Source organism: Mchenga conophoros, linkage group LG22, assembly GCF_057382185.1.
Source record: "Mchenga conophoros isolate Kocher_MC1m ecotype Shallow Benthic linkage group LG22, M_conophoros_male_GT1.1, whole genome shotgun sequence".
NCBI classification, from domain to species: domain Eukaryota; kingdom Metazoa; phylum Chordata; class Actinopteri; order Cichliformes; family Cichlidae; genus Mchenga; species Mchenga conophoros.
Window position 1 is genome coordinate 9,428,508 of NC_140546.1, and position 134,553 is coordinate 9,563,060.

The 134,553-nt window shown below is 39.9% G+C and overlaps 8 protein-coding genes across 9 annotated transcripts; 1 reads left to right on the forward strand and 7 right to left on the reverse strand.

The window, feature by feature from the left end:
• The first annotated feature begins 4,247 nt into the window (after positions 1-4,247).
• On the forward strand, positions 4,248-7,540 carry LOC146548781 (C-type lectin domain family 4 member E-like). The gene is made up of 8 exons (XM_085261509.1): positions 4,248-4,278; positions 4,478-4,588; positions 5,220-5,297; positions 5,574-5,639; positions 5,818-5,877; positions 6,549-6,700; positions 6,787-6,911; positions 7,262-7,540. Exons 1-8 carry the CDS (start codon positions 4,248-4,250, stop codon positions 7,422-7,424), a joined length of 786 nt encoding a protein of 261 aa, XP_085117635.1. The 3' UTR covers positions 7,425-7,540.
• On the reverse strand, positions 6,293-36,677 carry LOC146548782 (uncharacterized). Its single transcript, XM_085261507.1, has 48 exons — positions 36,630-36,677; positions 35,484-35,607; positions 34,883-35,042; positions 34,603-34,795; positions 34,023-34,094; positions 31,819-33,697; positions 31,633-31,710; positions 30,668-30,781; positions 30,220-30,376; positions 29,724-29,916; positions 27,980-28,045; positions 25,545-27,399; positions 25,296-25,361; positions 24,508-25,044; positions 24,335-24,414; positions 24,066-24,215; positions 23,110-23,270; positions 22,586-22,739; positions 22,150-22,344; positions 21,886-22,042; positions 20,008-20,048; positions 19,696-19,898; positions 19,340-19,520; positions 18,891-19,094; positions 18,009-18,159; positions 17,800-17,870; positions 17,468-17,560; positions 17,030-17,262; positions 15,828-16,008; positions 15,485-15,679; positions 14,978-15,128; positions 14,637-14,752; positions 14,328-14,453; positions 13,951-14,101; positions 13,690-13,862; positions 13,417-13,552; positions 13,135-13,257; positions 12,931-12,968; positions 12,631-12,748; positions 12,415-12,530; positions 11,904-12,105; positions 11,046-11,320; positions 10,798-10,969; positions 9,951-10,102; positions 9,190-9,295; positions 8,872-9,108; positions 8,628-8,757; positions 6,293-8,374 (listed from the first exon to the last, which is right to left on the reverse strand). Exons 2-48 carry the CDS (start codon positions 35,590-35,592, stop codon positions 8,185-8,187), a joined length of 10,641 nt encoding a protein of 3,546 aa, XP_085117633.1. The 5' UTR covers positions 35,593-35,607; positions 36,630-36,677; the 3' UTR covers positions 6,293-8,184.
• Positions 36,678-37,523: 846 nt separating this feature from the next.
• LOC146548783 (zinc finger MYM-type protein 4-like) lies at positions 37,524-54,989 on the reverse strand. The gene is made up of 27 exons (XM_085261508.1): positions 54,760-54,989; positions 52,327-53,053; positions 51,822-51,935; positions 50,823-50,899; positions 50,521-50,673; positions 48,892-49,118; positions 48,542-48,737; positions 48,164-48,367; positions 47,617-47,776; positions 47,414-47,529; positions 47,135-47,314; positions 46,741-46,891; positions 46,478-46,650; positions 46,226-46,370; positions 44,687-44,785; positions 44,545-44,582; positions 44,156-44,300; positions 43,595-43,707; positions 42,881-43,109; positions 42,265-42,492; positions 41,999-42,108; positions 41,338-41,515; positions 41,052-41,203; positions 40,795-40,909; positions 40,454-40,702; positions 40,159-40,288; positions 37,524-38,846 (listed from the first exon to the last, which is right to left on the reverse strand). Exons 1-27 carry the CDS (start codon positions 54,820-54,822, stop codon positions 38,624-38,626), a joined length of 4,695 nt encoding a protein of 1,564 aa, XP_085117634.1. The 5' UTR covers positions 54,823-54,989; the 3' UTR covers positions 37,524-38,623.
• A 1,046-nt stretch (positions 54,990-56,035) lies between these two features.
• On the reverse strand, positions 56,036-60,113 carry LOC146548784 (uncharacterized). Its single transcript, XM_085263405.1, has 2 exons — positions 59,872-60,113; positions 56,036-56,579 (listed from the first exon to the last, which is right to left on the reverse strand). Exons 1-2 carry the CDS (start codon positions 60,111-60,113, stop codon positions 56,036-56,038), a joined length of 786 nt encoding a protein of 261 aa, XP_085119531.1.
• A 2,336-nt stretch (positions 60,114-62,449) lies between these two features.
• On the reverse strand, positions 62,450-81,068 carry sfpq (splicing factor proline/glutamine-rich). 2 transcript variants are annotated; one of them, XM_085263500.1, is made up of 12 exons: positions 80,159-81,068; positions 79,379-79,570; positions 78,988-79,289; positions 78,761-78,856; positions 78,031-78,227; positions 77,836-77,920; positions 77,620-77,731; positions 77,485-77,533; positions 76,386-76,489; positions 62,979-63,027; positions 62,649-62,768; positions 62,450-62,547 (listed from the first exon to the last, which is right to left on the reverse strand). In XM_085263500.1, exons 1-10 carry the CDS (start codon positions 80,930-80,932, stop codon positions 63,001-63,003), a joined length of 1,938 nt encoding a protein of 645 aa, XP_085119626.1. In that variant the 5' UTR covers positions 80,933-81,068; the 3' UTR covers positions 62,450-62,547; positions 62,649-62,768; positions 62,979-63,000. The 2 variants fall into 2 exon arrangements, with proteins under 2 accessions (XP_085119626.1, XP_085119625.1); XM_085263499.1 differs by having other exon boundaries at positions 62,979-73,268.
• A 2,194-nt stretch (positions 81,069-83,262) lies between these two features.
• lypla2 (lysophospholipase 2) lies at positions 83,263-103,780 on the reverse strand. The gene is made up of 10 exons (XM_085261948.1): positions 103,709-103,780; positions 94,758-94,850; positions 93,150-93,181; positions 88,992-89,057; positions 88,684-88,731; positions 88,463-88,533; positions 87,036-87,109; positions 86,811-86,912; positions 86,473-86,643; positions 83,263-85,447 (listed from the first exon to the last, which is right to left on the reverse strand). Exons 2-10 carry the CDS (start codon positions 94,833-94,835, stop codon positions 85,397-85,399), a joined length of 693 nt encoding a protein of 230 aa, XP_085118074.1. The 5' UTR covers positions 94,836-94,850; positions 103,709-103,780; the 3' UTR covers positions 83,263-85,396.
• Positions 103,781-105,298: 1,518 nt separating this feature from the next.
• pithd1 (PITH (C-terminal proteasome-interacting domain of thioredoxin-like) domain containing 1) lies at positions 105,299-114,758 on the reverse strand. The gene is made up of 6 exons (XM_085262595.1): positions 113,626-114,758; positions 111,812-111,855; positions 109,619-109,696; positions 109,292-109,396; positions 107,368-107,476; positions 105,299-105,761 (listed from the first exon to the last, which is right to left on the reverse strand). Exons 1-6 carry the CDS (start codon positions 113,815-113,817, stop codon positions 105,660-105,662), a joined length of 630 nt encoding a protein of 209 aa, XP_085118721.1. The 5' UTR covers positions 113,818-114,758; the 3' UTR covers positions 105,299-105,659.
• Positions 114,759-116,931: 2,173 nt separating this feature from the next.
• On the reverse strand, positions 116,932-133,867 carry eloa (elongin A). The gene is made up of 12 exons (XM_085262584.1): positions 133,680-133,867; positions 127,971-128,027; positions 127,676-127,788; positions 126,943-127,478; positions 124,573-124,901; positions 122,298-122,409; positions 121,639-121,791; positions 120,775-120,872; positions 119,833-120,013; positions 119,541-119,670; positions 119,212-119,354; positions 116,932-119,114 (listed from the first exon to the last, which is right to left on the reverse strand). Exons 1-12 carry the CDS (start codon positions 133,749-133,751, stop codon positions 119,053-119,055), a joined length of 1,986 nt encoding a protein of 661 aa, XP_085118710.1. The 5' UTR covers positions 133,752-133,867; the 3' UTR covers positions 116,932-119,052.
• Between the last annotated feature and the right edge of the window lie 686 nt (positions 133,868-134,553).

The following is a 134,553-nucleotide window of genomic DNA, read 5'->3' on the forward strand; positions in this document are numbered from 1 at the left end:
TTGATGCATATGCTGTTTTTTTGCAAATTTGCATTATAATATTTATTTTCGTTTTTCCTGCAGTATATAAAAATTGGCGTATTTCAAAAATAAAACTATGAAGACACTTATAATAAATTTCTTGTGGTAGGAAACTATTTTGTGTAACTTTTTTGTATTCACAGTTTTGAGGGATAAGCCTCTTAAATTTCTCTAACTAGAAATATATGTTAAAAAAACAAAAACGATTTTAATTTTTTTTGTAGTTTATTGCACTTTTTTGCAATGTATGGAATTACTATGCACTTAATGCAGACATATTATTAAAATTTGGGCTATAATGGTTGTATTGATGTGTAGCAACTTGAAATGCTCCCAAAAATGGCACTGCAGCATGTAAAAATATAATATAAGCTCTGGCGGACTTGGTTAACCCCCAGTCTGTCACTGCAAACTGCATCTGGATCTAATTGTCCTGCATTTTTTGACGAATTAAATTTTACGTTTAATTTTTTGTATCTTCAGATGATTACAAAAAGGAACAGACTTAAAGATACATAAATTAATCTTAATGTAAAGACAGGACTGACAAAAAGTTTGATATGCTCCAGCCACAATGTGTTAGTTCGATAGATCCTGCAAGTAGCTCCTAAAATTATTTGTGAGAAACCAGCAGTGATTGGACATCATCTGTATATGAAAGTCAGTTCAAACTATAAAATATGCTGAGCTTATTTGCTGAGCTTAATAAGCAGCTCTCATTTTTTTCTGAAAATAATTAAGAGAAGAGCAAGATTTTATAGTGAGTGTTCAGACTCGAGGCGGTACCTGCAGGTGGCACAAAGAGATGTTTTTCTACTGCGTGTCGAAGCATTAAATGTAAATAAATAATAAAGAACTTTTTTTTCTGTTGCAGAAACAGAAGGACTAACTGAAGTCAGATCGTTGATGCTTGGGTGTGACAAGCTGTTCACAGAGGTAAAAGGTAAGAACATTCATGTGGTGATAAAGAGCCATTTCTGAAAAACAAAACTGATATTTATAGGTTAAAAAAGTATGCAAGGATAAAACAATATTATCTGCACATAAATTAAGACCAAACTATCGTACACATTCAGTCCTTTAACATATCAGGGTATTTGGTTATATTTGGTTCAACAAACAAGAAACAAACAAGAAAAGGAGGCGCTAACACTTCAACGTGTGGTTTCTCTTGTGAACTTTGTTGTTGTTTCCTGTTTGCTTAATTTAGCTATGGTTTCCGCAGCTATCTGATTTTCCATAAAGGAGGAACAGTGCATTGTAGTTTGCTGTGTACGGGGCTGCATTGCAACAACTAGTCAGTGTCCCTAAGCGGACCCCTCCTATTGCCAAAAGCACAAACAAATGGTTTGTGCATTAGAAGTATTAGAAGAAGGTGGTCTGTCATTTGCTGTTAAATGGATGGCCAGGTGCATGTGCGTCAGGTACCTGTGCAACACCATATTCTCTGATAGCTGTGGCCTCCTTCTGCAAGATAATGGGCCCTGCCACAAAGCAAAAATACTTCAGTAATGGCTTGAGGAGCACAATAACGACTTTGAGGTGTTGACTTGGCCTCCAAATTCCCCAAATCTGATCTCAGTCGCTCTGTCTCATAAAAAACTGTAAAATAATCTGAGCAGAGAACACAGGGAGGATACTTTTACAAAGCTAGTGGCTCAAAGATGCAAAGCTTCCATTCAAAAAGTTTTTAGTAAAAATATAAAATAAAAACTATCCATCCATCCATCCATCCATCTTCATCCGCTTTGTCCGGGGCCGGGTCGCGGGGGCAGCAGCCTAAGCAAAGAGGCCCAGACCTCCCTCTCCCCAGCCACCTCCTCCAGCTTATCCGGGGGAATACCAAGGCGTTCCCAGGCCAGCCGAGAGATATAATCTCTCCAGCGTGTCCTGGGTCTTCCCCGGGGCCTCCACCCGGTGGGACATGCCTGGAACACCTCACCCAGGAGGCGCCCAGGGGGCATCCTTGTCAGATGCCCGAACCACCTCAGCTGGCTCCTTTCGATGTGGAGCAGCAGCTGCTCTACTCTGAGCCCCTCCCGGATGGAAGGGGCTCAGAGTGGAAGGGGGAATACATACTTAAAATGTATTAAAAATAATTGTAACCAATAAAACAATTGTGAACAATAAAAAACAACTGCCAAAAAAGTCATGGCGATTACTCTGAACTGTAAGTGTGCAGTTTGAGAAATTATAGTGAACAATGTACTTTTTACCAGCCTTGAGTCTATTGAAGTTAAGCTTTAGTGTATTTAAAATAATATAAAAATATCCATCAATAAAATGTTTTAAGAGATAAATGCACATTATTAAAATCCCTAGAAATAGATAAACAGATGGCACACATGAGCAAGTTATTTAAGCAAATCAAGATCTGAAATGTTGACTCCATTCAATCACACTAGCAAAAAAAAATGCACGTATATATCAATATATCATAATATTTGAAACACCATAGAGCAAAACTTAAGTGACCTCGATGATACCAAAAATATAAAGTTTCATAGTTTTAAATTAAAGAAAAATAAAACTGTTATTGAAGCACGGGGTGCAGATAACATCTAATCCTCACCTTATAAAACTTAATGGGAAATTGTTTCACTAGAAAACAGTGAAAAAAATAATTCACAAATGTTTTTCTGAAAATCCTAAAGAGACATTTAAAGTGAGTCTCGATGTTCATCTGTCTTTCACAAAGATAAGATAAGATAAGGAAAATTTGCTTGGTCACGGCAGAAAGTGGACAGTACAAAGTCAAGTGCAGCAAACATTAAGAAAAAAAAACAATCAAAAAGAGCAAACAAATAGAATAAAAATATGGTATCACAGACAGTGTAAAAATAAAATGTTCAAATGTACACTCTAAAGAACGTACAGTACAAAATCTAGGAATATAAATATGGACATCTGTATTGTAAAAATATACACAGAGTAAAAATATACACAGATCAATTGCACACAGTAATACTGCACATAAGAGAGAGTAAGCGAGGCTGTATTGGATGTGTGTGTGTGTGTGTGTGTGTGTGTGTGTGTGTGTGTGTGTGTGTGTGTGTGTGTGTGTGTGTGTGCCACATTTTATGAAGTTTTATGAAAGAGCTATAAATACCACAAAAAGATGATGAACCATCCACAGAGCTACATATAAGGTCTGATATATCAGTGTGGTGCTAAATCAACTCAGGAATAAAACACAAAACTTGAGACACATCAGTATGTATGATAACACTTAAAACAAGAAAGAAAAAAGTTGGAAGAAAAGAAGGAACCAACTGTCATCACTATTAGGTGATATTTTAATGTGTGGTCACTTATTGCAAAATGTCTTGTTTCCTGTGGCTCTGCTTCTCGCATTCGGCGTTGTGAGACACTGCTGTGAGAAAACAGTGAGAGAAACTGTAATTGACAAAAACATTTGACATTCTTGTAGCTGCACAAAGCTGCACTGTGTTAGAAATAAATTAAATGTTTAGCAAGCAAGACAGAAACATGTTTTCAAAAACAGCCATAAAATGTACTCTTATTGTTAAACATACAGTAACTACTCTCCTGTTCCACTTTATATATTTTCAAGTGAAATTAAATGAAACCATCAGGGGTTAATGATGAGATCACAGGTAACAAAGTTGATGAGAACCAACAGTGATTTTACAGAGTTAGTCAAGACTGACCAACAGCTTTGCTTTGTTTTTTTTCTGTCTTTATAGAAACATTTCCCATAAAGATGCACGAATAACACTGATACAATGTAACTAGATTGATCAGATGAAACACTTTATTACATTTTAATGTTTAAGGTAAATAATCACAACTATTGATGTGTTAATGATCATATTTGTCATGTTTGAAATGAGTTTTCGTACAGCTCATTACTGTTGAGCAGGTTTTTTTAACTGCTGTTTGAGAAGCTTCTCTGGCACTAATATTTTTTTCTGCTCTAGTATCTCTTTGGATCTAATAATAGATGAGCTGCGCTGTAGATAGGCTCTCCTCCCCATCCTTTCATCAGGAAGTTGTTGCTTTTTTAACAGAGAGCTGTGAAAGGTGTTGCGTTTCACTTCTCTTTGAAAAGCCTGAGGTGAGGGTCGCAGAGGTGAAGCTTGATGCTTAATTTTCAGTAAATATTGAAGGAATTGGTTAAAATAATTAGCACCAGTTTGCTGTTTTGTTATTGTGATTCAGACACAGGTGGACTAACTCTGAAGTCGGGAGCTTGAAGCCTCAGCATGATGAGCTGTCCACAGAAATACATAGAAGGTAAGAACATTAATGTGGTGGAAAATCAACAGGGAAGAGAAAATCTACTCTTTTTATGAACAATGCTGTTCTCATAGAATGTAAAGATATGTCATAGCAGTGACATATCTTTACATCTTCGCTCAGATGCATTAGAGTTAGAACTATTTATTAAATGTTTATGTACTTGTGTGTTCACTTTCTGTCTCCTCTAAATCAGGTGAAGCTCTTCACTCCCAACATGCAAAATCAAACAATGCGTTAAAGCTCAGAGTGGCCGTGCTGGTTGTCTGTGTTCTCCTGGTATCGGCTCTCGTGGTAACTTATCTCTGTGAGTTTGTAGTTTTATTTGTGTAGGTTTACATAAATAACTTTCTGATTTATCGTAAAATAAATGACAATCAGAATGTTTACTATAAAATTATGCATAAAAAAATGTAACGTATGACTTTTTAATTCATCTGCATCAAATGAAATACTTTTATTTAAAACTTCTAATAGCTTTCAAGACAAATTTGTCCAACATTTTCATTAATAAATTTAAGATTTAAGAAAATACATTTTATTTTAGGATATACTGTATTTTTTATTTTACTGTATTATCACCTCTTTGCTATGGCAATGAGCATCAAGTCCTTGCTTCTAGCGCTGTCTTATGCAACACATAGTCAGTTTATTACAGTCTGTTATTGATTTATCAAGGTTAATAAAACTGTCATAAACTTACAGCATGATAACTTGAGTTATGACATGTTTCATTAATTGGATGCTGGACACAACCATAAACATAAATGTGTTTTACTCTTTGGTGAACAGATGTTTCTTAACACATTGTTTTTGGCATAATTTATATGTTTAAGGTCTTTATACTTTACAAAGAGTAACATATCTGAAAAATGTTTTAAAAAATATTACTGTATGATTTTTATTTTTTTCTTATCTTATTTTTATTTTTTCATAAGTGTTTGAGCTTTTGAAAACCAGGGAAATGCTCAGAAACCTTGAGCTAAAGCAGGTAACTGTAAAAACTGTTGTCGCAGGTAAGAATATGAGACTCCTGCTTATTGTACTAAACCTTTGTTTCTTTGTGACCTCTGGAATTTAATCACAGAACACACAGATATTATTATTATTGTTGTTGTTGTTATTATTATTAAACTTTGCTTATTGAGTTTTTTTCCCCAGCATTTTAAGACTTTAAATAGTTCCATACTTATGATTGATCCTGATGAATAACTGTTAATTTATTTTTAATTTTATTGTTTTTAATTTGTTTGGTTTTCAACTTGTTTTGTTTTGTGGGGTTTGTGTTTTAGAGACACCTGAAATCAACCCATGTAGTACAGTGCAGCCCACGTGTCCGGAGCCTGAAGTAAAAATTAGTAAGTTATGAATTTTAAACTTGACACATTAATTTATGCTTTATGTATCTGCAGAAATATCTGCAAATAAACAAATATGTAGCTGCAGCACCCAGGGAGCATCATGCGTCCCTCAAATCAAAAAGAAGATGAAAAAGTTATGAACGTCAATTTTTCTTTAATCTCTTTTTCATACCAGTAACAGAACCGTGCAACACATTACCAACTACAACCCTACAACCTACTGAAATAAACATGCGTAAGTTTTAAGTGGTCTTTTATCTGTTTTTATTCTCCAATCCTGTTGCCGCCAAATCACACCAAAAAAAAGTGCGCACGGACACACACACACACATATGTGTGTGTGTGTGTGTGTGTGTGTGTCTGCGCAAGACACACACACACACACACACACATCTATATATAACCAAATTTTAAAAAAAATTGTGTTTCTGCTGAAATTTTCTGAGAATCTGTTTATGTTTTTCATAACAGTAACACAGTCGTACAGCAGGATACCGCCTACAACCCCACAACCTCCTGGTATAACTACGGGTAAGTTTTATATTTTGTCTTTATATATATATATATATATATATATATATACACATACATACATCTATATATAGCCAAATTTAAAAAACAAATTGAGTTTCTACTGAAATTTTATGAAAATCTGTTTATTTTTTTCATAACAGTAACACAATCGTACAGCACAATACCACCTACAACCCCACAACCTGCTGATACAACTACGAGTAAGTTTTATATTTTGTCTTCGATGTGCTTTTTCAATCCTCTGATTGAAGAGAAGGATGGACTGACAGAATCAGTATGTTAGATTGTAACTGCAGGACAGACTCCAAATCACACAAACATCAACATGATTTCTTCCACTTCACTGAAGTCTTTGATGCAATCTCTTCAAAGATGATCCATGTTATAAATGTGAAGATGGCTGGAAGCAACATGGAGAAAAGTGCTATTTTTTCTCCACAAGCAAATCATCCTGGAATGTGAGCAGCACTGGATGTAGCACTAAAGGAGGAGACCTGGTTAAGATAGACAGCAAAGAGGAGCAGGTACAAACCCCTCCTGCAGGTTCATGTTCTCACCCTCATGTTTCATCATCATTCACAAAGTAACTTAATCATTTTTTTCTGTTTAGAGTTTCTTGAGGATAGCTATTCAACAAAAAATCGAGAGCTATGACGACCTTTTCTGGATCGGACTGACAGACTCAGCAGTAGAGGGCAGATGGTTGTGGGTGGACGGCTCACCGCTGAATGAAAGGTTTGATTCAGCCCAATTACATTATATTACACTTCATACATATGAAATGTACTACATGGTTTGCCTATTCACAATAACAGTCACCTTAGACGGTGGATTATAGTGTAAGGAAAAGACAGAAAGAAGAGAGACCAGCGGTACTCAGTGACAGTGAGGTGGTGAGCAGAAAGAGAAGGGCTTAGAACGACCGCGACAAAACACAAACAGTGAGAAAGAGGAACCAGATTTTATGACATGCAGTACTGGCATATAAAAAGAACACTGAACAAATTATCAAAATGTTTTTGTTCATTTTCAGAATCAAAGTTTAGCTTTTACACTTAATGCCCGTTCTGTTCTTCATCCCTTAGTTTGACATTTTGGTTTTTTCATGATGAGCCAAATGATTTGACTGAAGAAGATCCTGATGGACAGGACTGTGCGAAGATGGGGCCGATGTATTGGTTTGCTATTTCCTGCAAAGTAACTCATAGAAGTATTTGTGAGAAACCAGCTGTGGCTCTGTGCGTCTAAATTTAATTCAGGAAGTAGAGGTGAGAGTACAGGACACAATGAAAGCTAATGTTGCAAACTTTTAAAGCTTCCTTTCAGAGATGTTTAATGAAAAGATATATACAGCATTTAAAATGAGATAAATGTTAATGATTAGTTTGTTCCTGATTTTTTTTAATGTATGTATTATGTGCTAAAACTGCAATGTCACCTGTGAAACACCTTTTTTTGTTGTAACTTTTAAGAATTTACATCAGTGTTTGACCTCACAGAGGAGTTATAGAGGGTTCAGATCAGCCTTTTAACCAGCTCTCGCAATCAGCAGCACGAAGAGAAAACAAAACATCGCTGCCAACTTGATGTGGAACGAGCTATGACAGGAACACTTGCACAGATGTGAGGCGGGTTTCTGTTCAGATTTTATATTGCTGGGAGGTTTCTTCTTTCACACGCCTGCTGACTGACTGATCAGCCAAAATTCAAGGCAAACTGGTGATATAGTATTGACATATGGAGCTGGCATGATGAAACTCTTATTCACAGTTTAAGAAAAACAGTTTTAAATTCAGCTGTAATCTCTAAAGTCTCTTTTAGCTCTATTTTTAGCTTCCACCAGCTGCTGATGGAAACATCTGGTGTCTTTAAACAGCCATCTTTCATTGAATCATGCTGATGTTTTTACTATGTATATATTCTTAAATCAATCTTGATGCACCTAATAAAAAAGTCCTTCAAACAATGAGTCCTCCTGATCAGGTGTAAATGATGGGTCATCCAGTGGTTACGGGGCCATACATGTACCCTCTCTCTCCCCCCCCTGCAGCCCTCGGACAGCAAGGATTCGGATGATCGTGGCTTCCACGCTGCTGTCATTGAGCGGGGCGGGCGAGAACCACAGAGGGCTGCTGGGAAGGCAGCTCCGATCTGGCTGGAGGTAGAAAAGATCGCTGCGCTGCCTCAGCGATGCGGGACTACATGAAACAGAAGAAAATGTGTTTTTAAAAAAAGATAATAATAATAATGTGAGGTCATTAAAGTTAGACATCTCTAAATGTAAATACATTTTAAACATTTTATACCTTATTTTAGCGTTGATACAGAACTGTTTCAGTTTCTTATGCATTAAACGGGTTCGCAAATTTCAAACTAGGAGTAGTAATACAGCTGATAGATGGAGATAAAGGGTGATAAGGCATAAATCCCTGAGGAGTTAGAGACACCGACCACTTGGAGAGGTAGAACTCATAGAGTCTGACTGGACAACGAAGGGGGTTCTCCTGGTTCTCCATCATCTCCAGCAAATCCTCCTCAGACTCGTTTTTCTTAACCTTCTTAGCTGGGACGTCATATGTGTCTGAAGAACACACAAAAACCACAACAACATGACTTAAGTAAGTAAAAATGTAAACTTCCATGTCATACAATTTACTATACATGAATTTCATTTGGGCCCTCAGCGGTTTGGTACCTGACTCTTCCTGGTTTGTCGAAGTAGGTGGGTGGAAGCGTAGGAAGGTGGTCTTGCTGGTTTTGGTGCAGAGTGTGATGTTTGCAAAGGACAGCCGGCGGTGCTGCTCGACTGTGGTGAAGCCAAAGTACTTGCAGAAGAAGAAGAGCAGCGTGTTGAGCAGGACAGTGGGGGAGTACGCCCCCAGCTGTTTACAGTCCCACAGAAACTGCTCCTCCACACAGGACAGGACACAACCTGCCAAAAACAGCAGGCAGCTGATGATCGTGATCAAAATATCAAAGACAGGAAAAAACTAAGGTGCTGAAGATAATTTACCTCCACCTGTGACTGAAGGTTTAAGGATCTTGGTCAACTCAGTGGAAAACCTGTCGTAGATGAGATCACTGAATATGTTCTCCAGCCGACCGTTCTGAACCAAAAACTACAGAGAAAGACAAAAACCAATATGGCTCATTAAACACTAAACACAGGATATGGTTATGACAAACAGGTGGGTGAGAAATTAACAGAAAAAGTAAACAATCGCTGAGTGTTGGATCACTGTGCCCACGGAGCAGCATGAAAGCTCCATGACACTCACCCAACCTCTAAATCTTATCATCAATGTGGAAGCTTGTGCTGTAAAAACAAGTCCACCTCCATCGACTCCGCCCAAATCACCAGAACACAAACGTCATGAAGCCCAGAATCCCCAGCCGAGAACACCAGCGTGCTGTGTGAAAAACATGCACACTAGTGTCTAAAGCCAGCATGAAGATATAGTTTAAGCCAGCCAGCAGACGTAGTAAGCGAGAGAAGGGCTCTGAACGCCACAGAAGCCGAGGGACAGCAAACAGACCCAAAAGTCCAAGAAGGGCGCTGGCCAGCACAACCCAGGCACCATGGCCAAAAGCACAAGACCACCAGCAGCCCCAAAAGGAACCCACCCAAGCCCCACACTCCTGGACCCCCATCAATCTCGGAAGCAAGAGCCACCCAGAGAAGGAGCCAGAGAGCCAAGTTAGAAAGAACCAGCAGGATCAGGCAGCCCATTTGTTAATAATTATAAATGTATATATTGTCATTTCTAGTCTTACCAGCTGAATGCTGAGGCAGAGGTAGAACAGCCTGCCGGGGGAGTACGGCTCTCCATCGGACTGTTTCACCTCCCTGATGAAGCAAAGCAGGCAGTCGCTCAGTTCAGCCACAGAGCAACGAAGGAGGTCCGCCTTCAGCGTCAGTGCATGAGCTAACAGATGAAAGAGTCACGAAAAGGTTTTAGTGGATTAGCTTTGACATCATTGCCTTCATGAGACAAAATACAAAAAAAATAAAGTTACACTCAAATTGTATTCATCTGCTCTTTTTTTATGAATTGTCTCAGAATGGAAAAACAAAGGTTTCTCACAGGACTATGGATTTTATGGTCTCTATACGAAGGTCAAACTTGACCTTGTTTTCCAGCTACAGGACCTGGGCATCGTGCAGTCACTGAGTCGACCATGGACTCCTCTGTGTACCAAAGTATTTGGCTTTGAGTCAAACGTGAGGCCCAAACTGAATCATGGAACAGGACAATGATCCCAAGCACAGCAGGATGGCTCAGAATGAATAAAGTCACAAAGTCCAGACCTCAACTGAACTGAAATGCTGTGACAGGACCTTAAGAGAAATTTATTCCTGCTAGATTCTACAATGTAGAGGGTGTAGTTACTTCTTCACAGGAAAAATGGGGAAATTTTCAAACAGCAGCATGAAGTTCTTAAAAGTTAGAAAAAGCTCCATCCTCTACCTGCACATATGCACGAACAAAGCAGAAAACAGCATGTTTATGACTATAGTAGTGTTTGCTGGGATTTTTCCACCTGAATTTTTTTAAACTCACTTCAAAGAGGGAAAAAATCTAAAGCTTACAGACAAGTAAAAAAATGTTACAAAACATACAAGAAACGGGCTCCGGGTTGGTTTGCGACTCTCTCCACTTGATCCATCTCTTCCAGGCATCAACTCCACATTGACTCTTGAGTGTGTTTTGCTTTGAACACACTGGTTGAGTAAAGTCTGTTTTAGGAGCGTCTTGCTCATCTTTCTTTGAAAGCTGCTCCAGGTTACAATCCTGAGACACACAGAAGAGTCAAAACCACAGAAAGGAAACATCACGCAGCTTCTAACCAGCTCAGCTGGTTTCTTACCTTGTTCTTGTCTTTGTCCAAAGTTTGTGGTACTAAAATTGGAGCAGGAGGAGCGACGGGTGATCTCTGAGGAGTTTCCAGAGCTGAAGGAGGAGAAAGAGGTGGGGGGTCAGGAAGAGGACTGCTGGGCATGTCCTCATCTGAAACTGGAGGGGAGGTTTTGTGGCCTCGCGGCTGAGTGACCGGCCCGGCGCTGGTATCAAAGAAATCCTCCTGGTTGTCAAAAGTGGGCTTAAAATCTGTACGCAAGTCACTGCTGCAGCTCCTGGTGTGGTCTGAAAATAATGAAAAAAACAAGAGAGAGAAACAGTTCTTTTATCCTTGATATTTTTTATTATTAGAGAAAAAAAATATGTGCACTTATTACAGGAACACAGCACCTATAATCCATGTCACAAGATCTTTTACAAAGCACATTCTGACAGCTCAAAGCAGTAAAACCAGCAAGTTCAACAACTGCAGCTAAATGGAGTAGAGCCAGCTGTTATTATTACTAACCCGAAAAACACACTGTATGTAAGTGTTGTTGAAGCTAATAGTAACCTGTGTATTAACATTATTAACAGGTAATACTAAGGTGTGTTTGTTTACAGGAAACATCACTAATCAGCCCTCTATGGTGACACAGGATCTTTGACACCGCTGTGACTGTCACGTCCATCCCGAGTAAACCGAAACATTAAGTCATAAATGACTGATGAGATCATAACAATGACACAAACAGTTGTTTGGCTCAGTTTGGTTCATGTGTCCATAAATGATGGAAACTAACTTTTCTTACCCGAGTACTACAGGTCGTCCTGTCCCTGTAAAAATATAACTCTGTAATTATTTCATGTAATTAAAAACAATTCTTACCCTCCAGGGATGAAGGCTTGGGTCTTTCTTCCTCTTTTATCATTTTTCCATGCTTCTGCCCTTCCTCGCTCTGCTCTATCTCCGTCTCAGGCCTGATATTGAGCTCGCCCTGTAAGTTTTCAGGATGCAAACTCTCCTTTGTGGATTTCACCGTTGCCTCAGAGCCATCTGTGTTCACAGGGAGGACCAGGGGCACAGGCAGCTGTGGGAAACACAGACTTAAGACTCGGGTTTCTACTGAGTTTAAAAGGTTGAAATGCGGCAAATGACAAATGTACTTAAAGTTAAAAGCAGCAGGACAAACAGCTTTCAATAAATTATCATCGTTTTTTAAATGAACCACAACTCAGAAATGTTTTTTTCCTCAAACAGAAAAAAACTTCAAGGATTTTTAAAAAATATGTAACCTAGAAATGACAAAGCAACATTTAAGTACTTTTAAAGAATGAGAGCATTTATCTTACAGTAATGGTCTCATATTTGTTTAAGATCAAAGATGTGTTTTACTTACCAGTAAGGGCAGGCCCACCGGCTGTGGGGTGTACTGGCTGTACATGTTCATAGGCACAGGAACGTAAACCGGCACTGGGACAGGCAGGACTACGACTTTAGGATCACAACGGTCTTCTAACAACAGAAAAGAAAAAATTGAGTAAACACCAAAACTGTTAATTCTGAAAAGATGGTACCTGTTCATGTTTCACAACAGACATTTTATGTGCTTCACCTTTTTGTGTCTCTATGTTAAGAGCCTCTTCTGTACAGGAGACCCCTTTGTTATGAACCAGCGGAGTACAGATGATCGACTTGTTCTTGAGCTCCTTTGGGACAGTCTGAACGCTGGCCTGAAGAACAGACAGGTCACAAAAACACCTTCAACTACGATCAAATCAAAATGACGACAAAGACAACTTCATTTGTAACACAGATCATATTATTAGGTCATTCTGAAATTTAGCCACTTCTAATGTATCAAAACAGAAGTTTATATAGAGGCACATTGATTAAAACATCTTTGCAGACTTACATGTCCAATGACCTTTGTTTGAATGTCAGTGATGGAGCCTGTGGAGAAATGATAACCAGAAAAAACATGGCAACAACTCTAGTCAGAGCAGCTAAAACAAAACACACACAGCATCACAATTTCCCACAATTACTACTCAGTTTATTTCCTGGGTGAAATATCACCATGTGTTAATAAATAATGTGTCTGTGTGTGTGCGTGTACCAAGCTGTGGAGAGGCTGCTGGGCCGCTGTGCTGCCTGGTCAGAGCATTAGCCAAAGATAAAACATTCCCAATGACAGGAGAGGACTCTGCTGGTGCTGCAGACACTGGAGATGAAGAGATTTCTGGAAAGAGAGGAGAGCCAGTCAGTGGTGCCAGTAACTGATTAAACTGCAGCACAGATTTATAAAGCCTGTAACTGACCCAGGACTCGAGAACAAATTATAGCCTTCACTTAACCAGGAAGCTCCATCAGGAGCAAATGAAACAGCAAATGTGCATACCTCCGTCGAGCACCTGAACCTTGTTACTGCAGAAGTGCAGGAGACACTTCATGCCACAGAAGTATTTGACCTCTCCCAGCAGTGGCAGACTCTGCTTTAGTTTCCCTTTGTTACTGCAGGTGTCACATTTTGCCACCTGAGAAAAAAATCAGTTAGGAGAAGAATTGGTGATTAAATTGTCTTTTTACAAATTATATTCAAGGGTAAAAGGAAAAAGAACCTTCATCTGCAGCAGACAGACTGTGCAGAGTGTGAGCATCACCCTTCACTTACATGGATGAGGAGCATTTTGTATTTTGAGCAGCAGGCTTCAGAGCAGAACTCGATGTCCGTGTCTTCACCCGGTGTCGTCACCAGACTCTTGGATATCGACTGGCAGTAACTGCACGAGCGACAGTGTTTACCCCACTTCCCTTTTAGCTCTTGACAAAAAAGTGTCTTGCAGGCTGCGAGAAGAGAAAGATGAGGCTCCAGTAAACTTCCCAATCATGTGAAATGGACCATAAACAAACTACACTGACATGTTCTCCCTACCATCGCTGCAGAAGCAGCAGTCTTTGCCGCCGACTCTCTTGACGTCTTTGATGATTCTTTCATTCTTACAGTATTCACAGGTAGCCGTGATGCTGTTGACCCTCTTAAATTCTTGAAAACAGGCCACACTACATGCAAAGTATATTTTTTCCTGCACACAAACATGGTTATATTTTGATAAAAATCAGTCCACATAAACATGAATGTTTCTAACAGCTTACAGGTGACAGAGAGACAGTTTAACAGCTGGTGTAAAACAGTGTTGAACTAACAATGCATACAATCAAGAGAGGAAAAAAAACAACAAAATTTTCAACCCACACAGCCCTCACTGTTTGTGGTTCTCCACATTTAAAGAAAGGACGGGAGAATGGTACCTTTCTCTGGATGACTTTGGGTGTAGTTAATACGATGCTTTGACACTGGGCGCATAGCAGCTTCGGTGGTGGATGGAGGAAATCCCTTTGACTTTGATCGGGGACTCCTGCTGGATTCTGGCTCTCCTGTAAATCAGACAAAAGAAAGAAATGGGCGAGCCATTGTTCAAAACTTCTGATAGAAATGTGACAAACAAAATCTTAAAGTCAAGCTTGCTGTAAAGAAAGTATTTCACCTTTGGGTGCTTTTAAATGTTTTTGGGTGGGAATCGAGGGCTTTGTTTTATTAGCATATATTAAATACATTACCCTGAAATCCATGCCACACTTAAGAGTGCAGAAGTTTCTGATGGAGGCATCTGACATGGCAAGGTGACAGGTTGGCACTGCAGTCTTACCACAGTGGTCACAATTCAATGAGGCAGCTGAGGAGAAGGGGAGGTTTAATCGAGGAAAGCATGAAACTGAGCAGATTTATGTTTGCACCTTTGAATTTGAAGTCTTTTCATACAGTTTAAAAAATGCTTTATCTCCAGGTTTTACTTTTATAAATAAAAAATAGTTAACACACAATGAAAGTTTGAAGCTTCTGAGTTACAAACAGAACTAAATAAGACAAACAGAAGCTGAACAAAGCATCCGTCCCGTACCTGATGAATTGACAGCCTGGATCTTGAATGCAGACACGCAGCTTTTGGTGCAGAAGAGCTCCACAACATTTTCACTGCTTTTGTTTTCAACCATGTCTGATATCGGAGAAGTGTTACGGCACATTGTGCACGGCTGCGGGGTTTGGATTTTCTGTGCAACAACAAAAAGCAAAGACTCAAATTCAGCTCGTGTCATTTTTTGAAGATTAGGAAAAAGTAACATTTTGCTTTTAGAAATTGCCTAAAATCTTAAATGAAAAATGAACCTCCTTTGATCCAGTTTTGTTGCAACCTGCTTACACTTGCAAACCTGCAGCCAAAGCTGCCTCAGATGAGTGTAGCAATGCCCTCTTTTCTTAATGTCATACAGACCCAGCTGTCTAACACTAAGTGACAAAAGCAATCTGAATCCTGGGTTTTTGGCTCATTATTTAACATATCCGATGTGTTTAATATTTGCCACAATACATTCACAACAGTAGGAAAAGCAAACTTTATCCTTCAGACCTGCTTGAATTGGGTCAGGCACTCTTCACTGCAAAGTTTGTTGCCGCCCTCCTCCATCTTGAGCGTGAGCGGTGTTTTACGTTGTGCGCGGCAGTTCGCACAGACTGTGATGTTGTTCATGCCGCAGAACCGCAGAAAACACGGCTCACTGCAGATCTTGTGGATGGCGTCCTCTTTCGTGATCTCGTGTTTGCTCTACAAGAAGATAAACAGAGGTCAGGCTCATTTAGAACACACGAATCCAGCTAACAAATAAACTGCAACTTAATCATCGACTGATGAAACTATTATAGCAGGCAGTGTCGTGTAATTAGATTAGAGAAACTGTTCCCTGGTCTCTTACAATGCAATATCTGCTGCACATGCTGCATTGTGAGTGTGATGAGACAGGAGCCACGGGTATTTTGGTGGACACTTGTTTCTTGTAGTTGAAGGAGGACAGGCAAGTCTGGCTGCAGAAATCCTTCTTTGTCCCCTCGTTATCCAGCGGGGCCTCGAGGATGTCCTGAGGCTCTCTTATCACTCTGAGAAAACGAGGAACGGTAAGATTAAAAAAATTCAATAGAGTGAAGTTTAGATGAAGTTGAAATAAGTTAAAGGACATCAGTTATTCTGTGAATGAGCCTAAAAAGAAGAATAATTAGAGCTGTTGGGTTTATCTAAGCACAAACCCTGCTGGAACAATAAGACAACCAAAGCAGCACCAAAACAAGACACAAGACGGAGCTCTTCGTCTGATCACTCGCGAGGGAAGCCGACTACGGTCAAGCGCTGTTCCTTCCACTTGAACCCTGTCAACCTCGGCCGGACTTCCCGTAGCGCCCCTTTTATTGTGTGTGTGTGTGTGTGTGTGTGTGTGTGTGTGTGTGTGTGTGTGTGTGTGTGTGTGTGTGTGTGTGAAAATATGGCCCTGTGAAACCTGCTCAGCCAGGCCTAGCAATGTTTTACTATGTTATCTGCAAAGGAATGCAACTCCCAAGATGACTGGCACGAGGCGCCTCCAACCAGCCCAACTAAGACAAACAACTGTTGTAACTGAACAGATATAGAGTGCGTGTGTTCCACCATACCATATATCACAAAACAAGATGCGACCTTCCCATGAACTTGGTAAAATGGCCTGCATTTGTATAGCGCTTTACTTAGTCCCTAAGGACCCCAAAGCGCTTTACACTACATTCAGTCATTCACACACAGCGCCAGCAGGCACCACCACCAGGAGGCAAACATGGAGTTAGTATCTTGCCCAAGGATATTTGGCACGCAGGAGGCAGCCTGGGATCGAACCACCGACCTTCTGATTAGTGGCTGACCTGCTCTGCCACCTGAGCTACAGCCACCCCTAACTTAACATGTGTATAAGGTACACCTAACAGCAGAAGGGAGTGAACAGAGAATGCACCCAGAACCTTAGCAGACCTAAATAAGGATGAGACATTTAACAACATACAAACAATTATATGTTTCTAAGTACAAATGACAATCTTAAGTTATCACTCTCACAAGAGCAGTCCAGCAACCAAAGACTGGGACTGTTAGACTCACTGAAGACAGAAGTGGCACGTCCTCCAAACTGGTATCTTTTGGTAACATTTCAGGAGGCAGGAAGTGGAGCAGAATGTGCCAGTGTGGTTTTTCCTCTGGTAAACTGTCTCTCCATCCATGAGGACCTGTTTGCAGGCGGAGCACGATGCAGGGACATCCGTGTTGGTGAGCGAGGGCTCTGCAGGTTTGGATTCATCGGTCAAGGAGAAAACCGACCCAATCTTTAAGTCCTCCTGTAAAAACCAGAACAGGAGACGATGCGCGGGTGGAGTGCTGTTTAAATGATCCCCTGGATATTTAGATGATTTAATGTGCTGTCTATGTTTTTCTAGTTACAATAAATGACATCATTGTGTCCAGTAATATCTAACTGAAATAATAAAGAAGTTACTGTATAATGTAAAGGGGAAAATGATTGATAATGATTGAGTATCTTACCTTTACTACATTTGGCTCCTTCTTGATGTCCTGATGAGAAACTGAGGCTGTGAGACTCTGGCTGTACCCCTCATCGATGGGCTCTGTTTTGATCTTGATGAAGAGGCAAGAGAGATTTGGATTAACTGTGTAAGGTTAATAGCAAAGGCCTACATGTGAAGCACTGTGAGGACTCTAACGTAAGTGGTAATGTACTGGAAAGAGATTTAATAAACAGAATTTATTGTAATCATGAATTGCTGTTATCATTCAGTTGTTAATAACATTTATTCTGTCACTGAATCCAAACTGGGTGTGGCTACTAAAGAAGACATTTTTTACATAAAACTTACGCAGTTGAGATGTATTACAGATGGCTTCGCGTCTTTAACCTCACAAACTTCAGATGAAGAGCTTTTCTTGTCTATAAGGACAAAAGCATGAACAATATTTCTGCTTTTGACACCTAAAAGCTTAAAAACTGCTGTCCAACTGCAAAGTTCAGCGAGCACAGCACAATAGAGCACACTTTCTCTGCAGTTTGAAATATGACTGGAGATACCCGTCACAGTGAAGGTCTGGGCCTCGTACACCATCATACACCTGTTGCTGCAGAAGAACTCCAGCCTGCCTTCATCATTTTTATTTTCAATCATGTCTGACAGCTGATGGGACGTCTGGCACATGGGGCAGAGCTGACGAGTGCCAACTTTCTGCAAAGATAACGAATGAAAAATGTGAGATGAAGAACACCATTACCTTAGACATATGTTGTAAAGTATTATGCCTACTCCACATTTATGAAGGTGAGACTCATAATGATTTTTAAAACTGTGAACTGAGTGTCTTTAACAGAAGTTATAACATTTTGCTGTTTGCATTTAAGCTGCACATGTTTTGCTTAACACGTGAAACACAAAGCCTGGTGATGACCTGTTATTAGTTCGTTTAAATTATCGGATGCTCTATGGGTTAAATGTGCCCTGATTTCTTTTTATTTCTCAAGTCCTTAGTTTTCAAACATCCAGTCCTGAAATAACATTTAATGAACATTTAATAATTTCTGTGCGTTTTCCTCATACTGACACAGTAACAGGATGTCTGGATTATATGATGGAGTTACATTAAGCACAAATACATTAAGGGAATATATAAAAGATGGCCTCATGTTACCTGCACATAGCTACTTTACCACAGACATAGTTGCTTGATTATGATTAGTAATTAACAGTTCTAATAACTAAGAATAATAAAACATGCTCCTCGTTCTCTTTCCTCTCAACTAGCCACCTTCCAGCAATCTCTTCCTGTTAAAATGGAGTCCTTCCTTTGCACTTTGCACATTCCTGCTATGAATTTGTTGTTTTAGGCACATTCAAGTCTTTTTGTCAAATATGGAGATAATGTGTTTGGGGTTTTTTTTGTTTTGTTTTTATTTCTGCACCTCTTTAAACTTGACCAGACATTCATCACTGCAGAGGGCTTTACTGCCGTCCTCCAGCTTGACCACGAGACATTTGTTGTAGCAGACGGCGTCACACATGTCGCAGAGAGACAAGCGCAGGTTGTTGACTTTGCGGTAGCTCATGAAGCAGGAGTCACTGCAAAGTCTGTGGACCACACCGTTCAGGGTCACCGTGAGTTTGCACTAAGGTTGGAAACGGAATGTGTTAAGAGTAGTTATTACAAAAATATATTATGAACGTGATAATAATAACAACAAGTTTTAAAGTAAAAGGATGGAGATATTCTGCAGCTTTTTTTTTTAATTGTCACAAACACTCGCCTCCAGCGTTGTCTAAGAATCCTTAAACAGTTCATGACAAATGCGCTACAATCCCTAATGCATATAAAACAGAGTTCAGAGTAATTTACTTTATTTCTTTTCCTTACATAACAACATCTGGCACACATCCTGCACTGTGAACTAGGTCCCTCTTTTGGTGGAGGCTTAGTAGCAGCCTTTTTCATTTTGGATGTGACGGAGGAGAGACATGTATCGCTGCACAACTCCTTCATAGTTCCCGAATCATCCACCGGAGCCAGGATGATGTTTTGAGGTCGCGCAATCACCCTGAAGAAATAAGATGAAAGAGATCAAAGAGATTTCTGAGTCACTGAGATTAAATTTTTTGTAGATCAGCATGTCAAGTTAGCACATTCACAAACCTGTTGAATCTGTAGAATGTTTGTTTTTGTGCATTTAACCCCGCTGCTCATTTAAATGGAGAATTAAAATACAGACTTACTGAAAGCAGTTGTGGCACTTTTTGATGGGTATTTTGATCTCGCAACGCTTTTCATGTAAGCAGGCCATGGAGCAAAAAAACTCCTCTGTGTCTTTCGGCTTGTAAAGTGTCTCTCCTTCCAACAAATTCTTTTTGCAGTGGAAACAGAGCGTGCACTCGTCGGCGATGAGCAACACTGTGTCGTTTGGTTCGACAGCATCCTCCTGTGGGAAGAGCCTCTGTTAGTATATAGGGATTAGAAATCTTCCCCAGACTTGAATGTAAGCTCTGTTTTCTGTGACTGAAGCGGAAAAAGAAACAAAGCATACTCACAGTGTTTGTCTCTTTTGATTGGTTATCGTTTTTTCTCTTCACTGAAGGGAGAAATCAGACATGTGATTACTGAAAATACAGCTGCTGTTCATGACTTGATCAATAACCTTTAGGAGTCACACAGATGAAATTATTAAATATGATCCAAACTTTCCTCCTCCACACAAAGTCAACGTAAGGCTTGTTGGGACACACTTAAGAAACACTTACTGGATTTATCTCACATGTTGGAGGCATATGGACACTTTTTAAATAGAAGATGTCAAGACGAATGAAGAGAATTATAATAAAGGGAAAAGAAATCGATACTTCTGTTAAGAACTTTCAGAATAAAAGCAAAGACAGGATGCAGAGATTTGTAAGATGAGCCTTTTACCTACAGTTAAGGTGATTGCTTGGATTTAGCAAGTAAAAGTACAACAAGTCACAACATCACAGACTTCTACCAACAGTATTTGAATTCTATGTTTTTCTGTTACTAGATTTCTCTTTATAGAGACATGTTTGTTAACAAACACATCAATAGTCTTATTACTATCTTCATATAACAACATCATGGTTATTACAAAATAAGAGTTTTTGATTATTTGTAAATCCTGTGAAAAAGTTATCATTCAGTCACTTTTGGTTTTGAAATAGTGACAGTGAAAATTTGACCACAACACTATCACTTCTGAATATGAGGAAACCTCAAAAGAGTGAAAAGGAAGAAAAAGAGATAGGAGTGCCACTTGAAAGGCTGATTCAGTCTGAACTGTTTTTGCAGTAGTTACACTGCCTCGCTGCTGGATTCTGTGGCTTCTCATGGCTCAGTATGATTTTATTTTACCTTTTAGACGTGGCATCAGAGCACTGTGGTCCTATTTTTTATGAAATCTATGACAACCCAAGATTTTCCTCACACCCTATTCCTCCACAAGTATGCAGATAAATGCTACACAAACATAATTCATTAATTTCAATTATATTATCATTTCACACTAAACCATCTCTGGGGTTTTGAGGGGGAAACTCTAAGCCTTTCTCTGGCTGTTCCAACCACACCTTTCAGCTAAGAAAACTGAGCTCATTAAAATTAGACAGTAGAAGATTGGAAGAATGTGGCCTTGTCTGATTACTGCTGATACTGGGATGGTATGGACAGAATCTGGCAAGAACAATATGAAAGCATTGATCGATTCTGCCTTGTATCAACAGTTCAGATTGGTGGGGGTCTAACAGTGTGCAAGATCATTTCTTGGCACAGTTGAGCACCGGTTAAATGCCAAAGCCTACCCGAGTACTGTTGCTGACCAATTCCATCCCTTTGTGACCCGATTTCAGCCAAGCTTTGGCTGTCAGAGAGATGGCCTCAGATTTGACTCTAGAATACTTTGGTTTTGGTAAATTCAGTGGTTACAATGTGCCCAAAACCTCTGCCACAGGGCCTGGAAGCAGCCATCCTCTGATGTCAGAATTTTCAGATCATGTCAAACTGGTTCTTGAACATGACGATGAGTTCACTGCACTCAAATAGAACTCACCAGAACCCAATCGAGCACCTTTGGGAGGTGGTGGAACAGGATATTTGCTGACATGCAGCTGACAAATCTGCAGCAACTGTGTGATGCTATCATGCCGACATGAACCAAAATTGATGAAACTATACCATGAAGGATTATGGCTGTTTTGAAAGCTAAAGGGGTCAACACAGTGCTAGCAAGATGTACCTGATTAAATGTCTGGTGAGAGAATAACTTGTATGTGATAAAAACAGTTTAAATTGTTTCGTTTTAAGAAGTGAGTGCTATACGTCTTTTATAACGTCTCTGATTTTGACCTGAAGATCCAGTAAAAAGATGTGAAAAATGGACGTTTGACAGATTCACTGTGGATTACCTTGATCCATCTCATCTGTCAGTCGCAGCTTGTAAGATTTCACACAAAAGCGGCCGCAGAAGAGCTGCACCACGTTCTCATCGTTTTTCAAGTTAACCATGTCAAAGACAGGTCGAGAAAAGAGGCAAGTGGTGCAGCGTAGGAGCATCCTGGAGTTCTGCAGAATAAATGTTTTTTTAAAAAGAGATCTTTGGGTTTTTGTGTAGATTATTACAACATTTTGGTCCCACAACTTTGCATTTTCCCTCTCTGATGTATCCGCACCTCTTTGAACCGCTTCAGACAACCACCGCTGCAGAATGTTTTGTTATCATCCTCCAGCTTCAGCGTGAGCGGTTTGCTGCGGCACACAGAGCTGCAGTTCTCACAGATGCCCATGTTGTTCTTGCAGAAATCATCGAAGCATGCGTGGCTGCAAAACCTGATGACTGCCTCGTTCAGGGTCAGCTCACATTTGGTCTGAAGTCAGTGAGAAAGGAGCCGTGGACATAAGATCATGGATTATAAAAAACTTTTTTGTTTAGTTATTAATAAAATGCCATTGAACGGGATAATAAAGACATACAGCTCTTAAAGGAGACACTGTGATGTGCATGTACATGCAATTAAAGGCAACAAATACGATTTTTTTTTACCATAATAAAGGGAAAAATAAAAACTCTGAACACCCAGGTATCAAAAGAAAAACAAAAGTGCTTACACTGCAGACTTTTTTGCATATGTTGCAGACTGACTTTTGTGTTTGGGTGGATGCAGACTTGAAAGAGCTCAAGCAAGCCGGGCTGCAGAAGTCCTTCATAGTTCCTTTAGTGTCCACAGCAGCCATGATGAGGTCCAGAGGCTGCGATATCGCTCTGATCGAAGGGGAGGACAAACACTTAACACAGACACTTATATATCCTATAACCATCCTACCTGCTCAGCGACAAACAGGAGAAATTAATTAAATAATCGTCACCTGCTGGACAAAGCGATTCATTCAGCAGATGATTCCATCAGGAGCTGCTCTGAAACACGGGTCTAAACTGAGCAATCATCTGGTGGCTGCTTAACTAACAGTGACGTCATGCAGTTTATAACTTAATGTCATTATAATGTCATATTGTTGTATATACTCTTTGGTTATGCTGCCCTCAAGTGGATGAAAGTCTTTAATAGAAATAAATTAAAACAGTCCGTGCCTGTTAGTCATCAAGAACAGAGCACAGTTTCAACAACACTCACTTATGACATTGGTGACAGGTCTTGGTGGCTGGTTTGTTGTAAGAAAACATCTCAAACAGACAGTTTTTGGAGCAGAAGACGTCTGAGAAGCCCTTCTTCTGGTAAGCAGTGTGTCCCTTCATCATGCTCTTTTTGCAGCGGGAGCAGTTCATGTGCACTGCCTGAAATGTAAAAGTGTAAATCACAGAGTTGATTAAACACATTTTTACAGCATTTTATGCACTGATGAGCTACAACACTAAAACCCAAACGTGTAAAACACAGATTGCCATTGCCGTGGTGCGCTAAAGACGATCTCTGACACAGCCCCCAAAGACAGTTCAGCAATAGCATGAGGAGGTGTTCAGCTGGTCTCCAACTCACTAGCGAGAACCACCTTCAATCCACAGACCATGCTAGCAATTTCCCAGAGTCAGACACCTGAACACAGAGATCCTGTGACCACGCCCTGATGGGTCTGAGCTGTTCTGACAGCACGAGGGAGATCTGCCTCTGATAGAGCTGTTCTCATAATCCAAGTGATCCCTTTAATGGTATCAAAGTTTTACTGACAAAAGAAATCAATCTGAGTGTGCAGTGAAAGAAAAACAGCTGGCATGTTTGTCGGACTTAAGAAGATTTTATGTGTTATGAAAATAAAACTAATGGACATTTAGTCTCTTAAAAACTTTAAAAGGCATCCAGAACATTTATGGATTTGATCATTTTCAATTCAGTTCAATTCAATTTTATTTATATAGCACGAAATCACAACAACATTTGCTTCAAGGCACTTTATACTTTAACATAAATAAACTACAACAATAGCGTTTTAATCCTTGTAATTGATAGATAGATTATGGAAAACACCTTTCTACAGGCCTGATATTTCATACATTCAGCTCAGATGATTTCACCGAAAATATATATTTTACAGACAAATTCTACTTCGTTGGAAGAGAAGAAAGTTTTCCTACCTTTTCAGAGCTGGGCTTGTTTGTGACCTCTGTAAGTGGAGTAGGTCTTGCACTCTGTTTCTTGTCATCATGGACGGGTTTATCTTCCACCGGCTGCTTGTTACTCAAAGATGACAACTGGGAAATGTGGATGGGATGCTGCACCTTCTCCTACATTTAAAGAGTAGTTTGTAAAGAATGCAGCGATGCTTACAGACCTCACATTTATTCAACTTTTTAAAAGTGTCATTTTCAGCAGGTTGTAAAACATAACAACAAACTGGACTCACGATGTCTAGTTTTGGGATTACTATCTTCACTTCTTTCATCAGAGCCATGGGCACCAATAGGTTGGTCTTCTTTTCTGTGACTAGTAAAACACATTTCCACTTTAGTGAGTCAAACCTCTCCACAGTTCCCAGTTAACAGAACATGAACCCATTTTTCACCAGATTTAGTTTACCTTCATTTAAAGTGGGAGCAGAAGCGTTACTGTCCACATCCATCCAATCATCATCTTCATCATAGTCCTCCTCCACATGGTTCTCTGTGTCGATATCCATTGCCTCTGCGATCTCATCATCAGCACTGTGCTCGTCTGGAGACGTATTTTTCTGCTCTCCGTCACCATCCTTGTTGCTCTTCTTGACTTCTGTTGTTGCATCTTCATCTGTTACCCTGGGCTTTGTACCTGAACTGTTTGAGCGACCGTCTGCAGCAATCTCCTCATTTCTATCATCGTCGTCATCAGTGTCTATGTCGATGTCAAAATTCACATTCATGTCCTCATCATCGTCACTGAAATAAATACTTGGCTCAAGAGCTGTGCTAAAAGATTTCTTCTCCACAGGTTTGCTGATGTCACTCTTCACCGGCACGTCCTCTGCCTTGTCTTCTTTCTCTGTGTTCACGGCTTCATGTTCATTTGGCTCCGGCTGCTCTTTTTCAATCTCCTTCTTCTTTTTCTTTCTTTGGCTTTGTTTTCTTTTGCTTTTTTTACCTGTGGAAAAGACAAAGACAGATCTGTAAGAAGAATATCTGCATTTTTCGTACTTTTTAATTTTTAAACATTTCAGCTCACTTTTTAATAAAGAAACATCCTTCGGAAATAAGCAAATAGCTAATATTGTCCCACCATACATCAGTTGAGGACTATACAAGGTGAATCATCTGCCATAATAAACACGAATACCACTCAAAAATAACTGCAGGCACGACTATTATATCACACATCAAAGGAAACTTCTGAACCTTCATCATCTTCCTCAGCATCGCTGTTTCTGGGGGTGACAGGCTCCATGACTGGCTGCAATTCATCTTTAAAGGAAAGAGGAAAAAAGGAACTCGACAGTGGTTCAACATTATTCCAACAAGTGGCGGTAACGCAGCAAGAAAAAAATAAACATGCATGGAAACAATCGGGGTTTCTAAACATTCTTAATGGAGTGTTGCAAATGCGTTGAGGGAGGATTTGGGTGAACAGAGATTTGAGTCACATACCTGGAATCTCAATTTCCTCCAGAGTCTTTCCTTCGAATCGTTTGAGAGATCCATTCTCCAGTGCCGACAGAAGCTCTGATATTTTTGCGACATCGGCAGCTGCCTCGGGCGTCTGATAATACTCCCAGTCTGTCTGAATGTCACAGCCCAACAGCTTAGCTAGCTGAGTGAGCTCGTCATTTTTAAGGCTGAGAATCTGGAAAATTCTTACTATGTACTTACGAAAACACTGAGACCTGAGAGCTTCCTGGTTCTTTGCACCACAGCGATTAACGAACATCCTGATACACGCGTGTCCCTTGTGAAAGTCTGACCCTTTGCCACCAGGATTCCCAAATAAGAAGGGATTGTCCTTACCTACTCCACATGTGTCCCTCTTGTCCACAAGCACCGTTAGCGCAGAAAGCACTTCAGGGCTCAAAGTAAGAGCAAATATTTTTCCATTTGAGTTACTAACACCAATCGTGACTTTGTGCTTGGACAGAATTTGCTCCAACTGGGTCTGTGAACCAGCAGCATCTTCCTGAAGCTCTGCGGAAGCCCTTTCCTTGAATGACTGGAGTGTCACCCTTGAAACATCCTGAATATTTTTGTTTAAGAAGGACACGAATGCAAGTACCACTTTGAGAAGCGCGTTGTAGACCGGTGTTACTGCATACATCATCAGGCTCTGGACTGCAGAAGCTGTTGTCCTGTTCAGGCACTTGTAGAGCAGCATCACATCTTGTGTAAACTGTAAGGTTGGCTGGCAGGGTGTTTTTGGTTGTGATTTTGCATGGGAGGGCCATTCTTTCGTACACAGCTTAATAAATGCCTCAGCTTCCTCTAACACCTCTTCATCACCATCCTTCAAAGCCCTGGCGTATTTAATGTCAGCGATCTTCTTCAGCGAATTTCCAAGCTTCCAAATGAGAGATGGTTTGTCAAACGACTTCGACCCCTCTTTGATGCCCGCAATCTCCTGGACAGCTTCTACAACGGCGTTGAAGTTTTGGGGCTTGACTGCGTCTTCGAAGCTGTTTATCGACTTCTTTCTTAACGTTATCAGGATCCGTCCCATTTGCCTCAGCTTCTGAGTGACGTATCCCTGATTCTGTTTCTTCTCTCTCATGTGGTAGCAACATTGTGCCAATTGTAATATGTAAGAATCTTCGCAAACTACAGAGGAAATATCGTCTTTCTTCATTTTTTTCAACATCTTCTTCACACCTGTTGAGATCTGTTCAGGGTCCGTTAGTCCAGTGGCGGCAACCAAAGTTAAGATTTGACTTTGAACGCCTTCTGGAGGTTTATTGGATGCCATCGAGGGACACTTTTGCATATGATGCCACACCACTTTACGATCATACATGCGTTTACAATATACACAAGTGGCGAGTGTTTTAAATGTGGACATCTCCGATTTTCTTTCCACTTTCAGTTTTCCTCTGCGAGCCTTCAAGACTCCTTGGTTGTGTTTGAAGTTTCCTTTGTTTCGCAACATCTCCAGACGCTTTTTGCGTTCCTTGCTGTTCCTGCGCATTGCGTACACTTCAGCAATTTCAGGTTCTTCCTTTCTATGCGTGAAAAGGTGACGAGAAATTTTAGTTTGAGGTTTCCCACAAACGTAACAGTAATTTCTCTTAGTGAAGGAAGTTTCTTTAGACTTTCCATCAGAGTCAGACTCATCGGAGTCCGACATATCGTTCGGCGCTTTGGAAAAACCGGCCTTCGAGTCATCTGCATTTTCTTCAAATTCCTGATCCTGGTCATCGTTTTCGGTAAAACTGTCATCATTGCTTGGTTCATTGTCAATGACATAATCTTCATCAGAGAAGCATTCTGCAGAACTGAATTCCTCATCTGAGTTTTCCACCTAGAATTAATTAAGAAAAAGGCAAATTTATGCACCCAACACACAAATCTAACTGCACTCTGATTTTCTTTACAATAAACAAGCCACTTAATACTCATGCTGATAGTCCAGACTACCATGTTCTCTCTGTCTTAGTTTAGTTCAGAGCGAGTTCTCCTTCGTTTTTGGCTGACATATTTAGGCTTGAAATTCTGTTTGGATGGATTTTAAACGCTTTTAATAACCTCAACAGAACTTTACACTTGAATCATAGTTATTAAAGAGAGGCATCAAATCACTCCCTGTCTTCACCACCCACAACACTGGATGCATTTATTGCAAACAATGCATTTTGACTCAGAATTAACAGCATTATGACTGCTACTGTGTATTTAGTGCCTTTTTTCATTCACAGATGTCGTTATAAGCAGAAGGTCTGCAGAAGAGACTGTGCTGCTAGATTACCGATGGACTCTTAGGGAAGTTAAACCCTTTTAACCCTTTTGTAAATACCAGACATCATAAAGTGATGAATCCCGAGTCTGCAGTCACATTTACAGTGCTGGTGTTTAATATAAAACAAATCTTGTTCAACACCTACTCTTTCATCCACTGTCGAAGACGCTGCAGTCTCCATTTCTGAGGTTTGTGGTTCTTTGTTTTGATCCTGTAAATAAAAAGAAGACAGCAAAGTCAAAAAGAAAACTTCCTGTATATATTCTCTAGGGGTGCAACGATATTCGTATCGATATTGAACCGTTCGATACAGTGCTTTCGGTTCGGTACGCATATGTATCGAACAATACAACATTTGTAATTTATTTTATCAACTTTCCTTCTGACGATGCTGTCTGTGTTGAGCGCTCAGTGAATCTGCGTTCGACTACTCCGCCTAGGCTGCACTGTCGAGCGCAGATCCACTGAGCGCTCAACACAGACAGCATAGTCAGAAGGAAGAGCGCAGGGCAAGCTAGCGAGACAGAAGTTAAGCTCTCCTTGCAACAGGCAAATTGAACCTCATTCAGATCTGGCGTTTGGAATTATTTTGGTTTTAGTGTGTTAGCGCAGTTAGCTCGTTAACGTGTTGGCCGTCTAGCCCCATGCACGGGGCGATCGGTGGTAGCTCGTTAACGGAGATTTGCCGTGTTGTGGCGTTAAGGTCATTTCAACGAGATTAACGCTGACAGCACTAGTGGGAACACAACGAATATGACTGCACATTTACGCCGACATCATCCTAGTGCAAAGACAAGTGGAAGCAGAAAAAAACAAGCAAGCATGCTACCAACTTTAGCCGAGTCATTTAGACAGCTGTTAGCACATGATTCTCCTTATATATGTTTAATATGCTGCTGAGAATATAGCCCAGAAGAAGCGGATAGTATAGCTTTTATTTTGGAAAGAGACATTTCTCTGTAATAAACTCTCTTTTCCAAAGATGAGTGATTCCTCAATCAGATACAGGGCTTGCAATATCGCTAGCCCGACGTCCCGGGGCTAGCGATTTTTTTTCAGTCGGGCTACCAAAATCTATCTCTGCCCTGCCCGTAGGAAGGAAAAATATATGTCAATGCTTTTGCATTCTTTCAGAAATGTAGCTGGGTAATTATGTCATTGGCATCGGTGAGCCACTGTCAATATGTGACATATTGAAATCGCGTTTGAATTTGCGCTTGTTTTTTTTGCTTTCAATTTGCAATCGTGCGAACTGTGTATAGAGAGCGACAGCACTGATCTGTGAGTGATGATAATTTGTGCACCAATTCCTCTGACATCGTCTTATTAATTGTTAGCTTACTATGCAAACATGACAAGTGAAATCTCCCGCAGCAAGCTTAAATATGTGAGAGGTTGATCGCGCAGAGAATCGCTGAGCTTATGTGAGTGCGTGTGTAAAAGCAGCAGGAGAAGTTATGACATATCAGACTATAAGGCAAAAAGAAAGTGCAGCTTTATGGTTTCATGGACAAAAGAATTTCTTTGGCTGCAATATGACGAGCTAAATAACCAGGGCTGCACATAAGTGGTCCGCAGGTGTGCATTCGCTGTCAAAATAAAAAACACGCACAAGGGTTAGGGTTAAATTTAAAAACTGTACTTTTGAGTTAAAATATATATTTATAATTTTAATAAATGACAAATTAAAAAGGCATGAACATTTTTTTGTATCGAAAAAATATCGAACCGTGACACCAAAGTATCGAACCGAACCGAACCGTGAATTTTGTGTATCGTTGCACCCCTAATATTCTCATATACTGTTATGAACAGAGGTTAGAAATTTACACACAGAGACAAAGAACAAAGAAGTCCATCCAACATCATACCAAACCAAATAAACCTACTGCTGATCGCCAAGCGTAAGAGGACTGCCCATAGTTGTAAGTTATCTCCTCGCCTGGAGATATTTTCTTCAGAGCAAACAGGCACAGATGTGGTTTCCCCTCATGAGCAATTTTCTTCATTTTGCAGTTGGGGCTTACGTGATCATCATTCACGAGTCGTCCGAGAGTCCCATCCTCTGCAGAAGCATCAATGCTGCAGGGCAAATGCTCACAATGAACCTTCAACCACTGTTAAAATTATGCATTTTATCACAGTGACTCGGACTGATGGTGGTGACGGACAGTCAGTGTCTGCACGTTCAAGCTATCTTTATAAGTAGGTTGAGTAAAGTAATGTTAAAGAAAAGCATGTTTCATGCACATAATGAAGATTTTTTTTAAAAACCTGGATCTGACTTGATATCAACCTTTCTCAGGATACACGAGGGCTTTCTATTAAACATGAGCTTTTAGACATTTTAAAACAAGAACCCTCCTTATATTGCTGAAAACTCACCACCAGCTTGTTCCGTTCCAGGAAAACTGAAACAAGAAATTGTTGAGGGTGTCTACACATTTCTCTGGACGGGTTTCTCCACAGGTTGAGACGTTCCCCCGATACTCAACAACAAAGTTGGATGGCTCAATGGCTTTACTGGTGAACACACCTCTCCCTACAAATATGCAAAAAAAAAAAAAAAAAAAAAAAAAAAAAAAAGTTTGATTCAGTTACTAATTTGTAGTCATAAGACCAATCCATGGTAACAACTAGACCAATAGTAATCAAATAGTATTTACGAAAAGAAAAGTGTAGCAATAAAGTTTCCTGATGTATTCACCGTTTACATGATCTATTATAAGATTACCTTTCAGTGTCTCATATCAACAATCAACAGGGGCTGAGACTAACAGCCAGTTTACAAAAACAACCATAACAGGGCGGTTATAAGGGATTCATGACCAACCTTTAGTGGAATTAATAAACATTTCCTTCAGGAAGGATTTGTCCTTGCAAGCCTTTATGTGCTGCATGGCATCCTGCTCAGGAGTTAGCTGTCCACCTTGCTGATCCACATCATCTGAAGAGTCCAAAAATATTATTGAAATACAAAAATCATTAACACAATTTTCACATAAACTATTTTTGATGTAAAGATGAAGATGTGTTATCATCTGTTTCAAACAAATAACAGCATGCTGCAGTTTCTCTCACCTTTTTTAGTTTATTCACCATTCATGTTGTGGAACGAAGCAAACTATGTGCACGCCCTGGATACAGAGGGTGAGTACGTCCTCACCTTTGGTCATGTTTTAAAATTTTGTTTGGGTAGATCTTAAAGGATTTTAATGAGCTCCCTGAGAGTGATGAATATTGTAGTCAGTCATTATTGAATGTAAGTAGACAACACTGTCTAGTTCTTTTTAAAAATCCTTCATAACTTCAATAACCTTTTAAGGTTGTTTTCTCTGTGTAAGTACTGTTCATGACAGCTAACCCAATATAGTGGAAAACTTAAAAGTTGTAGCTTAAAAATACAAATATCCTCTGATTATAGCCTTGTAGGGGCAACTTAGGCCTGCAGGCCCCGAGAGAACAGGAAACAGTTTAGAAAAACAATATTTTGATTTTCTAGTTGCATTAATAAACACATCTGGACAAAATTTAAAGTGGTATTAAAAAGGTTACTGGAATATGGCATCCCTTCATTTTGTCCTCATGAACATTTGTGTGAAACCTGATCATGTTTAGCGAATGAATTCTTTGACCCTCCCATCCAAAATCTTCAGCTTATTTTTGAGTCCTTAGAGTGTTGAAGTTGGAGATTTTGAGATTCATTGTGTTCACAAGAATAGTACAGACATTTGAGGAGTCCAAAAGAATAATCACTCCAGGTTAATAGGTGCAGAAAGGCTCATCTTTGCAACATACCGCTCTGCTGAGGTAGAAAATCTGACTCTTCACGGTCCACCACAGAGCTGCCCTGCTCCATATCTGGCTCCAATTCATCTTGAATGATCAAAACAGACTGCATTTATTCACAACTCCTTAAAAGACAATCTAATGACCACTGGCAGGCTAATGTGTGTTTATGTCTGCATAATACTGGACACAAACCTTCAATCTCAATCTCATCCAGAGAGGTTCCTTTGAATCTTTCAAGAGAGCCTTTTTCCATTGCCAGAAGCAGTTTAGCAATTTTTGCGAGTTCAACAGCCGCTTCGGGCAGCCGATAATAATCCCTGTCCATCCGGATGTCATGACCCAGCAGTTTAGCAAGGTGAGGTAGCTCGTCATTCTCCAAGTTAAGAATCTGAAAAATTCTTGCAATGTGCTTGTGAAAATGCACGGACGTGAGGTGCTCTGGGTTCTTTGCAGAGCACATTCTTGTGTAGACCCGAACACAGTGGCCTCCGTGGTAGAGGCTTGTGGATGAACCGTCTGGCTTTGCAAACAAGAAAGGATTGTCTTCGTGTACTCCGCACGCTGGTCTCTTGCTCATAAGCAACGTTAATGCGCTGACGAGCTGAGACGTCAACAAAACAGCAACGTTCTGCCCAGTCTTGCCTGCAATATTAATCCTGATAAAGTGCTTGGACAACACCTGGGTAGTCTCGTCCCGCTCCTGGAATGACTTAAGGGTAATTTTTGAAACCTCGGGTGCGCATTTGTTTAAGACTGACACCTGTGCAAGTATGACTCTGCAAAGTGCATTATACATCTGAGGGGTTTCATACTTCTTCATGCACTCAATGGCAGAAGCAGAAGTCTTTTCCAGGTGCGTGTAGAACGTCTGTATGTCACACGTGAACGGTATCGTAGAGGGGCTGTGTACTTTGTGTTCACTTGATGAAGGTGCATCTTTGTGAGGGCCAGTTTCCTTCCACTCCTTCGCACACAGCATCATGAATGTGTTAACATCTCTCACGGCCCGCTTACTGCTGTCGCTCTGTGCGACAACAAATTCTCCCAGTTTTTTCAGAGACTTTACAAAAAACAAGGCAAGGCTCGGTTTGCTGTACTTCTGCTTTTTTTCATCAAAACCAGAGAGGTTTCTGACAGCAGCAACAACTTTGTAGAAGCTTCTGGGTTTAAGTGCTGCTTCAAAACTCACTATTCTCTTATCATGGAGCTCTATTAAGAGCCTTCCTATTTTTCTCAACTTCTGTCTGACGCGCTCTTGGTTTGTCGGATCATTTCCACTGTTCTCAATAAGACTCTGGGCCATCTTCATGAAAAGGTAGTCATGTTGAATTAAAAATACAATTTCATCTTGTTTCATCGGTGAAAGTATCTCCCAAACTTCAGACGGAAACTTTTCAGAGAACTCCGACTCGGTGACATCCCCCAAGATGCTCGTCTCGCCATGTGTTGCAGCATTTATTGTTTGCTTAGCACACTTTGCTACATGCCTATATAGGTCTTTGCTTTGAAGCATTACTTTACAATAAATGCAGTGCACAAAATTTTCAGCAGTCATTACATAGCGGGATGATCGTCTTCCCACTTTTAGCGGTCCTGTGTTACTCCTCAGAACCTCTTGATTATGTTTGTAGTTTCCTCTTTTTCGTAATTTGGCCAGCAGACTTTTACGTTCTGCTGAGTTTTTGGGTAAAGCAAAGATTTCAGCGATTTCAGGGTCTTCATCGATGTGCCTTGAAAGATGCCGAGGAATTTTGTGATAACCTTTCCCGCAAACATAACAGTAATTTTTCTTTGTGAAAGATGTTCCTCCGCCTTTTAGTCCAGCCTTACTGGATCTGTCTCCTTTGTATCTGTCTTCTTTGTACGTCTTGTCTTTGTCCGAGTCATGATCATCAGAACTCGAAGTGTCATCCTCCTGAATTGATGACACTCTCCTGAAGTTTTTCGTCATTTCTTGAGAATCTGACTCAGAATGTGGCGAACTGTCCCTGGATGACCTTCCAAGATCAACAGAGTGGTCACTGTCATGACTTGGACCTGGTAGTTCGCTGTCATCATCCGAGTCTTTAAACTGAAAATACAAATTAAGAGCATGTTGACAGACTACATTTGGTTCACTAACAGATACTTTATATGTTTTTATATGCATTTAGCAAACACATAGCTTCAAGGTACTGTGCAAAACCAGAGAGACAGACCACTACACACCTTCCAGACAAACAACCTTCAGCAAATGTAGAATTTAGAAATATACCTAAAAAGCATGGACTATAAAATCTTGCACAGGTAAAATATGCAAACTCCGAACACAACGGCCCCCGAGAGACCATAAGGTTCGAACCAGGAACCTTTTGTACTTCTGTACTCCAAAACAAAATTGCTGCTTGTTTACGTACTCTTCTTTTCTTGGGTGTTGATGAAATTTGATACATTTTTTTGTCTGAAGTACTTGGTCCATCACGTGACTCCTGTAAATGTGAAATAAGACAAAAAAACTGAATATAAACATTAATATTTGGAAATGATTACATACCAAACTGTAAATTTGGACATATTTGTGTACTGGTTTGATTGAGTTTTTACTGTTACAAAACATTTTTTTTATTTGTCTTAAAAAGAATTCAAAAACTTTGCACATCTGCCACATCCCAGAAAACAAAGCACACCAGGCTAAAGAAAGGCATCAATCTCAGACTGGTAGAAGGATCCGAACCAAAGTCAGATCACAATCTCATCATAAAAGAGCCACTCTGGGGTTCTCATTCTGACCACATTTGGACTACTCGTTGGTACTAGCCAGACTGAGAACGCCTCCTGTAAAACACTATTAGTTCTAGAGTAAGTGTAACGCTATTTTACACTTATAGATGTCAGGTTCTTCTGAATGAGCACAGAGAACTGTTCTGGTGTGTTCAGAGGGAGTGAGTGGAATATATAAAAATCATAAGAAAGGCTTCTTTAATAATATAAACATACCTTGGGACGCCACGAGTAATAGGAGCTGCCGTAGTTGTAAGTTATCTCTTTGCCTTGAGGTATTTCTTCCACTGCAAAGAGGCACAAGTGTGGCTTCCCCTCATAAACGATCTTCTTCATTTCACAGTTTGGACTTATGTGATCATCATTCACAAGCCTTCCAAGGGTCTTGTCGTTTTTGGAAGCATCAACGCTGCACATACAAAAGTGTCCCCTTAATAAAAGGAAGCTGTAAATAAACAGTCCAAAACACTTTAAAAATGCAAAACAAACACCTTACCACCACTGTTCTCCATTCCATGTAAACTCATATAAGAAACCATTCAAAGTATCACCGCTTCTCTTCTTAGGCCTCCCGTCTTTGCGAAGAAAGATCTTCCCACGATACTCGACAACAAAGGCAGATGCTTTAATGGTTTTGTTTGTAAAGACACCCTTTCCTAAAAATTTTATTAAGAACATAAAAATTAGGTTCAACAATTTCCCTATAAACTGTTTACACTGGAACTGCCATGACTTTGGCAATAAATATAGCACTCTGTGCATTCAAATAAGACATCATCCTTTTAAATACATCCAGCAAAAGTAGAATTAAGTCTTTTCAGACCAACTGTGGCTGTGATTAGTCCACAACTTCCCAGACATATTTTATAAAGGAATATTCACATTTTTACTTCATCATATACAAAAATAAATTGTGTTTAAGTATGTCTAATTTTACTTCTGAAGACCAGAAATACACTGCTTGAAAGTCTAAGCCCCCCTACAGTTTAATGGGACCACCATATTCATTCACTGGAGCTACCAAGGTTGCATAATTTTCCTTTAATTTGTCACCCATTCGTGTTCCACTATAAAAGTCTTATATATACACCACATACCTTTAAAGGAGTCTATGAACCTTTCTTCTAGGAAGGGTTTGTCTCTGCAAGCCACAATGTGCACCAGGGCATCTTGCTCTGGATTCACTCGCTTGTGTCGGTTTTCCATGACAGCTGGAAAAATCTGCTGAGCACAACAATTATGGCAATGTAAATATTGCAGCAGACAGTTTATTTATATTCAAGGTTTGAGGCTTGAGGTGTGTTTTCAGTGTGCGAATGCAAGTCAAAACACATCTGGGGTGCTTAAAAATAATGCTATGCCCCACCCACTACTAAAGGAAGTCCAGGACTGCTCTTACTGATAATTGACTAACATAGGAGGGTTGTCAACAAGTCAGTTCACCTTGACGTTCCAGGCTATAAAAGCTGGCCCAGATGAATTGCTTAGTCTCTTTCTCCTCAAGTACACCTGTATGAATCCAGGTTGCATAAGTATCGTAGATTGTATACTTTCAGTACACTCATCCCTTTTATGTACTTGCATACAATATGTTCAACACGCTGCCAACCTTATTCAGAACAACTGTAACTTTTTAGTTGCAATAAATGTGTGTGTGTTTGGTAGAAAAAAAAATTCAAGAAGCTCATATTTCTAACATTTGTTCACTCAAATGTAAATAGCCCACAAAATTGGGAAAATAAGTTAAACTATCTCATTTTATTTATAAAGTAAAAACTGATACTGATACTACTTTGAACTAATGAATGCACTAAGTACTAAATGTAATTACTTATAATAATAAGTATTTCCACTTGATTTGCAGTGAAGCAGGATGAACAAACTGGCACTAGAGTAGATTTTCCACAGACCTCAAACTTGTACTAAAGTACTTGAGCGGCTCTGCATGTAGAAGTTTGTTCCACTTTCCTCTGTAACTTCTTGGATAAATTTGTCTGTTCTGCTCAGTTGTACCAGGCACTATACAACTGAGCAGAAAACCCATGCATCTGGACAGCTGCAGCTGTATCTGGCTAATGTTTACATTCAGTTAGTTGTACACATACATGCTTTGCTAGTATCCTTGCATTAGCCAGCAGGTGAGAAACAAACCAGCAGTGGTTTCTGAGCTGTTTACCCATTGTTTTAGACCTAGCTAAATGTATTTCAAGAACTACTTCGGTTTCACACCAAACAACAGTTACCTCCGCTTTAGTGTCCACAAGAAGAAACAAGAAGAGCTCCAGGTGTAGCTAGCATAGAAGTAGCCATCTTTCTTGTATGGGTAATGAGAGACCACGTGACGATAAAGGGGCACGATCTGGGAGGAGCGGCGGTATCTCTGACCAATCACTGGCGGTAACGTCAACGATTGACTGCAGCGGCAGCGAATCCGCGGTCGCGATCGTCTCAGCCACTAGGAGCAGCGGAGAACCGTGAAAGTGGAATGAGCAGTTTATGAGGACATGGCGGGGACAAGTACCGTCGGCGTTAAGCGTCCTCGTAATCCGAGTAAAACACACCAACTGGAAATCACATTCATCACATTTGTATCTACTTTTGAGCCGCTTTAACGACTGAATCGATAAATTTTTACCTTATTTCAGAGAGCTCTCCTTCCAAGTCTCTCTGCTCGGAGACCATTTATGCATTACTTCTTTTTAGTTTAGTTCACTGGAAGTGACTTGGATAAAAAACGAAAACAGCGCGGAGACAAAAGTTAGAGAGGCGAGGCTGTTTGGACATGCGCAGAGGGAAAGCGTTACCTGGATGACGAATGCTGAACATCAAGGAAAAAAAACAGGAAGACCACAGAGGAGATTCAAGGATGTAGTGAAGGAGGACATGGAGAGTTATATTGGCAGCATTTAGTGTGATAGAGGATGGAAGGGATGGGATGAGATACTGAAAGATGATCCACTGTGGTGACCCCTTAAGGTTTCACCTTGGTTCGATTTAAGCAACAAAAGGTAGATCTTTTAGGTTCATTAAAAGATCACGGTTTGGGCTGAAATCAAATCACATTACAGATTCTGTCGAGACTAAGAGGCAGACCTCTCTCACAGGTGCAATTGTAGAGTCTCAAAAGAAAACAAGTGTTTTGAAGTTGTTTTTTTATTATTCAAAATGAACATATAATAGAAAACACTCAAGAGAACCTTGGCAGCCATACTCTAAGGGGGTTAAAATAATCTAGACATACACAAACGGACAGCTTTATTTGCTTTCATATAATACCAGAGCTCATTATGCAAAAACTCACTGCTTTAAGGTTTGTTTAGTATGAAATCCCAAAATGAGTTTAAAACTTTAGAGTTGTAGGCTTTTCTCTTCTCAGATTGCTTGAAAGTCATAATGAGGGATAGCAGCTACCTAACACTCAAATCTCTAATTTCTTAAAATGTAATTGAATCACTTCCAAAATCTTTAATCCCTTCAATCAGGCACCAATGATGATTTTTACATTGTTCGATGCTGTAATTTCTTTTCAGGTTGATAAGATCATTTAAAGTATCTGAGGATTATCTGTTAACCACAAAACACAACGTGTGAATTGTGTACATTTTCAATGTTTAGCATCACAACTTAAAAAGGAATCTGGAAGAAAAATCAATCAAATCATGATTCAGGTAAAATCTCCAGTCAGATGTTAAAACTGTGTTTTCTCAAAGTGAGATTGCAACAATTCTTGAGGTGTGCAAAAGTACTGACCCAGGAAATATTCTAACTACTGCAAACACAGACGTGTTCATTTTGGCCTCTGAGGTGTGAATGTAGTGAAACTAACAATATGCAGCTCTCTATTCGGGACCTCCATCACTCCGAGATGGAGGGCTAGCTTTAGAAAAACTTGGAAGTCCAGTGTGCACAGGAAGGTCAGGAATCATAACACATGGAAGGAGATAAAAGTAGTATTTTCCATAAGACACAACCACATAAACACAGGAGGGCAGCTGCGTGCCCTGCTGAGCAGTAAACAGTCTTTAATGCTGAGTCCAGCATCTCAGCCTCACCTCTACATAAGCGATGTGAATCGGAGGTTCTGTCCAAACGTGCGTTTGAAATGTGACTCTTTGCTGTTTCATACTGCTGTTGTGAATGTTTTTTTTTCCTGTCCGTTTATGTTCAGCGAACATTTTTGATAATATCCAAACATTTACATCACTAGCTGCAACTACGGTAAAAGGTCACTTCACGTTCACTCCGAATCCTCCTCCTCCTCGGGTATAAACGGTGGGTCATCGCTCGTCTGCTGCTTTGTGTCGAGATGCAGCTCTCTGACTGTGAGGATGCGGATGAGCATGGCCTCCATGGTGGTGTCATCCAGAGCGGTGGAGGAGAACCACAGCGGGCTGTTGGGGACACAGCAGCGCTCGGGGTGCAGGTAGAACATGTTGGTTCGCTGCTTAACTGACTCCGAGCTGGGCGGAAGAAACAGGAACAAAGATTTAGATCAATGTGCTGATAAATCAGAGTAAAATGAGGGTCGGCCAGTGGACCATCTCAATCCAGCCTTCCACATCCAAACAAGAAATAAACTTTAAAAGAATCAATGAGTGGCAGGTTTTATTAGTCTTTACTGACATTTAACACTTAACCTTTTATTAGTTGTGCAGTAGTGCAGATCAGGCAAGTGGCAAATGTCGGCTCATTTAAATGTTATGACGCTTAATATTTCAAGTGTAACTTATTATCATATTTAAATTTAAATAAAATTTAAAAGTAATATTAAAAAAAGATATTTCCTATTCCTCTAAAAGAAGGAATAACCTGCAACCTGCATATGGCCAATAAAGCATTCATTCAAATTCAAGTCATGTGATCAGTGTATTTTGCCAAATGGGAAACTGCATCTTTAAAAAAACCCAACAAGCCTACTTCATGTAACACAAATGAAACAATATGATGTCACAAGTAAGAAAACTCAGAGGTTAAGTTCAAATTTAAGGAGATGAATGAGAGGAAGGTAGTTAAGTGCAGAGTCTAAACTTCTCAGGCAGATCCTTCCAGAGCTTTGGTGCCCTGAAAGTTTAGCAGAGGAATACGTCCAACCTGAGCACGAAAAATCAAGATAATGTTTGGCTGAATCTGGCATATTTTCATGATGCATTTGTGTTAGTTAAAATCCTTCTTACATAAACAAACATAAAACTGGAGCTTCTGTTGCGATGCTGAAAGTGATGTGATCTCTTCTTCTGGTTTTAGATCAAACTCTCTGGGCTTAACTGAGCCCACTGAGTGAGTTTTTATTTGTACCTTTCAAAATACTGGTTTTAGACAGTTTTGTGAGCTACTCCTGTAATATCAGGTCTCAAAATCTGACAACAAACAATATATGCGCCACAAAAGAAGCGACTGTAGCTCAGGAGCTGCATCATCCCTTTTTTTAACCAAGTAGCTGTTGCAGGCCGAGAGGCCCCTGCAAAGGTCACCAGTCCGTCGCAGCCTAACACAGATAACTAACCTCACCTACAGCTTATTTAGAAGAAGCAAACAATCAAGTTTTTGTACTCTGGAAGGAAACCTACACAGGCACAGAGAGAAAATACAAACTAGACACTGAAAGATTAAATAAATATACCTATTTAAAATAAACTGAACATAGCAGTTATGTGGGAAAGGTAATGCAAGATTATTGTGCAGCCATTTACTTCACAAAGTTCACGTGCTGAAAGCGGAGTCCAACCAGCCACAGATCCATCACGAGTGCACCAGTGGTTGTACAACACTCACCACTTTGAGAGGTAGAACTCGTAGAGTCTCACGGGACAGCGGAGAGGGTTCTCCGTGTTCTCCATCATCTCCAGGATTTCTTCTTTACTCTCCTCTTCCTTCCGCTTCTTCGCTGGGCCACCCTCTGCATCTGAAGAGGACACATACAGACAGTGTGCAAGTTTCAGGATAATTTGTACATGAAAACAGTCAGAATCTGTTTGACTGCTAATTTTAGGTGGACTGTCGACTCTTAACTGCAAAATCAACGCGTTTAGCTCTGTGTGTTTAAATCTGGCGTTCTGCACGTTGGTACCTGACTCCGCCTCGGGTCCGGACAGCGGTGGGTAGAAGCGCAGGAATGTGGTCTTGGTGTTGTTTAGATTGGTTTTTGTGCAGCGCATGACGTGTGCAAAGGACAGCTGACGGTGCTGCTCCACCTTGGTGAAGCCAAAGTACTTGCAGCAGAAGAAGAGCAGAGTGTTGAGGAGGACGATGGGGGAGTACGCCCCCAGCTGTTTACAGTCCCACAAAAACTCCTCCTCTACACGGGAGTGGATATAACCTGCGGAGGGAAAGTGACCCGCTGTAAATCTGAGCAAACAGACGTTCGTTTGTGTAACACTGACAGAGACAAAGGTGGTGTTGGAAACTCACCACTGGGTGTGATTGAAGGTTTGAAACCTCGCAGCAAGTTGGTGAACTCAATGGAAAACTTGTTATAGAAGCGATCCATGAAAATGTTCTCCACACGACCGTTTTGAAAAAGATACTGCAGAGAAAGACAAAAAGTTTAGAGAACCAGGAAAGTAAAGGAAGTTTGGACTATGTTAGAAAATGGTTATAAATATGATGACATGTATATCTAAGTGTATCCATATTTACACTTAGTTTCTCTGAGAAAAATGTCTTGCCTGTTGGATGCCGAGGCAGAGGTAAAACATGGTGTCGGGCGAGTACGGCTCTCCGTTTGGTCGTTTCACCTCAGCGATGAAGCAGCAGAGGCCGTAGCTGAGCTCAGCGGTGGTGCAGCTAAGAAGATCCTCCTTCAGCTCCAGAGGACGCGCTGACATCAAGATTAAAAGCCATGTTTGTTTGTTTTTAATTATAAAGTCTTAACAGAGACAGGAAAGTCAGAGAATGCAGGAAATGCAGCCCGAAGTGCTGCAGTGTTCAAATGCATTTTATATTCAGACTTACAGCCAAAGCGTGGATTCTCCAGGTTGGGCTGAGTTTGCCTCCACTGGATCCATCGCTTCCAGGCATCAACTCCATATTCACTCTTCAGTTTTGGGATTTCTACTTCCACGGGCTTTTTGGAAGTACTCTTTGCCGAAGACGTTTCAGCAGCCTTAGACTGACGCTGTGGCTTACGACCCTGTGATAACATATAGAGGATGCATTATGGGTATATGTCTGTGAAGGTTCTCAGTCATCCAGGTCATCGTAGTCAAAGGAGCTTGCAAAGAAAAGCGTCTGGACTTCTTTAAGTTGCTTGAAGACGTTTCACCTCTCATCCGAGAAGCTTCTTCTGACCATTATGGGTATAATGGGGACATTTTAGACAACACAGACCAAAGTCATTCAAGTCTTGCAGCTCTGCAGCCTTCTTTGATAAAACCATGCTGGTTATTTTTATGTCCCCATCTAAAGGAGGGAGACATTTAAAACTTTTATTTAAATAAAGAAAAAGAAGGAAAAGGTTGAAAACCTACTATGTTATACTACTACTACTGTTTCCTGTTTTGACACATAATTATGGGTGGAGGGGTCACACGACGCCATCTTTTTGTTACATCATCTCCTTCTCTAATGTTTTGTTGCATATAAAGCCAGCTTTAGATGTGTAAGCAGCAGTTACCCTCTTCTCTCTGGCTTTCCTGTGAGCTTGTCGTCGTACTGGAGCAGCAGGCGGGGGGCTTGGGGACTTGTTGCACTGCTCTCTTTGTTTGGCCATCCTTTCCAGAGTTTCTGGCAATGACATGACATCAAACATGAGACTAAACGCGCAAAAGCCCAGAGCAGATCTTTGAAGGGGTTAAAGTAAAAATGTCCAAAGAAATGTAGATAAACTGGAGATAAACTCCCTGAACGTCCAGTATTATGGGTGTATGCCTATCATCTCACCAACAGTGAAGTCGGCTTCGATGTCCATGGGAGGCGGACCAGGAGGTGGTGCGGGCTCGGGCTCACTGGGCATGCCCACAGATACATCTAAAACTGAGTTGAACTTCTCGCTGGCGTAGGTTTTACTTGGCGACAAGGGCCCCGCGTCAGAGGAGGCATCCTCCCAGCTGTTGAGGAAAGTGGCCAGTTCGTCGGTGTCCAAGTCATCACTGTAGTTACTGACATGGTCTACAAAACAACCATCACACTGTCTGTTAGTACAGCATGAATACACTGTTAATAACATCAAAACTATCTGTATGGGAATAAAATGATGCAACTTTGACAGATAACTTGGATGAAATCCTAACATGTGCACGCTGACGTTATTAAAGTTAATTAATTATGCATTTACAAAACTAAATTATAAATATGACAACATTTCTTTAGTTTTAGTCAGTTTGGTCAAATATGTTAATACTTCCTTCAAGAGCCACTGGTGCACAAACAAAATAAAACTTAATAAACACAAAACTACAATAGCTTTAACTGTTTAACCCTGTAATATGATGGCTTGATGGCCTTGAGTACCCCCTACTTTCATCTTTTCGTGGCCTCATTAAATGTTTCGTCTCACCATCTGTGACAGGTGCTTCTTGCTTTTCAGGCGTTTTCTTCACCGCTTTTTCCTCTTTGCGCGTCTCCGGCTTGTCGTTATTCTCGTCGTCTTCGGCCACCATCTCCGCCATGAGGATGAGTTCTGCCTCGTATGGATCGGACGGGATCTTCTGTTTGATCTCCTGGATGGTTTCCACAATGCGCTCAGCACTGTCCATTGTCACAGGAAGAAACATTGGCACAGGAAGCTGAGGTAGAAAGAAAGAAGGAGCTCATGAGTGGGACCTTAGTAAGGGCAAAAACAAAGCTGAAGATTAAAGGAGTGTGTAATGTAATTTATCCATGGCGAGAGCCTATCCCAGCTGCCATAGGGCAAGAGGCAGGGTACACCGCAGACAGGTCGCCAATCATTTGAACATCCTGTCTGAATCAAAATGCTATGGGTCACGGGGTCACGCCTATGGTTCATGTGTAAATATATGCGCCCATTTGTTGAGCTACATGTTTTACTTCTTGCTGCTGTTTTTGTTACAGTGTTACAGTGCATGGTTTTGTCACAAGCATGTTAACAGATTCCCAAATAAAATCCATCTTGATCTTAAAATTCCTCATTTTAATTATTCTAAATAAACCTTAAAAAGACAAATGTAAATTCTAAGACAAAAAGTTATGGGAAAACTTTGAATTAATTAGAAATAATAAAGTTCCAAGGTGGTTGCATTGTTAGACATACAGGTAACGGCAGGCCGACAGGCTTGGGAGTGCACTGGCTGTACATGTTCATGGGTACAGGAAGGTACACCGGCACAGGAACAGGCAGGATCACCATTTTTGGGAAGATATCATCTACAGAGAGAGAAAAAAAGGGAATAGTAGTCGTGATTAGATAAGAACATGGCACAGAGTTTGCTCTTGCAGTAAGTATGTTTAAAGAGGAAGCATGTACAGTGTGCAAAGACAAACAAATACTTTACATTTAGTCTTGTCTGTAAAATCGTGAGTATACATTAGTGCTCTGCCCAGAAAGTTCAAACTTCAAAGCATCAGTTAAGCATTTGAATAAGATTCCTCTCCACAAGCATTCGCTGTCTTCATAACAACATAAGCTTAGCTGATTATGACCCTTACCCTTTAACCTGTGTTTGTGACCCAAGCGTTAAACGCTGTGAAGTGCAGCTAGCAGCAGTAATTCAGCTGTAATCAATCAGATTGAACAGCTATTTGAAGCTTTTTAAACACAGAGTAAAGCGGAGGTGTTGCCCTGACAGAGACACTGCCTGTGTGCTTCTTTTACCCGTCTGTGCCTCCACGTCGACCGTCTGCGTTTTGCAGGAGACTCCTTTGTTCTGCACCAGCGGTCTACACAGCAGAGCCTTGTTCTTCAGGATTTTAGTCGGGGGAGGAGGATGAGTCTTCACCGTTTCGGTCTGAATGCTGATCTGAAGGACAGAAAAATGACAATAACATCTCTAAAGTTACTCATCTGTAACACTACACGGGCTACTTCCTTCAAGCTAAAAGTGACTGAACTAAATGTCCCAAAGATTTCCTTTTAAAAGCAAAAGTGCGTCATTTCAACTAAGAAATATATTTTTCATAAACATAACTTACACTGAAAAAAAGGAATTGGAAAAAATACAACTGTATACAAAAAGAATACATGAATTTAAAAAATGTACTTACGTGTCCAGAGGTCTTTGACTGAGAGTTTGATGCTGTACCTGCAGAAAAAAGGCAAAATATGAAACTCGTGCAGCTACTGATGATTAACAGTACAAAATGATTTCTTTTTAATATCTTGCGTGTGTTTGTTTTTGTTTTGTACTTTGTTGGGCACTTCTATCAGAAGTGTTAGGTTTTCCTTTTGGCGTGCCAGCGAGCGAGATGACGTTGGCGATCACAGGTGTGGCCTCTCCTGTGCTGGCTGAAAGCAAAACAGCAACAAACTTAAAACGTCTCAGTAGGAAGTCGCTCCCGACTTCTTCCTAAATCCTCAGAGAGAGGCATTCTTGGTCTTACTTTGTGACCCAGTTGCAAAACATTTTTTAGTTTTTCTAGTTTAAGAATTAAGTTGTGGGGCTTTACAAATTGTGGCAGCACTCTTTAATGCATAGAACTTGCAATACCAAAGTATTGATATATGTATGTGTGGATGTACAGCTGTATACACGGGCATATATTGTCTTCCCATGACCTCATAATATTTTGTCTGTTTTGTTTGGTTTTGTTTGTCTGTTTTGTTTTTCTGCATAAAAATGTTCCTAAATAAATAAAAAGTATCAAAAAAAAAAGAATTAAGTTGTGCACGACTGGTAAACATTTAGCTTTGTTGCCTTAATAGTTAGTACCAGAAATATTCATATTTTATTAAAGAACAACAACAGTTAACAGCTGGTGTCAAACATGCAGTCCAGTGTTGCAGCAGCTCAGTTTTACAGTCTTGCATGCAATGCAAATGTTGCCATCAGATGATGAACGAAACAGTCAGTGCCATCCAACTTCACATTGACTCATTCATGGAGATTATACATTACACTGCAACAACTGTGCATGCGGTGGGCATCAAAGAAGCTGACAGTGTTGTCTCGGAGCTGTCTGCGTCCGCAACACAGTATGAATCTAGGCCTCAGTGCCTCTTTGATTTACCACATTAGCATTTCTTGATGGTCTGTCTTTACAGCAGCACAGTGGTTAAGGCTGTGGGGTCACAGTAAGAGCTCTGTGGGTTTTCTGTGAGGAATTTATATGTTCACCATGTGTCTGTGTGGATTCTCTCCAGGTGACAGTTTCTTCCCACAATCCTGAGACGTGCATGTTATGTTACATAGTAATTCTAAATTGGCCTTAGGTGTCAACATGACCACAAATGATTGCACATCTCTCTGTGCTAGCCCTTAACATCAAACTGGCCACTCAATCAAAAGAAAGTAATACTTCGCTTTACCACAGTTTTAGTTTTAGAGTGCTAAGGAAAGCTTAGCCAAACTCATCAAACCCAAACTGATTTTATCAAAAGCAGCAGCTTCAAAAGTCATTAATTAAACTTTAAACATGTCTGAATAAGCCTCACTCTATTCTAGCTGTCATAGGTTGAGGCAAATTACACCCTAGACAGCATGCCAGTCCATCACAGGGCTGACTCAGAACCTCACACTCCTGAAACCAGTTTAGATTACTCCAACACTTAAGTAAAACAGGAGGAAACACAGAGACTGGGAGAACGCACAGGTTCCACACAGAAAGCTCCGCCCAAAAAGGCTGATCAAACCGGTGAGGCAACAGTGCTAACCACTACACCATTAAAAAAAATATATAAATCAGATGAAGTTACAGATTCAAACAGGGATAAAAACACGGTATGCACCTTTCACGACTTCACCCTGCGTGGCTACTGTCTCACAGCAGAACTGCAGCAGACAGCTGAGGTCGCAGAAGTGTTTGACTTCCCCGAGCATGGGAAGGCTCTGCTTTAGCTTCCCTTTCCGCCCGCAGGTGTCGCACTTTGCAACCTGAGTGGAAAAGCAATGTGTTTACGTGGAGGAGGAGATCATGCTCACGGAGATTGCCGCTTTGGTGTAAAACTATGATTTTAATATCTTTACTGCGGTTTGCTTACGTGGCAGAACAGCATGGTGTACTTGGACCTGCACTCCTCCGAGCAGAACTCCTCCGTCGAGCCTCCGTACTGCGCCGTCACCAGCTTCTTTGAAACGGAGTGGCAATAAACACAGGAGTGACAGTGCTTCCCCCAGTTTTTACTCAAGTCGTGTCTGAACAGGAGCTTACAGCCTGGACACACAGAAATAAGTAAAATAAATACAGATTTCAGAGCAGAATCGGGTTCTTACAGCTGACGAATCAATTTCCACGACTCCTTACCGTCGCTGCAGAAGTAACAGTCTTTGTTGTTGACTCTCTTCACGTCTCTGGTGATCTTTTCGATCATACAGTACTCGCACACACTCGTCACGTTGTTGGCTTTCTTAAACTCGTGAGAACAGTCCACGCTGCACAGAAAAACCATCTTGTCCTGCACGCACACACAGAAGATACAAATCATGAGAAATGTCAGCCTGAACGGACAAGGTCTATTTTCTGTGTTCATTTTCTTGAAAGTGTTGACAAGACTTTACCCGAGAGGACCAAAAGCATTTCAGGTCCTCATCCGAAATGCCGTGACTTTCATTTAAAGCCCACAGGAACACTGTTGTGGTATTACTGATCTCTAAATGTAAAACTTTCCACTCATAATTTATTTGTTTCCATTAATTACCTTCATTTGGATGAGCTCAGGTTTAAAAGTGATGACGCGGGAGCACTGGAAGCAGTTCACTTTCTGGGACACTTTTGCCTCCTGTTGCACTGGCGTTGTACTAACGGGCTGAATTTGGGACGATCCCATGGGCAGCTTCGTAAAAACATTCACCTGCTTCTGTGACTGCTTAAATTTTTCCTAAAGCGCAGAAAAAGAAACAACAGAAGTCTGAAATACCAGCTTTCATTTTTCAAAAATCTTTCTTAGGTTTGTCTTTAAATAACTTTAAGTAAATACCTGAAAAGCCATGACACACGGGAGAGTGCAGAAATTCCTGATTGAGGTATCGGACATGGCCAGGTGGTAGGACGGTACGCTGTTTTTGCCACAGTTATCACAGTTTATCCGAGCACCTGAAACCAAATTAATCCATCATAAACAATCATTTAACAAAAACAAGTACAAGGTTTAATCTTCAATGAGAAGCTGGTATCGCGTACCTGAAGAACTAACAGTCTGGACTTTGTACGCCATCACACAGCTGCTGCTGCAGAAAAGATCCACAGAGTCATCACTGTTTTTGCTGTCCACCATTTCTGCCACAAAGCGGGCGGTGCGACACATTGTGCACGGCTGGGTCATCTTGGTTATCTTGCTTTTCTGTGAATTAATTTTAAAAAACAAATATGAGGCATGTTGCAAACAACCTCAACCGTTTTAACTCTCAGAGTAAGAAAGAGGAGGCGAGAAAGTTAACTGGCTTTGTTTCCCACATGTGCTGACACTCACTGCAGGCATGCAACTTTAAAATAGTGCTAAAAAATTTAACTCTTTCCTCTATAGAGTCGAAATCTGAAGACCCCCTCTGTTCTTTTAATGAACAGTTTAGACACCACCAATAAAGTTTGCAGGTTTTTCAAAGGGTAGCTCCACATGCAGAGACCACCCTCTGCCTTCTGAGTTACTCAAACTGGGCTTTCAAGAGTTCAAATGAAGACTAATTCAAAATAAATGTATCTGCAATGAAGCAGAGAACTGTTTCCATACCTCTTTGTATTTCCCCAAACAATCCAGGTTGCACACGGTTTTGCTGCCCTCTTCCAGCTTCAGCATGAGCGGTTTGCTGTGGCAGTACGAGCCACAGTTGGCGCAGCCCGCCATCGAAAGGTTATTTACTGTACGGAAGCGGTTAAAGCAGGCGTCACTGCACATCTTGTGGACAGCGCCGCTCAGTATCACCTCATGTTTGCTCTGCAGAGAGACGACAAAGAGCAGCACAGGTGAAGAGTGTTCACACTATCAGCATAGTTTCATATGGTGTAAATAATGCATGAGACAACGAGGACATTTTTAACACGGTTTGGATAATTCTATATTAAATGATTGAAATAATCATTAGCGGCAGTCCTGTTCTGTTCGACTTACGACACAGTATCTGGTGCACATGCTGCAGAGTGACTGTGGTACAGTCTGTAGAGCTTTCACAGCAACAGCAGTTTTCCTGAAGTTGGAGACAGTTTTCTTGTAGTTGAAGGACGTCAGGCAGATCTGGCCACAGAACTCTTTCATGAGTCCTTTGAGATCCGGAGCCAGGATGACGTCTTGAGGCCGAATTATCAACCTAAAGGAACGAGAGGAAAAGAGGCCAAGGAGAAATCCAAATTCAATCAAACTACAATGCAGTTTACTTTGAGGCGTATCATTTGGTGACATTACTTCACCCATCAAACAGTAGTAATAACAGTAGTAAGCCTACTCTCGTCTGCAGAACTCACTTTTGGCAGTTGTGGCAGATTTTAGTGGCTCCCCTGGCCTGAGACAATGAGAGGCAGGTGGTGGAGCAGAAGAGCGCTGGAGAGCCCTTCCTCTGGAAAGCCGTCTGTCCCTTCATCAGGTTCTTCTTACAGTGAGCGCAGAACATGTGCGAAGACGGCGGGCTAACGATGGGCAGCGTCTGCGTTTCAGAACTCTCAGAATACACGGATCCGATCCTCAGGTCCTCCTTTCAACATGAGAGAAACGTCAGTAACGGTTCAGGGATTCAGGCTTCATTCTCAGAAACTGGACCCAGACCAGATCCTGACTGATGATGTTATATATTATTATATTATACTAGCAGCAACAGATTTTCTCTTTGGTGTTCTCCGGGTTTCCCACAGCTGTGGAATTTTCTAGACATCAGCTAAGGAGATCCACGTGACAATGAAAATGTCCAAGCTAGTGAGATCTGACACTAAACAGTTTTAAACCTGCAAAGTCCAAATGTGACAACATGTCATGTTCTGCCACCAAACCTATCACTTACACAAGTAATCATATGTTTGCAGCTGGTTTCCTGCTGCTGTTAACTCCATGTAAGAAAGAATAATTCTCTTCTTCCTTCAATTTCCAGATTTCAGGTGTGAAAAGGTTTTAATGCTGCAAAGTAGTGAATTAACCATATTTTATGGCAATGGTGTAATACTGGTAGAAATATGTTGCTTTAGGAACTACGTGGATATTTCAGGAAGTCTAGTTTGAGGTACAGATCTGTGAGTCTGAACCTCTTCCTGCACTCTGGTTTATTACAGGAGTGGGAAACGCACTGCAGGTTTTTGATATCACCCTGAATCAAATAACTAGTTCATCACCAGGCCTCTGGACATATTGATATTGATTTAGCCATTTGAATCAGCTGTGTTGGATCAAGGACACGTCTAAAACCTGCAGGACACCGGCCCTCGAGGCCTGGAGTTCCCCACCTCTCGTCTATTAGACTCAGTGTCAGTCATGCCAAGTATACAATAGCCAGAATAAAGAACTGATGAAACGAAGAAACCAGTAATTATCCTGAAACATGCAAGTTCATGTGTGAGTCTACCTGATCTTGTCCCAGTTTTTTTTTGTCTTGGTATCATTGCTGCTCACAGACTGGCTCCATACATACAAGTTACCCCCTCCAACTATCACAAGCAAGCCAGAGGACAACCACTCTCAGTGTTCTAGGTCTAATGCAGGGTGTCCGGTCATATGGACATGCCCAAACCATCTCAAATTCTCAGATTCTGAAAGATTCTCCTCCTTCATATACGCAGGCCTGTTCTCCCTCTGTCGTTGTCGTAACTTCCACCTTTTTTTGGGACCACTCCATCATACTCCCAGCTCGTGTCAAGTGTTCTTTTGCAGCCACTTTGGACTCATTGTTTTACACCTTTGCACTACAGACATCATGTGCCTCTTCCTTTCCAGCCTTTTTGTTCACTACATGGGTTTTGAATATCAAATATTTCATTTCAGTAACTGCTGTTCCATCTCCCAAACTTTCTGCAACTGTCTCCACACCTGATCGTTGCATGACAGCTCTGCATACGCTTGCCAAATCTAATAGCATAACTCCACAAATCCTTAAGCAGAGTGTGTCTCACCCTTGCAGTATTAGGCTCATCTTTCACACTTGCTGTAGAGGAACTGGACATTAGAGCTTGTTCATATTCCTCATCCACCGGCTCGTCCTTCACAGTGACCAACGGAGGTGAAGGAGACAACTTGACACTTTGGGTTGAAGTGTGCAGCCTCTCCTAGAACAAGGAGTACATGTATATGCTGTTTATTTTGACGGAAAGCTTATGGCGACAGCCTAATCAATAGTTTTCGATGAACTTTCACGTATATTAATAGAGCAGGTAAGAAAAGCCTGAAACCTAAATTCTATCTTACTTCTACTTACAACGTCTAATCTCGGTATAGAAAGCTTGACGACTTTCATGCCGTTCAACATCATCGCCGGTGACGAGCTGTCTCTTCCTACAAGAACACGTGAGCAGCGTGTGAGCAAGTGTAAAAGGAAGTGAACACAAAAACATGAAGAACATGAATGAATGACAACATTCACAACTGTCACTGTGTCGGACAAAACAAAATTCATACTGAACGACGGTCTGAGTGTTAAGATATTTAAAAAAAAGATTGTGTTTTTAGTGGCTCTATGGTGTCATGGTTTAATCATTCATTTAACCAGTCAATGATCCCTCGTTTAACCCTGGGAGGAGACAAAAATACCTCCAGGGTTGCTTCAGGAAGGGAACCTGGTGTAACACGCCTCCAAATCAAACATGCTCGTGAATAACAGAGCAGCCGAAAAGCAGCTTTATGTTGGGAGTGAGCCATTAAACTCAAAAATATTCAGCAATGTTAAATTTTATTCAGTGTTTTCTTAGTTGCACAGTTACAACCATTTTAACCAACTAAGAGCCAAAATGCTGAGATGCTTGTTTGCCTTTGACCATTTCAGAAGGGACAAATACTTCCTTTATTAGCGTGTTCCCTTTTGGCTGCATGTGTAAACATAACAGGTCAGCACACAGCAGCAGATCTGTATCACTTTATTTGATGTATATCTCTGCATTTTAATTTCTATCAATAACAAGAAAAAAAAGAAAATTGGGTTTGTTCAGTCAAATTTGAAAAGATCTTTGGACTCTAATAAAGCATAAGTATTTCACAAAGGTTCAGTCAGGATAGTCGTTTCATTTGAACCGTACCATTTTAGTCTTGTTATATACAATTTATGTGTGTGGATTTCTAGGGGTGGTTTTCTGTTTATTTATTACAAATTTAATAAATTTAACGAAAATATTAATATTAAAGTTTATTCTGCTGCCAAGATTTTCCACATAATGAGATTTTAATTTCGTACTATTTGTATTTTGGCATTAAGATCACCCACCTGTACTTCCTGTGGCCTCAGACGATGGAGACGAGCTGGACTGCATCAAGTCTGAAGTTGTGGGTTTTACATCAGCTTCCTCCGTAACAGAGTTACTGTCCTCCGTCACTGAGGCTGTGTGGGAATTTTAAAGCACAGCATTTAGTGGGATGATGAAAACTACGCCTTGTTGAGAGACTTTCTGCCATGCTGCCTTTAAAGGAGGAGTGAAAGCATTTCTAAAGCTCAGTGTGCTCTGACGTGGACTCGTAGAGGGTTGCAGGGTAACAAAGGTCAAAGGGTCTTTTTAAAGAAGCCTGTCTGCATTTAAAAGTTACAAAATGTTTGTAGTGGTCGCTTTTTAGGAAATACATTTTTGGCCTTTAGCAGATGAAGGAGTGTCAGGGTAGATGTTTTCTCATATTTGCTGATATTAAAAGTTTTATTTATTTAGATAATTTCCTACAAGATCATAAAGATTCTATTTTGCATCTACAAATGTACCAATCAAAGAGCATCTTTATACCTGTATTAGAAGCATCAGGTGAGCGGCTGCTTTCCATATCCTTCAAGCTGTTCTGTTCCTCCTCTTTCATCTGAGCTTCCTGCTCCACCTGATCCACTGTACCGATGTCCATCATCTCATCGAGTTCATCGCCCGCTGTCAAAACCTTTGGTTTACAGCAGATGGATGACTCCTGCTCTGTGCAGACTTCCTCCTTAGTGTCATTGCTTGTGTCCATGTTTTCATCAGTGTTTTTTATTTCTTTCTCCTCCTCACGATCAGGAGCTACGTCCATGCATGCATCCTCACTGACATCTGCTACTGCAGGGCTTTCCTCTTGGCTCTCATCCTTCCCTGCAAGATCTTCTGCCTTTGACTCAACCCCTTCATCAGATATCACCTCAAGACCCTCGTCACATTTCACCTCAGGAGCCTCTTTTTGGGGCTCTGTGGTGCTACCTGGCTCACCATCATTAACCGTAACGGTCTCCTCTGTCTCCTCTGCAGAAAAAGCTTGTGATGGAGATGTAGAACCAACAGAGTGGATCACCTCAGTCTCAGTTTCTTTAAGTTCTGCTTCTTCACTTTCCATGTCTTTTTCAGCAGCAGCAGCATCATCATTATCCTCTTCCCTCTCTTTGGAAAGTTCATGGGAAGATTCATGAACGTGTTCCGTTTCTCCAGCGTCCACCGATGCTGCTGCTTCTGAAACTGCCTCCACAGCCTCTCCATCGGTCCCTTCTGTTACCTATGATGGACAATAGACAGTTTACAGAACACACAAGTCTCTGCTCTGTAACTAAGCCAATCACTAATGTCCACAATGGACAAAAACAGAACAATTAGTTCTGCAATTTCTAGATTTGCACTTCTATAAAATATGATATGCAGCAACGACTGCGAATCTGAGAATTCAATTATTTTTATTGTCATTCCAACAGATGTATTTACAGGCAGTAAAAGTAAATTTTGCACTCAGGTTCTGGTTAAAAGCCAACATAAAAGAGAACAGACAAGAGCAAGATATACAGAAACAAAGAATACAAAACAACAGAGGTGTGTGATGCAATAAAAACTAATTTTAGAAACCAAACATTTATATCTGCACTTCCTGCATAGCTGTGAGTATTTTATGCTGTGTCCGTTTTGAAAGGAGACTTCTTTTAAAGACCCAAACATTTCTGTCACTCCTCATGCATGGTGGGGTTTTAAAATAATTAAAACACTACAGATACATTTAAAATCTTTACTTAGCTACGCTGACGCAACTCAACCAGATATGCTTCTTCTTCTTTTTTTAAGATATTCACTCAAGACCGAACATGACTGTGTCTAAGAGTTTCAAAACCACAGGGCTGTGAAATATGAGCTGCACAAAACCTAAGTACGGCAGGAAACACGTCCCACCACTCTGTAGCCAAATTTAAACAAGGTGGTTGTTGTGCAGTTAATAATAAAGCTCTAAAATCAAAACCAAGTACAGAAATGTCTGCCAAACACCAGTTTAATCAAAGAAAGACTAAAAAGCTGTCTCAGACCTAAAAATATCCATCTTTGCTGATACTGAATTCTCCTGCAGACTCATAATGCCCATGATGCTTCACTCTTCAAACTAAGGTGTTTGAAACACAAGCAGAGGAAATGGTCACACCGCAGGGATGTGCATACCACATTAATATAACCTCATTTTAGGGATATAAAAGCGCTACCATAAGCTGATCTGAAGCACTAAAAACACCGTGAACTGCTTCCATGTGCAGCAGGATCAAGCTCAGCAGTGTCTGCTTCTCTGACTGCATCGTGTAATTAATTAAATAACCTTTAAAACTATCAGTAGGGCTAGTCAGTGCTCAGGTTTGGTGCAGGTTAAAGACGACCGCATTTTGCGAAGCTAAATTCTGCAGCACGGATTTGTGCAAAGTTTAGCAGCCTAAGTTTGCAATAGAGGTACCTTATCAGGGACCATTTAATAAACACGGGGTGTGTTTCACACACACACACACACACACACACACTCAGTACAGATTCAATGCAAAGGTTTAATTTCTGTTTTAGGCGTGCAGCAACACCATAACAAGTTAGCTTACTACAGCGTGGCTGCTGCACAAAGGTTTGACAAATGGCTGTAATACTCCGTTAGACTGTAGGTAATGGGTGTTATTACCTCTGTACAAGTCACTTTCTTGGAGTTAGCCATGTTTTGTTGATATATTAATTAGCAGACCTGTAAAGAGAGAACTACTAGCTCAGCCTTTGCTAAGCTAACGCTAACCTGCTTACAGATCCATGCAGCTACGACTGCGGTTAGTCTCCCTCCGTGTTTTCACCACGCAATAAATAACCTCTGCACATGTTAAATACCCGCTCTGTTTATAATTCTTTTGGATGCAGATATATGATTTTAAAAAGTGTAGTTCACCGCCGTAACAACGTGCACAGAATTACCGCGCCGACCTGCACAGGAGTCACTTGATTGGTGGTCAGACGTTCGCATCCGCTAGTTCCCGTATCGGCCATGGTGGTCCCAAATCACCAATTCTTTTAGTTTAATAATAAAATGCGACTAAGCAATGGTAAACAAACTCCAAAACAGAAAAACGTTTCAAATGCATCCCCTTGCTACAATCATATGCGTCCAGTCCAACAGGACCGTTTGTTTTCCTTCTTCTTCTTCGGTCAAGGTCTACCCCATCTTTGGGGTTGCTTTTCCGCCTCCTAGTGGCAAGAAAAATACTACAATGGTGGGAGCCAAAATAATATGTATCTCACCCAAATAGAACTGCTATTTGTATTTGTTGGTATCATAATAATAAATTGTATTTTGTACAGTGTTTCAAATGTTACACATTTAAAACGTCTTCACAGAAATAACCAAATAAACACCAAATAACATAAACGAGGCCAATGAAAGGTAAAACATTACAGTAAGTGAGAAATTTCTGAAGTAAACAACAGTTCAGGAAATTGGTTTTAACTAAGCACCAATCTTGTACGCCAGTAAAAGTAATTTTATCAATACACAACATAGTTTACATTGTTATCAGCAAATTTCTGCTGTTGACAGAAACAGGGCGTAAACACACTTTGTGCCTTCATGTGAATAAAGTAGAAACACACTAATTTGCATACACAACACACATGTTGGACTGTTAAAAAGAGCACAAAGGTTTTTATTTTAAGCTTATACAGTCTGTTTTATAGTTTTGAAAGAAATAATCTCTGACTGTATCAGCATGATCAAGATTATTTGCTATAAAACCATCAATATATATATCAGCATAACTACATTTTATTTTCTGTTAGTGGCTCATTAATCTGCAAAACCTTACTTTTTCATGCATGTTTTTTTTTCTATGCTATCTTGTAAAATAAGAAGAAATGAAGAGTGTAAAAAATGTAAACATGACCAAACCTATGCTGACATTAAATCATAGAAACCTAGTTTATCTACAACTTCGTCATGCTCAGTCATGTCCAGCGCTAATGTACAGTTCAGTCTGAAGGTGTCGGAGGTCAGACCTCTCTGCCCGGTTCTTCCAAATAACAAAGGGAAAAACTGGGCACTCTTCATGTGTTATTACTATGTTGAAACCTGGACAATCTATAGATCATCCAAACAAGGTAATCTGACCTAAATCCTAAAAGCCACAGACCTTTAAATTTTAAAAAAAAGAACTGATAATAATGCAGACAGGGCTGCCCTTGGACTACAATGGAGGAATCATTCATGTCATGTGTGGGGTGTATTTGTTTTTGGTGCTTCTTGCTGGAGCTTCAGAGAGGTTATCTTGCTGTCGAGCTCATCCATGAAGCCTTCGTCCACAGACTCCCTGTCTGCCTCCTCTCCTTCGGCCTCGCTGGGTAGAAATACGTGAATCTGTGTGCGAGCCGGACCAGCAGCCGGGCGCTGACTGCAGGTCAGAAGGCAAGGCTTCCCAACCACAGACAAAGGCTCTTCCTTATACTGGGAAGCTGAAGGCCGGAAGTCACCGTGCAGCATGTCTGAGCTCAGAGCAAGGTTGTGTGAGTGGCGTCTCACTGGTCTTGGCCTCGAGCTCGGCTGGATGGCGTGAGAGAGGTGAATAAAGGTCGGTCGACTGCAGCTCGAGACCTCCTGGTGGGGCTGGCTGGTCTTATAGGGGAACACGGAGGATGACTTGCTGAATGAAGGACGCGGTGGTGGTCGTTTCTGTAAAACACTGGGGCGACGGTTCAGAGAGAGTTCCTCGAACAGGAGGTTCTCATTTGTGGTGAAGAGGGATGGTTCACTGAAACTGGGGAACCAGACGGAGAGAAAAAAGGAAATAATTTTCAGTAATGCATATTACTAACAAGAGTAACAGTCTTCAGCCATGTTAGTGGCCCTGTGAGGGTATATTAAAAAATGAGTGACAAAGTGAGACGGGCACAAAATTACGAATAAAATAATAAAACAGAGACATTAGAAACTGTTTTTAATAGGTGTGCCAATAAATCCTAAAGCCTGAACCATGAAATAATTACAGAAAAATTCAAATTTATTCTATTTTTAAAAACATTAATTCGCATATATGACTTTTAATTGATATCATATTTGCTGTATCTGGCTTTTCTTTTAAATTATTGCTTAAAAATGTACTTTGCTATTTTTTTTCAAGGTTTTTTGAGGGAAAGAAATCACACTAATGATGTAGAAGTCTCAAAAATTCACAAAAACTGTATGTATCAAATATACACTAGGAGGGAATGGCTAAAGTTCAACAGGAGAGATTTGAGAGATTTAGGAGCAAGTTTAGCAGCATTCATTACACAGGCAAAAAGATTTTACGTCTTATAGCCATTACAGCATAAACCCCTGGTTAGTGAATAGCCCCAAATCACAACAACAGTCACCTTAACGCACTTTATACTGTAAGGTACAGACTCTACAATTATACAGAAAACCCTCAACAATCAGACAACCCCTTTTTACAGGAAGAAACTTCCAGCAGAACCAGGCTCACTGATTAAGCTTGAGGATCATCTATTCAACTCATAATGGGAATCATAATTTACAAACCCCACAAAGCAGAATAAAATGATTTGCAAACCTCATAAACCCTGATTTTATTCACAATAGATTCACAATACTTAACACAGAAACTGAGACCATACATTCACCAGAAAAGGGTTTATTGGTGCCATAAATCCAATGAGCAGGTGAGTCATTCTTTGCACTTTTTGCTAAAGGGGGTGAGACCCCCTGCTGGCACGGCAAAGAAAGTGCAGGTTTCTCACAAGCTGCTTTTTCCTTTATTTATAGTCTATATACGGACAAAACAGTGATCTCCTTACCAAAAAGAAACAAAGTCTGTATAAGTATTGATTTTCTGGGGACAATAGACTTTGTATACAGTTTGCAGCAGACATGCAAGCAAGAAAGACTTACAATGAAACAAAAACAGAAACACAATTTTAATAAGATACTAATAAAAAACAACAGGCCTGTAAAAAAAATAAAAATCAAAGAAGAAGAAATTAAATAAAAGGAAAATAAAACAAAGCATCACATAGTCAGATTTAGTGTGTAAAGCTACAGTTTTATCACCACTTTAATGTGTTGGTGTACTAATTTCACTCAGATCAAAGTGCCGCACTGACCAACTCACTCTTTTACTTCTATTAAGGATCCTCATTACTCTACTGCTTCATTTATACACAGTAAGATGTATTTTTTCTCAGAGGGATTCAACACACACACACACACACACACACACACACACACACACACACACACACACACACACACACACACACACACACACACACACACACACACACACACACACACACACCAGAACTTCCTCTTCATTTACTTGGTGGTTATTCAAAACCTGCTCTGCTTGGGTAAGCAGATGCCATCAAATACTCTGCTGGACAGTGAGGGAGGTGTGTTTAAGAGCCTGAAGTGTGTGTTTGTGTCTCACTCAGGTTTCGCCCTCCTCTGAGCGAAACACCACTGGGTGCTGCATCAGGCGGTAGATCGGTTTCCACGCCTGAGATTTATGGCACATTGGGCTGCGGCCCACATGAAGCCATCAAACTGGGTCGCTTCTGAGAGGAAACAATTCCGGTGTAATTCCAGTCAAGCATCCACTCCACGCTTTAACAGGCACTTTTGCTAAAGTGAATAGTGGAGATGACACACACGGTGGGATTAATCACTTTCAAAGCCACAGCTGCATGATTGGTACTGAAGGTCAGTGAGTTACCAGGACATCCTGGTATCATTTACATGACGGCTTTAGTGTTTATGTTATTAATACACCTGATGTTCCTTTTCCATAGGATTTCACCTGACTGATGGATAATAATATAACTCTGAGTATATAATGTAAATAACCGAAGCCTTCATTCTCAACCCGGGGTCCACATCTTTAGTACCACATACCATTTGTATCTTTAGATGCTGGGTATATATAAGAATCCATACATAGAAAACACATAAACCTCACAGATCCTACATTTACAGCTCCATTAGACCAGTCTTGCAGGACTCACAGTTAAAATGATCGTTATTTATCGTACACTGGGTCTCGGTGAAAACCCAAATCTCTCCTTTTTGAGATCCTTTGCTTTTCTTCTCAAACAGAAGGTTCGAACAGCAGGTGGGTAAAGCTTCTCACAGCCAGAGCTGTCCGCTTGTGATGACTACATTAGTTATATCCCTTCTCACCGACATCACAGAGAGCCAAGAGCAGGAAAAAAAAGAGTGCAACTGAGTGTTCAGAGCAGCCTGAAGCCCGAGCTTTAGGCTCACAGGGTTTCCAGCTGACCACTGAGCTTCACGTGTGCAGAAAAAATCGTCTGGACGTGTACTTGCTTCTATCTGTTCATCGGTACAGGATGCCAACATGCAGGACCTACAGTCTGAAAAACTAATTTGTGATCTTTTAAATAATTGACTTATTTTTTTAAAGTGGCTTTTTTTGTATATTTATTTTCTATTTATTACATTTAGCATTATTGTTGTGGGACTTCTGCTGACTGTACAACAAAAATAAAGACATGCTTGATTGTACTACATATACCGACCTCATTATTTGGATATTTTCAATATGATCATCCACCACTTTAGCAGTATGCATATAATATGTGTAACAGAAAATCAGGAAAGTATAATCAGTCACTTATAATGTCAGGTAATGCTGAATACACAAATTTCAGCCAGAATTTATTTAAACAGCTCAATCTAGAAAACAACAAAGAACAACATGTTTAAGACTTCATGTTGATTTTATTCTTTTCATTCATGAGGAAAAATGTGCAATACTGCAGGCGTCACTGACACGAAACTAAAGAGAGGCTGAGATCAGAATAACTGGATACAAAATAACCGAATGACATCATTCCTCCTCCGAAAACATGATGCACACAAAAGAGATATGTAACAATCTAATTCATGTATTAATTAGTATATAGTTTTATTAATTATATGAATTAATCTCCACATTATTGTCATTTTATATTGTTTGGACTTTGACCTGTCAGAATGCATCAAGAAAGTTAAGTTATTTCTACTTCTCCTTTTGTTTCTTTACTTCTTACCTGAGACGAGCCATGCTGCTTCGCCCGCGGGGGCCTTTGGCTCCAGGTACGAGCGAGGGCAGCTTCAGGGGGGTTTTAGCTGCCCTGTTTCCCACCGCTGAAGGTGGAGGGAGGATGGAGCCGGTGAGCAGGTAGGTCTGGACCAAAGCTCCACTCCTCTGGGCGCCTCTCTGCCGCCACGATCCGCCGGCGTCCAAACCCAGGACAGCTGTCGGGGGAGCAGCTCCAGCAGTGCCGCTCATTTATCTGTGGGTGTGTTACGCCTGCAGGAGAATACACCTGAAAATATGCTCTCTAAACTAATGTAGACACTGATTTCTGCTGCAACACATGAAGACTAGTGAAAGTGATAGCATGGTCACGAGGTGGATGGCAGATATGGCTTCACCTAAAGACCTGGATCTATAGCCTGCCTGTCTACAGGCTGCGGGGGGTGGATGAGGAGGACATTGTACCACTTCTATCTGTGGGCAGCGGACCGCATCAATGATGCAGGGCCATTAATGATGCATGAATGGAGCCGGCCAGGTGGACACTACCAACTCTCCCTCGCTCCTTTTCCCTCTTCACCAGGTCGGCTTACAGTCGAGGGAGCAGGTGGTAGGTGAGGAAGTGTCCAGGAACAGGAAGCTCTTTTTGCAGAAATATATTTGTGAAACCTGTTACTTGTTCTCTATGAAGGTTTGTTAATATTTGTTCTCTTAGATTTGAAGCATGTATCCAAGAGAGAAAGTCCACGTTAATATTTTTTTTGGAAACAATATCATGTCTGTCTGAGCGTTATCCAAAAACTTTAACTCCTTCTGAGAAAACAGTTCTCCTTCACTGGCTGTTTATTTGGCTTTGTATGTCTGGTATATTTAATTAAACTTTAAGCTTCAGTAGCACAACAGCAATCTGACAGCTTACATTTCTTAGATGTTTTCATACAGAAAGCATGAGCTGCTTAGAAAATAAGCTGTGATGTAAATGAATAAACCCAAGTGAATATACAGTTAACTGGCATCATTTAATCATTGTTTACTTCATCTCACGATTTCAGCAGCACAACATTTTCTGCTTTTAAGTTATTTCAGTAACTTTTATTCATTTTAATGGTTTCGAAATTTTAAAAAATGTACTCATTTATTTTTGATAACATGTGAGGTCACCAAATATATTGGACTGTAATTTTAGCAACTTCACGATTTATTTTTTTCATAATGTTTGTTTAACACAGTGAATTTATGCTGCAGTAGTTACGTTAAAATTTAAGTAAATCTTTAATATTTGAGACGCCGCTATCTGTTGTGTGTTGTCCTGATGCTTAAGATCACAAACCGCTGATTTGCTTGTTATTATTATATTATAACAAAAATCTAAATCGATCAATATAAACTTGAACACTTTCTCCCTAAGACAAATTACAGAATTATGTAACATGCATTTCACAAGCTTAGTTGCGAGACAAAAGGCGAGTTATTCACTGCTCACATTATCACAGCCCCATCGTGTAGGTTAAATACTGTGCCAATAGCCCCTCACATGACCACTGATTCCAGCTTTAGGCCCAGCAGAGTCAGCAGCACCGGTCCTGTTTTTAATGGAAATGCATGGAAGCGGTCCTAGACTGGGCAACAGTAGCACGGTGGTGGGAAACGGGCATTACAAATCACACTCATGGGTCCATTTCTGAAAATTGACAACCATTGGCGAAAGTAAAAAAAATAAAAATAAAAAAAGTCTTTCAGCACCAAACCGCACTGACATAATGCCGCATAGCAAACTAAACTTTCAGCCGCAGGGTAAAAGAGGACAGCATGTTTTTGATCTTGTGGGGGGATTAAATCACACTGGATCATGTCATTGTTTGGTTTTGAGTTTCATTCACACCGGTTTGCCTGAAGCTTTTTGTAAGACATATTTTAACCCTCCATAGATGCTCTGGCAGGTTGAGCTCGGGTGACTCACTTTAGCACTAATTTAAGTCAAGTTTTCACTTTGTGTTTTTGGCCTTTAGGAGCCTGTTTTTGTGCCAGGGTGGAGCTCAGCTCAGACAACAACGATCCGACACATATTCAGATTATGCCTTCAGACTGCTCCGGATCATCTTGCTGCTTCTCGGCTGGACCTGCTCCAAGACTGACAGCCAATACTTGAGATGCAAGTGTGGGCCAGCAGCGGAAACATTGCACCTTTAGCCTTAATTGTAATTGGACTGGACTCCTATCAGAGTGCTTCACAGCTGAGGCACTGAATCCAACAATGAGTGATTGCAGGTTTTTCCTGGCTCTGAATCAACCTCTGGGACCTGTCTACCAAAGTAAACATCACTAGTTTACAGTTTTCTGCCATTTCCAAGCATTCAATGAGTAACGTGTACTGTAACACTTGATTAAATTAACCCTAATGACTTTAATGAACTACACTACAGTGCTGGTGGTTTTCCTTTTCCTTTTACAGAGCACCAAACCTCAATTTAAACAGAAAAACTGTTTGACATCTCATTTAATGCAATTTAAATTTAGTGTAACGCTTAAATGAAACTAACTTAGACAAAACAGGTAATCAGGTGAAAAGTAAGACATGGAAACAAAACTCAGGTTTATATCTTTTATTATTAAGAGAAAACAGCGCATCTCTCCTCTGGACTGCAGACTGCCCTCTGCTGGATGAGTTCTGGTACTGCTCCGCCACCTGAGAAACAGTAATGAGTTATTAGACTTAAGTGCTGCAAATAAGATATTTCACAGTGTGTTTCTATTCAAATGTTTAAAAAGAAAAAACTGTGCACGCACATTTCACATCCATGTTTTGAAGGACGAACCGCACATGAGCCAGCCTGGAGGTCATCCTGGCGTCCTGTTACAGCGAGCTTCCTCCAGCTTTGACATTTTACAAGACAATCTTCATTTTCCCTACAACACAGAAACAAAAAAATACATCAGTGATGTTTGACTTGTGTCATGTGACAAAGTAACTCAGGAGTTTTGTCATAGCAGCCTCACAACCAACAAAATACCAAACACTCAAAGGTAAGTTTCTAAATAAGATGCATTACAGTGCTGCAGATGATATTTTACATGTTTGGAAGTTAAGCAGACACACTGCATTTGTCCAACACTTACGGTGGTAAATCCGTAAAGATCCTCAGCCTCCCTCTAATGGTCGAGGATCCTGCAGCAAGAGACAGACAATGAGAGCCTGACAGTGGACTGATCACCAGGTTTACTCAAACACTACTCACTGTGGTTGCAATGCATAAACACAAAAGTGAGAGCCTGTGTGTGTAGGTATGTAGGTGTGTGTAGGTGTATGTGTTGTATGTGCTGTATGTCATGTGACAGATGTTTAAAATAAAATGAGTTGGTTCTAACATAAATTAGAAGAAAATCGTGTGTGAGGGTAAGTAAAATGTGTGAATGAATGAAGTGTGTGCACGTGTATGCATGTGTTTGTTACTGAAGGGCATCTCAGCACCCAGAACATGAATAATTTATTAGAAACTGCAGAGAGGACAGACAAATTCATGACAACGTTCGAATCCGTTGCAATCCTTGAGAGGTAGGTAGGTCCATCTGTTACAAAGCCATGTGAAGCTAGACTTTCATACTGACACATCAGGTGTTTTACTGCAAAGGTACCCCAAACTGGAGCTACACCATAAACCTAGCACTGACGAAGCCGTGGTCGTTTTCAGTGTCAGTCTTTCGGACTCTGGGCAGGGCCCTTTCTGAAGAGGCCATTACAGGACTGAAGGGTAGTTCTGGCATCACACTCCAACAGGATATAAGGAAGGATTGTAGTCAATCAGGACTCAGAGCATGGTTAGAAAATGGATCACAGTGCAGAGATGAAATCATCACAGCCGCCATTGGCTGAACACAGTCTAGCCACAGCTCGAGAGACTCAAGGGCAGCAGAGCCCTACAGAGATGAGAGATCTAAATACAAGCAACATACGAAACTGCCACAGTCTTCTTGTGTACATTTATTCAAATGGCTGGCTGGTCAGTGCATGATATGCCATTCATGAGTCACAGGAAGGAATGAGGAATAAGAGGTACTGAGAGAAGAAAGGAAAAGGTCCATTTGAAGCTGATCACTGGACACACTCTTTAAAACGATTGTCCAAATTTTCTCCGACAAACCACGCAACCATCAGTTTGTTCCTAAAAACAGTGTTTGAGAATACAGATTGTATATATACACACACACAGTGGACTGAGCATCGTTTTTAAATGTGAAGCTAATATGGGAGTGAATTAAATCTGCTTTGTTTCTAATGGCCAGCAGGGGGCAACTCCCGATTACAAAAGCCAGACTAAATGAAGTCAAGAAAACGATACTGCACCTAATTTTATGACCTCAGCAAATAATTTCCTTGTGAGTTTGAAGTACATTAGGCAAAGAAGAATATGGTGATGTACCCTAAGGTTTTGAGTGTGTGAATGTTTTTTTAATTTAAATATAGATTAACCCATATCTTGTGTTAAGTGCACCCTTCACCTAAAAGTGTCTTTATTCAGCAACCAGATACAATAAAAGACACCCAGGAGTGTGATGTTCAGCTCAGCTTTCACCCTGCTGGTACTTTTTAAAATATTGTTTGCAAAAGGTAGAATGACGATTAATTTCACAGTGAATACAGACATGCGTTACTAACCTATCTACAGTTAGCATCATGCCCTTTCAAAAGCTAAAATGGTTATGTGTCATTTCATAGCTCAAATTCCCAGCTTCAAAACAACAGTTTTCTCACTAGTTTTACACCGAATTCATTCCACAGATGAGAAGCAGCAAACTGTCTTGATGCAACTAAAATCAGATTGACAACAAACACTACGCAACTTCAAGCCCAAATGCTCTACATGATGAAATGGTACAGTATAAACTTTCATGCTCGTTCTGTTTAAAACAGATTACTGAAACATGAGTGGTCCTTTGTAAAAACAGTGCACATTTGTGTTTCTATTTGCTCCACATACACAAGTCTGACCAGTTATTTATGCACAAAATTGTAAAAGTATTGTTATATATTTTTAAGAAAAAGAACCACCAACTTAGAAAGGTTGGGGACCCAAAAAGTATGTGACATCTTAAATATAGCACTTTCACAGATAAAAATCAAAGTGCTTCACAATAAACCCTGAAATATACATATAATAATAATAATAATATGAAACAATGAAAACACTTTAACAGCTTGTTTGTATAAAAATGTCTTCAGCTGCTTTTAAAAGAGTCAGTGGAGTTTGTACAGCGTAAAGACAGTGGAAGAGAATTCCACAACCCAGTGCCTGAAAAGCCCGATCCCCACGTGTTTTGAACCCAATACATGGGACCAACAGTAACCTCTGACCTGAAGTGACCGGTAGGAAGCATGATGTTTCAATAGGTCAGAGATATACTGGGGAGCTTCACCATGTAGAGCTGTTCAGTTAAAACTAAAATTTTAAAATGAAACCTAAAATTTACTGGCAATCAATGAAGAGAAGCCAAAACAAGGGATGTGTGACCACTTATTAGTGCCAGTTAAGTCTTGCCACAGCATTCTGTACAGTCACTTCAACACTTCAAAAACCCAACCCAGTACCAATACAATCGGTATGTCATTTCAGACAGGCAGAGAGGGCGAGGGAGTAGTGCTGATAGAGGGTTCAAAGATAAAAGTGCTGCTTACACAGTGTGAAAGTACTTTTCATGACTGATTTTAACTGCATTGCGATTGACTGAGGATGTGCTGATGAAAGGCCACTGGGTGTTTAACAGTACTATTACTTTATCAAAGCAGGAATAGATTAACTGCAATCAGAAAGCACTCAAAACAAAAAACAAAGTTATGGCCAAAGCAGAACAGTTTCTCATAGTATTTTGCCTCTGGTAGAGCTGGGCTTTGGTTGTCCCCCCACCCCCAGTTTGTTGCTGCAAACACCCTGCCTTTTTCCAAACTAATCACTTTCAAATATAGGTTTTCGAGAAAAGGAAACAAAATGCAAAACATCGTGTACGGTTGTAGACAAGACTTCTGCTTTTTCCACTTAGGAGCTTAAATGTACCAGGCAATACTTTAAAAAAAAAAAAAAAAGCAGAATACCTTTCATTTCAGCGCTGTGTTCCATATATTTGAATCCACACAAACACTTGTTTTCATGCACACATACAGAGGAGCCAAAGTACTACAACCACACACACACACTCCACAGGCTACAGCAAATCTATTGCCAAGAAGTATGAAGAGAGATCTGCACTGTGATGCCATTCTTTGAAAGTGTGATGCCAGAAGCCCTGAAGACATCACTGTGAGCAGTGACGTGGAATAAGAAGACAGAAGAGTTAAGTCATGGGACAACTGTGCATCTTGCATTATAAACATGGATGGGACACTTACCTTACTTGTTCAGCTGATCTGTGTAAGCATACCTCTGGCTGCAGTGCAAACAAGTCCAGGCTTTACTGTCCACTGACATCTGCAGAACTACTCATCGTCAATGTAACCCAACTGCAGAGAAGAGCCTCTACTGTGGACTGGGGCAGCTTGTCTTTGACAAGCTGGCTGACAGCAGCTAATGCACCTCTTTTACCCAAAGACATGAAACACGCACAACCAGACAGGCAAAACAAGCCGCTGCCTTTTCAACCGTAAGACAGCATCGAACATCCTGCCTCACTCAGGTCTGTGAGCTTGATCGGTCTGCTGGTGTAGCTCTTACTATTATGGTAATTCAGACAGAACTGATGAGATTATGTGCTGGAGTAAAAAGTTGTTACATAAAACTTGAGTCACAATGTAAAGTGTGGATGTAACAGTCAGTGTGGTATGTTTTTGGTAGAGGCAACAAAAGACTAACAAAAGTCAAAATTATCCTATGAGCAGCCTCTTTTTTTTTTTTTTTTTTTTTAAATTAAAAGTTGGCCATAATTCTTACTTTGACAAAAGAAACTCTAAATTGAGAATAAAGAGAAATACTTTCCCATATTTGGGGAATGATTTCATCATAAAAAGGTTTAAACACTAGCAATAATTAAAAAAAAAAAAAAAAAAAAAAACTCCTGAAAAGAGGACAACAGAACTGTCAGAATAGGTATTGTTTGTTGTGAGCACTCATGTTTCAGTTAAATATAATGTTTAAATATAAAATATGTTGTGTGAGTTAGCACAGAGTTCTGGCTGAGCTTTCAAGAATACTCCTACCAGAGTTTATGGCCAATGCATACCTGGTGTACAGCAAACATGTTCTGGAAAAGAAAATGACTTTCTGCTCCTTAACAGGTTAGGCAGAATCACATTATGAGAGTGTATTTAGAAATCCTAATGGTGTGACTGCCAATGCCATCAGAAAAAACAAAAAACAAAACCTCTTTCTACTGAACCAAGAAAAAGACCTTGGATTGGATTGCACTGAAGAAATACAATAAAAGTTTCTAAAGATGTTAAAAGCTGAGCTCAGTGAGCTGTGAGACACGAGAACTACATGTAGTCGAAGCGTAACTAGTACACTGAGTTTTTTTGATTTTAGTCCAACTGGAAAAATGAGTTAAACATGAGGTTAGAGGCTGTGAGCTACTTGCCCCTAGAAAGTTGTCACTAGAGTAATACTTAAATGGTTCTGGATTCAGCTCACTGTCTAACAGATGACATTAATTTTTATTTATTAAGCAAAAAAAAAAAAAAAAAAAACTAATCAAAAAAAAAAAAAAAACTAATCATGTAGCAGTAAAAGTAAGATTGTATGTGGATATCACTGGTACGGGCAGTCTTTTTCCTCCTACAGAGAAACATATACATGTTAGCACTTAACGTCACACACGTACCGTTACACCCCTAGAAGGCAACAGGTCATTTTTCTCACCATGAACCTTAATTAGTTGCTATATTGTTCACACCTGTGCTGTGTGATCATTAGACAATTGTTAAAGCTGTTAAGAGTGACTGTCAAAAAGTTTGATTTCCATTTATGAAGAGTCTGCTTACTGCAATGTTTCACTTGCCTGTGGCTGCGACTTCACTTGAATGTCAAAGCTTTCCATTGTCACCACAATTCCAGTCAAATACATCTATAAAGAGGCATCGATTTCAGACCTCAGATGTTGAGTAAATGTGTTCCTCTTTCGTTTTTATAATTCCACTGCCAAACTTGTCCATTTTTACAACGTGTAATCCATGTATTTGTGTAATGTAACTTGCTTTGGTTTGATAGCGCTGTATAAGCAAGCATGACAACTATTTTTACTTGAATACATTAAAACATGTAGGCAATATCAAACTCAGTCTCTTAATCTTTTAAAGAGGAACTAGAACAAATTCCGTTATTTCTTTCATATATAAAAATGTAACAAATTCACATGCTCTTCTTAAAACTTAAATTTATAGAATTTATAAGAGTCAAATGCTTCAAACTGTCCTCAATACATTTTACAGAATACTTTCTACTTCTGTCACATTTTAGTTGTTATCTGGAATCTATCATCTGTGACCAGTACAACTAAGAACCTCAAAGTCCTTCCAAAGGTGGCAAATAAGGATAAAGAAAAATCTGAGGACTCTTAAACAAACCTTAAAGGCAGAAGACCTAGCTTGAAGACAGAGTGAATTGCATGGCTGCAAAAACAGTCAGTATAATATGCACAAGACAAAGTGGAACACAAAAATGTGGAGTGGGTAACCGGGCCCCTTGAAGAATGTCAAGGGTTTATTTTCATGTCAAAATAGCAGAAAGGGATTTTTTCTGCATTAAAATATAGCAACTGTAAACATACAATAGACATAAATATAAGAATTTTCCTTAAAACGGTGTACTTGTGCGAGAGCAATAGCCAAATATATAAATTCCCAAATATTCTAACCTACAGTCCAAGCTATAGAGCCACTATTATCTGATCACTCTGGTCCTTTAGAGTGACACAGTTTCATTTACAAAACCGCTCCAACAGAAGCTACAGACTCTCAATGTCTTGGCTTGGCAACTTCCTTTTCATAGTCCAACACCTTAACAGATGGTCAAACCTGTTAAAGAAAAACAAGTTGTACACAACACAGACAACGTTACAAAGTTCAAAATGCACACTATGTTATTAAGTAAAAGAACTATATTTAAGCCAGTAAAATGTAATTCAATCTAAAAGCAGTGATGCATTTCTAAATGTTTTACCTAAAAGGAATTTGATGTATAAAGGGCATATTTTAAAGGTACCTACATACCTTTGATTGCAGATCTAAACTGTTTCCTAAATGTTGGAGATTATTTGACTTCCAACATCCTTTTTCAGTTAGTTATGTCACAACTACTCTGAGGAATGTTTATTTTAATCTGAAAATCCAGTCATCTGTGCATACTGTCAGAGAAAAATTCAGAGTGCATGCCACTGCGCTAAAAAGGAATCATTCGTCTAAAGAATGAGGAAAAGTTTGGCAAATACATCTGTACAAATAACTATTAGTTATAGGATTTGTTATTTTGCAATGAAAAACGCTCATCCAAAATTGACCATTTAATACGAGCGTATAAACCATGTAGACAGGCTTTCTCTTTGTAAAATATATTTTTAAAAAAGCTGGCATAACAATCCATCATTAAGATGTAGTGTTATGTGAAAATTATACTCAAAGCACTGATGTTGCAAAGAACAATTAGTGCCTTAAACCTATATCGTTATTCTTTTGAATATTTAGAAATAACCGACCAACACAAATTTAGTGTTGTGGACTTTGAAGGCATTAAATTCCAGTCCCACATCAGATCAGTGAGTTATGATTTTTCTGAATGCCATTAAGTGTATTTATAGATATTAATCTGCAATATATTAATTAAAATTTATTGCATTCCATTGTGAATTACTATTACTGAATTTTTGAAACTTTTTTCAAAATTAAATGAGAAAATATGCACTAAATATTTGAAGTACACAATATTGGATAAAATAAGAAGTTTTCTAATTCATCAGGAATGCTACAAGGATGGATTAGAATCACAATCCAGTTGACTTCCCAGGGGTTTGACTACCATATCACAATGACAAACATCTAATTAATGTACCTCATTAGACTACTCTCTTGGAAGGAAATCATGTACTGTATGTACAGGATTAAATAGGGATTATATCTCACTACTTTCACTAGTTTCAGATCCAGCGTTTGAGTTTCTTAGCTACAGCTTTTCCAAGTCCTCACTACCCAGCCACACTTCAGCCACAGTCCATTATCTTTAAAGCCGTCCATACCTGTTAAAGAAAACATGTACATAACACAAACACAAGTAACATTTGAGATAAACACTCCTTTATATCCTTCCCATTACTGAATGCATCCACACATCCAAATCTTCTGTTCTGTGGCCATTTCAGGTTTGTTTTGTGGGATTCTGGGATGCCACATGATAGAAGACATTAAAGTTAAAATCCTTACCTTCATTGCATGTTTGATTATGTGAAGGACATTAACAGGTGCACTAAAAATATTTGATTCTTGATGTCTTATGTAATCCATGTTTAAATGGAGGACATTTTCTTCTACATGAAGAAAAAACAGAAAAAGCTACAATGATCAGCTAGTTGCTGTGCGAGGTCAGCAAGCTTCCACCAACTACAAAATTTTAACTAATGTTGAATGAAAAATACTTTCAATGATTCACAGAATGTCAAAGTTAAAGCTAGTGGAATAGAACAGAGCCAAGTTAATACACGCAAAAAATAAAATCTGCTTAATAACAAAAGTTGAAATTATTAAAAGATCAAAATTACTTACATTCACTTTTCAGGCCATCTCTTACCAGACAACTCTGACAAAGGTTGTAAAGGTAGGCTTGTGAATGGAGGAAGGTGTCCGTTTAATTATGGCACTCAATTTTGGTTGGGCCATCCTTACATTATTACTGTTTGAGCAGTCCCACAATTAGAAAAAAAAATAAAAATATTTGGACTTCTTGTCTCTTGATCTCGTGCTGTGTTCGGAGATAATGTGAATATCCTAATAGTACAGGATATTATTGCCATTATAATGGCAGGTGCCATTAAAGTCATTAATGCAGATACAGTTAAACATTTCTGCAGAGATTGAGAATGGGTTCTCCTGAATGTAACCCAATCTGTCATACAAGTCAGTCTGAGAAGGTAATAGTGATAAATTTACCACAAACAAGGCAGGTCCTCAGAAAAAAAACAGCACATGAGCCCTGTTGACAAAGTTGATACAATAGCCTTGGAGTCTCTAGTTTTAAATGAGATCGTAGTGCTGGTTTGTCAAAAGTTAACTGATACACAAGAATATATCAGTGAAACAGAAAAGATGCAAATCAGACTGTCGTTTAAGCCCACTGCACACATCCATGCGGTTTTGAAAACTAGGGCATCTTATGCGTTCTTACAAAGGGACTTATTGTCTTTGTGCTGCTCTAGCAAAATTAGAGCTTTATAACTGAAAATCATTTTCCAAAATCCAACAGTGACTCAGTCATTTATGACGTCACAGCCTGAAACGTCAGATCTCTGATGAACCATTGGTTGCTAGTTACTAGACTTTTAGAAATTCTAAGACTTGACATACGTATCCAAGTATGGATGTTCCAAGGCGTTTAAGTATAATATGGACATATCTGATGTCAAGATTTGCCACTGCACTTCCCCAAAGATACATTTTACACACAAACTTTTATAGACCTATAATATGCCTCAAGTCCGTCCATAACCATTATTGACTACATTTACATACAATTGTATTACTTCAACTGATGCAGAAACGTGGTGCTGTTTGAACTATTACCACTTAAGGTTAACCTAAACACCTTAAAGAACCTATAGGAGTCCAGAGTCACATCAGTGCACCCTTATGGAAACCTTCATAATTATCAAAATTAATCCTTTACATAACAATACAGAAACTGCTACAATTTCATCCCAAATTAACAACATCATCCATTTTTAAAGATGGTGGCATTTGCTTTGTGCATTTTTTATGACAGTTATCCTTCTGAAAGAATGCCTCACAAATGCTTGAAATGCTAGCAATAACAGAATGACCTGCATGTAAATGTAGTCAAATAACTCCAGCTTCCAAACATGCACACAAGGACACACACTTGAGTGGATTTTGCCTGTCTACGACAGACTGTGCGGTTTCAGCACTATGTTTCTGTAAGACCACTGTTAGTCACACAGTATTACACAGGTTTTCTTAAAGGTTCCATGTGTGATATTTCTTCTGTCCTGAGGCAAGACTGTAAAAGCAGAGTTACTCATTGAATGCAACATAACTCAGAAAAAGCCTCTCCTAAAAACCAAGAAAAAGCCTAAAAGTTCCCCTTTTTCAAAAAATAAAAGGAAACATACTTGTTTGAAAACAGGGTTATAATATCAGAGCCACCCTGCATTATTAAAAATAAATGAAGTTCTTTAAAACGCGACTGTGACCATTTTAATAACCAATTTATAAAAATGAATCTTAACAACTTTTTCTTAAAAAAAATAAAATAAAATAAAAAAATTTCCTGCAAATGCTATCGCTAATTTACAGGAAACGTAAAAATATTAAAATGTGTTAAATCTTATTTTAATTAAGTTTTCAATGATCTGGAGAACCCTGTTCAACATTGCTTCCCAGTCTAGAGTCTTTTTAAGTAGGTGGTAAATATATGATTATTCCTTTGATGAATAAGTATTTTTACAATATATTTCAATGTGGGAATTTGCTGATTAAAGCTATGTCGTACTTGCAGCTAATTTCTGTCATACCACGAGTTAATTCTTTTCAGACTGTGTACGAATCACTGAACTAAAGTGGACAGGACTTGAGAAAATAACACATAGAATCTTTAAGAGCTAACGTGGCAAAGGTAACCACATTATTCAACTTCCGCAAACAGCCCATTGCTGCTTTCTGAACGGACTACACGTTTCATTTTTAAGAATAAAAGGTTAAAGGTTTTTCCTGATTGAACCAATGTCTCTTTATTATAGTACATGCGTTGACTCCAAATGCATGGCACAAAACACAGCCATAGGAAGTTCAGAAAAAATGTTACAGTTATCACTTCACGACGACTCACAGAGCATAACACATCTTTAAAAAAAAAAAAAAAAAAAAAAAAAAAATTATACATGGTCAAAAAAGAACAACTGGATCAGCTACGAGTAACTTCTCTTTTCAGACTAGAGACAAAGTAAAAAATGAAAATATTGACTTTCAATAACTGAGTAAATTGGCTAAAATGTTGTAACAATTTAAACTTAAATACAAGAAATTCGAATCAACATTTTTGTTTTTAGAGAAAAACTGTACAAATGGTGCTGCCGGAAGCATCAAAAGAGCAGCGTTTAAAAACGGGGTTTCTTAGCAGGACCATCAAACTCCTCGCGGACCCTGCCATACCCGGGGTTACCAGGACCCATTCCCCTCGCACCACCCGGAGTGAAGCGCTCATTGCGCTGTTGGGTGTCAATGTGCCAAGGAGGCAGACAGGAGGGTGGTAATAAGGTATGGGAAGGGTCAGTGCATAAGCATACAGTTCATGTCCATATGGAGATGTGTAAAAAAGGTATGGCACAGGTGTGATTTGTTTTATATTGCGAGTGGTTTACAAAAGAACCAGCAGGAGACACATCCGGAGAAACCGTTCGTTCCAATATGAAGGTCCACAGGTGCCACAGGTAACATACGGAAAAGGAAGAGAGGGTAATGCTTTCGTTAGTCAGTGCCTACCTAGTGTGGTCTCTTCTCCAGTGCATGCCAAGATTAGGCTGGGCATTAATGACAGCTGGCCGTATCTACTAGTTAATGGCAACAGATACATGCCTAAACTTCTGAGAGGCGGCATGAAAATAGGACGCTAAAAATATATTTCTAACATGAGGTTTAACCTCATATTTCTAGTCATTTGTTACAGCCAGAATTCAGATTTCCTTAGAAAATGTTGCATATACACACAATTTGGTGGCATCATGACTAATATTGTAAACTGTATGACTTAGAGTGATCTTAAACATATCTATAAATCTGTTGCTCAGGTATCACAAAAGGGTATGGTAACTTTTAAACGGTCCCAAATGTGACTACAACGTATAGGATCTACCAGAAATGTGTGGTCTCTCAGACAGAAAGAGTATATTCGTAGTGCAAGACATTTTTCCAATAAGTAAGCAGTTCATTAATATTTACATCAATGCTAATTCAGACAACTTCTGTGAAACTAAAAGTGTCATTCTAGAAATTCAGCAGAATAGCTGAAATTGTCATTTGCAAAATGAGGCTAACAAAGAACAACTAAGGTAAGGAGAATAACGTGAGGTAGTCAGATTGCAGAATATAAATATTATCTTGAAGTGAATGAACCTTCTGCTCATTTTACTAAACTGAAATTCAGACTGTCAGGATCACTTCCAACAGGCTTAAAACTCAAACTTATGGTTTTTAAAAGACCATTCATTTGAACTATTCAAAAGCAAATTGTGCTCTAAATTTTAAAGAGGTAAATACTTTTCTAGACGAGTAATAAATGAAATACAGGTTCTTGTTTTCAAGTCAAAATTAAGATGTCTTTAAGCACGAAGAATTTCTTTTAGAACTCATTTTACAACTACGAGCAAAAAAGTATCAAGGTTATGAGCAAAAAATTTTTTGATCAAAGAATAAAGTCTGATAGAGTTTTAATTTCTGTGCTTTTTGTCGTTAATAACACAAATTAAGGAAATTTAAAGGAACAGTATCTTTCCCACCTCCCAAAAAAGAAACCGTCTTTTGCTGTTAACCAGAATCAGACAGCAATACAGCAAAAATAAAATAAAATAAAAAATTTGGCTCTCTGAGCACAAGCCAAGTGTTTAGTTCTATTGCAGAAGAGAAGCCAGTTGTTCATCTCCAAAACTAGGCAACTCACAAATGTAAGAAAGTTGAGATGGCCAGAGCACACTACAGGCCAGGGAAAAAATGCATATGTTTGACTTTGGGGTGAACTGTCCCCCCTTTAATTCCTACTACTGTGAGCTTCAGATGTTTTTTGGGGGGGAAATAAACCAAACATATTCTAATATTACAGCTTAAGCAGAGCCCACTTTCCAGGTGTGCTGACTTGTTCTTAAAAAGTGGCTAACCAATTTCTGTTTAGGTAAAAGCCATTAGATTCCCAACTTCACATGCTCTAGTACTGACAGTCTTCATTTGATATGACCATTTCAACTATTTAGTGCAGGGTGGGTCATGCCATTTTTAAATGGCAGCTTTGCACCGTGTACCTACCCAAGTTAGGTGGGTTTGCTGCAAACAAAAGTGCATAACTTTATAAAAGTAAAATGAACTCCATGAAGCAAGCAATTCCTAAAGTGTATTTAAAATGCCTTAAAGCAGGTATGTCAAACTCATTTTATAGCACATAAAATTTGGGCCACATAACCCACTTACTCTTAATTCCGTCAGTCTAAGTTAGCTTAATTACACATGAACTACCCATTATAAAAAACAAATGTCAATAGGCCTCATGTTTGACACCCCTGCATTAAGATCTAAATTAATGGACTGTTATTAAGACTTTTTTTGGTAACAAGTCTTAATAATACAGAAACCCTATTTTAAAGTTCAAGCATTACTTTTTATTCAGGACTATAGAACCTTTTCATCCGTCAACTGTAATACAGAAACGAATGACTTCAGGTCTAAATTCTGCCAGAAACAAAAATCCCAGGCTCGGTCCAGTTTTCAGTGACATCATCTGAACAAAGTCACAAGGCTACGCCAGCCCCCATCAGTTAATCATGCTGTAATCTTCGTCAAACTCAAAGCTTTACACCGTCATCAGGCACTAAAAGTGTTACAAGGTTTCAAAGCTCAATTACAAAAAGAGATACTGATGAGAAGGTCAAGGTTGCTGGTCCAGAAGTTTTCCACCACACTTCAACGCCCCCCCCCCAAAAATATAATTAAATACATTTAAGGGTGGAAAAAGGAAGCCTGTTCACACACAACTTCAGTTCTCCTGATAGACAAATGAGGCATGAAATTGGTAATAGAAAAAAAATGGAAAAATTTAAAAAAATAAAAAAAATAATACTGGATACCAATGCTCTCCTCAGTCAAGAAAACGTGCCTGTCCAGCTCACATAAGACAGGGCTTGCAATAGCAGTCCACTACACAAACAGCATGATAGGAGTGAGCAGAGCCAGCAAAGTTTTTCTACAGCTGTTTGAAACACACTGAGATGATCATTTAGTGCAAGCTGACGGTTTTATAGCTTAAAAGCAGTAATGGCTTGTGGGACTATTAACTGAGGGGGCTCGGCTTGCTACTGAAAAAAAGGAAAACAAACAAACCCTATAAAAGCAGTGAGCATGTGTCACATTCAACAACCAGAAAGCCATCCAGTGATAGCTGAGAACACAAATCACTCATTCTGCCATCCTGCTTAGACAACTGGACATCGTGTTAACACGAAGAAAGGAAGAGAAAAAACAAAAAACAAAAAAATAAAAACATGGCTGGGAGTCTCCAACCAAAGGGAAAGCCAAACAAAACTATATTAACTACTGAAATTCCCACAAGTGGGATACATTACCATTTCGTTGCCCATCAGGCCTCCTGGTCCTCCCATTCCCTGCTGACTCTCAAACCCAAGCCCGCTCATAGAGAATTTCTGTGAGGATCCACCAAAGGACATATCTAAAGAGCAAACAGGAAAACATGTTAGGTATTCATACAGCACATGAATTAAAAATACCAATGCTACCCCCCTCAGCCTCCTACTACACACCCCTATTTATCCATTTCAAAAATTGTAGGTCTCCAACTTAGGATTGGACTCCATGCTGCCTGCCCATCTGCGTGATGACAATACCCCACCAGTCTTTTACGGCTGAGGAGTAAAAACTCAGACATCCTGCTGATGGTAAAGCTGCCTCAACAGAATTTCAAGAGCTATAACACTCGCATAGATACTGGTCTGAATACTGATACTGATCTAATATTTGACTCAGCTATCAGCAGCTTTACAAGCTACAAGCTTTACAAGCTAACATAGCCAGCTGTCATTTAGTTGCTAGGGGGGAAATGTAATGTAACACGAATGAAGTTGACACCAAAGCAAGTACCAGTTTAGAAACGTTTAACACCTGCTACCCCCAACAGCTTCTATTTGCATGCTTGCAGAAGTTGTTTTTTTGTTTGTTTGTTTGTTTTTTAAATACACTACTGACAAGCCTACACATAGAGCACTGACGTTGTTTGTACATTTCCTACCAAATCTGGTCTAACAAAATCAAGTCTTCCCTTCCTGATATCTCCACATGTGCATTATTTTTACACAGACCTACTTTATGAGCTTCCTTCATACTTTACATTTAGATTTTATTGTTTTAGCTCTTTTTTTATTTTACTTTTTCTTCTTATGGAATTGTTCTACCTTTGTGTCATTTTAAAATCATACTGGACTATTTTGTCCATTTTATTTCACTAAACTCTACGTCTACTTAAAAAAGAAGCTACTTTATTACAGAATGTTTAATACTTCAGTTACTGTAAAGGAATAGGCTGGAATTGTCTTTTTGCAACACTGTGCATTTCATCATCTAATGCCTAAAATGTTTTGGTCACCTTTATAGCCACTGTGGTGTCTGGATTTCTGTCATGATTTCTTAATTTAAACAAAAGACACTTACCACCCATGCCCAAAGCTCCACCAGGATGCATTCTCATTTCTCTGTCCCTCTGTAAAACAAAGAAATTAAGATTAATGTAGGCAGTAACTGGTTGTTGAACTGATGTTTTTGACGCCCAAGTTAAGTTTAACTAACATCCATAAAGCTGCCCATCCTGTAGTTCTCCTCACGCTGACGGCGCATCTGTTCTTCCAACTCTCTCTTCCGAAGCATCTCCTCCTCCTGTCTGCGTCGCTCTTCCTCTTGTCTGTTTAAAAATGCCAGATAATTAGTCAAATGTAGTCCATGTTTTAAGAGAACTCAACACCTGTTCCAAACAACAACCAGCTGCAATTTAATGACATAAAATACCTGAGCTGCATTTCCTTCCTCTTTTGCATCTCCTGATTGTGCATCTCCTCCATACGCCTCAGTTCTTCCTGTCGCCTCAACAGATCTGAATGAAAACACAACGCATTACATTTACAGCAGTAGGATAACCCACATCTAATGAGTGACATATATAACAAATTATGAGAATTGCAGGTCTTCCATATCTAAACTTGCCTTGACGGAGCAGATTGGCCTGGTGCTCATGGTAAGCATCCTCCATCTCGCTCTCGAGTTTCTCACGGGCCTCACGCATGTTCTTCTCCACCTGTTGTCTTTGCTGCTTTTCCATTTCATCAAGGGATTTCCAGCGCTTTGCATACTCAAATTCAAAAGTGCCTGGACGGGCAAAGCGAGGAGGCTCCTCACGCTCTCTAAAGACACAAAGACCATAACGTAGAGTACATTAGATTGACAGGAACATGTCAGCATTCACCTGAGTTACTAAAAATTGCATTGAAAGATCTTCTAAGATAAAATGAATGCAAAGTGAAACTTTAGTTTTACTACACCATACTTCCTCATTTCAATGATTCAATAGTCGCCAATTTTATACTATATGCAATGGTTTAGTTTTCTGTTGTTTGCCAATGTGGGATTTTACTCAGATTAACATCTGCAGAGCCTCAGAGAAGGTTGACCTTTAACAGCTGAATCCACCACCCCCACCTTCCCCATCCCACCATCTGCTACTCACAAATAAATGACCTAATGACCCGAAGAAAGTAATTTGCATAATAAAGACGATTGCGTCAAGAGACCAAAATGCACTTGCTTCAAGACCTACTCATAGTTCATTCCACTGGCTATTTTATGGTGGTGTTAGTATGATTAGTGCAACTTAAGGAAAAAGTAAGATTTCCCTGCCATCTGCATGATGTTGCACCAAGAACAAACCAGTACTCACGTTTTATATTTGGGGTTCTTCTGTGCCAACTTCTCTGGAAGACCATCTTCACTATCGTACTGCTCCAGAGGCTCGACAACAACAGGCCGAGGAGAACTGCAGAAGGTGAAATACAATTTTTTTTAAAAAAAAAAAGAAAGAAAAAGAGCAAGGGCTTCAAGAACCTTTTACAAATATCTTCCAACTCAAATACCCCCCTTCTACTCAGCTAATATAATTAGACTTACGTAGTGAGCAGAAAGACCCCCTCGTTGCACCTCTCTAAAGCCTTTCTGGCAGCAGGTCTGGAGGCAAATTCAACAATTCCTCTGCCCGTAGAGCGTCCACGATCATCTACAACCACGATGGCCCTCTCTACCATTCCGAACTGTGAGAAAGCTTCCTCTAGGAGTTCATTGGAAACAAATGGTGACAGATTCTTTATAGACAGCGCTGCAGAGTGTGTAGCAAATCGGACACGCAAGGGTCTGCCCTTCATCGGTGTGTCATCCAGCTCAGCTTTTGCTATCTCTGCAAGTGCCCGAGATTCCTAGATAAAAGAAAAATGTTATTTAAAAGAGTCCCTTTACTTATTACAGTAACAAAAACCTGTTTCAATTCAAGCGTGTGACCCCTTACCAGTCGGATGAAACCAAAGCCTTTCCCCTTGTTGATAAAGACCTCAGTGGGCTCCCCATATTTTGCAAACATCTTCCTGAAATCGTCCTCTGTGATGTCGTTGGGCAGGTTACCAACAAACAAGCGGCACCGCTGTGTGTAGGACTTCTCACCTGGCTTCAGCAACATGGACAGCGTCGCCTTGAACTCAGCCTAAGAAAAACAAGACCGAATTTTTTTTTAAAATTCGTATACATATATAGAAAACAGAAAAATATACAAATTATTTGACGCCCAATAGATCATCATTTTCAGATTAACTTTATGTTATGATTTGTGCTCGCGTCCGTATTTCGATCTCCGTTCGCCCATCCCCCTCACTCGCTTTGTGAAGTAAAAGAAAAAAATCCAACACGGAAAATAATATGAAATACCACTGTCGACAAACTAGTTCACCCAAAATTGTTCAGGTTAACAGATGAAACCCATCACTGAAAATATATTTTTCCTTTTAAAAGCGTTAAAATAGAACTAATTTCTATACTTGAACAAGATGGCCGCTAGCTAAAAGCAATAACGTTGCAGGATGTATTCTTTTATGCACCGCGACTGCCCGCCGGAGCGAGCGCCCGACTGCTTCCCTAATAACTGTAAGGATAACACAAACAACTCCGCCCGATAGGGCTGTTTAAAGTGTCATATCGAGCACCACGCGGCTGGTTTGGCTAGTGTTAGCAGATAGCGACTGCCGACGCCACTTGGGCGTTTATAAAAATTAAGCTAAAACTAAATAAAGCAAACCTTAGATTGGCTCTCTTCTGACTGACTTGCGTCAGTGTTCATGGTCTCTCGTGACTGTTGACTGACTTTCATGGCCGGTGGCCCTGTATTTTGGCCTTGTTGAAGTCCTGGTCTCTGGCCTTGTTGAGGTCCCGGCTTCTGGCCCTGCTGGGGTCCCGGCTTCTGGCCCTGCTGGGGTCCCGGCTTCTGGCCCTGCTGGGGTCCCGGCTTCTGGCCCTGCTGGGGTCCCGGCTTCTGGCTTTGCTGAGGGCTTGGTTTCTGACCTTGCTGCGGCCCAGCTGCTTTCGGGCTTGGGTGTGGAGTCGGCTTCTGCTGCTGACCGTTAGCATTTGCCACGGGTGACTTCAGCTGCTGGTTCAGGTTCTTGTTTGCCTGGTTTGGCTGAGGGGAGGTCACGTTAGGTGTGGGTGGTGGTGACTGAACCTTCGGCTGGGGCGCAGGGGTTGTGGATTTCTGCTGCTCTTGTGCCGGTTTCTGATGCTGTTGCTGCTTAATCGGGCCTTCCATCGTAAGAGCCGGGCCTGGAGTCGGCGGAGGGATGATGGGTAGCGACTGGTTCTGTTGCGGCTTCTGGGGAGTGTTCTGCGATCCTTGGTGTGGTGGTCTGTTGAAGTTGTGTCCCCTCCGGTTTTGATTTTGATTCTGGAAAGGATTATGCCGAAAATTTGGGTTTCCCATAAGCCCACCTCGCATGGGGCCGCCGGGCCCACTTCCTCTGCGCGGCTGGAAATGATTCATTCCAAAGCCGCCACGATTATTGTTGAATCGAGACATTGGTCCTAATATATAGGCAAAAATTATTTTTAAAATACCAAAAGAATTAAAGGTCTACTGCTCAACAACCACCTCCAAAGGCTGTTCGCAGGTTCTCAAAATGGCGACCAATAGTTAACGTATTTTCTTTCTTTCTCCAGTACGCAGACGTCTGGCTCCGCCCAGTCCCATTGATTGGTCCGTTGTACAGGAGGCGGAGTAAGAGTTTTTCGAAGGAGCCAGTCCTGAAATCACCAACTCTGCTCTCATATGTATGTAAAGAGGCGGCCATTGCTCGAATGAAAGAGCTGTTAATCATTGCTCAAAGAAATCTGAAACAATTCGTTGTCACATAGCTATCTGTTTGGTACTGTAGCCTGCACAGTGGAACAGCCCCACAGTGACTATTGCTGACTTTATGACCCAGATTATGCATAAGAAGGGTATCCTTTTTATATGCATTTCACTTTAAATTAAAGCACGTGAATACACTTTATATATCTGGCCCTTGATGTAATTTTCACTTCAATGTGTGGCTGCTAGTGGAACTGACGCACTCCTGCTCCAAATAAAGTCACGGAAACAATCAAACACGGATTAAACGGGTTAACAGTGAGCACTGTCCAATGAAAGTAAGAATACGTTTTTCCTCTACAGAGAAGAAGCTCATACAGTTACCAGCACCTCAGACTAAGCTTTCAGACCCATTTGAACAACAGCTGTTTGCAGGGGTTTGTGTTAATCAGTCCTAGCTTAAAAAACATTAGTGAGAAAACTATTGAGAAAAAAATCCTGAAGGACTTGTTTAGAATTCAGTAGGTTGATTTTTAGATTTATTAGTAAACATATGGCATAAAGATTTAAAGAGAATTGAAGGTAACTCTTAACTGGGCGTTTATATCACACTGCATTGACACTGGGGTTTGCCTTAGTGGGAAATTATTTTGCTTTTAGCATTTCTCCAGCCCACGTAATAAAAACTATCACAAGAGAGAGACATGCCAGTTAACAAACCCTGAACTGAATTTTATGGGAGAGTTGTGCAACAGCAAACATGGTGGTAGAAGTAGAATGTCCAGGAAGAAAAAACACATGTTAAAACCTTACTAAAAAACTAAAAAGACCTCTGCTTAGTTATTCGATCACCTGAATGTTGAAATGTCTGTGGGCAAGACACTAAACCTCATGTTTCCCCTGATGTATCCAATGTGCCTGTTGATTAAAAGTGTTTAGGCATGAAAAAAGCACTTGAATAATGTGGGTGAGTGAGGCTTGTAGTTAGAGAGTGCTCAAATTAAAAAGAAAAGTGCCATAGAAGTACTGCACCACTTCAGTCCCTTGGCTATTAGATCACACATCTCTGGCAGATGTCATTTAGACAATTTATTTTATTGCCATTTGTCTATTCACCTCAATGTTTGTTGATCTGTAACTTGACATGTAACAGTGTTTGTAATGAATGTTTCAGGTTTGTAGGTTATGCAGGTTAGCTGCAAATGATTTTTTTCCTGGGATCAATAAAGTGAGCTGAATCTATACAAACTCACATGTGAATCCAGTGTTTACTATAAGCTACAGTCACCCAGTCTGAGTCATAAAGCACTTAATTTAGTGTCTTTAAGCTTCTTTCCATCACACATGGCTACCTCCTGAGGCACAGCCACCCTTAACCTAACTGCAAGGCATGTGAAGGAAAAGCCACTGACACGTGCTCCAAGTATGTGAGAACTCCTTCAAAACTGGCTTCAGTGGGCAAAGTTTTTCTTCAGAGCAAAAGGAGACACCTTTGACAGACTGACAAGACTTAAAACATCCTCAAAGACCAGCTTTTACCAAGGATCAAGGTGTAATTTCTCTCCATTTTTCACCATGATGGAGTAAAAAAACAAACTTTGTAACTAAGTGGCTGCAAAATCATCAAATTCAGATTTTGAATCCAAGGCTACATTCCTCACATGTTAATCGGATTGCAAATCCATGGTTAATCCTTAAAAAGCAAGTGGACGAAGACGCCCACAAACTATGATCAAGTTCAAGCACCGATAGGGCAGGAATGGATCACCATCAATCAATATTCGACCCAGAAGCTGATGTGCTGCATGTCAGCAAAGGTTAATGCTGACTCGGCGTAGATGTGACTTATTTATCAATAAAAGTCTTTGATGTTGTCTACGTCATATCATAGAAACATTCAAAATAATCAAGTGTTTGAAACGCTGCCCACGACCATTAAAGTATTATTAGATATTAGATTAGATTATTATTAGAGTAAAAATATGGAAACCCCCTGAATGAGTGTGTATGAATCTGCAGATACACATTAGAAAAATGAGTGACGCTCAACTCAGACGGACTTTTTTCTTTTTTTATTATTACGCATACAGGTGTTTTGGAAAAAAAAAAAAAAAAGAGGAGAGACCACCTCAGCCTCACCTGAACACGTTTCTTTAATGCTCATCATTATAAACCAACACAAAAAAGGATGAGATGACAACAGTGACAAAACAACATTAAAAAAAAAAAAAAAAAAGTAAAAAATAAAACAAACCACAACAACACAACCCAGGAGAAAAGACACGAGACGAGAGGAACAAGTGGAATGATGAAAGAAAAAATGGCAAACACATCAAAGAGAAAATAACGGACCTAATTAGAGCAAAAAAATAAGAAAAATACACAAGGAGTCGAGGAGAGGAGACGCATTCATCGAGTTGTGAACAACAATCAAAACAGATGCCTTTCATCCTTCTCTACTGGTTTTTTGTTTTTAAAACCAGGTTGGGAACAGTGATACAGCAGAACAGGAAATTAAGAAGAGAGCAAAATCAATATTCACAAAGGAAAAACTGTAAAACACCTGATATATATATATGTTTAAGCACACACACGACTCCTCAGAGTTACACTCCTATGTCCAAAGATCACAAGTTGTTCAAAGATTAACTTTGATTTTTTTTCACCCTTCAATTATGTTGGACCATTTTCTTGCCAAAGTGCTCCCTTTGTATAGCCATTATTTTCTAAAGTGGAATATAATAGTGTTGCTGACCTTTCCATATTTTATTAGTGGGGACCCAAAGGAGGGAGCGAGACTGTGTTGGTGTTATGGAAGAAAATGTAGAGGAAGTGTGTTTTACCAGAGGTTTAAAGAAAATAAATAGTGGAAATCAACAGGAATTCATGAAGAGGAGGCGGCTGTTAGTGGGGGTGAACCGCTGCTGAAACCAGTCATGGTGTGCAGTCTGTGCAGGTCTGCAGCCATCATCAGTCATTCGCCTTTAGGCCTAAAGGAACAAACTGAGGTACTTTCACATACAGATACATAGAAAGCAGATCAACCTGCAGGTGTGCACGCTTTGAAAGAAACAGCACAGGGTAGCACGAGTATCCACTGATTAGCTTTATTTCTGTTGGACTCTGATCATATACTTCCATGATGTTTGATCACATTTATTTAAAAAAAAAGAGGAAAGAAGCAGCATGGCAGCCTTGTGTGCAAGATTTAGTAAAAAGAGCCATTGCTGTTAACGATGCAAGACCTGGACAGGCCGCAGTCATGATTGGAAAGGATGGGTTGGCGCTCACTATCCCCGAGTCAAACTCTGTTGGGTACCCAACACTGGAGTGAAGCTGCAGTCAGACCAGATAACAGAAGGGTTCAGGAGACAGGGCGGGTAGGATTGCAAGCATAAACAAATGGGGCAATTACATGGCAGGCCTCTACAAGCTTGTAGATTATGCTGCATTTTATTTGTGTTTCTACTGCTTATGTTCATGCACCCAACTTTTAGGCTGTAGTCATAAAGCAAGAATGAATAAGAAGCCAAATCCACCTTTTTTCCCCTCAAACTCATGCACCTTGAGAGCAATCACATATTAAAGTTTCACGCGACTCCACCTGTGAAGCTAAGAAGGCACGTCAAACTGCAGGAAAAAGAATTAGGATGCATAATCTGGTCTGACTGCACCTTTAAACAGCGGTGTGTTTGCAGGCGAGTACCAACCTGCTTATTTGCTCTGTGTTAATCTTGATTTTCTTGATTTACAAAGTCACACAGCAATGCCAGAAGGATAAGTGTAGCAATGAGTGAGAAGCTAAATGATGTAAAAATGAGGGGAAATGAGAATGAGGCAACAGACAGAAGTTGTAAAACAGAAGCCAAACAGGAATTTAATGTTTGAGTTTTCAGTGTTTCTCCCTCCGAAGGCTAAGACGTGTGAATGCAAGCACTTCAAATCAGTGTGTTTGACAAATCTGTTAACAGTATGAGTGTTGCTGGACCGCAGGAGAAGATTTGGTTGGTTTAGCAGTGTGGGTCAAATCATCGTTATCATCGTTACTAAATATGTGCGTGTTCGTGTATGTTTGCTGTCTCGTGGATGTGTGTGGGAGGGGGTGCTCATGGCTGTTTCCTGTGGGAGAATGGCAGAAAAGGGGTGAAAGGTCAGTGTCTCAAAGGGGGTCACAGTGGGGATGAGGTGAGGTCAGATCCGGGGCAAAAGCTTCTCGATAAATTCCTTTACAGCTGCCATCTCCTGCAAGAGAGCAGACCAAATGTTGGTACAGTGGAGAAGCTGAACAGATGATTCAGGACTCATCTCAGCTGAAAAACAGGCTGGACTGGAAATGTAACGCTGAGGCTGTTCACACAAATGGAGAGAGCAGACTCTACTTCATCTGGAAACTTAGGGTTTTTCAAGAAAAATGTGTGTAGCAAAATGTTGCACTTTTTCTGTTGCTAGTGCAGTTTTCTTTCTAGCCATCTGCTGGGCTAACAACATCAAAGCCCGTGACACTAGGAAGCTTAACAAGCTGTGCTGGAGACTCGTATATAGCCCACAGACTTCATTATTGAGAGAAGGACGTTCTGTAAACTCCTACAACCCTGTTTTTCTGCATATATATGTGTATAAATGTTTGATTTGCAAACCTTCTTTAAGACTTTTCTTTTGATTCAAGTGTCAAGCTGTTAAAATCACAGCGTTTTAGAGACATCTACATTTGAAAGAACAGCTTTAGAAGCAAATCTGAAACATTAAAAATCACGGGTAATAAAAATTGTACCAGAGACCCAAGCGGTTCTGTTTTGATCTACCTGCAAAGTTTGAGCTGGAAGAGTGCATCATGGAAAAAACAAAAACAAAAAACAACAACCCTTGTTTAGAGTTTATCCTCTAAATCAGGGGTGGGGGAACTCGAGGTCTCAAGGGCTGGTGTCCTGCAGGTTTTAGATGCATCCTTGATCTAATACAGCTGATTTAAATGGCTAAATTACATCCTCAAACTATCTTGAAGTTCTCCAGAGGCCTGGTAATTGTCTTCAAGATTTTTCTCTTGAAATAAAAATTTCCTTATCTTTATTTCAAGAGAAAAACCTTCATTTAAAGGTTTAATTAACATTGCCTAATTCACCCAGGTGGATGATGCAATGCTTTTGTTTTGGTGAATGTAATCAGGATGTCACAAAAATGTAAATTAGCTAAATATTTGATTCAACCTTGAAAGAAGTAAAACAAGCTTTTTAGAAGAAGTTATCAGTGTGATTTGTGAACAACAGTACCTGAGGACAGGAGCTGTGAGGGAGCCCTGGGAAGGTTTTAAAGGTAATCATTTGAGGATTGACTATGGATTTCAGTTTTTCTGCCGTCATGGCACCAAACTGCACGGGAATCATGGCGTCCATCTCACCGTGGCACTGCAGGATTGGGAGGTTCTTATTGCCGCTTGACGCCTGTGGGACAGACATAGAAGTAGAATTTAGCTTTGAGCGTAGCTTTCTCACTAAAACCTTCTGGCAGGGTGACATGTTAAAAATCATATGAAGGTATCAGCATTGTGTTGAAAAGAGGAGCAGGCAGGGAAGGATGTTTCTCCTCTGCAGTGAAACTGTGACTGTACCGATGGGAAACTCCTGTGAAGTGGAAGCCAGCAGCTGAGGGCCACAACACCAGCCAACTGGTGCTGGCAGGTCAAGGCGGTATACAAGGACAAGGCCCCACCCTGAGGAGCAACACAGGAAGCAGACAACCTTTAATAGATGCATTTACGATATTGATCTTGTATATATAATAATGTAAATGCAATTCACAACATGTAGCACCAAGACAAAAAAAAAAAAAACACCTGAGAGAAACCGCCAAGTATTATACGGTTTGGAGGGATCCCATTTCTGGCCTCGTGCTCGATTATGGCCTTGACTGTGAGAAGCAAGAATAACCCGTTAGTGAAGCCAAACAAAGGGGTGGGTAGCGTAGAAGAAGGAAGAAATAAGTCTTATGTGGCAAATTTCCAACAAAAATGTTCCACTTGACTTCCTGTCAACTTTGCAGCTGGCTTAAAAAATGTAATCCATACTTGGCATGTGGATATTCAAAGAAAAAAGTTTTTATAGCTGCTCTGAAGAGGGTGAAGACAGTCTTCATACACAGCAGTGACATTTTATAACAGTCTAAATAAGAGGATAACAGCACACACTTTTAGAGATTTTCTCTTTGAAGTTTATTTTTTGTTTGTTTGTTTTTTACAGACAAGTACATACGCAAAGACTGAACATTTTTCACAAACTAACTAATCAGTGTCAAGAACATCCGTTTTAAATCGCCTACATAACATTAATCTTACAATCAAGTATAATCAAGCCTCTCATAGTCTTACAATTGAATTAAATTTTATTTACACAGCACCAAATCACAACTACAGTTGACTCAAAGTGCTGTATTCTTAAATGTTCATTAAATGATTAGAAAAATTGCAGGTGGTGGTGGTGGTGGTGGTGGGGGGGTTTAAACCTTAAATTTTTAGCAGAGTTTTTGATCTATTTAACAGCAGAGGGATTTATGATATAAGAATTTAAAGCATTTCTAAAGATTCTCCAGTCTCAAATCTGGAGGCTGGGAGGAGACCCAAATCTCTGGTGGGACAATTTGTGCCTATGAACAAGAACAATCCATCCATCAAACATTTTGCCCTGAAGTTGCACTAAAAATTTTCAGATTCACAGACTTATTTTGGAAGCTTGGCTGTTAATAATGTCATAAAGAGGGGATAATTTATAGGGTCATCTCAGGCATGCAGCTCTAGCTGTGCCTACAGAGCCGCTGCCTTCCTGGTGCTCAAACATTCTGCTTGTGAGTGGCAGCCAATCAGAAGAAATTTGTCTTAAATGTGGAGGAGCTAAAAACAGCTCATTTCAGAGTGATCTAAAAGGCTCCACCAAGGCCCAATATCACATAAAAAAGGGATTATATTGAGCTATTAGTGACAGAAATGTATTGCAGTAGAGCTGGAAAGCAGTATAATAGGTGCACTTTAAGTATTTCACATTTATATATTTAATGGTGTAAGCACCCTCTTTAGCTTAAGCTTCAAGGAGTTAAGGTGCATACAAGAGAAGATACTAACCACTAAATAGAGGGATGTAAAACCAGACTGAAGCTGCAGCAGTCTGGAAGCTTTCCAATCACCGTTTAATGACAGCGTATTAGTGCTTCCCTGCTATTATCAACCCACACACGTGGCCCTTGTTCGATATTTAAACACATTAAACTCACTGTTTTCTGCTGCCTTCTTGATTCCAGATTCGTCCTCTGGAGAGTCGGGGCTGAGACCCATGAGGTCAAACCTGCACACAAGTAAAGCCCAGCATAAGGAAAATGAATGGATACAATTGCAGTATTGTCAATGGCAATATGGGAGGCTATTGTGGTTTCCAGGGAAACAATGGCATCCAGTGTTGAGCTAAAAGGCCGCCTCTTTCATCACGCCAACTCACCACGCGGGCATCATCGACTTCATGTTGAGTGTAACGGGAATGGGGGGCCTGCAGCGGAGGAGAGGCAATGAAAACATGATGGGAAAACAGCAGCCAGGAGCTACGTTACAGTAACACATTATTAACTCCAAACGACTTGAACGACTGGCAAAAATTTGGCTTAAAACGCACCAAATAAACATTACAGAGCATTTATTTGCCTACAAGTCTTTTTTTTTTTTTTTTTTTTAAATCAATCCACATAAGTCCCGACAAACAAAACTCTTAGAGGCATAAATCAAATCGTGACATGAGAAAAAAAGACTTACGCGTGGGGGCAGATAAACTTGACGTGAGGCAGCCGGATCCCAGTCAAAGTATCCGCCCACCCATGCCTGACAGAAAACAGAGAGAGCAGCTCTTTGTTCCTAATCAAGCAACAGTAAAACCACTAATATGCAGCACATCCACCCCAAAAGCATTACAACCAAGTTAGAGCTGGGCGATATGAGATTTTTTCATATCACGATATGTTTTTTTCATTTCAGGCGATAACGATATCTATCACGATATAAGCCAAATAACTATATTTGTAAGATTTAAATGTGCCGTTGCTCACAAGTAAAATGTGAAATAATCAGCAGCTTGTTTTTAAATATTTATTTCCCATAATAAGTTCAACAGGGTAGATGTACTTAAGGAACATGAGACTTTTTCAGATAAATAAAGGCAAATATTGCAAACTACACAAAAGACAGCCGCTAAAGCGTTTAAGTTTCAAAATAGAACAAATGAAACAGACTAAATTGTCAGTTCCACTTAGAAACAAAGTATTAATTCTAAAAATAAATCTTAGTTTGTTTTACAGAAGAACAGACAAAACTGACTAACTTTTGTCAATATCAAATAAACTGAGAACTAAAAGGAAATTCTCAATCTCTCCTTGTTGTATAGCTTAGCTTTTCAAACAGTTTTAACAGTTACTTTAGTCTGACAAAAGCCGAATGACGAATTAGCGCTTCCAGTCCACACGTACACGGGTATTTTTGAAAACGGAGATTTTCCGTTTTCGTTTTAAAAAATAATCCCGTCCGCACATAAAGGGAGAAATGAAGGAAAACGCTGCTATGAACATGCCAAAGCAGCAGGTGGAGCTAGATTCCTAACCGTGCAGAAATGTTGGCCAATCAGAAGTCTAGAAGCCTCGGTGGGAAAAAGTAAACAAAGCTGCGGCATAGAAGCAGAGCCGAGTCGTATGTGTGGACGGACAGTAACTGTGTGTATATGTAAGCATTTAAACACTGCAGAGAGTAGAATTAACAGTAACAGTATTGTAGAAATTCATTTCACCGAAACAATAACGTGGCGCACAGTGTGACGCATGCACCAGTTCATTGTATTTCCAGACTTGCTTTCGGCACAATTTACAGTGCACGCTACTGTTTTTTGTCAGACTTGAAATAGCCGAAATACCTTCACACTACGGAACTTCTATGGCTCTTCCGTTCGACAATCTCTCCGGCATTGGAACCATCATCTGTTTTCTCTTCGGTCACGCTCGGTTGATTTTTCTAGTCGGCACACTCATTTCCTCCATTATGCGCTGGCTCCATTACCCGCTGGCTGCTTCCCAAACAAACACACGTGCGGCTTGGCACTTGTGCTGTACGTAACAAGTGACGCGACGTGACACTGCGGCTGTGATTGGTTCGGCTCTGCGCTACTTTATTTGGATTGGCTGACCTTTTTTTTTTTTTTTTTTTTTTTTTTTAAGAGGACAAGAGCGGCGAGGTCTATCGCGATAGCTTAATTTCTCTATCGAGTAAAAGTTATATCGCGATACATATCGTTATCGTTCTATCGCCCAGCTCTAAACCAAGTCCATGAAAGTCACTTCTACGCTGAAGTAACGCGTGTAGAAAATTATTTCTCTTGATGTACAACGATCAGCATGTGTGAAATGATTTTTCATCTCCATTACAGAGGAGCACTAAAACTGTACTGAGGACAAGCTGTCATCATGTACTGATTTAAGTCGTTTTTTAAATTAGACATTCATAATGTTGTAAGTGCTGCTTTATGAAATTCAACCACATGAATGTTGGCACCAATTACACATGACTAAAGGCCACTAAATGCATGTTATTAAAGTCAAGTGCAAAAGCAGCAAGAGCCAAATGCAGGATTTTAAAATTAATTATTGTCATTAACTCTGCATCACCACCCTCTGCTACTGTGCTGTTTATGTAATGATTTGTACATGTAGGAATGTTTCTCCTGTGAATTTTCTGCTCACATTCAGCCCAATGAAACAAACATTTAAACAAAAAAATGGAAATAACTCAAATTATGTGAACTATAATTACAAGGGAAAAAAATCAATTAGGTGCCGCTTAAAGTGTGATCCAAAAGGTTTGGGCAGCTTTTAAGAATCAGTTCATCTTCTCTTCCATCTCTGGCCTGCTTTCAGCCTGGCTCCCATTTTTAGATCGCTCCCTGGAAATCCTGTTTTGACCACTTCATCACAGACCTCAGCTTCTCTTTCAAAGTGACATGGTTTGTGTGTGATAATGATGATAACCTATATTAAACACACATATCTGCATATACATATACACAGATATATGTGTGCATACAAAATCAACAAAATCTATGTGACATGAAATACCAACTCAATCATAATGTCCGACTTGGAGTAGGAAGGAGCAGGTACATAAATATTAATCCCTACACCATGCTCAACACTCTGTTGGTTTACCATGATCATCGGCACACCCACTTCCCTGTCTATGTCTATGTACAGACATAATGATTAACATAAATATATATATACTATCAGGCATCGTTTTCAAATTTCTCCAAAAGCAGGTTTTGGAAATTCTTTGAACTGAATAATGCTTGAACCTTGTTGCAAGTCCACTGGAAAACTGTTCCAGTTATACTCCATAAATGGAAATGCAAAACGTTTTAACTATTATCCACATATCAAGAGTCTTGGTGATGAGCTGAACCACAACACAGCAGGTTTCAGCTGAAGAGCCTGCAGTGCCCAGTCGCCCAGAAGGAATCCTGGTCAGATACCCAAACCACCTCAACTGGCTCTTACTGTGAGCCCTTCTTGAATAGTGGAGCTCTTCATCCTACCTCTAAGAGAGAATCCAGACAGCCTTTTGGAGAAAAGTACTTGTATCTGCAATTCGATTCTTTTTGCTTGACTCGGTTTGTGTCCACAGGTGAGAGCAGGAATGCAGGGTGACCAGTAAATCCTACAGAGCTCACAGTGTCCGTGCCTGAACAGGCGTCCACAGAGAAAGCAATTCACTTGCAAATTGGTTTGCAGCTGACAGGTGGTTGCTAGCAGATAGTTCAGGCTCTGGTTACCTAGGCAACCCTCTAATATATTTACTACCCTATAATACGGTATGTCAATCAGTGGTAATCTTTGCTCTCAGTGGTAGTCACTTCAATCACTCGCCTTGAAGTTGAGAAACTGCAGACTCGCTTTGTGTTTGCCTGGCATCACATGAAATCGCTGAATATCGCAGACTTTCTACATTGTTGCCATGTTACTGCTAGCTGTTTCCTGTGTGGACGCCTCTTAACCCTAGAACACTAATGTCGCGTGATTTTCATCAAGTGTTGAATAAAAATTACTTAGTGGTAATTTCCAAGGGAAATTCATATGGTAAAACATTTATAGTCAGCTGGTCTTTTGTTTTTAAAACTTTTCCCACAGATGTCAGAGATTCAGTGAGAATGCACCTTTACTTGACAAGGCTAATGTGTCCCAGGAGTGAGTGGACAGTTTCGTCATTTCTTTGTTTTATTGGGTATATTATATCGGATAAAAATATACCCAGCATTAGTGATAGTGTTACAAAACTGGACGTTAGTGTTGTGGGGTTAAAGCAGGCATTATAATTGCAGCTTGCTTGATGTATGCCTGTAGGTTGTATTCACAATTGCTGCACTGTTGTGTATTGTCTCCAGAGATGAATCCGCACTAAGAGAGCCTAACACTCACCATTCGATAATGAAAACTGCATCTCTCTGACCCAAGCGCACCCTAGCATACTTTATGCCTTTATGTTGCTACATGAATGCTTTTGGGTTTTTCCTCCACCATACACTCTGAATTTGTCCCTGTAACATTTTGAGCTGTGCGAGGGAAACCTTTAACCAGAAATGATGTGGTCTGTAGGTGATGGCATTTGAGGCTCTGCTCATCACCTGTTCTATTCACCAAAAGCAGCTCCCTCAGATTTGGCTCAAAATACAAATCTTGGTAAATGACTGTTTTGACAAAAGAGGTAAAAATACGAGTGGTCAGACAAAACTCCAACAGGGCGATCTACAAAAAAAAAAAAAAGCGGCCCAAAGGTGCACAAGAAGATATCCTTCAAGGTATGATCAGAAACTTTTTAACTGCAAACTGGAACTGAACTTTTTAACTGCACCTCACAGAAAACAGAAATAAAGTTACTCACCCTGAGTCTCCCAAACCATGAAGGAAGATCACCTGCAGCACAGATGGAGACAGCAGAATTATTTTCTCTTACACAGGCTTCACAAATAAATGGGAAACACTTCCTTCTAAATGCAGAGACAGAGGCCTTATCTGTTCCCAGTACTGATTGGTAACAGAAACTTTTCTTCCTGTGATCTGGACAGTATGTTCAAGTCCATCTTGCACTTCACAGATGAAAAACAAAAGAAAAAAAAAAACCCTCTTTGATCTTCAATACAATTTACCAGCCTTCTGGACACAGAGTGCTACAGCTACAAGTTTGCAGAAGAAAACCAGGTGCCAGTCTTACATTCCTGCCAAGATCTACTCTCACTGCGAGTTTCCACACATGATACTTCCTGCAGAGAAACCATGAAAGGGACTAATGACAGTTCAGAAGACTGGCAACTCGATGTTTGTTTGCTAGAAGTCAGAGAATTGGCTCTTTGCGCAGATCAAAACACTTTTCTTCCATGTAGGGTTCAGAGCTGGAACAGTCAGCTTTGATCCTGATGTTTAACAAAACCCTGCACAGTATCCAGTAACAGCCTGATAAGAGACTTGTTTAATTTTCACTCTGAGATCCAGCTGAGTGTTGACACAATGGGCCTGATTACACTGCTGTAACACTCGTTACATGTGCTGCTGCAGGTGAAGCTACAGGTGAGCCATAAAACAGGACTGGCACGGCTACAGAAGTACAAAAAGTCCAATTTCTTGATATTGATCACAGTGCTGGGTGGAAATTTGTATCTCTATCTGTGTCTCTATGTGTTAGCCCTGCAACAGACTGGTGACCCATCCAGTGTGTACCCTGCCTCTCGCCCTATGGTAGCTGGGATAGGCGCCAGCACCCGCCAGTTCTATATTTGTTCTAACTACATTTCAAGAAATGTTTGATTATTGTTTTTATTAGGCCCTCAGATGGGTCAATAATTGGCAGCAACACAGATTTGCATGCATTTTAGTTTTTTTCGTGCTGTCAGATATAAAGCAAACTGACATTCGTGATCCCAAGGACATGTCCCCAGGACCCTCTGAGGGCTAGTATTGATTTGTGGGTCTTTGTGTAGGTGGCTTATTATTTAGTCAGGTGTGTAAAATAAATGAAAGTTTTAAAAATAACATTTTAATGTGATCCTAAAAACAAAAAAAAATTAAATGACAAAACCACACTTAATCGGGAGCTTGTTCTGCTTTTAGGTAAGTATATAAACACCATTTTTTCTGCGACTGTTATGGGTTTTTATTTATTTATTTATTTTTTTTAATTTAAATTACACCTGTCTTGTTAGCCTGAATGTTTCCACAGCACAGATGTGACACCAAGGTTCACCATACTTCACAGAAGTGTGAAGTGCCGCTCAGAAACAATTTCCATTCGGTCTTACGCCAAACTTCGTGTCACAAGTGACAGCTTTGAGTACCTCATAGTCTTTGTCTCACCTGTTTTTCTGTTTCTAGTTGGGCAGAGTTGCCCAAGCAGCCAAAGTCAAAATTAAAAGCACTGTTTGATTAAGGCCACAAAAAACACTCCAGCAGCGTTTGAGGTAAATAAAGTTATATTAGGTTTTGTGCTTTCACTCACCGCCGCGGTCTCCTTCTCCACCCCAGACACCGTCACAGCCTCGGCGAGCAGCGGCACAGACATGTTGTTGCCACACATACACTGTAAGAGGTGCTGGAGACAAAAACGAGAACAGAAAAAAGAAAAAAAAAAAAGATTTCAGCTGCCTGCAGATTGCACAGTGAGAAGCGACTTCAAGCTAAACAAAATGCTTCATTTAACATTCACACATTTTGAGATAATTTAAGCATTTTCACAGTTTTCAGTCCTTCGCGTTAACTCTAAGACTTTTTACACAGCAGATCAAAACTGTAAAATCCGCTCAAAGTTCATGGCAGCTTCTTTTATTCCTGTAGCAGAGAAGGAAGTTGAGTCATGACACTAATCTTCCGGAGCTTTTTCTGGAGGATACATGTTTTTAATACTAGAAATCACTGGATATCACACAGCTCCTTTACTCCAACAGAATCAGCTCTAATCTCAAATCAAACTGGTTTAATAATATAACATTTTCATATTCGCCTAACAAGCAAAAGATCATCAGTTTGATGGTGTTATGGTGACCTCTCACGAATAAGGGAGCACCAGAAAGTAGCTTCTTCACTCATATTCTAGTTTTTCTGTTTCATTTATATTTGGAACAGTTCTTGCTTTTACTTTCTCTTTCTATCTTTGTCATTGTCATCCAACAGCCTCCTTGTGGATCTTGAATGTGCCCCAGGGGCTTGAAACTACTCATGATCTGGCATATTGGATGGCTTTGCAGAAGACAAAAATTACAAAGGAGGAGGGCTTAAACTTTGGACTCTGACATGTTCTCTAGAACCAAGTTGACAAAAATTTATCAAGATGAACCAGGTTAACTTAATAGTTAATTTAATCAGAGGCAGAGGTCTGAATCACTGTCAGCTTTAATACACGCAGCCTTCATACTGACATTACCCACGGTATACCACAGTCCACCAAAGCGAGGTGTTTAAACCATGCTGATTGATTGTAAATCTGATTGATTTACATTCTTTGATTTACTGCAGCAGGATTTATTTTACCTGGCTGAATGTGGAAAAACTAAGAGGAACCAGATGAAGATTCAGTTATTTATTGAATTTATTTATTCAGTTATTTATTGTATTCAGTTATTTCTTACAATGTCCACTCAGAGCTCAGTTTATACTTGTTGCGCGGCTCTCAGATTTTGTACCCTGGGAGGCTCGGCTGAGATGAAAGGTGCGAGCGTATGATACTGTCAGTCTTTGCTACGATTTCAATGATAAATCACTATTGAAGCTCAGATGTTTTCAGATTACAGAGAGGGAGAGACAGCTTTCTGTTTGTTGATGTGTGTTTTTTTTATGAGTGTTGCCATTCATACATGCATTCATGAGTGTCAGCATTAATGGTTACTAGGCTGTGATATCGTCACAGGTGGAGAAGCCAACAATAAATGCAATGATCACAAACTTATTTTAAGAGCAAACTGTGCTGCATGAGTCCTGTGAACTTAAAATAGTTCCATTAATATAACGTGCAACTGTAAATTTATTTGGCAATAAAATTAGAGATGCGCACGACCAGAACAGTTCTGCCCGCTACTCAGCAACAAAAAGCTGTTTGCAGCTATGACCAACCTACAACAGACATAGCGCAGAAGCATAAATCTCTTAGATCTCACATGGTTAAACTACTTTTTCATATTTTCTTAATTTACAACGGTTATAAATTAGTAATGATTTGCAAATCAAGTCAGACTGTGACTGTAACCACTGCACAAAGGTTGACTCCTATCAGGTGACCTGTGCAATCGCAAGTGGTCGTGAGTGTGCAATGCCCTCAAACCTGCGAGCAACCATTTAGTCACCGCAAGTTCCAGCCGGTTGCAGATTGTAAACAAAATTCAATGAAATCATCTGGCAGCCGCCGACTGTTTCAATGTTTTTTAAGTAACATTGGTTTTTCTGTAAGTTTTCTTTACATCAGCTGTGACAGAGTAAACAGATGTACAGACATGCTGCTAGTAGCACATGCTGCTACTAGCAGCATGTAAGGTAGCATTGCTAAGGTTAACCAGTTTAACTAATCTGACATCAAGCAATTTATGAGACTTTCAAATATGATCTGATAACTGAAAAACATATTTAATGATTTGAAAAGGCGCTTAAATAAACACACATTATCTGTACAGACATATCTGAACTTGGCCTGCCACACTGGGGTTAATTTAGCCTCCTTTTGGAATGCTTTCTTATTTTCAGACTCATCTATTACTCTTATTTTCTTCTCCTGTTTAACTGACCAGTAAATCAGTAGCCAGGAACATCACTAAAAACACCGAGTTGGGTGTACTGTATTATAAAGAACACGGGCCAATATATGGAAATCATGCTGGTAGAGCTATATTTACACTGGATTATGAAGTTCATTACATTTCTCCTTCTCTAAGCCTCACTGCTCATTCAATACCAAATGTTCACCTCCCCAGGATGTATTCAAATATTTAAATAGAGCACAGCCTATTCAAACCAGGGGCTGTGCAGATGCATGTCGAGAGTTACTTGCGTGTAGCTCAGAAGGACTGGATGTTATTTGGACATCAGCGGTGACATTCAACAGCTCTCTGTGTCAGTTATAAAAACCTCATTATCAGTGCAGCCATTCATTTGTCACACGGGAACAACAAAGGTCAACATATCGCTCACACATGCAAACACATAATGGAGCTGCTGGTGAAGGTAAAGCAGTCAGTAAAAAAAAAAAAGCATTTGTGCCATGCAGGTTTCTGTAGTCAGCAACTGAATAGACTCATCAAATAAACTAAATGCCCTCTCTTGACTGTAAAATGGACCGCTGACTGGCGCGATTCAGCCGTCAATAACAGGCAGGAGATCAGGTTGTTGTTTTACAGTAAAGTCCAGCAGTAAAAGCCTCTAACATCCTGATGTTGTTGGACAGGATATGGGAGACGGGACGGGTGGGTCAGACAGCAAACTGTCCAATTGGTAAACGGGCAACAAGGAGACAAAGAAATATGGAAGCACAAAGGTTAATGTATAAACCTTCAGCGCCTCGGCTGTTAAAATTTCACAGATGTTGAGATCAAGCAGCTAAATGCTGCACGTGCTGTCAGTACCAGGTGACAAATCATTAGCTGAAGGTCATATCTGCAGCCGAAATATGTGAAATCCGAAGTGTGGACAATAGAAGTCTGTTCGTTTTTGCATCAACTGATAAATGAGTACTAGATTAATAATGAATGGGCAAGCTGCAGGAAATAGCCTTTTTTTTTTTAATGGTAAACAGGATTAGCAGGGCAAAGAGTGAAAATTTGTTGTAAAGTTAACATTTTGTGTTTTCCAACAAATTGTGCTGCTTTTTCTGCACAGAGTGAATATGCATGAAAAAAAAGGTACTTCTACATCCAAACAACTTGTTAAAAACTAAAAGAATATTGCTGCTCAGCTCTCAAAATCTGAATATACAAAATAATATGTTCAGTGAGCTATTTATGCTAAAAGACCACCAGATTAATAACTGATTCCTTACAACTTATAAACATCAAAGAATTACATTTTTCTATCTAAACACATTTAACTTAAATAAATATTTGGAACTCTAAGGAATATAAGTATTTAATATTTCATTAAAAAAGGCACAAGTTAGATAACTGATAGATTTTGATGGACAGGTTAAAATCGTCTTGATCTCGAGGTTGGAAGCCATTTGACTAAAATCCCAAATTTTATTTCTGAATTTTTCAGTGTAATTAAGCTCCTTTCTTCTAGGTCATTCCATGCTGCTTCATCAAACTATCTGAAAAAAATCCAGGGTAAAAATAAACTTCTTGATGGGAATTTCAAAAAAAAAATATTCAGGTATCTATCATCAGTTTTCTCAAGGGATAAAGAGAGAAAAATATCTAAAAATACCACTAACATTATTTTTGAGCAGCCATTTTATTCAATATTTTTATGAAATTCTATGTAAAACTAATTTAACTGCTTCACGAATATGGACTCTAAAAAGTGCAGTGTAGTAATGAAGTATTTGTAAGCGGCCAACGCATGTGGTAGCACATTATGTGTCAGCTACCTTGTGGTTGTGTTTTTATGCAGCGACAGTCAATAGAAACAAAATGCTGGGACTTCATTCCCCTTCTATGTTTCATATTTATCCCTCAAGTTTTTCAGATTCCTTGTACATTTCCATCACACCATTTCTGGTAGCTTCAGCAATCCCGCTCAAGGAATTGCCATCATTTTGGAGTCATTATTATTATTATTATTGGGGGAATTGACAGTACTGAACAGGCCACTCACAATAGTTTTGGTCTGCGTCAATGTGACATTTACTTTACATTTCTAGAGAGTTGCAGGTCAGGTTACGGCAGAGGGGTTTCAGATGGGTTTGCAGTTATGACGTAGCTATGATGTAGACATTCATCTGAAGCATAAATTCCCACAAAGTCCCTACACTGAAGATAAATAAAAATGATTTTTTTCCCCCCTCATATTCATGCCTTCATATGTGTGAAACCATTCACCTGACCATTTTAAATAATAGTATGTGACTTGTATGTAAGAAACTGAATAAAATATTCTCTAAAAGCCAAAGTGAGGTTTTTACAGACCACAAAATCTGCTATCAGTGATCGGGTGTTCAAATATTTCAGGAACTTCAAGCATCCATCATTCCATCTTAACATGAGCTCCACTCCTGTAGTCCAATTTCACAGACCAGATATTTACCCTAAAAATTTGAAGGACCTCTCTTCAGTAGTTAACTTTAAAATCATGATACTAGAAGAACATCTAAAAATACTTGAGCAATTTTTTACATTTTGTTTCAATTCTATTATATACATCATTCCTCTGGATATATATATATATATATTATTTATCATTATCTCTTCTGTACAATTTAAAATGAGCTTACTGTATTTAATTTTATTGTGCTATTTTACATAATATTTTGGCTGCTCAAACATGAAAATGTCGCAACCTATAAATACAAATACAAAATTGTTCACCTTGTCTTATAAACTTGTTCTCCTGGTTAAGTAAAAATGGAAAACAGACCTCATTTCTGAGTTTTTTCTGCAAAAGATTTTAAACTGAGTAGGAATTGCTCTTTTTTTTTTAAGAAACACACAAGAATCCAATTAAAGAGCTTGCTTTAAATAAATACTAATCCAGCATTAACAAATTGAATTTAGCTGCACTCCAGACGCTGACAGGGAACAGGCAGAGACATAGAGTGGGCAGCATGAATGCAGAAGTGAAAGAAAGAAAGATGATAAGAAGATAAACGGAGGAGTGCAGGTACAATCGGACAATCTGTTCAAACAAGTAGGACGAGCTCAGGAAACATGGTAGCATAAGCAAAGAAACAATTAATCTCCGTTATACAGTTTTTTCTACCTGTTATTGTTCAGCAGATTTACAATGACCCATAACCCAGAGACCCAGCACAAAGCATTGTGTGGGCTTTCAAAGTAGGCTCCAAGAAACAACGGCTCACTCACTCTCTATGTGCTTCTGGAGGAGGCTGCTGGTTAAAAATAGTGTACCACCATCAAGTCCAATTCAAGCTGCGTCTTAAAAAAAATGAAACAAGCCTCGTTTTATTTAACTCTGCAGTTTCCATCATCAAAAATCTCTCACTTTACTCAATAATTATGTAAAACAAAGCAGCCAAAACGTTCATATTTATGCATCATGCCACAAATGGTAACCAGTTATGGAATGACGAGAAGAACGGCATCTAAAATATGCCGGAAATTTTACAAATCATGTGCTCCAGGGGCCAATCTTTTGCCTTTACACTAAATGTTTAGCTTGATTATATGTTTAAAGCTCACAAACACTAAAACTGAAACCACTGATAACATTCCAGTACTCAAAGATTTACAGCCAGGACCAACACCTCAGCATCAGAAATGAAGATCTGTTTCCTGATGTTCAATTAAAAATTATCCCAAATTGCATTTCAGATTTACATCAGTTCAAGTCTTTCTGGTTCTATCTCCAAAATAATGAGGATCTGCTGCTTTTTTCACAGTTTTGTTTGACTGCAAATTCTAGCATTCCCGGTTCTGAACAGTTTTTTCTTTTTAATTTCAAACAGGTTTTCATTGTATTTTCAAAAACTGGTGGCAGTGTTTCTAACCTGTTAGTTTAAGCTAAGCTAAACATCATAAACAACTGCTTCCCTCCATTCTACAGTGGACTGCAGTCAGAGAAATAAAGGATACTTTATTTACTTACTTAGATACTTTAACCGCGTAAGAACAATTCTTATTATTTGCCGTGCCCCATTACAATTTGAAATAATTCCCTCTGATGTTGTCTCTCGTTAAACGTTAACTCCCCACCAGGAAGTAGATGCTTTAATTCAAAGCACGTTTATTTTGTGTCACTGTTCAATCTGTTTAAATCAAACTGTTATTTCACACATGGTGTGGTGCGTGTGAGCAGATGTGAACACGGTAATCACACTCAGGTGCAGTAACCGCACTGAAGGGAGCTTGGAGGGGGTAGTCTGAGTCAGTTTCGAAAGAACTCCAGACAGGTTTGTTATAGTGAAGAGGTCAATGCTGCAATTTTGAGCTAAATACCTTCCTGTTCAGTACACAAACTGAAACAACTAGCCATAAAATGAACCAAGTGAAGTAACTTCCCCACCTCGTACTGTAGTCCAAGAAAACTGCACTTTTCCTGCTCCCATCCCAAGTAAACAAATTAGAGGTGAGAAAATGCTATTAAGAACACTTCAAGTGACCAAGCGCGGTCATTTATGATCCCGCTGTAAATTTATATGTGCTATTGTGATGCGTTTAATTCGCACCATGAATGTTATCAGTCTACTTCTGCAATTTTTCACAATAACTTCGGAGTATTTTATAATAATTGATAAACGACATGGAGAGGATAGCATAAAGGTACTTTTTGTAACACACACACATATAATATATGCATGTTTTTCTATACTGAATGCTATGATTGTAATTTTTCATTTCTAATCACGACAGTGAACCATGAATAACAGACATACAATAACAACACGTGCTGCAGTGGAAGCCTTGAGGCAGATGTCCAAAGAGATGATGAATTAGTATTTTAAACACAACACATCTACAAACAATATGTTTGTTAAGATTTGGTGTGATGCAGACACCTGGTAGTGAAGGATAAAAGTAAAACTGCTAGTAATGTGTTATTGATCAAACTCTTCCTTTAATAACCACTCCATCTGTTCTTTTTTTTGGAATTAAAAATAACACAAGTACATTGCAATACATAAAACTCTCAAACATATTTTCCGTTTTAAAATAAATAAAGTATTTTTATTTACCACTTTTATTGAAACAAACACTAACCACAGGTTTGTAATAAGGAGCAGCAGAGATTGCATAAATAAAGTTGCTTCTGATAATTTTTAAAATGTATTTTTCAATAAAAATGATTAAAAACCATAATCAGTTAAATTAGAAACATTTTTTAGACATCTTTCGTAGCAAAAAAGTATTTCTATATAAAAGGTACATCTACATAAAATATAAAAACTGTCTTTTTAGTCTGTAAAATAGCTTTGTCTCAAGAGCTAACAAGACTTGTTTGTTCTTCTTAAAGTATAATAAATACACATTTTCCATCAATCGCGTTGGATATCATATTAAAGAAATTTGACCTCACTATTGATCAAAATCATTGTAACTTCGTGCCGTAATTTTGCTATTTTTGCCTATACAGAACACTCAAAAGTTACTGAATCAGGCAGGAAATGTAACCACTAATGCTGTAACACCACACTGCATTATCACATCATAGTATCTCGATTTATAGTTCATCTTTCCCTGATTTTAAAGGGTGTAATGTGATGAAGTGACACTTAGAAAAAGCACTACTCCAGTGTTGACTGACCGAATGATTAACTATATTCAATGAAAAGCAGCAGCTCCCACCACTACTTTTAGGTAAAACAGGCCAAAAAAAGAAAGAAAATGTAGCCTGTTTGGACATCACGAGTCTCCATCCTGCGTGACTCCAATTACATTTAAATCAAACACAAAAACCAGAGGCGTGCTGCAGTGTGTGCGCGTGTGCACGTCAAAGACACACACACACACACACACACACACACACACACACACACACACACACACACAGCAGCAGCAGCAGGCTGCTGCACTCAGCTCAGTGGCTACGGATGGCTGGCAAACAACAGGATAATATGCGGCAGTGAGTGACAGGCACCCCCCCACCACCACCAAACACACCACCATCCTACTCCCCCTCCACCACCAGCAGTAGCAGCAGCTAACCCCGCTCCCCGCCTGCTGATGGAGGGTTACAGCTCGGCTGGCTAGCTGATGTCAAAGAAGACAAAGCGAAATTTGTAGAACGCCTCACGGCATCGGATAAAATGAGTTGATATGGGTGTGTGAAGCAGAGGAAGCGGGTGGTGTCGAACAGGAAAGAGACAATGAATGGCTGAAGCTTAGCACTGATATGCGCCTCATCCTTATCCTCGGTAGTGATGGCATTCAGCAGCGCAAAGCCTCTGCTGCCCCAAAAACACACACTGCCTGACTCCTGACCATGCGCTCGGGTTTAATCCAGGTTTAGCCGACCCCACACACACACACACACACACACACACACACACACACACACACACACACACACACACACACACACACAAAATAACCGGGAACAGTGGGAGTACAGCTGCTACTAGCTAACATCGCGCACGCGCGCACACACACACACATTAACTGTATTGTCTCCAACCGGTGTGTCTCTGTTTTTGGTTACTTCGGACAAACGTTACGAATCAAATTCAGACCCCAAACCCCGCCCGTTTTTAGGAGACCCTTTAAGCACTAAAAGGACCCCGTTAAGGTCCCATTCGAGTAAGGATAAATGATTTAAAATTACACCCACGGCCCGCTAGCTAACACAGACTCATACACTCACCGCTTTGCTGTCCCAGTTCACGACGGAGCGGAACTTCCGCTACTGGCCGCTCACAAGCAAGGGGCGGTACAGTGCGTGGAGACGTCATCGTGTAACCACGCCCGCTGTGGTCCGCATACTCTTGCTTTTATTATTCTTATTTTAATGTAATTTTTTTCAGTTTTACATTATATCCAAATTAGGGAGTAAATGTGAGCGATTCTATATTTTTACTTCGAGTTAAAAAATCTTCACAAATAATCCCATTAACTGCATATATAGCTTTACTAACTGCCCACTGTTAACACCGTTATTGCACAAACGTCTTTTTTGAATGACTATGCTTATATTTAACACATATACTTTTTTCTGTATCCATAAAAGATATTCTAAAATGTTCCAATTTCATTAACTATGGTTTTCGATCATTTTTATAAAAAACAAAAATCACTAGTCACTAGAATAAAACATTAAAGCTCTAGATGTGTTTGAATAGCTAGTACCAGGCTGAATCTCCCTTTTATCTTCAGAGTTGCCTTAATTCTTCATGGAAAGCATTCCCATGAGATTTATTGGCTGCATATCAATGATATGAATCTCTGTTTCACCACATCCCAAAGGTGCTTTATTTGATTGAGATCTGGTGACTATGTAGGCTGTTTGAGTACAGTGAACTCATTGTGATGCTTCAACGACCAGTTTGAGATGATTTGAGCTTTGTGACATGGAGCATTTTCCTTCTGGAAGAATTTCCTTCTCAGAATTAAAAAAAAATCCTGTATGTAAATTGCTTTTTAAAAAATGTATATATTTAATTTGCTTCTATTATAGTTTACACATGTAGAGGTTAGTTTATATCATATCGCAAGAACTGTTTATGTGCCACTTTTTTCCTTGTTGACCTAAAATGAGCTCATCGGAGCATTTTAAAAATAAGGTGGGGTTTTTTTTTACAAAAAGGCCATTCATACCGAGCTCACACATTCCTGTAAATGACTCCTACAGAGTGACTGAAGACTCAATTTATTTTTACTAGCAGACTATTACTAAGAGTGCCATGATGTATTTGCAGGAGGGGAAGAGTGTATAGGTCATTGTTAATGGTATAATAGGAATAAGTATTCACTGAAAAGCTCTGGGAAATTGCAAAATGGATGTGACACATTATAGAGCTGTGAAAGAAAAAGAGAAACTTGAATACTGACTGCAGCTTTATTTCCTTCCTGATTTCATAAACTTCCTTTCACTCAAACAAGCACTGTGATATTATTGTAGAGACAAACGGAAGAGAAAGAAATGTATTAGGTAAGAAAAGGCTCTGAAACACTGGTGAAACATGCCTGCGGTGACAAAAGGATCCACTAGATGGCACAAAATATCTTCCACTTGATAAAGAACAATTTGCTGGCTTCACAAAAGTCTTTAAAATTATTTAAGCAACTCCAATAACTAAATTGAACTACTAAAAATACTAAATTGGTATTTGTATGTTTATTATGCATGTTAGTTAATAGGTTTTAAACCTGAAAGCCTTTTTGTGTGAGGCTAGTTTTTCAACCAAGGTGTAAACTTGGCAATCAGGACTTTAATAAAATACAAAAAACAACTTTGTTTGGTTTAATTTTCAGGTTTTAATGTTTTATTTCTGAGTTCCTGTAATGTTATTATAGAGGTGATTATCTTTCAATTGAACTGAGAAGAGCAGACTTTGAGTTTGAAATGTTTCATGCATTTATTATTCAGGTGCTTGTCAACATTAAGCCTTTATTGCCGTAGAAATCAGACATACATCTTAGCACTTCCAGATGCACATAAGCTCCACTGGTCTTCAGACATCGGTGCTCAGTCCCGGTCGATCTCGACCACCCTGCCAGTACGCAGCGTTAAACTCATCTTTGACTTTGTGACGGTCAGAATGATGTCACTACAACCCTTAACAGCCTCCTCCTCTTCTCCCAGTCTCTCTGAGCTCTCAGGAAATGAAGTTGGTTTGCGGGATGATGCTCTCCACTTTGTGATCTGCAGGATTTGCTGTGGCCTCGTAGTTACAGATGGTCACTTCATGTCTGTGAGCCTTAAGAGGGGCAAACAGGAAGAAACAATTCACACACTGTGTTAAAACTGTAGATTTTGTGTTAAAAAGAAAAAAGACTTCTTCAAAGTCTTTATTTTGCTTTTAGCAGTGACTTGAACAAGACTGTCACAGATACAAATGCTGGGATTTGTAGAGGGTGACAACAAAACAGTACATAGAAAGAAAAAATAATAACCATTACCCATGCATTTTAAGGAACAACACAATAAAGTGGCCAAAAAGCAAAGAGCTTTAAATACTTCATGAAGTGCCTGCAAATGTTTCTCTGCCATCATCTCTCCAGTCACATGTAAATGCTTTCAGCTGGAGTAACGTCTGCAAAACATGCTGATAAATTAATCTTTAACTAATTTTCAGTGATTTCCATTCGATAGTTAAATGTTTAGATCTTCAGTGATGATCAGGAAGCTAAAGACACCTTTAATCTTAATCAAAATCATCTAAAAAAATAAATAAATAAATTTAAAAAAAAGAAAAAAACAAAAAACCTGATGGTGCCACAGCCGAACTGATCTTTAACTTTAAGCGTGCTTTGTAACTCCTTTGATGCACACATAATGCTGTCTACCAAATAATGCATCGAGGCAACAAATATTTAGGAATAATACAAAGGACAGAAATGACTGTTTTGTTTTGATAATATGAAATGTGTTTAAAGTGCTATCACAGGACCACGCGAAGTGACTGACACACAGAGACTCTGTAACGTCAGAAAGATGGCAAAGTACTCGGGAATGAATCTGCTGCCCTGAGGATAAGTGACAAAAAAAACAAAAACAAATCTTGTTTGAGTGTACTAATGATGTGAAGCAAACGGCCAAATCAATCATGGAAATGCCAGAATAAAACTGATGCTATCAGAACTGATTCCTGGAAACATCCATGAGTATAGATTCTCGCACATAAGATTATAAATAAGCCAAACAGTCTCATCCATAGACACTTGTATCCTGTTTCCAAGACGCATAGGTTACAACCTAGCTGTACCCGTCTGTTTATTAGGTGCACCCACCTTAATTTAATGTAATCTAATGTAATTGTCCTGCAAAGGTTCCTCCTTAGGAAAGTGTAAACATGATTATCCTGCAGGTTGTGGTTGCTGTAGATTAGTCACACAGAGGTTACCAACATTTAGTCCTCATTAAAGCTGGAACTGCAAAGCTCTCAGAGGACCTTCAGGGAAAAGGTTGAAATGCAGACAACACCCTGAAGGAAGATTCTGCCTCAGTGGATTTTAGAGAACCAGCCTCACTGAGACAGTTCGAGAAATAAACATCATGTAGTGGAAGTTTGGGTTTTTTAACACAGGTGGGGAAATCCCCCCCAAAAACAAACAAAAAAAAACCAACAGAATGGTTCCCCTACATCAGAATCTTCTTATAGTCACTGATAACAGTGGTTCAAAATTATGACTGAACCAGTGAAACATGGGCAAAAAAAACTAAAAACAAAACTAAAGCACAGTCGTGACAAATAAACATGCTGAAATGATCCCTTATAGCACATCAGTTGATTAGAAAAGAGAAACACAGGAAGCAGCTCATCAACACTGCTTTTCTTTATTGTTGTTGGAGTTGAGACTAACCTCTGAATACTCTCCTCTGAGGCCGATGTAGTACACCCGGGTGCTCTCTGCTCCAAAGTTCTTCGAGATGTGGATGGAGAGGTGCTGAACGTTGGAAAAACGAGCGATTCTAGACACGCAGAGAGAACGAGAGAGCCTTTAGTTAAAGACAAAGACAGCAGAAATGCAAATGTACTCCAGGAAAGCCATCATGTGGTCTCAGTGTGAGAACTATATGTAATATTATACAAGTCTATGAAAAGAAACTGGCAGAGTGGTGGAAACTTAAAGGATGATGGGATGAAGTAAGCGTGTTCATGACATTTATAATGAGCGCGTTAATGCTGCAAAAGAACACAGACAAGCGAAAGAAATGTCTCCTCTCATCTTTTAAACACTTCTTTGACCAGATTAAGTTTCACAACAAGCATCAGTCATTTTGGCTCGAACATAACGAAAGCCGTTAGACTGTCAGAGCTATAACTTGGAGTTTCAGAGAGGAAGGAAAGACCAAACCAAAATAAAACAACCACAACTTTCGTAGTCTTTGAAAAATGTAACTACTTTTATTTAAATTTCAATTAAACAGGCCACCTCCCAACTGGTGTTTTTTTAACTGAACTTCACCTTCTATTTCTACTCTTAATTAAGTAGTTTTAAGAGGCTGGGGTGAATGTTTTCGTGCCCACACCTAACCAGAGTGAAAATGAAAGAAATCTGTGAGTGGGTAAAAGAAAAAGAATAGAAAGTGTATTAGCACGCGAGCTTGTTTCTTCCACTTAAACAAACATGTTCTGCCATCCGTTCATCAATATTTTGGATTATTATCTCAAATTCTCAAGTTATTTTCTCAGTTGTTTGAGTCAGTAAGTTGAAATTTTGAGATATTATCTCAAAATTTTGACTTACTGAAGGCAGAAAAGGCTTTTTTCAACAGCTGAAACAAGTTTTCATACATGACCGGCAATGATTGTGTGTTGAACCCAAGCAGAGCCTTCAGAGAGCTTTCCAGACTTTTCCAGCATGTTGGAGCTGTTTACTGTCACTAGGGGGCAGTGTCATGAACAAATGAGCCTGTGGGTTACTCTCGCTTGTGCTGTTGTTGATCGTTCAGCCAACTTAAGTCAGAATATACAAATATATAAATAACAGTGGTGTCCAAATTCAGGGGCTGCATCCTTCGAAGGACCCGGCCTCCGTTCAAGGATGCAGCCCCTGAATTTGGACACAGCCACTGTCTTTGAAATGAAGTAAAACAGTGTTAAAAAGGAAACGTGTCCACTGCAGCCACCATCTGTCTCTCTACTGCTGCTTTCTTAAAATCTTTACTGTTTTTTTTTTCCTCCCCATCCATTCTTGCCATGATAAACAACCAATCAGCATTCAACCTCAACACCCCAGCCGGGCGTGTGAGGATCATTAATTAAGGATGTCCTACACGCTAAACCGTCACTCTGCATAGCCACCTCAAACAGACCAACTCAGTACTGCGAATTCGGCCCAACAACGTAGGAGGTTCATCTGCATACTGTAGTTCCCTGAACCTCGGCTGAAAACACACCAACACACACAATTTCTACATTATGTAGAGACGCAGGCAGTCTGTTACGCGTGGCGTGAGAACACACCGGAAAACTTGCTTTTCATGAATCCACAGAAAAGTGAGAATAATGTGATGATGATTTGTCAACTTGGACGAAAATGTCTGTTTAACACGTGCACTGCAGTGAGCGATTTACACATCAAGCGTCTTCTGCGTGGGCGTTTTCTTCCTGCAGCTATTAAACTGGATGCTTAATGTAGCAGTGAGTGTGATGAGTTTTATAGCTCTTCCACAGAAAGATTAACATCCATCTTTCTGGAGTGCAGGAGCATTTTTATGTGTTTTTGTTTCTTTTGTTTTACTGGGTATTACTCTGTCATTTACTGGCGTTCATGCTCTCACTTTGTTGGGTACTCCAGCTCAGCGGCAGGATCTCTGTTGAGTCTGAAAGCTTGTTCGGGTTCTCTGCCGGTGTCGTCAAAGGACATCTGAGGGATGTTCTTGTAGCTGAAAAGCCCCAAAAAAACCCCCAAAAGTCCAACAATTTAGCCATAAGACATCACCATCAAGCCAACTTACAACAAATCAACTAAAATGTTAATGTTTTCCTTCCTTAAATAGAAAAAGTATCATGTCTAAGTTGGAAAACGATGACCAAACCATGTAGATGCACCGCCTCCAGTTTCCATCTACGTTTTCCTGCAATAACTCACAGAGACAGGCACTCACAGTCGTATCTCAGCTGGATGAGAGCTATCATTTTCTCCGGAGATGATGATGCCTTTTAGCTTCACACTGCCGGTAAAACTGAAAGAGATGACACACGGTTACTTTGGTGCAGACGCACGCTGAGACGCTGAGGCAGGAGCTGTCATGATAAACAAATGCAGAGCTGGGAAAACAAAGAAATGAAATTAGAACCAGCTTTGGTTTAAAATTACAAGAGTCAGGGCTAAAATTTATATATAACTGATGAAAGGGGACCTTTGCTGCTCCATATTTTTAATTCAGGGGATCCACTGGAGCTGGACCTGTATTCACAAAGTAGATCCTGGTGAAGTTAATACTGAGAAGTTTTCTAAGAATCCCTCTAATAGTTGGGCATTAAATCTGGCAAAGATAAAAGATAATCACAAATTGTTTTACCTCTTACATGAACTCCCAAGATAAATACTGACAGAAGTGTTGAAGAGGACTCGAAGAGGCTGAAGAGGCTCTTAAGCAAAGAGAAAATGTGTAGTGCTGCTGAAAAGCCACTCCAAGTGAGAAGGCAGAATTTGTAGTTCACATAATTACAATAATTCATTATTAGAGGATTCTGAATGGCTGATTGTTGACTGATTTCAATTGCTGATATTTTCAGCCCAAGTTAGAAGATTCTTATGTTTGTGAATACAGGCACTGACTAAATGACTGATACAGCCCATCTTTATCTAACTGACCACTTTCAGGAAGCCTGCTGAGGGGCACCTGAGAACCGTGCTGCCTGAAGATGAACACATTAATGAAACTCCGAGCTTCTGCTCGCCCCATGACTAAAAGTGAATCCCTTTAAGAATCAAGGATGTCAAAACATTTAACTGTTTATCCATTACTTAATTACTTTGGTCCTTATCCAGTGGGATAGTGGGGTCTTTAGAGGGCTGATTCTGGCCCACGGGCCTCATGTCCTTTGAACCATTTGTCATGTCTCACATCTGCAACACGTGCGTTAGTATGCTACAGACTTCTGATGTGCAAACAGAAACTCTGACATACGGCTGGGCGATATGACCCAAAATCCATATCTCGATATTTATTTAGCTGGATGGCGATATAGGATATATATCTCGATATTTTTTAAAGCCATAAAGTAAGAACAAACAGAGTTCTTAATCAAAGCTGTGTCCCAGATGTCACACAGGCACTTTTATTAACATACAGCATAGATGTACATGAAAAAAATTACTCAAAAATAAATTATGAGCATTTATTAAAAATAATGCTCCATAAATAAAAGAAAACAATGTTGTTTTTGTGCATAACAAAAAGCTCACAATTGTGCAGTCAAAATGTAAACTAAAAGACGATGAGCATAACAAAGACAGATTTCACAGCTGCTCTGTTCCCAAGTTCTACTGCGTGACTCACAGCCTGGAGTTTGAAATCCGCTTCGTAAACATGTCGCTGAGCAGGTGCCATTTGTGGTCCTTATACACACACACACACAATATGGTAATATTACGTTAAGGCACAGTACGTATTACTCCGCGAGGCTCCAGACTACGGTAGCCGTAATGCTCCGACAATCCATTAAGCGGTGCAGCTCCGTAGCTTACCAAAGTCGTACTAAAACATTTTTTGACAGATTGCTGAGCGCCGTGTACCACATAAAATCGGTTCGCGGTCAGTAAGCACAGCCGGAATTTATACATAAGGCGCGCTATCAACTTTCGAGAAAATGAAAATCATTGCATGGCGTTAGCGTGGTTAGCTCGTTAGCGCGGTTAGCTCGTTAACACCGTCCAGCCCCACGCACTGGACGATCAGCGGTAACTCGTTAACAGAGATTTGCCCCGTTGATGCAGTTATGGCGTTAACGTCACGCTGACAGCACTATAATAGTAATTTCCAAATATTTTCTTTTTACTTTTCTTTTTAAAAGTATAATACGGAGCCCGGCAAGGGACATGGGAGAAAAAAATTACGATGAACTTTTGCGAGATCTCGCAAAACTAACTCGGGATCTAGCAAAAGTCAGTCTTAATTTTTTTTTTCCCATGTCCCTTACGGGGCTCCGTAGTATAAAAAGTATCTGCCCACAGATTTTATACACTAAATCACTTTGAGACGCATACAGTGTTTGTGTCATACAGAAATAGAAGAACATGCAGGCATGATGATGATGATGATGATGATCATCATCATCATTTTGGGACTTACGGTATGTTGAACAGCAGCTCTTCATCTGCGTCGCTGTCCACAAACTACAAGCAGAAAAACAAGGCGTTATGGTTACAGAAAACAGAGGCAGCCGCAGATGTTTGCGTTTGATATGACGTCACCAGTTCTAATTAAGAGCTTCACTAAAATTAAAGCGGACACAACAATGTCTCATACTGAAACTGTGCTCAGGTGAAAAAAAAAAAAAAGCAGACAGCTGCGTGGGAAATCATAAACAACAATATTCACAAAGCTGATCCCTCCTCAGCTGTCCCGAGGCTTCTTGTGAAGCTCAGAGTCAAATGTGGCTTATTTTAAAAATATTTTATAAATGACATATGAAAATATTACATATCTGAAGTCAACAACAGTGTTTTTGGATCTGTAAGACTGTGTGGGAGGTTTCATTAAAGTCCCTGTTGAGAAATTCTAAGACTTCAAGGTGTTTTCCATTTAAATGTGACTCATTTTGTGATTGTTTCAGAAAACAATTTTTTTTAAAATCACCTTTCATGATTTTTAAAATGTCCTTTTTAAAAAAAAAACCAAAAAAAACAAAAACCCTCCAAATACGATCAGTTAACTGTGGTGGAAAATATACATTTTTCCCCCACATTTATTCTCGACTTCTTAAAAGACTGAAAACATTGAAATCTCTCAGCTCCAGATTTGGGTCCTTGACTGTTGACTTGACAGGTCAATTTGGGTCCAGTTTTGGTGATTTTTTTTTTTTTCTGCTGCTCTCTGCAGTAATTTCATGCCTGACTTTGGTCATTTATGGTTATTTTGCACTTTTGTGATCCTGTCACGCATCTCTGTGGTCATATTGTATCTTGCTTTGATTGTTTGAGGCCATTTAAGTAAATTCGTGGTTATTTCGAGTGTCTTTTTGGTAATTTCTTGTGTCTCTGTGCAGGTGCTTTGAGTCTTGTTTCTGACTTTTGTACTCACTTTACCGATCACTGATTGTTTTACGTCTCAGTTTGGTTGCTTTACCCATTACTTTGATTATTTTTGGACACTTTATGCACCTGACTGTGGTCATTTTGTGGTAACCATTTTCTCTCTGTTTTTAAAGGTATTTCTGTGGTCAAGTTTCACTCTTTGGTCATTTTATAAATACCTGTGATTGCTTTGAACCTCTATTCAGTTCTTTTGTTTTTACTTTGGATATTTTGAAGTCACTATGCATCAGATTTTGCTTATAATGGTCATAATGTTATTCTGTCCTACTTTAAGGCAACTTGGAGCTTCTTTTTGTGGTTGTTCTTTGCATTTCAATTTTTTTGCTCGGGGGTCACATTATATGTCTCTGTGGTCATTTGACATTCTTCTGTGGGTTTTTTTGAGTTTATGCGAGTCTTCTGTGATCATATAATGGTTTTATGTGCCAATTTTATGCTTTATTTGTGGATAATTTGTGTACCTCTTTGGTCATTTTATGTCTTTGTTGTTTAATTCTAACCATTTTTGAGGCGCTCTCTCTCTTTAAGGCAATTCTGTGGTCGTTTTCTCTTATTGTGATCACTTTGTGGTAATGTTTTTTCTCTCTTTATAACCATTTTGTTTCTATCAGCGTCTTTTGCGCGTGTTTGCTGCCCTGCTCCTGGTGCACCCATTTACAAACCAATCTAAAATCAATACTTTACCTTCATAGATCAATATCTGGTAAAGTTATAGGACTTGAAGTCAAGCTGCTGACTCCATGACCAGGCTGAACCTGCACCTCAAAGCTCGGTAAAGTTTAGTTTGGATATTGCGCAGCTCCGCAGCGTGCGCTCTACCTGGACACCTGCCCGGGGGAGAGGCGTTACCTTGTTCCGGTCGTTCCGCTGGTCCCACGGTTTGAACACCAGCTTGCCGTCTCCGTCCCGGCTCTCGTTGAGACACTGCAGCTTCTCCAGGTCGATCTTCTGATACAGTCCATACTCCAGGCCCCTCTCCGCGGGCTCATGCTCACCCTCACACCCGCATCCGTGCCCGTGACCATGACCGTGTCCGGACATCGTGGCCGGTTTCGTTAATCACTCCAGGTAGAAATAAAACGTAGCGTTCGCGCTGGAGCGTTTTTATAAAGTGAAATGAGCTCAGCAAGTTTCACTTGGAAGCGTGTAGTGACGTCTGCGTCAAGTTACGTGAAGTCACGAGGTAAGTTCCGGTGCAAGAATTTCAAAATAAAACTTCAAAGGTTTGCGTCAATTCGAAACGTGGTTTAGTATTATTTATCACTCAGTGAAAAAAAACCCTTAAAACCTGAAAAAATCTCTTAAGTACTTTTTTTTTTTACACCTCTACATCTCCTTTAATTTTTTTCAAACTCACTGATTAGCTCATGTGCACCTTGGTCGTGTGATTGAAATCACCTGTCTCACATTGATTACCATTAAAAATTGTTTTTTTATTCGTTTTTTTTTTTTTTTGACTGATCCTTCTCATTCTAAGCAGTAACTTTGTCTTTCTGTAAATTTGAAATAAGGTCTAACCTTTTTTTCTTTCCAGAATGAGCTGTCTGTACGTGTCTTTTCCACAGTTCATTATCATTACTGCAGTGATTCCAACATCCAAAAAACTAAAAAAAAACTTTTTGCACTGAATTATTTCAGATTCCTTTCGTGCATTCAGACCAAATTCCCTTTCTGAACTGTTAAATTACTAATAATCATGTGGAAACACATCAAATTAAGCAGCTGATACTTAAAAGACTGAGAAGTTTTAAAAATGGCTAATTTTAAAATTAAAATGCGGTGAACAGAATAATAGCCTTTGGAATTTAATTCAAATGCTTCATTTGTGCTTCAGATACTGTGCATTGTACATTTTGTAGGTGAGAAGATATCTAATGTGTTGCATGTATTGTGGCCCAGTAATAAAGATCCTTAAAAGTAAAATAAGATAAGATAGAACTTTATTAATCCCTCGGGTGGGTTCCTCTGGGAAATTCGACTTCCAAAAAAGCACAGCACCGACAGAAGTTACAGAGTTACAGAATATTATATATATATATATACACACACACACACACACACACACACACACACACACACACACACACACACACACATATATATAATACAGAGACAATATAAATAAAATATACGAAGGGGATAAATAGAATAAATAGGAATAAAAAATAAAAATACAAGTGAATTGCACATTTCAAGTATTGAGTCTATTGCACTGTTGACTATTTACAAAAGTATTGCACAAAAGGTATTGCACAGTGAGGTGAAGAGGCACTACAGCTTAGTTGTTCCCCCCTCCTTTGTCCTCCTGTTTCCCCTCCCTCTCCCCTCCAGAGAGGAGTTAAACAGTTTGATGGCGTGTGGGACAAAGGAGTTTTTAAGTCTGTTAGTTCTTGTCTTTGGGAGAAGCAACCTGTCACTGAACAGACTCTTCTGGTTGTTAATGGCCGTGTGCAGAGGATGCCTGGCATTGTCCATAATGTCCATCAGTTTCTTTAATGTCCTTTTCTCTGCCACTGTCACCAGAGTGTCCAGCTTCATGCCGACCACAGAGCTAGCCCTCCTGATCAGTTTCTCCAGCCTGGATGAGTCCTTCTTTGCTGTGCTGCTCCCCCAGCACACCACAGCATAGAAAAGTACTCCAGCAACCACCGACTGGTAAAACATCCTCAGGAGCTTCCTGCAGATGTTAAAAGACCTCAGCCTCCTGAGGAAGTACAGTCGGCTTTGGGCTTTTTTATACAGGTGCTCTGTGTTGCATGACCAGTCCAGTTTATTGTCCACCCACAGCCCGAGGTACTTGTACTTGTTGACCACCTCCACCTCCTCCCCCTCTATCTGAACCGGCAGTGGACCTGCTCTAGACCTCCCGAAGTCCACAACCAGTTCCTTAGTCTTTGAGGTGTTGAGTTGCAGGTGGTTTGTATGACTCCATGCGACAAAGTTCCTCACCAGACTTCTGTACTCCTCTTCCTGATCATCCCAGATACACCCCATGATGGCTGTGTCGTCTGCAAACTTCTGAATGTGGCATAATTCAGAGTTGTAGCAGAAGTCAGAGGTGTACAGGGTGAAGAGAAGAGGGGACAGCACAGTTCCCTGTGGTGCTCCTGTGCTGCTGACCACTGTGTCAGACGTGATGTCCTTCAGCCTGACGTACTGTGGTCTGTCGGTGAGGTAGTCGGAGATCCAAGCGACCAGGCAGGGGTCCACCTCCATCCTGTTCAGTTTTTCCTGAAGCATACAGGGCCGGATGGTATTAAAGGCACTGGAAAAGTCAAGAAACAGGATCCTGACCGTGCCTTTTCCCCCATCCAGGTGTGAGTGGGCTCTGTGTAGGAGGTACAGGATGGCATCCTCCACTCCGACACCCGCCTTGTATGATTATGTAAATGATTATTTAATTGAACTTGTAGATTATCAGCATGGTGATGTGAATCTGGAGCCTTTGATTTTGACTGTTATAAAAGAAAGGGTTAGTCTTAGTTTGAAGAAAAGAAATGGTTGGTATATTCAGTTAGTTCAGCTTTCCAACGCAAACAGAGCTTTTTCAATGGAACTTGTGAGTTTTCAAGACACTTTATTTTGAAAAGAAAAAGATCCCCACAGGAAATTGTCATCTGCTACAACGTAGCCACTTTACGACGCGAAGAGGAAAACACAAGCGATGTGCTATCAGATTGGCTCACGAGTCTTACCACCAAACGCCGGCAGTGTCGCAAACTGTTTACAAGTGTCACATAAAAATAAAAGCGACATGAGCATAAAGCAAAATGTACAAAAACCTGGATTTAATGATGTCCTCATATCAAAAACACGTTCATTACAAGGAATCTGGAAAAGTTATGTGTAAAAGAAAGTGACTATTATACAGGTTAAAAACAAAAATAAAGGAGGCTCCTGCTTCAGTTTTTTTAATAGCTGTTAAAAAAAAACGTTTCTGTCTCTCATTCATTTAATCACGTTGAACCCTGTAAAACGCTCAGCGATTGCTGAACTACTAAAAGTGATGCTGGCCGTTAAGAATAATAACCATAGAAAAAAATATACAGATATTATTATGTTAATAATATAAGGTAGTTTTGGTAAGATGGATCACTTCTATAAACCTCCTGCACTGCAGACTTTCTGAGTGACAAAGAGACCCACACAAACAGCTTCAGGGAAAAAAGTCAATTTTAATAAAAATGACCATATAACATTTATTAAAATCTAATAAAATTACAATTTGTAATCTACTTCCATTCAGGCCCATGTTGTGGGGTGCCAGGTCCCAGTGTTGAAAATAAATACATTTCATCATCATCATCATCATCATGGACTGCAGCTGCAGACAACTTATGGTTCTCTTTCCAAATCTCCCCTCACTCAATCAGTTTGTCACAGTGAAGCAGATAAAAACAGGGAAGCACACATTCGACAGCAGGGAAACATGAATTGAAGCCACAGGAGGGTTAAAGTAAGTCTACGATGCCGCACGCTCTGCTGTGCTTTCATCTTAGCCAAACACATTTTTTTTTAAATGCACCAGGCAAAACATGATTAAAGTCCCCCACCATCCAGCTGATGTCTCGGGTGTCGGGACGTCCACGGTGCATGCGATTAAGAGACAAAACAAGAGTAAAAGTGTAAAAGTTTCCCACTGTAGTGTATCATTTGGTCATAGGGGAAACAACAGCTGACTGTTTTTAAAATAAGAGCCCTTTTTCTGTCCCTTACAAGGAAAAGATTCGCACTTTGGGAAATATGCTCATTACTAGTTTGATTAGAAGACAGATAAAACTATCATCTTTCATATGATAAATATGAACCGCTTGGCTTGGCACAAAGACAGGAAACAAGGGAGAAAAACAAACGTTTAAGTTCATTGTTTAACAAATGTAATCTCTTTAATTGTTATGAAAAGAGAAAATCAAGCATAAATATTAACATTTTGCATGTCAAGTCTATCGTTTCTGACCAGATGGGGAGCTTTTGCGGAAATGCTACTTTGTTCAAATGTCCCCCCCCCCCCATTATTATTATTATTATTATTATTATTATTATTATTATTATTATTATTATTATTTATGAAAGGAAAACTTGATTCAGTTATTGACTGCATTAAGGTTGAGCCCTTGATGCTCAATGTCTGGTCACAGCAGTAAAAATACTGCACTTATGCTATAAATGTGAAAATCCTAGGTGAGTTTCTTCTTGAGTTATCACATTCATACACTTGACCTCTAGCCCTGACCTTGAGGTCGAGGTCACTGAGATTTTTAGTAGATGCACCGATGCTATCAATTTCAAAATCCTACGCTGCCCTCCCTGCCACCCAAGTGATGACAGTACACTGTCAGCCTTTTACAGGCGAGGGGTTAAAAAAAATGAACATTTGAAACAAATTGATTAGTGCAATTAGTCACAGACTGTATATAAAAGCTGGATGTGGCCATCACGACATCACCCACTGGTTAGTGCAGCACTGAGTTGAGAGTTTTAAAACTCGGGTGGCTAACATAGTGACTTGGCCACCCATAAATAATTTAAATTATTTAGCAAAAATAATTTACAGCATTAACTTTATTTTTCATTGATTAAGACTTAAAATTAGCAGCTGAGTCCATAAACTCTTCAGGAAAATGTTAACTGAGTTTACGGATCACATTAGAAGAATTTACTCATGGACTTCTATACAATATAATTTCAGAGACGCCCCCTACTGGCCATTAGAAAGAATGCAGGTTTGAGGCAAATTTTTTAAAAAGTCACAAATTTTTTGTGCACGTTTTGGCTGTGTACAAATGTACATGTTAATTAATGACAATTAAAGGTTCTGCTGGGGCTGATTTTGTTACAGCTGAAAACGAGCTGCTCCCCTCTTTCCAGTCTTTGTGCTGCCGGAGAAAGCGATAGAAAAATCCTCTAATCTAACCTCGCAGCAAGAATTCCCCCAAAAACTCTTTCTTTAAAAACCGTCTGCTGGAAAACATGATTCAGTAACAGACTGACTGTGTTTGTGTGTGTCCTTCTACCATGTGTACCATCGTTTAGGATTTAAATACTTAATTTAAGACCCGCAAAACAGACGTCACCACAGAAAAAAAAACATCAACCCACCCCCACAAAAAAAAAAAACAAAGAAAAAAAAGGAAGTTAACCATTTTTCCACAAATACTGCAAAGTTCATGTGATGTTTGCGGGGCTGAAAGTGTGCGCGCAGGGTTGGAGGGTCTCCAGTCCAATTCCGCTACACTGTAATTAAAATCACATAAAATACATTCAGTCTCTTTCACACTACCGGCGGGAGAATCTGTTCTTGAATGCTTTGATAGTTTTGGCCATCATGGGGGCGATTTCTGTGGGGAAGAAGGAAACAGGAAGAAGTGATTTGTTAGATTAAAAGACACACACAGAAAAAAAGAAATCCTCAATGGTGCTTTCAGCAAGACTTACTTTTGACTTGAGGTTTTTCCCGGGCGGCGTGTCCTACTCCACTCGGTGCAGAGAAGCGGGATGAACCAGCGGGAGGAGGGTTGTTTTGGGAGGAAGACGACTGGCTTGATTCTCCGGAGTAGTCAGTGGTAGCCGGTCTTATTCTGAAGGACACAGGAAGAAAGCCACTGTGGTGAATATTAAAAAAAACCCCTACACAGCTCTGTCTGCAGCCGTGTGCATCGATAGAGAAGATCTTCCTCCTCGTGATTTGAAACTCAGTCTGTGATATTTATCAGGAAATCTCTAAACATCCTCTCAGTTTCTCCCTGATCTTATTCTGTACTCACTTGATAGGAGCTGCAGCTGCTGTGGAGCTGGCTGTCGAACCACTGGTGGTTCCAAACTTCTCCTGTCGGCGGCGAACATCACGGGGCGGCTTGGCGGCAGAGTTTACGTACGCCATCTTAACCTGACGTCCTGTTAGAGGAAACAACACTCTCGGTCAAACACTCAACAGCCTTAAAAATATTTAAAAAACCATCATGAATCATAACTACAGAAACAAACAGAAAATCCCAAAATGCTTTTTCTTTGTGCTTTATGTGTCGATTTATACAAAACTGCAAAAGCTCGTCCCACCTTTGGGTTTGTTGGCATGCGCAGACGTGATATTCTGTGTGAGCATCCTTAGTCGCTCCTCGCGCTCGTCGTGCAGCCTCAGGTACAACTCCCTCCATGACTCGTACTCCTGCGGAGACTCCCGCTTGAAGTCGCGCCGACAGTGACGCATCCACAGCTCGTCCGATTCCTCCGTGAACCACTAAAAGGAGGCGAGAAGAATCTTCAAAAAGGGACGTATGCCCATATTTCTCATGACAAAAAGTGACATTAATACAACTTTCTCAACATCCAAACTTTATATTTTATAATATTTTCTGGAAAGCTGTAAACTTGCGCCAGACAGAAAAGATGGAGACAAAGAGGAAGGCGACCGACTTTAATGACGAATATGAACTTTAATGATGAATAACTGCTCTGCTTGTAAAAGTGTTACATGTGTAGCAGCCATTCAGAGTTCATCCTCCTAAGTTTCATAAAATACAGCTTGATAGTTTTTAACAAAGTTTGGAAAAAGAAAGCAAATGATGCTAAAAGATTTATCCACCTTATATTTCTATTGTGAAAACAAAACTTTTGCAGTTTGTGCAAATTAATTCTATTTCAGTGGAATAAAATAAGAAGTGAAAATTCTCTAGATTTTTCACTTCTTATAAAAACACCGGTGGCCACCAATGCTAGCACTCAGCCTCCTAGTAGATACACCTATGATATCAATCTGAAACTCTTACATCGCCTCGTTCTCGAGTTATCGCATTCACAAACCTGGGTGTCCACGCCGCTCACCTACCGGTACAACGGGGTGACAAAAATATCCCATCAGTCTTTTATGGCTGAAGGATAAAAATCAAAGAGGTCAATGTGGACGTTTTAGCTATTTTTGTGGCTACATTTTTCGATTCCACGCTCCTTCCTCAGATTAAGCTTTAAGATTAAAAGTTTCACTGAAGTCTGACATGTTACCTGGTTGCTCTGCTCGATGCGGTACAGCTGCTCTGGGGTACATCTCTCCAGAACCGGCTCCAGGATATCGAACGGCACTCCTCCCACCTCAGCGATCGCTGAAAGAGCAGAGAGGCATCGTCAGGGTGGGATTACACTTTTTGTTCATGTGCATGCACAGTTGCAGACCGTAGACACGTTCCTATTCGACAACACAAAAAGCAGTTGGGTGGAGTTCAGGCGAGGACCACATTTGAGTAGATACTGACTTTGAAAGACTGTGGAGACTTTCTGCTGTACTTTTATCCTTTGTTGTGAACTCTGATCACCTGGTACTTACACAGACCATCACAGTGAGTGAAGAGCAAAACAATAGCACCTTCAAGGCTATGAAATTGCCCCCACGCTATTCATGAACTTAGTCTCCGACAAGGTTATTAGAGTTATCGTAAAGAGAAAGAGAAACTAAACTTCTCAATACACAAAAGCTAACCCTGATCTGAAACTGTACCGACTCCAAAATCTATTCTGTTCAAGGTGGGCCCAGACCTACATTGCTAAAATTATCCTGCAAATCAGTCCATCACTATCTGAGTAATCCTGCTAACAAACAGGGAAACAGATCAAACCAATCACATGCGTCTGTGATGAAACTAAAAACTAAAACGTAAAATCCTGCAGTTGTTTAAAAGCAGCAGGCAGAGAAATAAAAGTAAAACACAGAAATTAAACTTCAAAAACGACATGCTATACTACACTTTAGATAAAATTAAACTCCTCTCATCAGCTTTAATATTCATGGTCAAACTCCGTGGCATCATCAGGCCCTTGTTGCCCCCTGCAGGGAGGCTCAGAGACTGAGAGAAATACTGCATATCCACTCACAGTCGATGTTGTTCTGCAGGACACGGATGCATTGCTCGTACAGCGTCATCATCTTGGGCAGGTAGGCGGTCTTCGATCCTGAGTAGACCACCATCTTGGAGTTAAACCGCTTCCCCGTGAAGCCTGCATCATCCTCTTCATTGCACACAGGAACTGAAAGTGAAGCGAGCGAACGTCAGAGTGAGCCTGAATGTAGAGGATGAGGAAGAATGTTTGCAGATATGCTGATGCTGGCAAGAAAATCCAGATCAGATCGCAATGTGCACGAATGTGAGAAATCGCTCGCAGGTACATGTGTGACCTGATTCAGAAGTGCAAAGATACAGAATGAGGAAAAAAAGTCTAGAAAGCATCTGTCATTCAGTCAGAAGCGGTTCCTCTCTTCACCTGCTCCTCAGCCACAACTGCACTCAAGTTTCTGCATGAAGTGAGACGTTATGTCACAAAGTTAACTAAAAGTATTTGTTTCTAAGTTATAACAACAACCACTTAAAAAAAGAAAGAAAACATTTTAAGGCGCTTAATTTATGCACAAATACAGGCACAGAAAGACTCATGGAAGGGTTCACCTTTTTGATGCCAGAGTTTGGTGTTCTCATAGCAGTTAAACGAGAAATAACATAATGAAAAAGTTTTGATATTGGGGGCGAGGGTCTTACCTTTGCGTCTCTGAGGGGACAGCGGTGTGATGTCAATGGAGGGCAGAGGTCTGTAATTGGGCTGAATCGCTGGCAGCTGGATTTCAGGAACAGTCGGCACAGCTTCGTAAACCTACAACAAGATAAGAAACACTTTATTTATCCCAAAAGATGGGAAATGACTTATAGCAGCCAAATAATCAGAAACAACTCATTATTTGTCTGAAACTATCATAAAGGTAACAACAGCTCAGAAAGGTAAAGTAGGGTATCAATTAAACAAAAAATAAAAACAAAAGTCAAGACCTCAATAAAAGAAAATCTAAATATGACAGAAGAAGAAGCACAACTCTAAAATGAATGCTGGTCCTGGGGTATGAGATGGATACTAAACCTGCACAGTAACTGGATGCAGTGATGTGGAAACAGCTCATCAAAGTGAGGGATTTACTCAGAAAGAGAAGAGTTCAACAAGTTCAAGATTTGGCCAATCCCCCGTTTAAGGTCGTCTTCTTGTTCACATTCAGATGGTTTCACGAGCTGCTCTTTATCCTTTTGCTTTTGTAAAACATCCACTTTGTTTTTATTTTGGGGAAATAGATGAACTCATAGGGAGGTAGGAGGTAAAGATTGTGTTTGTGTGGCCAAGAGTTTCCACAGTTAAGGTCATTTCTGCTAAACCTTCTCTCTCAAACAATCAAGAACATTTCAGTCTGACAAACTCATGTTGCAGAACCTTGTGAATGTCAGTAAAACACAACAGCATCCCCCTTGTTGTGCTGCTGACCTGATGCTCTGACGTCAAGCTTTTAAACTGAACGCTTTCATTGGAAACTGCTTTATTCCAGCTGGAGACCCAGCTTTCAACTGTTGCAGCCGATACCTTCCTCTCACTGTCCCTGCTGAAGGTTCCTTCCTTTAATTAAAAATGGAGTTCTTCCTCCCCACTTTCACCAAGTGTCTGTTTTTCGAAGATTGACTTATTTATCGAGTTTTCATTCTAATAACATAGGGTCGTTATAATATAAAAGCACCCTGAGGTGACTTATTGAGAATTGATGCTATATAAATAAGTTTGAAATGAATCGTATTAATATTGTCCAACATTTGACACTTGCACAAGATGCTTTTGACACTCTTATTTGTTTATGTTGAATATGAAGCTCTTCCAGTACACGGTTAGTTCAGCATAGCATAAACATGGACTGACCTTTGTTTGCATTTCTCTGCTTTATCATCTGTATTTCTCACAGTTGCATCATAATTTACAAAATGAGGAACATTTTTTATTAAATAAGACCTTAAACTAGCGGTTTAGGCCATAAATGAATCATTAAAGTGTTTACTGAAGTCATAAACCATGTGGGCTTATAGGTAATTTTCCCACAGAATTTTACAAAGTTAAACATGTTCTTGCAACCAGAGGAGTCGCACCCTGCTGGCTGTTATAATGAACAATGCAGGTTTAAAGCACTCCTGTGCAGGCCTCACGTTTCAGACCCGGAGGCCACACCTATGTTGTATCTGCAATCTGTGGTTGGTGTTTCTACTTTCTGCTTCTCTCTGCATCACCTTGACACCGGAGTTATCAACTGTTGCTAGGAAACAAAATCCCACAAGATAAAAGCAAAACTAAAGGCTAAAGGCATCTCACGGATCTGATGTTTTCACCAACATGACACCATCAGAGTTCTAACTGCAAAACCGACGGCAGCAAGCAGCAAGTTCTACAATCACTGCAGAGCCTTTAATGTCACAATGAGTGGATGAACCCTCTGCACTGTCGGTCTTTATCAATAAAGAGAAGGAACCCTACACAAATGTCAGCTGCAGTTTTCCTCACTGAAAAAACTCTGACAGCTGCAGAAGACGCTCACAGAGGGAGCTTGAGTTACGGCTCACTCCAAGGTTAGAAAAGTACGTTTACACCCTGAAAACTAAAGCTGAGTCATCGGTTTAAACACTGACTCATGCTTGAAATTAAAAAAATGCTCATCGATGCTATCAGAAATCTGCTCTGGGTCATTTTCTTCTACTCTCCAAGTCATCCGCCTTGAGGCGACTTTTGTTGTGATTTGGCGCTATATAAATAAAATTGAATTGAATTGAATCCTTAAGGACGATTTAACACCTGTTAGAGGTCTAGTTTTACCTTTTCACAGTGTTAAGCAGGAGTTTCTTTACAATAGCTGAACAGATCATGGCATCGCACAGACCTGACAGATTTCCCCATTTTGCTTATTTTCTATGTTGGTTAAATAAAAAGATAAATAACATGTTTAAAAACAGTCGGTACCTCCTTGCTTCTCGATGGCGTCGTCACCGCTGTCCCCGAATGCGTCCTCTTGGTACTCTGAGCGCCGTTTGCCTTGCGCGCTTTGGAAGAAGAAGAGGACGAAGAGGAGGATGCAGGTGGAGGTGTTCGTGTGCGATGGGAAGACGACGTTGACGAGGAGGAGTGAGACGGCCGACTGTGCGATGAAGATGAAGCTGACGGTGTCTTCTTTTTCTTCTTCACAGACGTCGGGGCGTCGTATGTGAGGAAGGACTCGAAGGACATGGTGGGCACCTCGAAGTCCTCTTCTTCCTCCTTAGGTGGAGAGTCCTTCGGCACTCGTGGTCGCCCTAAAAGATGAAGATCATAATTTATTATACTGCATTAATTTCTCTTAAAATATTCAACAAATGACAAATATAAAACAAAGACTTTAATCCAGGATTTTATTTTGGATTTATGGACATCAGCACTTTTATAAGAGTAGAATTTAAGGCAGGAAGCAAAGAAATCAGAAATCTTGTCTGGAGGTTCAAGCCACAATCGGAACGACGTAGTAGCCTATCTGGCTAACGGTGCAGCACAATTCACATGTTACTGCTCACAAAACAACAAATATGACCTGGACCTTTGAGCACAATGTCTGTGAAGACCCATTAGGTGACCACTCTGTGTAAACTAGATTCAAACCTGAGGAGGAGGAGTGATTCTTGTGAACGGACAGACAGACGGGTGCCTCGCCACAGCATAAGCGTTTCTATTTTATTGGCCAGATGAGCTAAAAACTGAGAGGTGCATGACAAACTGACATAACCATAATTTTTTGTACGCACCGCCATTTGCAAGAGCACCAACAGTGACATCACCAACACCGACACGCCTGAATACCTCACCTAAGAGGCGTCCAGGAAGCGTCCCAGTCAGATGCCTAAACCACCTCATCTTGCTCCTGTCGATGTGGAGGAACAGCGTCTCCTTGTCCGATCTCTAACGTAGAGCCCAGGCATCCTTTAGATGAAACTCATTTCTGCTGATTGCATCAACGATCATCACTATAGGTGAGGGTGAGGACGCAGACTGACCGGTAAATCGACACGCTCCGTTCCCTCCAGCACAACGGACCGTTACAGCCTCCTCATAAGTGAAGTTTTAATTATTATTACATTATAAAAATTGTTAACTCCTAATTACTAGTGACTAACTAATTACTCAATCACCAAACAACACACACTCCTCTTCTGATTCACACATGCATGCTGTGGTTAATGAACCAAACAAGAAAACAGTTTGAAAATTTCACTTTGTCACTTCCTGTCAGAGGAGTTTCTCGTGCTATTTCTACGATCGCTCAGTTCCTCAGAACAGGAAGTCACTCTGTGTTGTGGCCATATTTCTTGATCCAAGCTGATAAAACACACACAACCTTCCTGTTGCACAGAGCTGCACAAATGACCACACAATGATTGCCTTTAACCTTCTATAGTAATTGTTTTGGCTGTGGTATAAGTACCAGAAATCAAGAGTTAAATGACAGAAAGAAGATTATTTAAGTGCCCCTAAATCTCACGGCTTATTTCCTTCATAGCAAAGTAAAATATTACACAGTACAACAAGAAGATGATTATCTTTCAGTAAGACATTTATGGGCTTTTAGTGAGGAGAAGATGGTGTAGTTATAGTTTAAATTGTTATTCAGGCTACATGTAACAAATTAATTCTGACATGTTTGGTATCTTTAGATAAACTGGGATCTTGAGTGGAACATGAAAATTTTTTTCTGTGAACCTGATATTTGACTGCAGTCTTTTAAAGATTAAAAAGACTGGTCAACTGCTTTTAAAAGGTTAATTTGTTATTCAAATGAGACTCGAGTGATGCAGTCACCTGTATGCGCCCACAAGCAAGGCAACAGGAAGTTGTCTCAGCGAGCTGCAGATGTTTTGATTTTAAACTGTTTTAAAGTCCTCATAATTCTGCAGATGTTTTTTTCTTCTGTTATCTTTAGATTAACCACTGCTATCAGTTACTCGAGCAGCTGGTTATTGTTACCTGTAGTGGTTGGGGGCAGCTGCCTACATAGGCAGGGGCTGTAGCTCTTGTGAATTTTATTAATAAAGCGCCAAATAACAAAAACAGTCGCCTCAAGGCGCTTTATATTGTAAGGTGGACCCTACAACAATACATACAGAGAAAAAGCCAACAATCATATGACCCCCTATGAGCAAACACTTTAATGACAGGGGGAAGGAAAAACTCCCTTTTAACAGAAGAGAACCCTCCAGGAGAACCGAGCTCAGGGAGGGGCGGCCATCTGCTGCGACCGGTAGGAAGACAGGACAAAAGACATGCTGTGGAAGAGAGATCGAGATTAATAACAAGTATCGAACTCACCTTCATCTCCTCCTTTCTTCTTCTCCTCCTTCCTGCTGTCATGCGTGGTTGACTTCTTGCTGTGTTTGGCAGCCTTCTGTACCGGACTCTGATGTCTCTCTCGGTCTCCGCTTCGCTTCTTCCCCTGACTTCCTCCGCCTTCTCTATCGCTATTCGTCTGTGCGTGGCGTTGCCGCCGCTCCTCGTCTCGGTTTCGGTCGCTGTGGTGGTTCTTGCTCGGCTCCTTGTTTGGTTTGGTGTGGCGGACGTCTTTGCGGGAAACAGGGGGAGGAGGTGGTGGCGGGCTGGGTTCAGGTTCGGGCTCAGGGCTTTCGTATTCGTCTGAGTGATACCCTCCTCGCTGTGGGGGACTGTACTGGTCGTGCTGAGGAGGTGAGGGCGAATAGTTGGTGTGGTAACCTCTTTCCTCCTCTTCCTCCTCTACGTAGGAGCGGTCTTCCTCAGGCGAGGGCTCTCGGGGACGTTTATGGTCTCCTCTGCCGCTCGCGTCATGGCCTCGAGCCTGTGTGTGAGATCTGGAGCCGTGGCTGTTGGGTCTGAGGAAGAAAGATGGAGACAGAACTCAGTTTTTGCAGATGACGCCATTTAATTTTGGGGTTTTATTTTGAAGGTTTGGATCTTCTGTCCTGAAAAGTCATCGTTACATACGACCATTGCAGAAAGAGAGCACACAGCGTACAGACACATGAGAGCTAAAGTCATGCATGTCGAGGCAGAGGTGTGCAGCCGATACCTGTCTCCAGACTGAGGAACCAGTTTCTTCCATTTGGCTACGAGATTTTTTGCCACCTCTCCAGCTAATTCGTGTTTCCTGAAGGAGTTCACAGCCTTTCCCACTCCAGTTTCCTACGAGAGAAATTCCCAGATTTAACAGTCATGCTTTGGCAGCTCCAGGCAAGCGATTTAACTGGTCAGAAACAAGTTCAGGAGGGAAGCTGTCAACTTGCTGTCCCACTCATTTATCTAGAATATTTTCCCTCTGATTTTTGCATCGACAGTTTGGAGATGATGAAGCAACACATCCTTACCACCAATATGTCCACAGTCATAGGAAGCTCCCCGAGTCTTTTCAGAGTCTTCAGCAGCTGAAATAAAAAGAAAGGAAAAACAAAAATGTATCATTTGGAGAAAGAGTCCCGATTCCACCACAGAGCCTTTCCTTATTTTATGTTACAGTGATGGTTGTTCATATTAGACGAAGCCAAAGACTCAAATACTGCAGACGTGACCACCTGTTCTTCAAACCTTTTGTTTGTGAGATACAGTCAATCACAAGAAAGTTGGACTTAAGGGAGACAGAGTGTAAGATAAATTATTTTGAATCAAGAACCATGTAAAAGCTACTCTGGTTGAGTCCAACAATAAAAATATAGAGCTGAAATTAAGCAGAATGAGTTTGTTTAAATTTATTTTCCTAAAACAGTTACTGAAGCTGCTGTTTTGGTAAATATTACTGTTGAGCCCCCGAAAGGTGACAGAGGAGATTATTCCTGCCTTTGTTTTAATCCACATGAAGAGTTGGCGTGTTGGTGTTGTACAGTTAAAGGAATAACCTGATGCTGCATTTAGTGCTCGTTACATGAGGGTTGGGCTCTGCTGGTCGTGAGCTCAGCCTGATACTGAACACGTGAAGATATGATGATTATCGCTGTGACTTTGGCTGCTGCTGTGCTTCATGCTTTGCAGTGGAAAAGTCCAGCAGATCCATTTGAACCTGAGGTGCTTCTATGACACACAGCAGCAGCCCAGGCTGGATTTCCACCAGCTCACGCTGCGCCTGTTTATCAGCTACAACTGTTAACTTTACTAAAGCTTCTAATTAGCCCACTGTTACTGTTTTCACACATAAAACCTGCTTTAAAATTTTCAAAAACTTTGAGAGCTCATCCTCAACTAACCTGGTCCCAACTAGCCCAGTGAATGGCTTTGGACAGTGAACACTGTGAGGTGTGAGGACTAAAAATGGAAAGACCACAAACTTTATTATTTTGTACTAAAATACACATAAGACAGCTAATTAAATGTATTTAGAACTTCTTTACGTTAAAATAAAGGCGGATTTTTATACAGCTGTATAAGTGGTCTGACCCACGTGATATTAAATTGAGCTGTAGTGTGGCCCGCCTGACACCTGTGGTTTAAACATATACACAAGTGTTTCATAAAAACAATCCTTATAAGGAATTGTAACAACAGCAGTAAATTTGCTGGGACTGTTGTGGCCTGTTAACAGGTGACTGCTAGGCAACATAATGTAATCGTAGCATGATACAGATAAGAACCTTCAGAGGCCTAAATTTGCATCCACACTGGAAGAGATTTGCTCGTCTTGTGTCGCTTTTTAATGTATAATGTATTTACTAGCAGTCTAAAATTCTTTGGCACTGGTTTGGCATTGACCATGTGAGGAATTTCTTATGAGCATATACAAGAGCTAAAGTTTGTGGGGGTTTTGTCTTTGTACACTTTTGTCTTTTCATTTTATTTCCCAGTAAAAACAGAGGATTCAGATGCTAATCATCTTTAGGTTTCAGCAGGGATGCATCCACACAACACCTCCTTTTGAGACTCAGCAGAGCCAATTAAAATGTGGGACATTGTCTGAATACCTTAGATGGGTGGAGGGCTGATATGCTGTACAGGCCCAGGTAAAAAGTAGGACATGCGGTCACCCTTAATATAACATACACTGGAATGAGTGCATCTGGATAATGAGTAAAGAATCATGGGTGATGAATTTTTATTCATACATTTGTGCGGTTTCCTGTTATTTTGTCATAGTGAATAAGAAAAACATAAAATGAAGAAGCAGGGTATATTTCCTGTGCCAATTTGAAATATTTATTCTTAACTTTTCTCTTTAACGTCTGCAGAGTCTTCACAAGTAACACGAGATGATTTACCCTTTTGTGCTTGCCTTAAAAATGTCCCGCACTATTTCTAGTTTAAATAAAGGTCGACACATTTACAGATGGATCCCTACTGAAACCCAAAGATGTTATCCCATAGAACGGCAGCTGTAATAACAGTCTGAACACTGAACACAACCATTCAACGACTGCAAAACCAACTAAAACATCTCAAAAACATTTCATTTAAATTAAACACATTACATTAAAAAACAATAAACCGGGGAAGCTAGGGTAAACTCAAGGAAATTTTGAGCATTCAACAATTAATTTCCTACATTTCATGCCTCAATTTGCACTTTTTCCAAGATCAGTTTAGAAGGAAAAATAAAAAGGAAAAATCCTTTTTTTTTTTTACATAAAGGATTTTTCCTTTATGTAAAGGAAAACACAGGAATCAGTTCAAAAGAATCTAAAATGAAATGCAATGAGACTCTAAGCTATTTTCAAATAATTATTCTCAATTTTTCTAATGTATCAATTTTTAAAACATTTTGTCGCCCATCAATATTTATTCTTCTGTTGTCTTTAGTTTGCCTGGTTCCTGACCAGTCAGACTGTAACGAGCTGACTGCTTTTGAGTCTTTGTATTTGGATCGGTAACCTCTTAAAATATTACTTTTCCATGTCTGAAATAAACTAACTCTCCATTTTCAACCTTTTCCATGTTCAGTAACAGATTCTGAGGTTTCAACCGAGCCTCTGGAGAAGACATAAGTCCTCTGCCCGAGGATTTCAAGGTACTGCTGCAAACGGTTCAAAAAAAAGTCTGAGATGTAGCTGAAGGCGACTACAGAGGGTCTTAAAGGCAATCGGTCTGTTACAGTCAGGCATGATGAGATAAAGGCAGGGATAAGATTCAGTGCGCCTTGATTACATGATTGCATTATTAGGTTTGCATTATTTGGGACCCAGTGGCAAGGCTTTGTGTTTTTGTTTGTCCTGCAAAGTCCGAGTCACTTAAACAACTGGTACATCACAATTCATTATATATTAAAACTGGAAAAGTAAACAGGGCGTTATTAAAGCAGATTTTCATGCATTTCCTCTCTGAGATTTTCTCGGTAGAGAGGCTCCATCTGCTCCGTGGACCTGCTTCATATGAAACTTGCAGCTGCTGCCTGACTCACACTATCTGCGCTCAGCTCTGCGCCATCACTGCTAAAGGATGAGGTGGCCTAACGTGGCAGAGCTGTTAGAAAACCTTTTCCCTCCTGATTTTTGCGTCTTCTTTTGCAGTTAAAGCTTCACTTGTGCAGCTTGTTTGTGCTCAGCAAACGCATCACACGCATCCACGCTGCTTTGTTACACACCAGCAGTAAACAAAGGCGAAGCCAAGAGGCCGTGTGTCACCATTTACACGCTTTTATCTCCAGTTTTCTTTAACAATAGACTCCGGGTTTGGACATGAGTAGGAGCCCAGCTCCAGTTAACCAGAATCGGGTAAATCTCAGAGGCCTGTCGCCGCTGAGCTGTCACTACTTTCTAACGTTAGCTAGCTGAACGGCTAACGAATGCTCTAGCTTCGAGTTTGGTTTTCGGGTAAAATATGTCGTGTTTGGTGCAGCTGCTCCGATAAAAGGCAGATAATAAATCCATATGTACTAACAACGAGCTGACAATCGTTACATTGAGCTGAAAATGTAGGGTTAAACAACTACGTTATAACAAGTTAAAACCCCTTAATTACTGTGACGTCCCACACGGTGCCTTCACAGGCTGTCGGAACACACTGAGATACTAAGAAACGACTGTGTTTGTGGTGACGCCCTTCTGAAATACTGTTGTTAAGATAAATTTTAAAAAAAGAAGATTACGTTAGACACAATAATAAATCACATAAATACGGTAAATGCCTCTCTACAATTTGAATTGATGCAATAACAGATAATGGTCATTTAGCAATAAATACCCAGATATTGTCTTGTCCAAACTGGCCAAACGATTCAGCTAAACAGCCAAATAACATGCATTTACATTTTATTCAATCATTTGCATTTCAATTAAAGTCCCTAAAGGTCCCTGAAATATCAATTTAAACACTGCTACATAATTATGATTTACTAAATGATCAGCTTTTTATTTTTAATATATTTTAACTAGAGCCTGGCCGATCCCTTAGCCAATATCAGCTATTTGCAGTGTTTGAATCGGTGTCTGAATTTACAATGGTCAATAAATGAAAGTTAAGAAAGTAAAGAGATGGGAGAAACACCATTCAACCATATTATTAGTTGTGATGTTCCATAGTTTGTCCACCAGAGGGCGCTCTGCAGCTTCCCTGCTGGCAACAGGAGACAAATACAACAAACAAGTAAATAAATAATCAAACGTGGCTGATGTCAGGGAAATTTCTTTATGTTTTGTGTGTTTTAAAGATTAGAAATATCTAGATATATAAAATAATATTGTATTTTTATCTAATCAGATATTGGTATCACTCACACTTTAAATTGAATGTATCCTATCTCTGAAATAAATCCCACAATTCTGTGGGCTACAGAGGGTCATGACATTTTCAGTTTATATAATCAATGTGTATGACTAATTTAAATAAGTTTAATTATATTACAATATATATTACAATATATAAATATATTACAATTACTTGCTATAACTGAAAATAAATGGTTGAAAAAAAAAAAGATTCAGATTTTAAAACATCCAGGGAGACGACAGGCTGTGTGAATTGTTCTTACTGTGATGAGGTAAGATTTAAAAATGCAGAGCTGTTTAGGGAATTTGGTGTTTTCTGCATGACACAGTAAAAAAAATCACAAATATGAACGACACCATGCCAAAAGCTTTTGTTAATCTATTACTCAATAAGTTGCATTTTAGAAATGTGAAAATGTGTACGACTGGCACAGATGCAGCTTCTGTTAACAAGTAAATGACCTGATGCATGCTCAATCTTCCAGGTAATAAAATCCCTGAAAGTTGACTCTGTTAATCTGGATGTGGCGTTTTCAGTGGGAGAAATGTTTTGTCATTCAAGTGACTTTTTCAGTCTCTGCTTCACTGAGTGACTGAAGAACTCACTTGAATGAGTGACGAACTGTCATAAGCATTGTAGTGTTAAAACATGTTGAATTTCCTGACTGACAGACACCTGCCCCAATATCTACAGAGGACTGTCATTATAGGGACCTATAGAGTGAGTCTTCCTCAGTGGCCTAGTTAACAGCTGAAGCTGCAGCCTCACACATGAGTGAGAAATGGAAATCCTATTAGCTATATTGGTTTAAGGAGGCAAGAGTAACTGTTTATATACTAAACACATCAATGCCCAGAATCAGTGTCAGATTAGTGGCAGGTATGATTTCCCTGGTGTATACTTTCATTATCCCTATAATAAATTACACCCAAATCATAATCCCAAACATCTGTTGTACACAGCAACAGACAGTGGAGATATTTACAGTACAACTATGGTTTATATTATGATTTCAACATGTAGAAATGATGAGAAGTATTAGAAATGTGAACTGTTGATCTTATTCTCCTAATGTCTTTTTTAAATACTTTCTTTATCATACAGTTATCCCAATGCTAATTTAATACTCTGCAAATGAATTAGATTAGCATTGTGTTGCAAATAAAGCTGCCACTTCAGGAAACTGCTGATGCTTCATCATCACAGTCTGAACCGAGAAATGTGAGAAGACAGAGTCGGAGAGCGAGCCGTGAACGCAGCATTTAAAAAACGTTACGACTTTCTGGGAGCCGTCGCCGTGACCGCGGCTTCCTCACGTCTGTCGGTCACGTTTCGCGGAACGATCGGTGCCGACCACCAAATGTGTCCGTGTCGACCTGCTGGGCCGTTACCTTTCGGGGCTCCTGGTTCTCCTGGAGCCGGGACTGAAGTCTCTCCACTGTTTCCAGCAGTTCCTCCGCCATGTTTACTGCTGGTACCCTGTCGCCCGGAAACGGTTTGATCCAGACCGATCAGAGAAAGGGAAGAAACGAGGCGACTTCCGGTACCTGGGACGACGGAGTTTAAAAAAATAAAAGCCCAGTGCCAGGAAGAAAAAAACAAAACAAAAACAAAACATAAGTCAAACGTAATTCAACACGTACATTCATTTAAGATGTAGAATTATTTATTTATTTTTTACCCCTTAATGATTTAAAAACAATCTGAAAGCAAAATAAACACAATAAAGTGAACTTACTATAAAAGTATTAGTTTGTTTTCCACAAAAAAAAAATGAACATAAAAAACTAAGCTTATGGCGTAAACTCACCCCATCTTATTCAGTTTGGCTACCATACCCCCAAACAGATTAAGCTTCACTAAAGTAACATAAAAAATGTTCATAAGCACAGACAAAGCAGAGATGCTGTCAACCACAGACTGACTGGAAGGGTCACTTTAAAACAAGAACACCCATTCATTGAATTCCTCTATCAACAATTGTTTCCAGGGGACCAGCTTCAACATTTCTGAATGCACTTGCATATACTGTAGCGTCTCCAGGAGCTTGTGTAAAAAGTCACAAATGTCTTCCACGTTAAATGTATTGGTATCACTGACTATGCGATAACTTGGAGCTGGATGTTTTCCTCAGAGTTATGTCATAAGATTCATTCCTAAAACTAGAGTGTTGGTTGACTTACAGTTAATTTATTCTTTTATACAAAGGAAAGCTACTTTCAGCTACCTCCTTATTCACAAAGGGTCACCACAGCAGTTAGCTTC

What these genes read in the sequence shown, in the direction of transcription:
- sfpq (XM_085263499.1), bottom strand. Translation starts at nt 80,932, where the DNA reads ATGTCTCGATTCAACAATAATCGTGGCGGCTTTGGAATGAATCATTTC. An exon ending in GCTTTGGTTTCATCCGACTG is followed by an intron (nt 79,290 to 79,378) that starts GTAAGGGGTCAC and finishes TCTTTTATCTAG; the next exon opens with GAATCTCGGGCACTTGCAGA. An exon ending in GGCCAATCTGCTCCGTCAAG is followed by an intron (nt 77,921 to 78,030) that starts GCAAGTTTAGAT and finishes GTTTTCATTCAG; the next exon opens with ATCTGTTGAGGCGACAGGAA.
- LOC146548783 (XM_085261508.1), bottom strand. Translation starts at nt 54,822, where the DNA reads ATGGCCGATACGGGAACTAGCGGATGCGAACGTCTGACCACCAATCAA. An exon ending in TGAGGCCACAGGAAGTACAG is followed by an intron (nt 50,900 to 51,821) that starts GTGGGTGATCTT and finishes GTGTTCTTGTAG; the next exon opens with GAAGAGACAGCTCGTCACCG. An exon ending in ACACCATGCTGTTCTGCCAC is followed by an intron (nt 46,371 to 46,477) that starts GTAAGCAAACCG and finishes TTTTCCACTCAG; the next exon opens with GTTGCAAAGTGCGACACCTG.
- LOC146548782 (XM_085261507.1), bottom strand. Translation starts at nt 35,592, where the DNA reads ATGGAAAACCGACACAAGCGAGTGAATCCAGAGCAAGATGCCCTGGTG. An exon ending in AGGAGCCAAATGTAGTAAAG is followed by an intron (nt 17,263 to 17,467) that starts GTAAGATACTCA and finishes TGGTTTTTACAG; the next exon opens with GAGGACTTAAAGATTGGGTC. An exon ending in TCTGCCTCAGCATTCAGCTG is followed by an intron (nt 9,296 to 9,950) that starts GTAAGACTAGAA and finishes CTTTCTCTGTAG; the next exon opens with TTTTTGGTTCAGAACGGTCG.
- eloa (XM_085262584.1), bottom strand. Translation starts at nt 133,751, where the DNA reads ATGGCGGAGGAACTGCTGGAAACAGTGGAGAGACTTCAGTCCCGGCTC. An exon ending in CCTGCAGAACAACATCGACT is followed by an intron (nt 120,873 to 121,638) that starts GTGAGTGGATAT and finishes CTGCTCTTTCAG; the next exon opens with CGATCGCTGAGGTGGGAGGA. An exon ending in GCATCGAGCAGAGCAACCAG is followed by an intron (nt 120,014 to 120,774) that starts GTAACATGTCAG and finishes GCCTCCTTTTAG; the next exon opens with TGGTTCACGGAGGAATCGGA.
- LOC146548784 (XM_085263405.1), bottom strand. Translation starts at nt 60,113, where the DNA reads ATGAGCGGCACTGCTGGAGCTGCTCCCCCGACAGCTGTCCTGGGTTTG. An exon ending in AGCAGCATGGCTCGTCTCAG is followed by an intron (nt 56,580 to 59,871) that starts GTAAGAAGTAAA and finishes CTGGTTCCCCAG; the next exon opens with TTTCAGTGAACCATCCCTCT.
- LOC146548781 (XM_085261509.1), top strand. Translation starts at nt 4,248, where the DNA reads ATGATGAGCTGTCCACAGAAATACATAGAAG. An exon ending in TGTAAAAACTGTTGTCGCAG is followed by an intron (nt 5,298 to 5,573) that starts GTAAGAATATGA and finishes TTTGTGTTTTAG; the next exon opens with AGACACCTGAAATCAACCCA. An exon ending in ACCTACTGAAATAAACATGC is followed by an intron (nt 5,878 to 6,548) that starts GTAAGTTTTAAG and finishes ATCTCTTCAAAG; the next exon opens with ATGATCCATGTTATAAATGT.
- lypla2 (XM_085261948.1), bottom strand. Translation starts at nt 94,835, where the DNA reads ATGTGTGGCAACAACATGTCTGTGCCGCTGCTCGCCGAGGCTGTGACG. An exon ending in AAGTCGATGATGCCCGCGTG is followed by an intron (nt 88,534 to 88,683) that starts GTGAGTTGGCGT and finishes ACTTGTGTGCAG; the next exon opens with GTTTGACCTCATGGGTCTCA. An exon ending in CTCACAGCTCCTGTCCTCAG is followed by an intron (nt 85,448 to 86,472) that starts GTACTGTTGTTC and finishes GCTCTCTTGCAG; the next exon opens with GAGATGGCAGCTGTAAAGGA.
- pithd1 (XM_085262595.1), bottom strand. Translation starts at nt 113,817, where the DNA reads ATGTCCGGACACGGTCATGGTCACGGGCACGGATGCGGGTGTGAGGGT. An exon ending in CATCCAGCTGAGATACGACT is followed by an intron (nt 109,397 to 109,618) that starts GTGAGTGCCTGT and finishes GGGGCTTTTCAG; the next exon opens with CTACAAGAACATCCCTCAGA. An exon ending in TCAGAGGAGAGTATTCAGAG is followed by an intron (nt 105,762 to 107,367) that starts GTTAGTCTCAAC and finishes GCCCCTCTTAAG; the next exon opens with GCTCACAGACATGAAGTGAC.